Source organism: Bos indicus x Bos taurus, chromosome 3 (genome assembly GCF_003369695.1).
Source record: "Bos indicus x Bos taurus breed Angus x Brahman F1 hybrid chromosome 3, Bos_hybrid_MaternalHap_v2.0, whole genome shotgun sequence".
Lineage (NCBI taxonomy): Eukaryota > Metazoa > Chordata > Mammalia > Artiodactyla > Bovidae > Bos > Bos indicus x Bos taurus.
The window spans coordinates 14,018,466-14,144,405 of NC_040078.1; the positions used below are offsets into that span (position 1 = coordinate 14,018,466).

The 125,940-nt window shown below is 50.1% G+C and overlaps 7 protein-coding genes across 12 annotated transcripts; 5 read left to right on the forward strand and 2 right to left on the reverse strand.

Annotated features, from left to right (window-relative positions):
• Positions 1 to 8,545: 8,545 nt before the first annotated feature.
• On the forward strand, positions 8,546 to 20,261 carry SH2D2A (SH2 domain containing 2A). The gene is made up of 8 exons (XM_027529834.1): positions 8,546 to 10,475; positions 11,118 to 11,272; positions 12,026 to 12,207; positions 12,944 to 13,033; positions 13,305 to 13,473; positions 16,705 to 16,854; positions 17,194 to 17,502; positions 19,165 to 20,261. The coding sequence occupies exons 1-8, from the start codon at positions 10,442 to 10,444 to the stop codon at positions 19,330 to 19,332; spliced, it is 1,257 nt and encodes a 418-aa protein (XP_027385635.1). The 5' UTR covers positions 8,546 to 10,441; the 3' UTR covers positions 19,333 to 20,261.
• A 4,944-nt stretch (positions 20,262 to 25,205) lies between these two features.
• PRCC (proline rich mitotic checkpoint control factor) lies at positions 25,206 to 52,913 on the reverse strand. The gene is made up of 7 exons (XM_027529844.1): positions 52,157 to 52,913; positions 36,313 to 36,360; positions 33,572 to 34,138; positions 31,251 to 31,346; positions 29,500 to 29,643; positions 27,471 to 27,536; positions 25,206 to 25,799 (listed from the first exon to the last, which is right to left on the reverse strand). The coding sequence occupies exons 1-7, from the start codon at positions 52,625 to 52,627 to the stop codon at positions 25,713 to 25,715; spliced, it is 1,479 nt and encodes a 492-aa protein (XP_027385645.1). The 5' UTR covers positions 52,628 to 52,913; the 3' UTR covers positions 25,206 to 25,712.
• A 12,333-nt stretch (positions 52,914 to 65,246) lies between these two features.
• HDGF (heparin binding growth factor) lies at positions 65,247 to 81,301 on the forward strand. 2 transcript variants are annotated; one of them, XR_003509034.1, is made up of 10 exons: positions 65,247 to 65,644; positions 71,763 to 71,839; positions 71,975 to 72,113; positions 72,807 to 72,992; positions 73,264 to 73,487; positions 79,847 to 80,090; positions 80,171 to 80,266; positions 80,493 to 80,596; positions 80,838 to 80,968; positions 81,063 to 81,301. XR_003509034.1 is itself a non-coding variant. In XM_027529926.1 (6 exons), the coding sequence occupies exons 1-6, from the start codon at positions 65,558 to 65,560 to the stop codon at positions 73,683 to 73,685; spliced, it is 720 nt and encodes a 239-aa protein (XP_027385727.1). In that variant the 5' UTR covers positions 65,249 to 65,557; the 3' UTR covers positions 73,686 to 75,047. The 2 variants fall into 2 exon arrangements, 1 of the variants encoding a protein (XP_027385727.1); XM_027529926.1 differs by lacking the exons at positions 79,847 to 80,090; positions 80,171 to 80,266; positions 80,493 to 80,596; positions 80,838 to 80,968; positions 81,063 to 81,301 and adding an exon at positions 73,679 to 75,047 and having other exon boundaries at positions 65,249 to 65,644.
• Positions 76,212 to 81,301, forward strand: MRPL24 (mitochondrial ribosomal protein L24). The gene is made up of 6 exons (XM_027529938.1): positions 76,212 to 76,316; positions 79,847 to 80,090; positions 80,171 to 80,266; positions 80,493 to 80,596; positions 80,838 to 80,968; positions 81,063 to 81,301. Exons 2-6 carry the CDS (start codon positions 79,908 to 79,910, stop codon positions 81,197 to 81,199), a joined length of 651 nt encoding a protein of 216 aa, XP_027385739.1. The 5' UTR covers positions 76,212 to 76,316; positions 79,847 to 79,907; the 3' UTR covers positions 81,200 to 81,301.
• A 301-nt stretch (positions 81,302 to 81,602) lies between these two features.
• Positions 81,603 to 89,917, reverse strand: RRNAD1 (ribosomal RNA adenine dimethylase domain containing 1). Of its 4 annotated transcripts, none has more exons than XM_027529858.1 (8): positions 89,475 to 89,917; positions 86,812 to 86,936; positions 86,468 to 86,660; positions 85,933 to 85,995; positions 85,546 to 85,689; positions 83,344 to 83,828; positions 82,377 to 82,561; positions 81,603 to 81,943 (listed from the first exon to the last, which is right to left on the reverse strand). In XM_027529858.1, exons 1-8 carry the CDS (start codon positions 89,583 to 89,585, stop codon positions 81,822 to 81,824), a joined length of 1,428 nt encoding a protein of 475 aa, XP_027385659.1. In that variant the 5' UTR covers positions 89,586 to 89,917; the 3' UTR covers positions 81,603 to 81,821. The 4 variants fall into 4 exon arrangements, with proteins under 4 accessions (XP_027385659.1, XP_027385689.1, XP_027385668.1 ...); XM_027529888.1 differs by having other exon boundaries at positions 86,468 to 86,575; positions 89,475 to 89,614; XM_027529867.1 differs by having other exon boundaries at positions 86,468 to 86,620; positions 89,475 to 89,614.
• Positions 89,918 to 89,961: 44 nt separating this feature from the next.
• On the forward strand, positions 89,962 to 95,356 carry ISG20L2 (interferon stimulated exonuclease gene 20 like 2). 2 transcript variants are annotated; one of them, XM_027529905.1, is made up of 4 exons: positions 89,962 to 90,289; positions 90,886 to 91,734; positions 93,554 to 93,754; positions 94,455 to 95,356. In XM_027529905.1, exons 2-4 carry the CDS (start codon positions 91,000 to 91,002, stop codon positions 94,566 to 94,568), a joined length of 1,050 nt encoding a protein of 349 aa, XP_027385706.1. In that variant the 5' UTR covers positions 89,962 to 90,289; positions 90,886 to 90,999; the 3' UTR covers positions 94,569 to 95,356. The 2 variants fall into 2 exon arrangements, with proteins under 2 accessions (XP_027385706.1, XP_027385714.1); XM_027529913.1 differs by having other exon boundaries at positions 90,206 to 90,289; positions 90,993 to 91,734.
• Positions 95,357 to 108,235: 12,879 nt separating this feature from the next.
• On the forward strand, positions 108,236 to 114,778 carry CRABP2 (cellular retinoic acid binding protein 2). The gene is made up of 4 exons (XM_027529949.1): positions 108,236 to 109,473; positions 113,358 to 113,536; positions 113,747 to 113,863; positions 114,327 to 114,778. The coding sequence occupies exons 1-4, from the start codon at positions 109,404 to 109,406 to the stop codon at positions 114,375 to 114,377; spliced, it is 417 nt and encodes a 138-aa protein (XP_027385750.1). The 5' UTR covers positions 108,236 to 109,403; the 3' UTR covers positions 114,378 to 114,778.
• Positions 114,779 to 125,940: the final 11,162 nt, after the last annotated feature.

The following is a 125,940-nucleotide window of genomic DNA, read 5'->3' on the forward strand; positions in this document are numbered from 1 at the left end:
CTCGACTCCCCAGGTCCCTCCTCTCCGATCCTCTCCATCTCCGCCAAGCTCTAACCCTGCACCATCTGGCCGCGCGGCCAGCTGGCTGGCACAGGGGCTCAAGCTGCTGCAGGATTCCTTCCGCTGCAGTGCCATCACCACTGCCCAGCCAGCTCCTTCCTTTGCCGGGTTGAAATTCGCTTTAACAGCACATTCAGCCTGAGCAGACTTCTGGCAAGTCTGACGTTCCCCAAGTACCCACAGCAGGGGAGAGAAGCGGAAGAGAATTGGGGAGGGCAAACTGATCTGACCTGGTGTGCTCCTCACAGGGCCCCAGGTCTTTGCCCAGACTTCCCCGGGACCTGGCAGCCCTCCCCACCCAAGACTTCTTATCAAGGTCCAGCCCAGATGCCCCACATTGCTATTTCCCCTGGGACTCCCTCTGTCACTCCAGCCAGAAGAGAGCTCTCTCCTCTGAGGTCTTGGAGGATGCACATGGCTCTGGGCTTGACTGCTTCTCCTCTGTGGTCCTAGCCACCTTAGAACCCTTATCTCCTTGAGGGGAGATATTTGGTGTATGGTTTGATATTTGGTGTATGGACTGAACTGTGCCCCCTCAAAATTCATATGCTGTAGTCCTACCCACAATGTGACTATATTTGCAGATAGAGTCTTGAAAGAAGTCATTAAGGTCAAAGGAGGTCATAAGGTGACGCCCTAATCCAACAGGACTAGTGTCCTCGGAAGAAGACACACCAGAGACACCTCCCGCCCCCGCTTCCCCATGTGAGCCCAGAGGAAAGGCTGTGTGAAGGCATGGCGAAAAGACAGTCACCTGCAAGCTAGGAAGAGGAGCCTCACCAGAAACCGACGCTGCTGGCACCCTGATCTTGGACTTTCAGCCTCCAGAACTGTGAGAAAATAAATTTGCATTGTTTATGCTGCCCAGTCTATGGTTTTTGTTATGGCAGCTCAAGCAGACTAATACCTCCAGGAACTCAGGGAAAGGGTTCTAGGAAGGGAACATCAACAGGCAAGCCATCCCACACATGCCCATGAGCCCTTCCTGTCATCAGTTCAGCTGCTCACAGGACTGAGCAGAGGGACCAGACCCAGTTGCTAGGAGCCCAGCCAGAGGGACGACCTGAGGCTGCCCCTACACCCTAGCCTTAAGGAGGCTGTGGTTAAATGTCCCCATCACGGGGCTAAGAATTTATAGGCAAGAAGGGAACAAAAGACCTGAGCTCCTCCTACAAACCAGCAGACCCTTTGCTGGGCTCAGCACCCTTCTGCAGATGGAATCCCCAAACCACCTTTCCAGAGAAGTGTGCTTCCCCCAAGTTTCGGACCAGGCAACCAAGGCTTGGAGAGATCAGGCAACTCACCCAGGTTGATCTTGGCACAAACATGGAGGGGGATGAAAAGTCACAGCTTCAGAGAGGCTAAGGCTCTTCCAAGCACATCCACCTGATGACAGGGTGAGGAACTCGTGGGATTTCGACGGCAGACCTGGAACACGGTCTGTGTTTTTGGGAGGAGTCCACTGTTCCTGAGTTTAAGAGAATTCTTCCCCTGCCAGAGCTGCTGGCCTGGACCCAGGCCTCCAGACAAAGAGAGTGAGTAATTCCATTTTAAAGGTGAAAAATGCTTCCGTTGCAATTATCACACAGTGTATCAAAGCAGTGGGCATGGTTTCCAGAAACAGGGGGAGGGGGTGGCTAGTGTGCCCGCAGAGCGATCAGAGCAGAGCCCTGGCATAGGTGGGGCTGTGCCAAACCTGCCCTTCTCCCAGCCTGGTGACCAATTAAACAGCAGGTTTGGAGAAGATGGCGATCGGGTGTTTGACTATTGAAAATCAGACTTGAGGGTCTTCTGTTTGATTCTTCTCAGATACAAAAGGAGACGACCGATGTGAGGGGAGGGTAAGGGGTAGATACTTAATGCCAAGCAGTGCGCATTCTCACAGTGCTCCCCTATGCGGGGGGGAAGGGGGGCATGTGGTGTGTGAGAGACAGAGGCCCTCCCTAGGGTCCTCCTTGTCCAAAAGGCAGAATACCAGCATTGTGGAATTTTCTGCTGAATCTCTGCAGCAACTGGGCCAGGTTAGACTGACTTATGGGCTGGAGAGACCATGGCAGAGCCCCCGTCACTCCTTTCTGCCTTTTGACTTTGTTTCCATCTCCCCCAACACCTTTCAGGCCTGCTCTGCCCCGCTCCAGGCCTGGGCCAGCCCTCCCTGCTTCCCAAGGAAAGAATATTACGGGAGAGGCACTTCCCTGGTGCTCCAGTGGTTAAGAGCCCACGGCCAATGCAGGGGACATGGATTTGATCCCTAGTCTGGGAAGATCCCACACCCTCCAGAGCAGCTAAGCCCGTGAACCACAACTACTGAGCCCACACTCTAGAGCCCGGGAGCCGCAACTACTGAGCCCCATGGAGCCCATGCCCTGCAGCAAGAGAAGCTACAGTAACCAGAAGCTAGCGCGCAGCAACCGGGGAGCAGCTCTGCTCGCCACGACTAGAGAAAGCCGGCACAGCAACAAAGACCCAGCGCAGCCAAAAATAAATAAGTCAACGAAATTACCAAAAAATGCTTACGACAAAAAAATAAATAAAAAGAATATTATGGGAGGTTGTAACTGAGCCAGTGATTATGTGGCTGGTGTGGGAAAGGGCTGCCAGGGAGCTGTGCCGGCCCCACCTGCAGAGGCCTCTCAGGAGAGGTCAGCAGCCCATAGACAGGCAGCTGCCTCGGGGGCCCGGCCCTGTGACGGTCTCAAGGTCCCAGGTCTTTGCACTCTTGTTCATCCTGTTTGGGACACTTTCTCTAGACCTTGAAGGGCTATTCCTTCCCACCTGGTCAGTGGGTTACCGCGTCTGTCACCTCCTGGGAAGCAGCCTTCCACAGCAACTTCTGCATGTGTTAGCCACTCAGTCGTGTCTGACTTTCTGTGATCTCATGGACTGTAGCCCGCCAGGCTCCTTTGTGTAGGAGAATTATCCCAGCAAGAATCCTGGAGTGGGTTGCCACTCCCTTCTCCAGGGGATCTTCCTGACCCAAGGATCGAACCCAGGTCTCACACACTGCATGCAGCTTCTTTACCATTTGAGCCACCAGGGAAGCCACCTCTACTGTATGTCTAAAACCCTGCACTACCATCTTATTATTGTCTCGTGATCTGAAATTATCTTCCTGGTTTGCTACAGACTTCTTCTCCTCTCCCCTCAGGAGAATGCAGGCTCCCGGAGGGCAAGGGCTGTGCACTTCTTGCTGCTGCATTTCTATTACCTAGGCTCCCTAACACATCCTGGGAGAGTTCAGCTCTGTTAAACTGGCCAACTGGATGAATCTCCACTTCTTATTATTACCCTATTGATAAAATAAATAAAACAATGGAACCCGAATACAACAGCCTTTTCCAGTCCATGAAGCATTGCATGAGTCACAGCACATTTTCTGCATTCAGTGGCTTAGTCTGGGTTATCCCCGTTTTACATGTGAGGCAACTGAGGCCCAAGGAGCCTGTGGATTTGCCCCAGGTCACAGGGCTGGAAGGTGGTGGAATGGGGGCTCCAACAGACCCAACTTCTATTCTCCTTCCACAGCACCCTAGTCTCGTCTTCCTGTGACACGCTCACACACACAGGCGCAGGTGTCCACGGAGAAGAAAAAGTCTGCACCGTGACAGAGGCAGTCCTGCGATTGTTTGCAAGGAGACACGTGTGGGACTGCAGGAGAGCGGCCTATGAAGGGGACGATTGCACAGTGAGGAGGTGGGGAGGTACCAGTATGAGCCACCTCTGCCCGGAGGGGCTTTTCTTTAAACTGAATTATAGTTGATTTACAATGTTGTGATAGTTGTTAGTTTCTGGTGTGCAGCAAAGTGATTTGGCCCCTCTCCTGCCTCTCTCTGTATATATACAATTTTTTTTAAACAGACTGTCTTTTATTAATTTACCATTAAATAGTTTTCAGTTAACACAAGAACATAGAGGTAACATTACAATTGCATTGTTATAAACTTAAAAGGCTTACGTATTTGTTTCATTACCAGGGACATATACTGGAACTAGGTTCCCCACAGATGATGCTAGACAGCTACTAGTCCTTTTATTTTGGTCTTATTAATAGAAATATAATGAGATTGTAAGTATAGGCCTCTTCATAGTTTCGTAGGAGTCAGAAGTTTTGCTTTCGATACTAAATAATATCTGGAAAACATGCTCACTAAAGTGTTTTTTTGAGAAGTTCTAAGAATTGGCCCAGATTCGTGTGATAGTCATTCTTTAAGCTGTAGTCACTGTGGGCCTCGAGGAATAACTCTTCCAAAGAATGGAAAAGGCACATGTATATTTTCTTTTTATACTTTTCCCATATAGTTTATTACAGGATATTGAGTAGAGTTCCCTGTGCCATACCGTAAGGGCTTGTTGGTAATCTACTTTATATATGCTGCTGCTAAGTCGCTTCAGTCGTGTCCAACTCTGTGCGATCCCATAGACGGCAGCCCACCAGGCTCCCCCTGGGATTCTCCAGGCAAGAACACTGGAGTGGGTTGCCATTTCCTTCTCCAATGCATGAAAGTGAAATCGAAGTTGCTCAGTCGTGTCCAACTCTTAGCGACCCCATGGACTGCAGCCTACCAGGCTCCTCTGTCCATGGGATTTTCCAGGCAAGAGTACTGGAGTGGGGTGCCATTGCCTTCTCCTACTTTATATATAGTTGTGTGTATCTGTTAATCCCAAACTCCAAATTTATCCCCTCACCTCCTTTCCCCTTTGGAAAGCCATAAGCTTGTTTTCTGTCTGTGAGTCTGTTTCTCTTTTCTAAATATGTTTATTGGTATCATATCTTAGATTCTACATATAAGTTCTATCATATAGTATTTGTCTTCCTCTTTCTGACTTACTTTACTTAGTATGATGATCTGTAGGTTCACCCATGTTGCTGTAAATGGCATCGTTTCATTCTTTTCATGGTTGAGTAGTATTCTATTGTGTATATGTGTATATACCACATTTTCTTTATCCATTCACCTGCCGATGGACATTTAGGTCACTTCCATGTCTTGGGTGTTGTAAATAATGCTGCTTTGAACACTGAGGTACATGTATCTCTTTCAGTTAGTTTTCGCTTTCTTCAGGTATATGCCCAGGAGTGGGATTGCTGGATCATACGGTAATTCCATTTGTAGTTTCTTAAGGAATCTCCGCACTGTTTTCCATAGCAGTTGCACCAACTTATTCTCCCACCAACAGTGTGGGAGGTTTCTCTTTTCACCACACCTCTTCCCGCATTTGTTGTTTGTGGCCTTTTTTTGGTAGCTTTTTAATAATGGTCGTTCTGAGCAGCGTGAGGTGGCACCACATTCCGTTTCTTTATGGCTGCACTGGGTTTTCATTGCTGCACACAGGCTTTCTCTCGTTACACGGGGCAGGGCGTTACTCTCCAGTTGCAGTGCCTGAGCTTCTCCTTGCCGTGGCTTATCTTGTTGCAGGGCATGAGCTCTAGGGTGTGCCCGCTTCAGTGGCTGGTGGTGTGCAGGTTCCGTAGCTGTGGCTCTTTGGCTCTAGAGCGCAGGCTCAGTAGCTGCGGTGCACAGGCTTAGTCGCCTCGTGGCACGTGGAATCTTCCTCAAGAAACGATCAAACTAGTGTCCCCTGCATTGGCAGGCAGATTCTTAACCCCTGGGCCACCAGGGAAGTCCTCATTGTAGTTTTGATTTGCCTTTCTCTAATAATTAGAGATATTGAGCATCTTCCCATGTATGGAAGGGCTGTTTTTAATTCTCTAAAAGCTAATTCTCCTTGTAAAAATGTTCTCAGCGTGTTAATATGTGTTATTGACTAGCTCTGACAGAACAGCATTTTTCCAGGCACTGAGAATGCAACATAAATAAGAGAAGATTTCCACCTTAGAGTGGAAAAGAATGAAGAAAAGAAACTTGGAAACCTGTCTCTTCTGCCATTGACTCATTGTTTCTTTTTTTTTTTCTCTCCTACTCTATTGTGGAGGGATCTTTTTCTCATAGCTTTTGTTAGATAAGAGATCTTCTGCCAGCTTTCAACTGGTATTCTGTGAGAATTGTTCCACATGAAGATGTAGTCTCTATGTGTTTTTTTGGGGGAGGTGAACCCCACATCCTTCTACTCGGCCATCTTGATCTCTACCTGATTCATTGTTGACTTGAGGAAGTCAGATGCTCTTTCAGCCCACTATACTATATTAAAAAGTCAGGAATGGATCTAATTTATTAGTGTCAATATGAATATTACATTTGCAAAAGGCCTCATAACTTTCAAAAAATTGTAAATATAATTATTATGTATATTACACTATAGAGGAAGTTTTTTTCACACCTTCATAAGAACGAGAAACAACTTTACTAGGCCTGGTTCATTACAAATTCATGAACTAATTCTGTAGTGAAACTTCGATTTAGAAACCCAGCCAGACACATGCAGACCCGTGGGGAAAAGGGGCTGTTGAGGCAGGGTTCACAGTCTCTCATTCTTAGCATGCTTCTTGGTTACCTGCTGGTTTGCAATAAGCAGTAAGAGGCATTAAAAGGTTAATATGCCATGGGTGCTTCTCTTCACCCAGACGTGAGCTCCAAAAGAATAGGTTGTTGAGTTTTTATTTACTTTTGCATGCCTAGCCCCTAGCATGTTTGGTATACGGTAGGCAAGAGAATATGTGTTGACTAAATAGATACAGCAAGAGTAACTATAAAGTCAAATCTTTGGTCCTGTAGACGCCTAGAATGGTTCAGAGAAAAGGCATCATGTGAAATCTGAAATATCACCGCTCCTTTCCGTAGCATCGTGGGAGCATGTCATGATCACTCGTGATGTCAGCCAAGCACATTCTGCTGGATGAAAAACTGCATTCAAAGATACTGTGGTTCTGCAAATGAGTCCATGTTTTGAGCTGAAATTTCAGCAAAGCATAGGTTACTAAAAGGGTAGAGTTTTTGACTGGTAGTTAGGAAAGTTTCCTGGACTCTGGTTTCTTACAGCTTGAATATTCTGGTCTTCACAGGGAAATTTCATAGTGGGCCCTTTGGTTCTAGTGAGAGTTAAAGGCTTAAAAAGTCAGCTCTTTTTCTGCTCCCCTGGGGTATCTTTAACATGAAATCATTCAATGGGAAAGCAGGGAGGCAGGGCCCACTCATCCATGTGGGGTGATGTCCCTAACTCCCTGGCACCTATACTGGCTAGCAGTTGAAGTCCCAAGCCAGATCACCTGGTTCTAATGCCCACTTCCTGACCGCGTGACCTTGGGCAAGTCACTTAACCTTCCTAAGTCTCAGATTCCCTGTCTGTGAAGGAAGATAATCAGAGCATCTGCTTTGTGGGTCTGTATTAAAGCTATGTATTAAAGCCCGTAAAGCACTTAGCACAGTGCTTGCTCATGGCAAACACTCAAGACGTGGTGACTCTAATACCCCTCCCCACCCATATGCGTAGAGGTCCCAAGTTGGAAGCTCTCATTGTGTGACTGAAGCTAAGTCTCTTGACCTTGATCTCAGTTTTCTCACCTGTAAAATGATGCCAGATAATTCTCAAATAAGACAAATCCTGCCCTTGACAGTTTGTATCAAATAAGTGATTATATAAGGTAATGGTGGATCAATGGTAAGATCTGGACTCAGGGCAGGATGATAAACACACATGCACACACACAACAGCTTTGTTCCCTGAATGCAGATGGTAGGAAAGAAAGATGTGTGTATAATCCAGTTTGTATTATCCTTGCTTTATTGGACACAGATCTCTTCAGAGTCCCTCCATTACTACCTTCTTCCCAAAAACCCTGGTCTGGAACTTGCTATAAAGGACAAGATGTTGTTCCTTATACTTTCTAGCACCAAGATAGAGACACAGCAACTTCCCTGGTGATCCAGTGGCTAAGACTCTGTGCTTCCTATGCCAGGGACCCAGGTTTGATCCCTGGTCAGGGAACTAGATCCCACATGCCGCAACTAAGAGTTTACATGCTATAACTAAAAAAAGATCCCCAAAAACTCCTGCATGCTGCAACTAAGAGCTGGCACAGCTCTTTTCATTGACTCCTTGGCTGCCTGCCTCCCAAACCCCTTCCACTTTTATCTGAGCCCTTTTTTGTGACCTGAGCTGACAGGAGTCCAAGCTGAAGTCCTAGGATTGCATGGTCTTTACACCTCACTTGTTGAACCTATCTCCTGAGTCACCCCTCCATTTCTGGTTAATATGCAACACCACACCATGGACCATGGATCTGGCTTCCAGAGTGGATACCAAGGGACAGGGCATGAGGTCTCTAAGTTCCTGTGAGATCATCTTGACCAACAGGAAGTGGGAAGCATGAGCAAAAATAAGTTCCTCCTCCTTTCTCCCCTCTGTGGGTTACTCTGTGTGTGTGTGTGTGTGTTAGTTGATCAGAAGTGTCTAACTCTCTGAGACCCCCATGGACTGCAGCCCACCAGGCTCCTCTGTCCATGGAATTCTGCAGGCAAGAATACCGGAGTGGGTTCCCATTCCTTTCTCCAGAGGATCTTCCTCACCCGGGGTTACTCTAAGGGGGGGGGGGGGAGTTCATCTTGTGCCCTGTCTGGAGAAAGTCCTCAAGTGAAAATGCTTGTCAAGCAGGCGGATGTTTCTCTTTTCAGCTCATTTTGAGGATCTTACCTCAAGACGTCAAGAGGACGGAAATGGTTTGCCAACAGGTTCCTAAGGGAGATCAGGATGGCTGGCACTACGAGAGCCCACCTCAGAGGCTCCTAATCTAGCCATGTGTGTGCATGTGTGTGTGTGTGTGTGTATACAGGGTTGGGACATCAGAAAAGGGGACTGAGCTGAGCTGTGGAGGATGAGCAGGGTTGAAGAAGTTGGGGAAAGGTATTTGTAGAAGAAGGACGAGCATGTTCAACTTCATGGAAGAAGGAAATGCGGTGGAGCAGTGGCTGTGTGGTTGGAGCAGAAGCTGGCTCAGGGGCTGCCAGCTAGGGTTTACCTAGCTGGAGGGTGCCAGACCCAGAGTACATGCTGCCTTGCACCCAAGAAGGACTCTGGAGTCCTGATTTAGCCTGCAGAGCTACTTCCCTAGCACCTCTGAGAAGTAAAGATGACCCCCAGCATCACTGCTGGCCCAGTCACACCCACACTCCAAGGCCTTGCCTCCTCCTGAGCTGCCTGATCCCTCTTCCCTTCCTTTAAAACCATTGCCTTCAGGAATTTCCTGGCGTCCCAGTGGCTGAGACTCTAAGCTCCCAATGCAAGAGGCCCCGGTTCCATCCTGGTCAGTGACCTAGATCCCACATGCCGCTCCAAAGAGTTTGCATGCCCCAACTCAAGATCCCATGTGCCGCAACAAAGACAATCCCGCATGCTATAGCTGAGACCTGGTGCAGCCAAATGAATAAATATTAAAACAGAACAAAACAAAAAAACCTGTTGCCTTAGCCTTGATCCCATCCTTTTTATGGGACTCTCAGCACCAAGAACAGTGCCTGGCACATACTCACGGACTGTTGGCCTAAATCACGGTGAAGTTAGTCAAAGATCTAGTTTTTAGTCTCAGTTCTGCCACGAACACCTGAGACACTGAAAGACCCAAGCCAAGGCACGTAACTTCTCTGAGCTTCAGTTTACCCATCTGGAAAATGGGGATAATGTTCCCCCATCTCCCCTTCATTAGTGAGGATCATAAGACAGAAACGGGACTGGTCCTCTAGGGTGGTAGGAGATGCAAGCCCACTGCAGATCAAGACATCAGCCTGGGAGTCATCAATAACAATTGCTGATAGTTTTGCTGTTAATAATGACCTACTTACTTGAAGGAAATCCCCTCTCCCTTTCTCCAGGATGGTTGCTCTTGTCCTAACCCAGTTCCATGACCTGCCTGAAGATAAAGCCAGGCTTCCTCCTCCATACCCCCTTGTCTCAGAGGTTTCCTAAGACCTCAGAAGGTCCTTCAAAAGTCTGACCCACATTCTTCCTGTTGCAGCTCTGCCCCCTCCCCTCCTCATGTAAGAGCAAAGTCCTGCGTATGAATCTTCGACGAGCCTGAGGCCTCATCACATTATAAGGCTTATTCTTCTGAAGTTGATGTTCCCACTGCCGCTGCCAATACAGAGCGAGAGACAAGAGAAAGGGTGAGGAAGGGAAGCCCCAGTCTGGAGTGAGGGCGTGGAGAAAGAATCAGGAGGGATGGAGATAAGACAGCAGCATACCCAGACACACAACGACACAAACACCACACCACCACCACCTCCAGCGCCTGGCTTCCGGGGGAGGGACAACTGTCTTACGGCTTTCCATGACGCGAGTCCTCCGCGAGGGCTAGGGCTGTGGGTGAGGCGACATTTCCTGCCCCAGGGGGCTGGGGTGAGAGGAGAGATGAGTTGCTGAGTATGCACACCTTTTGAGAGCCCATACACACACACACTGCTCCAGGGGCTCCTTTCTCAGGCTGCCCCCCATGGAGTTTCCCCTGGCCCAGATATGCCCCCAAGGTAAGTGTGAAGTTGGAGAACGTGGTGGGAGGGAACCTCAAGACCCCCACGACCCCTGCTCTACTCCCCTCTGGGCCTAAGCTCCCACCTCGGAGGTGAGGGGCCACAGCCTGGCCACACGCCTTGCCACACTCTGGCAAGGCTGACTGGCAGGAGGCCCACAGCCCCTGCTCCTCCACCTCGGGTGCCACTTCCACGCAGCCCTGAGGATAAAGGGGACAGGGTCAGCTTCTTCGACAGGAGAGAGGAGGAAGCAGGAGAATGAAGTGGGGTGGGAGGCAGAGGACCCTGCTCCAGAAGAGGGGCCTTCACTGAAGCAATCTGCCTCCATTCCCGGATTCCGGAACTGCTGGGCCAGCTGGCTTCCCTGCGCTCCTCCCTGGGCCCAATTTCCCAGACAAGCGCCTCTGTCACCTCAGCCCTCTAGGCCTCCTGGGCTCCTTACTCCTCCTCCCTGAGAAACAATCTCCGCATCCCTCCTGCATTTCTCCTGCTGTCATGACTGTACCTATCCTTCAGGTTCCCCATGACTGGACTGCCGGGGCCGCAGGGGAAGTGGAGGGCCTGAGCCTGAGCCTGGGAGAGTGGTGGGAGGCAGAGAGAGACGCAGGCCCTGACCGAGAAACCTCTCTGTGCTAACAGGGAGCCGAGAAGCCCCGGCCATAACCTTCAGCACCTTCCAGCCCCTGGGCTTGAACCGCAGGAGCTGCCAGGGCCCGGGCTTGCTTCTGGGACCACGACTCCAGGCCCCTGAGGAAGCCTGGCCCAGCCCCAGGGGCCCAGCTGGCCAGGCTGTGGTGAGTGGAAATCTGCGGGGTGCAGCTCCCTCCTCTACTCCTGCCCTCCCCCGGGGGTGGGCTTGCAGGTGGACAGAGGCCAAAGCAGGAATGAGCAGGGGCTGCCGCCATGGCCGGGGGCCCAGAGGAAGGGCAAGGAGATGAGGAGCACCTCCTCCAGTTGCTGAATGGCCCACTCGCTTCTCCTCTGTCCCTGGGAAGCTCAGGGTGAGTCCACAAGTGATGGGTACAGTGGACTCCAGAAGTAGGCGTCCACAGCTCGGTCTGCGGCCTGCATTTGCCCATCCTCATCTCAGTCCTCCTCACCCATCCGTCAGTAGGAAACCCTTCCTGTGAACTAGCTCGGTCCCTCCTACTGTATGTAGGGCGAGCCCTTCCTCATTCTGGCCTCTGGTGCTCCCTTCACCCCTCAGGCCAGGGAATGCTTTCTGTCCATCTGGAAGGCCCCACTCCCATTTAAGCACAGTTTAACAGCTCACTGCTACTGGAATAAAGACCCACAGGACCCAGAGGGAAGTGGAAGGCAATTCCCTGGAAACAAAAACAGCTTGAGCTAAACAAGTCAGGCGTTGGGAAGGACTTTCTGGGAAACGATACCCTAAAAGAGGCAACTGGAACGGGGACAGGGAGCTTTCTCCACAAGTCGAAGAGCGAGGAGGTGTAAGGATAAGGAGGCAGCAGCTGCCTTAGAGTCAGAGGAAGGGCTACTGATCACGGCCGCCTCTCCACTCCTTGAATTCTTCTCTCATGCAGGCACCTCTCCAGGCCCCAGCAGCTGCCTGCAATCCAAAGGATGTTGGGAAGGAGGAGGTGCCAAGGGAAGAAGCTCTGTTCCTACAGGCCGAGACTCGGGCTTGGTTCCAGAAGACCCAGGCCCATGAGCTCCTACAGCACGGGGCGGCCCCCATCTGGTTCCACGGTTTCATCACCCGGAGGTGAGTCACAGAGGAAGAAACAGGCTCAAAGCAGGGCAGGGGCCAGTCCTGGGTCCTGCCGTCAATCAGGAGTAGATTGAGGCTACAAGCCAGGTTATGACTCCTGGAGGTTCTGAGGCTACTTGCTAAGGCAGCTCTCCTGGGGAAGACCACCGAAGAGGCACAAGCCCAAAGCCCCTACCCCTCGCCTCCACTTCCCTCCTGTCTCTAAGGCTTCTAGTGCTCATTCTCCTCCTCGGCCTCCGTCTCTCTCCCTCCATGTCTCCCTCCATCTTTACCTCGGGCTTTCTCCAGCCCTCTTCTCTGTCTTCCCTCCCTTGCAGTTCCTCCCTTCTCCTCCACTTCTCAGCTTCACTTCTATATCTATCTTTATGCTTACCTCCTCCATGCAACTTGTGACTTCTGAAGTCTAGAAATCTAATACCATCCCGGTTGCTGCTGCCACAGCGCTGACCCCCTGAACTCCCCACTCCAGGCTGCCCTTCCAGGATGGGGCCAGGAGGAGGATGCAGGGCTGGGAGGTCTCTTGAGTGGAACCCCTGGTCCGTGTCCACGCCCAGTCCCTGCAGCGCGAGTACTGGAGTACGGTGACCACATCCTCTCTCTCCCGCCTCCACCCTTCTCTGTCCACTTAAGCAGGCTTGGTTGGGCAGGGGTCCCCTATGAGAGCCGGGGAGACAGGAGGTGAGGCTGGAAAAGTCTGAGCAGCCCTCCGTGTCTTCTCCATCATCCTCAGAGAGGCCGAGAGGCTGCTGGAGACTAAGCCTCAGGGATGCTACTTGGTGCGTTTCAGTGAGAGCGCCGTGACCTTTGTGCTGACTTACAGGTGAGGGGCCGGCACTGCGCGGGGGGTGTGGGGGTGGGAGGCAACAAGGAGGCGGGACTTTGGGCTAATCAGGGGGCGGGACTTGGTGCTGAAGAACGTGTGAGGGGCAGAACTTCATGATGACCCCCAGCAGGGGCGGAGGGGTCTAAGCCCAGCCCCCAGGCTACTAAGGATGGGAGACCCCGCGCATTCGGGAGGATAGAGATCACGCCTCGTGCTGGTGTCCTGGCCAGAAAAAGGGAGCAGATCTGATCCTGCCTGGTGTCTCCAGGAGCCGGACTTGCTGCCGCCACTTCCTGCTGGCCCAGCTAGGGGACGGGCGCCACGTGGTGTTGGGCGAGGACAGCGCCCACGCGCGGCTGCAGGATCTACTGCTGCACTACACTGCGTGCCCGCTCAGCCCGTATGGGGAGACGCTTACCGAACCCCTCGCCCGCCAGGTACGCCATCCCCACCCTGGCCCCGATACTGACACTGACCCTGACCCCGGGGACCCAGGCCAGGGCCCCCACCCCCACCCCACACAGCACTCAGGCCGCAGGACCTCGCCAGGCACTTTCCTATTCCCACGGAGGACGCAGACATCCCTTTTCCACACATCTCCGCTGGTTGCCCTTCCAGAAATATGCGTGCTGGTGGAGGGGTCCTTGAGAAACCAGCTCAGTCACACAAAGGCTGGAGGGACTGGGAGTGGTCAGCTAGGCCCAGAAGTCATTTGTTTTTGTGGTTTTATTTTGGCCTTGCTGCCCGGTTTGTGAGATCTTGGTTTCCCAGACCAGGGATTGAAGTCTGCAGTGAAAGCGCCAAGTCCTAACCATTGGACCAGCAGGGAATTCCCGGGGCCATTTGTTTTTTAAATTAAGAGATATTTACCGAGACAAGACAGATGGGTGTCAAACCCACAAAACTTACTTACCAGCGGCAAAGACAAATAATAGGAATCAAGTGTGAGAGTGTGATGAGAGAGGAAATGCAGAGTGGTGTGCCATTGGGCTCGCATGGTGGGGAGCCATGTCAGACAGTGCCTCCCCCAGGACGTTCAGGCAGTTCTGAGGGCCCACTCTGTGCCAGTCATTGGTCTGGACACTGGGAAATAGCGCCAAACAAAATTGGCCCAAATGTCCCTACCTTCATGGAGCTTTCAGTCTAGTGACAGGAGACAGACAATGAATGCGTAATAGATGACAAGCAGAGAATACAGAAACAAGGAGTGACGGAGTTGGGGTTATTTTACACAGGGACTTTAGGGAAGGCTACTCTGGTAAGAGGACATTTGAACAGAGGTCTGAATAAAGTGAGGGGGAAAGGCATGCAGATAACTAGAGAAAAAATTCTCGGTAGATGGCACAGCAGGTGCAAAGGCCCTAAGGTAGAAGGATCCTTGATGTGTGTGAATAAGAATAACAGCACTGAGGAAGCTAACATGAGCAGAGAGGTAGAAAATGAAATCACACGGGTGAAGGGCTGCCCGGTGGACTCTTGTAGGATTTGGGATTGTATTCTACATGAGATGCACTAGGCACTTACAAGCTAAAGAGTGACATGATCTGGAAGTTTGGAAGGGGCATAGATAATCAGATGGAGGCCACTACAATACTCCAGGAGAGAAGACAGCAGCCTGGACCATGTTGGTAGAGGTGAAGGGGTGGGGAGGTAGAACACTGGGTCTGTTTGAAAGGTGGACCTAAGAGGGTTTTTGCAGGATTGAGTGAGGGATGTTAAAAGATGGGGTTGTATTGACTGAGATGAGGAAGGCTACAAGAAGACTAAGTCTGGGAGAGATGGGAGATCATGAGTTAGTTCAGTTTTGACATTCATGGTTTGAGACATTCATTCAGTATCCAAATGGAGATGTCAGTTAGGCAGTTGCAATAGATGGACTGGGATTTGAGGACAGAAGTCTAGTTTGGAAATCAACATTTGGGAGCCATCAGTATGTAGATGGATTGATTCTAAAGCCTTCAGGAGGAAAGAAATCTCAGGAATGAGCATAGATGGAAAAGAAAAGATACCAAGTCTCCAGCATTGAGAGTTTGCAGAAACGAGGGAGAACCTACAAAGAAAAACCACAAAGAAAATTGAGAAGGAGCAGCCAGAGAGAAAGGGGAAGAACCAGGAGTGTGATGCTCTAGACACCAAGCAAAAAAAAATCCATCAGGGAAGAGCAGATGCCAGAGGGTCTAGAATTAACCATTGGATTTGGCCAACAGAAGGTCATTGTTGACCTGGGCAAGAATAGTCTCCTGAAGCTTGGTTGGAATCCGTTCAAAGAAGTTGTTAAGGGACTGTGCCTAGCAATAACTACTGTATGGAATTTTGTGAGGAATAAGCAGAGACCTGAAGATTCCTAAGCAGTGGGAACAGGATGTAGGAAAGACTGGTGGACAGGGGAGCCAGCTGGAGTTGTGAGAACCAAGGGCACAGCTGTCAGAGACCAAGCTCTATGACCAGCCCTCAGAGGGTCTTGTCACTCACATTCTCTGGAGTTTGGGCTTTATCCTGGAGCAACGGGCAGCCATGGAAGGATTGCTAGAGGAACTTCTGCAGGTTCATTCTGCTCACGGAGTGGAGAATGGGTTGGCAGGGCAAGATAATGCAGGAGGAGGTGATGGACTTAGGAGGCCTGAACGGGATCAGCAGCTGTGGGCAGGGAGAACGTGGGCAGATGTGAAGATATTTAGGCAGTAGAAGGAGCAGGGCTTGTGCTCCATAAGATGTGGGGAGGAAGGGAGGGAGGTGTCCGGGTTGACTCCTAAGGTGCTGCTGTTTCAGCAGCAGGGTAGAGCTGCTTTTTTTTGGCTGTGCCAGGTCTTAGTTGCAACATGTTAGATCTAGTTCCCCGAATTAAACCCAGGTCTCCTGCATTAGGAGCGCAGAGTCTTAGCCACTGGACCACCAGGGAAGTCCCAGAGGTGCTACATTCATAAAGGGAATGCTAAGACCTCTTAGGGGGTTAGGGCAGGGAAAAAGAATTCTGATTTGAATCCATGCAGTAAGCGCCTGAACACCGTCAGATGGAGACACGCACTTGGCAGATTGCAGAAAAATTAGAAAAGCCCTATGGGCTGAGCCTCCCAAAACTATCACACATGTGGAGAACATTCGTGAACCCAGTGATAAATGCTGAGCTAAAAGCACACCTAACATGGGAAGGAACCCTATAAGGCTCATCTCCCCTGAGGCAGTGTCTCTGTCCCTAAAATATCTAGCTGTTAGCTGTATAATGTACTCCTCTTGCAGCTGCAGTAGTAAACATGGGCACGGAAGTCTTGGAGATCTATCCCCAAGCTGAAAAATTTTAGGCTAAAGACTTGTAAAGTCTGGTTGCAGTTTTACAACCAAATGGTGACTGGTCTGGGCCTGTGTTCCAGATGAAGTTAACTTAAATGCTAAATATAGCCTGTGATCAGAGCAACTGTCCCACCTCCCAGTCTCCTTGCCATCTCCATGCCCTCTGCCTCACTTAGAAACCCAGCGCCACCCAAATTTCCCTGCTGCACCCCCACCCCGACATTCCCCACATGGACCAGATTATTTTGCCCTCCTTGGATCACCTGTCCACTCCCACCAGCCATCCCTCCGGCACCACATCCCCAAGGCCTCTTTCTTCTCTCCACCCGTCCCCACCCCGTTCTCCCCCTCTTCCCTTCCCCCCCCCCCCACCCCCGCAGACTCCTGAGCCCGCAGGACTGTCCCTAAGGACCGAAGAATCAGACTTTGGAAGCAAAAGCCAGGACTCACCGTTTCAGTATAGCCCGATTCTCAAAAAGGAGCGAAGTATAGCCCGCACGCAGAGAGATGGATCTGGGGAGCCAAAGCAGGTATGTGACCCAAAGCGCTGGGAGAGAAGGCGGGGTCTGAGGGAGGGGCGGAGCCGGGAGACGAAAAGGAGGGCGCGGCCTGTGTGAGGGGGCGGGGCCAGTGGGGTAGGAAGGCGGCCTGCAGGGGGCGGAGGCTCAGCCTGGGTTCCAGCTCTGGCACTGCCTGGGTTAGGGTGACCCACTCTCTGCCTTGGCATCACTAACTCAGTGGACATGAGTTTCACCAAACTCTGGGAGATAGTGAAGGACAGGGAAGCCTGGCGTGCTGCAGTCCACGGGGTCGCAAAGAGTCGCGACTGAACAACAACAATTCTCCTCCCTTCTCGCCTTCTCTCCTAGCCCTCCCAGTCGCCCAGGCCCAAGCCGCCCATCCCCGCCAAACCTCAGCTGCAGCCCGAAGTCTACACAAGCCCTGCTCCGAGACCTCGCCCAGCCCTGCCGCCCAAGCCCTCCAACCCCATCTACAACGAACCTGATGAACCCATCGACTTCTACGCCATGGGCCGTGGCAGCCCTGGTGAAGCCCCCAGCAACATTTATGCCGAGGTGGAGGTGAGGGAGCCTGATTCAAGGAGTGAGGACCCGCAGTGCATCCTCAGGCATGAAGTCCTACGGAAATGCCAGTCCAGGCCTGTCCTAGGCAGCCAGGTAAATGGGGGTGCAGGGAAAAGTGAGACCCCTAAGAAAGACTTCCTGAAAGCTAGATTGAGAGGGTGGAGAACGTGTTCAGACTGGATGTCTAGGTCAGGGTGAATGAAGGTCAGAGATGGGAAGAACAGAGCATTGATACTGCCAACATCCCTCTTCCAGGCCCCTCTGTATTTGGAGTTACTGAGACCTGCCTCCCCTGTGTCAAGTCCCCACCCTCTCCACTTCTCAGAGAAAGCAGAGGGCCCTGCAGGTCCCCTCGGGCTTCGCCCACCTGCGCCTGTGTCCCTCTCACCAGGCTGGCCCTCTTCAGAACCCCCTGAGATTGACCCCACCCTATGGCGGGAATTTTGGCCTCCACCTTGCCTCTCCTCCCCAGTCTGAACTTGGGCCTCTCTCATTCTGGCCCCCTCCCCTCAGCCTTGAGGGCCCTGCCTTCCTGAAGAAGAGCACCTGAAGATAAGCTCAGGGGAACGGGTGCCTGCATGTCCCCTCCTGCACATGCCCCCTCTCCTGCAATCCTCACACCTGCCTGGTCTTCTCACTGATCAAGTGAGATCTTGTTTCTTTAGACTGTAGCTCCCACCCAGTCCCTCTGCCTCTGCCCCCTTCTTCCATTCCCCGTCCCAATGCTGGCACCTCAGGCTCCCCCTCAGCCCTTGTGCCTGCTCACACTTATCCACACCCCTGACTGCCATCCTAGAGCTGATGTCAGCAATCTACGTCTCTATGTGAATTTCTCTCCAGGCTTCTGCTTAGCTCCCCAACATCTCACAGCCTTCTGGACTCAGCACAGCCAAGTATCCTCACCTGCCTCCCCTGATTGTTCCCTCCTGTGTTCCCTCTCCCAGTTGGTATCTCATCCAACTATTCAAGCCGGGTTCACAGGGCTGCCTTGACATCTCTCCACTCTTCACCCTCACTCCCCTATAAGTACTGATTCCTGCTGGGTCTTTTCCTAAATATATTTTTCCTTTCCTCAGTTTTAGCTCCCATCATCTCTCATCAGGACTTTCCAAGAGCTTCTTATGTGATCTCCTGGCCAACAATCTTGCCACTTCTGATCCACTGCTCCAAGAGTCAGAATGGTCTTTCTAAAACAGCTACCAGGCCCACAAAGCTCTCCATAATCAGGTGGGGTGGGGAGCCACCCCCTTGGTCTTACTACCAGCTACACCATCCACCCTGAACTGGTCACATTTCTCCAAACTCATCAAGTGATTTCAAACCTTCCAAGGTTTTACACACGCCATTCCCTCTGCCTATAGCTACTTCCTACAAACGTACCTTCCTACTGCCCAGCAACCTTCTAATCCTCCTCCAGCTTGCCCACCCTTCCCAGCTTCTGCAAAGACTTCCCTGACCTCACCACAGAAGCTTTCTACATACCTGTCACGTCACTGATTGTTGATACCCATACCCCCCTCCCCCAGCAGAGTATTAGCTCCCTGAGGGCAGGGATGGGACTTGTTCATCCCGTTTCCAGAGCACCAGGCACAGTGCCTGGCAAACAGCAGGTGTTCAGGAAATGTTTGTTGAATGGATGAGAGAGGTTTAGACTTCCTCTTTGCAGGCCAATTTCTGTTAAGATCAGAGGCTGCAGGTTAAGTCTAGGAGGCAGAAGGTAGAGGGTATGACCTGGGACCATCCTTCTTTCCACAGAATCCAGGTGGCCAACAACTGCATTCTGAGAACTCCGTGGCTGAACAAGGCCCTACTGTGCCCCACCAGCCCCTACCCCGCTGGGGGCACACTCTCCCCCACAACCTTTCTAGACAAGTGCTTCAGGACAGAGGACAGGCATGGCTCCCCCTGGGGCCTCCTCAGTAGCTGGTCTGAGCTGGGGAAGGATAACTTGGAACAGCGGGTCCAGAGACCTTCACACATACCCAGCCATCCTTCTCAGGAAATGTGAATGAAACAAACTGTAAGTGATCAAAGCTGGAAAGGACCTCAGCCATCATCTATTGCAAAGACGGCGAAAAAGTGTCACCTTGGATGCCAACTCCAATCCATTGATTGTGGCTGCCTAGAGCACTGCTTTGGAAAGGATGCTAAGGTCATATCTGAACTCAGCAGAAAAGAACGCCGTGATTGATTAGTGATGTCTGCCATGGGTGAGAGAAGAGGTGCAGCACCTCCTTTGCCCTTACTGATCAAGTCCAACTCCAGCTTTGTTTTTAGAAACAAACCCAGAGAGGGATGGTGGCTTAGTCAAGGTCAAGGACTAGAACCCAGGCTTCCTGATTCTTCTGTTTAGTGCTCTGTTCTGTACCCCACTCTACTAACTCTTCTCCATGGGAAATGTCTGAGATTTCCTCAGATAAGAAATCTGGCTGCTTTCCAGAGTTCTGTTGCATGGGGGCCTGGGTGCTGGTTCCCTTCCTCCAGATCCCAGCTTAGCCCTGTTCCCCTAACTGGTCTGGGCCCACACAAAGAAACCTGGAGGCAGGAGGAGCAAATGTGGGGTCTGCTTCCTTTCAGGGACATACCCTCTGGTTCCCTCCCAAGAATCTCCAAGAATCCAGTGGCCCAGTGCTTGCCTCTAAGGAAGAGGGCTAGGAGGGCCCTGCTGCATCCCACTGCCCTGGTTTCCCCTCCTGGAGTCTGATTTCCTTGGCCCTCAAGCCTTTGAGTCTGGGCCCTGGTCCAATGCTGCTGCTGTCTGAGGGATGGTTTGGCGAGAACAGATGTTAGAACTTGTTTGTTGATTCTTGTCTGGCTAATAAATCATCACCAACCACCTCCCCCAACAGGGATTCAAGTACTCCAGGCTCCTTCTGTTCTGACACTCTTATATTGTGGAAGGCAAGTTGTCAAACGGCCATCGCAATCGGGGGGCGAACGTCCGGTGGTTGAAAGATACCTGGGCAAGGGTCACAGATCTATGGGCTGGGGGTGGGAAGACACCAAGCAAGGGACACAGACTGCTCTCTGAAAAGTATTCCTTCCCTAACGGGTGGGCTAGGCAGCTAGCCAGGGGCAGAGGGGTGACTACATCGCCTGGGGGCTGCCAGGCAAGAAAGAGGGGCAGGGAGGGGAGTGGTTGAAAGGTAGCCCCCACACCTCCTTCCTCAACCCCCCTGCCAAGCACAGGACTGGAAGGGGGAGGGGCATTCTTAACCTTTGTGTGTGAGCCCCTTAGAAGGATAGGGGGCCCCTTTGCAGCGGCTACCCCCTCTTGGGCTTAGGCCTCCCCTGTTCCTCTTATGAGGCTTCCTCTTCTCTCCCAGACCCACTTCAGGGCCTCTCGCCCCTGTGGCCAAGCTCCATACTCTAAGCTTCAACCACCTAGAAGAATCTGTCTTGGGTTGTCTTTTTGTCTCAGATGGGGGACTCTCTGAGGCAGGGCTGCGTCTGCCCCTGGATCGCCCTGAGGACTCAGAGCAGAGACTGCCCCCCACCCCCACCCCGGGAACCACTCACAAGGCTTCTGGTACTCCTGTGATCCCACCCTGTTCTTACCCTCATTTCTAGGACAGTTCAGTCAAGACTCTCAGTGTCCATCAGGGTCTCTCTCCCTCCCAAGGGCCGCTGTGAACTTGCCAGAATCACAGAAGTCCCCCAGACCCCTCCCTGAAGACACATTCCCTAGGTCTAGGTGCTGCCACCACCATGCCACCCCCAGCCTGGGGCAGGGCCAGCCCCAGTGACTAGTGAATTCCCCTCCTTTCCACTCAGTGCTAATCAGCTCAAGGAGAAATACAGTTGCTGAGTCAACAGAGTGGGGTTCCACTTCCTTCTGTCTATAGGTCTAAACTCCCTCCTGAGCAAGAGAAGAGGTGGGAGGGAAAACGGGGTGGGCGGGGGTGGGGGGAAGATGGGGGGTGTGGAGGGGAGGGGAGGGGAGCAGATGGCTTTGGGGAGAGGCTCAAAGTGCAAGAAAGGTCTTAGATTAGACTCAGGGAGTCACCTGGTGGCTGATTGCTTGTGGCAGCAGAGGAGGTAGAAAAAGGAGAGGCTTGCTGTATAGCAAGAGCCGGGAATCAAAGTCAGCAGATGAGATTTCCTTAGACTTCATGACAGAACAGGATGGGCAGGCTTGGGGAGGGGACAGGAATGCCTAGTGACCCACTCAGTGTCTCTGAAGGAGCAGAGCCTGCTTTAGGAAGGGGTGAGTGCTCCTCTCCGCTAGGGGCAGCTCAGCAGCGCGGGTGGGGAGACCCTGACCACCAGCATTGCCAGGTTTCTGCCCTGCTTCTTTGCTAACACACTGCCCAACCTTTAACAGGGAAGATTTTTTCTGCGCCACTGTTCCCTACATTCCTTTGAAATGGAAAGAATGTCATATTTGCCTATGGGGCTGCTGTACTGATCAGATGAGACCAGGCAAGCAAGGGGCTTGGCAGAGCAGGACTGTGGGGCTAGAAGGGACTTCGAATCCTTTGTGACTGACTTTTTGGTTCAACCAAATGAGAAAATGAGTTCTAGAGAGGGGAAATGACAGGGAACTGGAGGTAGTCAGGGCGGATCTTGTCATCCCAAGCACTTGCTTCCCCTTACACCGTAGGGCCCCTCCCAGGCCCTAGGATAAGGCCCGGGTCCTCTCCAGGGCTCCAGCTGCAGGCCCAGCCTTGATGACGCAGGCAGTGCAGCCTCCCTTCTCCCCGCTCCCCACAGCCATGGGCACCTCCACACCATCCTGCTGATTTCACTCCCTCGGAAGCCCAGGGCTACAGTGAGACCTCAGATGGAGAAGCTGAGTAACATACAGGAAAGGGAGCCTCGCAATTGTGCTGGGCAGGTTACTCTGCCCCAGTAGGGACCACTCGGGCCAGGAGGGGAAGGGCATTTCCCAGCTGACTCAATCTCCCCATGGTTATTCCCTCCTGCCAGCCTCCTCTAGACAGGGCTCCCTCGGGCTCAAAACCCTCTTATATCAGAGAGGAGTCTCCTCCCCTGAGCCCCACATCCCCTTCAGAGCCCGCAGAAGGCCCTGTGGCAAGTGAAGTTTCCAGCTTTGTCCTCTGGTTCCAGTCCCTTGAGCACCATCGCCTCCGCTGATGCCTTTTTTTTTTTTTCCAGCCCTTGTCTCCCTTAAGCTGTCCCCTTTATCAGGTCAGCTCCCTCAGCTAATGTAGTAGACAGTCTCAGTAAGGTGCCCTGTAACTCTGGCTCAGGGGACCAAGGGCAGGGGCAGGGGGCTGAACGATGTTAACCCCCCAACCCTAGCTATCCTAATTCTACAGCATGAACCCACTTAAGGAGGGCTAGGGGCAGTTACCACTTAGGCTCTACCCCTCAGCTACCCCTACTGGACTTAGAACATCTGCCCCACCTGAAATGAAGCTGAGCAGAGGAAGAGGGGGTAGAAAAAAGGTTGGGAGCAGGCAGCAGAGCATTCTACCACCCTGCTGCTGCTGCTGCTAAGTTGCTTCAGTCGTGTCTGACTCCGTGCGACCCCATAGACGGCAGCCCACCAGGCTCCCCCGTCCCTGGGATTCTCCAGGCAAGAACACTGGAGTGGGTTGCCATTGCCTTCTCCAATGCATGAAAGGGAAAAGTGAAAGTGAAGTCGCTCAGTCATGTCCGACTCTTCGTGAACCCATGGACTGCAGCCTACCGGGCTCCTCCATCCATGGCATTTTCCAGGCAAGAGTACTGGAGTGGGGTGCCATTGCCTTCTCCATCTACCACCCTGCCACCCCTCAAAACTTCAGCCATCCCTTCAAAAGACTTCGGCTTCCTGGTCAGTAAGTTCAGCACCCAGCTGGAACAAAGATGTGGCAGGGTTCCTGCCCAGGGGTCAGAGCATTGTGGTAGGAGCTGAAATGCCCTCTTCTGTGACAGCTGAGCCATCTCTGTGTAGTTCCTAAGTCTGCTCCTGTGGATCCCAGCTTCCTCAGCTCCGTTGTCCTGGTCAACTTGGGCTTTGCCCCAGGCCCATCCAACACCTTGCTGGGCCATTTGAATCCATTTCTGACCAGCAGCTCCACCACCCTTCCCCCCACCCGCAGTCCCTCGGCTGTTGCTGCCATGCCAATTTTAGCCAAGTTATCCCTCTTGCCTCCTTTGGTCTCCCTCATCCCTGTCTTCTCTTTCCTATTTATGACGACTTGAGGTTATTACCTCAGGAAGCCCTCCCAAATAGAGTCTGTCCATTTTCTAACTTTTATTTCTCTCGGTGACCAGGAAATTCCAACCATCAAGTAAAATGTCATCTTATAGTAGGAATAAAAAGTCACTTGGAACTTCCCTGGTGGTAGGTATTCTGTGCTTCTACTGCAGGGGGCATGGGTTCAATCCCTGGTCGGGGAACTAGGATCCCCCATGCTGCTCTGCAGTTTAAAAAATAAAAAGGTTTACTACTTGTGGAGAACCAAAGGAGATGGGACACAGGAGGATGCTGAAAGACGTCTAGCTTAAATCTGTCCATTTGCAGAAGACACCAGGACTCTCCCTACCCACATGCCTCACCTCCCAACCCAGAGCACTGCCAGGTCCGTCATGACACAGCCCCTAAAGTGACAAAGTTGAACCACTGAATCCCAGGAGTATGGCAACTCGGGAAGGAGTGTGGCAACCCCATCTACAGAGCCCTGGATACAGGAAGAGCAGCTGACTCCTTGGGACCTCAGCCTTTGGGGCCCTGCTGAGCCTACCTCACCACCTCACTTCACTGTGACACCCCAGGGGTGACCTTAGTCCTCAGTGCCTCTGTGGATGGTGGGAGTGGTGGTACCGGCTGAAGGTTCCTTGCTGAAGGCTGGCTGGATGCAGTGACTTGGACAACTCCTGCCTGCGTGTCCCTGTGGGATGCAGGAGCCCTGTCTGGCTCCAACCCGAAGTAGGTCAGATTTCAGATAAGCGGGTGGTTTTCCTGTAAGTGATGAAACCCTCCTCTGTACTTAATGAGAAACAGACTCCTCAACTTACCCCAGCTCACAAGACCTGGTGAGATTCCTCACTTCCTTCTCATCCCCAAGTCCCTACCACACACTTCAAAACTGCCCCTCAGGTCTCAGCCTTCCTCTCTGTCACCAGGACTGTCAAACACCAATTTCTCCCAGTGTTTTTCCTGTCCAGAACCTGCATCTTCATTCAGTCAGCGTTCCTTGCCTGGCATCCAAGGCCTTTCTTTCCACAGGAGTTTAACACTCCGTTCCTGCGTGAAGTCACTGCAATTAAGTCCTACTGAAGTTCCAAGTCCCCTCAGTGTCTACAGTAGGATGTGCTTGCTGCTTTGTGACCAATATTCAGTATCTTCCATCTCTATCTGAACCGTGCTCTGAGGAGGAGGAATCATGACACTATCTTGAGGCTTGCGGGCACCTTGGTGCCCTACAGCCAACTCAAGTCCACAGACCCTGCCACCTCCCTCCCTCATCCACCACCTTCCCCCAACCTACCCCATCCGCTCAAGCAAAAAGCTCAGAGTCCCAAGGGAGGCTTCAAGGATATCCGTCTAGCCCCCAATCTCCATGCAAAGCTTCCAAACCAGTCCAGGCCAATAACAACCAGTAAAAATTTGAGTCATCTTTAGGGACAGGCATTTCACTACTTTTTCATGTCCAACAACTCTTTCACATCCCAGAAACAATCTCCTTGACTTCAAGATACCTGAGATCAGCAATACTTTCCATATTTGGGGTCACAGGCCCCGGTCCCAAACAAAACTGTACATACACTTCCTAGAGTCTTCAGTGGTCAGGACCCCAGTTAAGATGGTCAGAACTCAGAAAAAATACAAAGTAATCACAAGATAGCTCACAACAGTTTGGAGGCTGCTTTACCCAAGGTAAAAACTAAGATATAAGGACAGGACAACAAAAAAGAAGCGTCCAAACAAAAAAAAAAAAAGAGAGAGAGAGAGAGAGACCTCACTTAAAAGTAGGAAAAGGTTCAGGGCACACAGTGTCTGTTGGACTGAATATTTTATTTCAACAGACATCCCTGGTTTTAAAAAAAAAAAAAAGATGGAGGGAGGGGGGGATATCATCACACCCAACAGGGAGCAAAACTCCCATCCAAGAACTCAGAGCCTCTTCTGAGGCATCACTTGAGTCTTTGCTAGCTCCAAGACAGAAAGGAGCTGAATTTTCTAACTTTTGTTAAGAAAAATCTATCAAATATGTTCATTCTCGCAGAGGCGAGGGCTGGGTCCTCAGGGAAAGAGATCCTGGGCTCGGATCAGCTGGGGTCCCAGAGATGAAGCTGGGGGCCGAGCCAGCTGGGCTGCAGGAGATCCAGAGGCAGTCAGGTCCAGAGCCCTAGAATCCGTATTTGGCTTGGGTCTGCCGGCGGCTGAGCTTGTTCTCCGACCAGGTGTTCTTCAGCTCCAGCTCCCGCTCCTTAGCCTGTGCAAGGGAGAGGGGGAAGGGGAGAGTCACACCAAGGCTCTAAGAAACGAGCTTCTCTTGCCTCTGTGTGCTTCCCAGTTTAAAGTCTTTCTGCCATCAAAACAATTATGAGGAAAAAGTAAATCCCTTGAAGGATTTAATTTTCTTATTCAAGCAGAAGGGGAGGACCCTCAGAAAGCAAAGGAATAGGGTTCAAGCAGAATTTCAAGAATGCTGGTCCTGGGACTTCCCTGGTGGTCCAGTGGCTAAGACTCCATGCTCTCAATGCAGGAGGCCAGAGTTCAATCCCTGGTCAAGGAACTAGACGCCACATGCTGCAACCAAGAAGCTGCATGCCACAACTAAACCCTGCATGCGCAACGAAGGCCTGTTGTAGTCAAATACATAAATAAATATTAAAAAAAGAATGCTGGTCCTTCCTCAGCTAGATTTAAAACGGAAATGCTCAAATGGGAAACGAACAAATGAGAACTTGAATTTGGCGTCTGAAAGGAACACAATCCGCTGCCTTGGATACCTAACAAGCCACGTGGGGGAAGACAGCGTTGAAGACCTGGACAGGTCCAAATAGGACACCTACCAACAGTAACTTAGTCTGGAGCCGCTGTGTCGCTGTTGTGTTGAATACAGTATATATGGCACCCGAGAAATTCACACCACTTTAGAGCACAAATTGAAGCTGAAAAACTGACTGGAAGGTACAAGAATTGATGCTTTCCCCTCCTGACTGTGGCAGCTCCTAGCTCTAGACTGCATTCTGGGAATGTACAAACGCCACCCTAGAAGAGGGGCTCCTCAACCCCACCCCCACCTACTCCCCTGGGTGGAGTAGGGTGCTGAGAGTTCAGATTTAAAAAAAGACGCTACAGGGGAACAGCAAGCAAAAAATAATTTAAAAATAAAAACAAAAAATTTAAAGACACTACCCTTAAATTCTTTCCCTACAAATAACAAGATAGGGTAAGGGTACAAAGGAGTCAATGAAAAAGAAGGTGAAAATATGGTAAGAACAATGAATGCAAGTTCTGGCACTGAAATCGCCAACCAGCATATACACTATCTGAAAATGACCAGGAAAGAGTCTCACTCCTTCTGTACTTTTGACAGCATTTAGTACACTAGATCTCAAAAAAATATTTAATGACACAATAAATATTTGAAAGCTGCCAGGTCCTATCAAATAAATACCAAGAAATATTCCAATTCCAAAAGATATTTTTAGATTATCTGTAAATCTGAATTACTTGCACTGATGTTTCCTGCCACAGAAATGAAGAACACAAAACCAACCTTACCTCCTCATGAGGTGTATGTTCTGCTAAAAGTCTCTGAACCAATTTTTCTTTCGTTTTTTAAATTATCAGATGAACTTGTATTTAAAAGAACCTTATAAGAAACCATTTCACCCCCTCTCTTATGTTTTAAATACCTGAATGTTCATTTACAGTTTATTCCAAGCACCTGTACTTGAGTCTTACATGAAGTGAGCCTGAGGCAGAGTAGGATAATTCTGAAGGACACATCCCCACCTAGTGGCCATGTGGAGAACTGCGGAGGGTGCCCGCTGGAAGCAGGTTGTCTGACAGGCTTCCAGCCAAGATCTCAGCCTTCAAATCCCCAGGTTTACAGGGATCCTGCCTAGCAGGCCAGGGCCCTCAGGCCTCTCACCTGATGAATCAGGTACGTAATCTGGTGTTTCCGCCGCTGCTGGCCTGTTGGCTGCTCACCTTTCTTCTGTAAGGGAAGAGAATAATCATTAACACATTGAAAGAAAAGTGGAAGTTTCTCACTTGCCCCAATGCAACAAGGATGGGTATTAAGAAAAAAACTACACAGCCCAAATCCTAGGGGGAAGAAGTCATCTTGGAGCAGTTTTTAAGTCTGTATACTTACAAGATAGTTATTTTTACTAAAGTTATTATGCAAAAATCTCAAGCTCAGAATACTTGCCTACAAGAGTCTGCCAATATCCTCATTAGACTGGAAATACTTTGCGGTCAGGGCTGTCTTCTGTATCTTTGGTAACCCACCACCCTCAGCACCAAGAATGGGGCTCTGCCCACAGTGGACAGCTGACACCAGCTTTACCGCCTGCAGTCCATCTAAAGCAGTTTAAAGGTCCAGGAGACCTCCCTCCCTTCTTACTTCCCGCCACCTCCTCTGCCCTTAAGGGCCCCTTCATCTCTGTCCACTTCTCCCCAGTCAGGCCAGATGTCTAGCCTATCTCCTGCCTGCTGCTTACTAAGCTCTCTCCCATCCATCACCTTGGGCTGAAACCCTACTCCCTCATTCTAGTAAGTACCAACAAGCAGCTTCCCTGGAATTAGGTTTTCACAATCACCACGCCTCTCCAATTCTCAGCCTTCACCCATAACTGCGCTGAACCCCTACCCCAACTGTGATGCAAATGATTTACTGTCAGAGTCTGTATTGGTCTGGGCTTTCACTCTGCGGTTTTCCTGTCCTCTGCCAGTGCTAGTCTCAGACTAGAAGCTTCCCAATCAGCCCCACCCAACTCCCAAAACTCCTCTCTGGAGCCTCCTCGGCACTTACGTAATCAATTTGCACCATAATCATTTATACTCAAGTGTCCTTAAAACTCTTTTTCTCAACTACACTCTAAACCTGTCAAGGACAGGAACTGCATCCTTCTCTTCTTTTTTTAAAATATAACTCAACACAATGAGATAGTGGGGAAAATAATAAAAGACTTAAACCTGGGAAAACAGCAGACTCCAATTCCCTGATGCTGTTTAATGTCATTTAATATGACGGTTAAAGATGACAAACATAAATCGTCCAGCTCCATTCCTGGTTCACAGTGAGCACCAACAGCAGCTGTTACTATGTGAGGATGCCTCTCCACCCAGTTAGTGGAGCATGCTCTCCTAAGTGGCTTTTCCGGTAAACAGTGATGGATCTATGCTGATCTAACCACAATCCTTTGCTCTGTCCTGTATGACCGCCAGCACTCAGTTAAAACAAATGGCTGGGGCTCAGATGGCCATCTGTGGCCAAAAAACAAAGCAAAGAAAATGGGGGGAGAAGGGCATAAAATGCCCGACCTTGGCCTTGCTGGTGCTGGGCTAGAATCCAGGCTCCCCCACATCTTCCCCGCTGTGGCAGGCTCATCAATGTCCACATTTGCTGTACTCAGCTAGTAGGTGAAGAGATGTTCATCATACTGACTGAAGAAAACTAGCACTGAGAAGGTAGGAGAGTGGTGTGGGAACTGTGAGAAATAAAGCATCTGCAAAGACCACAGCTGGGTTCAATAAATAAGAGAAAGAAAGGGGAGAGAAGGGGATGCACACTCAGAACCCAGGACCCCAGGACTTCGGAGGCTCTGTTGTGCCCACACCTCAATGACGTGCTGCACCAGATCCCAACTTAACAGGCTGGAAGGGGGTAGGACAGCAGGAAGGAGCCACACATACTGAGACCTTCGCAACTGCAGGACAGGAAATGGCTCCAGCCGTCCAGTCTCAGCAACCAGACTACCATATAGATAGAGAGCGAAGTGCTGCAAAATTCTGCAAAGTAGAAGCTGTGTCTGGGAGGCTTGGTGTACACTCCAGTACCAAGGGGAACACGTGTTTGCTAAAGATGTAGGGACAGTAACAATGAGGTGAGGGGTCAGATTCTGCTTTGGGGACTCCCAAGGGGGCCACCCAGTAGACCTTTCTTTCCCACTTACTTTGCTGAATGATTTCATGGTTTTCTCTTCTGTCAATGACTTGGTCATCCACTGCTGGGCCCCACTGAGCTGGTCGTCACCTTTGATCTCCACAAAGTTGATCTCCTCCCTCCCTCGGTTCCTTTTGCCCTGCAGCCGCTTAAACTGGAAAAGGGGGGAGAAATTCAGGAGTCGAGGGTCTGGGTAGGGGATCAGGAGATGTCACCAAGGACCCAGAGTTCATGGAATGATTTTGGGGCTCCCCAATTCCACTGCACCCTTAATTCTCTCTGTGCAGTATGTCCTTTCACCATGCCACCTACCAAGCTGACAGGTGAAAGGCTACTTCTCACAAGCTCTCCTGGCCTCAGGAAAAAGAAGGCCAAAATGTATTCCCAAACGTGAGTGCAGAGATTCACTGGTATGAATTTTACTCAAATTGTGTATAAATTGTATATGCCTAAAAGAACTGCACACTATTTTCAAATTAAGAATTAAAGGTACAAAAACAATCCTAGGATTTCTCTTCTAAAAATCAGTTCTTTTAACATGTCTGTTCTTTCTCATTGGTTCAGTATCACCAAATCAGCAGACCACACACCAGATTAGACATTAGAGGAGAAGGCAATTCGAGGTGGAGAGAGAGGAAGCCTCAAAAAAGAGCCTGGCAAAATTTCCAGGAGACTGCTACTCTTTCCCCTTCCTCCGAAAGAAAGAAAAAGTATCACACTGTTAAGTCACCAGAAGATGTGCTGAGGAGTGTAGGTGAAGAGGAATTAAATTCAAGAACACTTGGAAATCTGCAGTGAAGCCTAGGTTGTGGTCTGAGCATCAGCAAGGCCTCTCTCTACCCATAAGGAGCTGACTTTTGCCACTGGATAAGTTCCCTGCTGCCTCCTAGGCTTAGAACAAAAAGGGCCTAACTACTGAACTTGTCAAGGAGGACATACACAGGAAAGTGGACGAACACAGGACGAACCACAGGCAGAAGTTTACAAAGTTTCTGTGAAAAGGTGAGGAGAATGTTATTTTTATAAGACCTTGCATCCCCTATTTCTCCAACCCACTCCTGGTAGGCTGCGGCCTCCCTACAGATGGAATACTTTATCTCCTGAACATGCCTGGACGGTCGCAGAACACGAGGTTTTTATCTTCCCTTGTGCCGAGTTGGGGAGAGGCTCAGCAATAGGGAATAATACAGTGATGTGAAACACAAGGTTATTTACTGTGGCTGCTGTTCCCTCCCCAAAATTCACTCTCCCCGTCTCTGTCAGTATGATTGAACCCAACATTTTGGCTGGGCATAGTACCACCCAATGAAAAGACTACTGCGTTCTCTTGCAACTAAATACGGCCATATGACAGGTTCTAGTCAGTAAGATAGAAGGAAAAGTATTCTCAGGAACTTTCAGGAAGTCTCCTAAAGGGGGAGGTGACTTTCTGTTTCCACTCTGCTGCCTGGTGTGCAATAATGATGGGAGTGGCCTTAGCTACATTCTTATTTTATCGAAGGGGGCTGGATCTTGACAACTTTTTGAAGCTGCCATACCAGCCTTGGCCTGCCTACCTCTAGCCTTCTTTTATAAAGGAAAAAGTTAACCTCCCTTACATATGCCATTATTACCTGAAGTTTCTCAGTTATATGTTCAAACCAAATCCCAAATGAATACAGCTTTTTTGCTTTTTTTTAAAAAAAAGAATTTCCTTTAGCTTCAGACTTGAAACCTGGTGTCTAGGGGTCAAAGATGGTCACTTTGGCTTTATTAACTTACTGCTTCGTCATCAATGAAGGACGCATCTGGGGCAATTTCCTGGGGGGGGACCAGAGCCGGGTCCTGTGCGGGATAGTAGCCACCACTGTAATAATCCTGTAGTCAAGGAGGAGAGAAAACACACCAGCTGAGGGCACAGTGCAGAGAACGGAGAAAACCTCACCCAAGAGGCAGTGGTGATACCCACACCACAGACCCCTCAAGCGGACCAGCCAAAGCACAGATCCTAAGGACCTATCCTACAACTCAAGAACCAGAGTTTTTTCTGATCTACACCATCCAGACAGATGGATTTTTTTTCTAGGGTAGAGATACAAGAAATAAAGACATTCTCTCCTGCTTCAATTCACAGCCTGCTCCCTTAGCTGCTTCCCCAGCATGACTCCTACTGCTGACCTCTACCGTGCCTCAGCCGGGCTCCTCCTGCTCAGAAGACCCCAGGACGCTCCAGTGTGAGCAGAGAGGAGAAGGCATGAGGCATGCTTCCTGCTCCTCGTTGGATCTAGCAGCCCTGGGCACGGGGGACTCCCTCCCCTAGCAGGCAGGGAGGTTGCAGATCTCTGATAAAAATAAACCACCATAAGGGTGGTATGGAATTGACAAAACTGGGAACAAACCAGGTTTGCATTACCAGATTTTCAGTTCAGGAATTGATGACGCCCCTTTAGAGGTGAGCTGGCCAGATGTTGCTGTGGACCGTGGAGGAACAGGGGTGAAGGCAAGGGCAAGGCCCCTACTGTGGCCAACTCAGGCAACTGCAGGGCTGAGAAACTATTTCCTCCCTGCCTGCACTTTTCCCTAATTCTTCCACTTTTGCCCAAAACTCCAAGAAATGCTCCTCTAAGAACATTCATTTTATACATGAAAAATAAGGTTTAATATTAAATCAAAATAATACATTAAAAAACAGAATAATTAAAGCATTAATTTTCATTTAAAGTATTGACAAAAAACATACATTTAAATTGAAGGGCCCCCTAGAGTAATTAGAGTGCTTTAATTTGCACTGACTGCCTTCATGGTATCTGTAACTGCATACAAAATCCCAACTGTTATTCATTGGCTGGATATAAACTAGTGGTTTCTTACATTTTTCTCTTTCTTTGCTAATGAGGTCAAAACATTCATCTTCCTCCTTCCAACAACACTGAGGGGAGACACACTGTCCCTGGTCAGTCTACAGGACACAGCAAGGCTTAATGGCAAATAGTTTTCAAAGTCTTTGATCAGAACAGAGAGCCCTCAAAGTCCACCTACCATGGGTCCTTACGTAGGCCTAGATTGTAGATAAGAGTAACAATGACCACTCAGAGAATCACTGAAGTCTTGAAACCATCACACACTAGCAGGAAAACTTCCTAAGGCTGCCCAGCCACAGCTGCCTCTGATCAACAACCACCATGGCTGTGAGTCCCCGGACTCCTGCGAGCCCTCTCCATCTAAGCAAGCTCTGACCACTGGAAGTCTGTCTTAAACTACTCACAACCTGGCCTCATTATATTCTCACCCTCTGAAGCCCTGGAGAACAATTTAAACAGCTCTTCCACATAACATTTGAATAAAATTTCTCATAACCATTTACTGAGCATTTGCTATGTTACCAGTATAACCCTTGTAGCAACCCTGAAGTTCTATCATTCTCCCCATCTTAGAGCTGAGAAATCTGAGATTCAGAGGGGCAGATAAGTAATTTGCCCCAACTCACACAGCTTGAGATTCAAAATCTAAACCCCACTTCCTGTCTCTGCCTAAACTATGGTCCCCCAGTGTCTTCTCTCCAGAGACTGATGTTAGTCCTTTGACTTCTCATGTCTCAGTCAAGGCCTCTCACCATTCTCCTATTCCCTTTGCATTCAACTCTCCAGACTTCCTCCTCTCCCTCCCCACTTGCTATGTTCTCAGCACTCCCCACCTCCAGAACTCTCCTTGGACTCACTGCTATCTAGTCGTCTATGCCAAAGCTCTCACATCCTCCTCACCCACGTGTGCAGAAGTTACCCGGGATCTCTAGGATTAGAGACTGCTCTTCTTCCACTTTCTCCCTATACCTCTCATCAGCTCCTACAATGACATTTTGTGTTCAGAATAAAGGGATTAATTGTGTGGTTCAACCTGTCAGGCTTCGAGACTTCGGCAATTTTAGATCAGTATGGTTCAGCATAAAGGCATAATGTTTTGAGACCCGATAAGGAAAACCAAGACACCAGAAGACTCATTAATTCAGCCAAAGTGATGCCAGAGAGGCCGATCACAGGCTCAAAACTCTCCCGGACTGCCAAACTCCAACATTCCCTGGCCTGCCCTCCCTGCCGCTTACCCACCTGATAGTAAGCACCAGCGGCATTGGCATCGCCATATGTGGAAAACTGATTGTAGCTGTAGTCATCCCCAGGCTTAGGCATCCAAGGGGCCCCACTTGAGCCTGCTGCCATCTTGAATTCCAAGGGGGCATTGGCTGCATCGTCCTGGAAGGCCGGCTCTGGTTCTGTGCCTGGAGGCAGCTCTTCGGGGACAGTGGGAACGGGGTAAGGGTATGGCTCAACTCCAGGCGGCTCGGCCTTCTCAGGGAGGGAGAAAAAGTTCTCAGGGGCTACTTCCTCATCACTGTCGTCCTCCTCCTGCGTGATCTGCTTTGTCACCTGCAGGGCAGCACTCTTGGCGGCAGCCTTGATAGCTGAGGGCGACGGAGTGGTGGTTGTGGTGCCCACAACGGGGGCAAGAGAAGAGGACTTGGTCTTAGAAGCTTGCCTGGAGGGCTTAGTGTCAGAGGAGCCATCCGAGGGTTTCCGGGAGAAGGCATGGGGCAGGAGCAACCTGTTAGTCTCTTTCACAGTCAGGTTTTTAGGCTGGGGAAGCAAGGCGGACAAGCCAGCCCCCTCACTGGATCCCTGGTGACCCAAGTTTGGGTAAGGAGGGAAGAAAGGTGGCAAGTGAGGTGTTATGATACATGCTACTGACATTAAGAACAAGCATTACTGTTACATGCTCCAGCCTAAAATCTTACCAGCCCTGTTCTGTCTGACCTTTGCCCACTAAGGTCATCCAAAGTGACTGGACTCCTCCTACCTCAGGCCCTTCTACTGTCCACTTCTCCCAGCTCCTCTATCACAAAACCTTTCCCGATTTTTTTTTTTTTTTTTGCTAATATGATACATTTAGTAAATACATTGTCTTTCTTCTCCAAAAGCCCAGGGCTCTCTCCAGCTTATCAATGAACATCTCTCAGTATCTTGAAGGTTCCTCTTAAGCATGGCAACTCCCTGCTTCCTTTGGATTGCCACTCAAAGTCAATAGCAAGGCTCTGTCCTAAAAAGACATTCATACATCCCGCCCAAAGTTCCCTCCCTGCCCAAGGAAAGCCCTAGAGATGTGGTATATCCAGCTTGTTTATGCCAGAGTCAAGCATTTAACTTATCAATTTGTAAGCTAACTGGCTCAGTCCATCCAGAGTTGCTGTTACTCCTAAGAATCTTTCGGATTCTGCTTTATGTAAAACAAGGCCAGCTGGCCTACCTGTAGGGCTGAGGGAGGCACTGGTTTGAAAAAGGAGATGGAGTTGGTGTCACTTATGGACACTGTGTCACTGTCCTGGAGTAACCATGTACTTCAGCACTCTCGGCCAAGAAATGCCCAGAGTGAGTAAACTAGGGCTTCTGAATCAAGCAGTCCAGGCAGAACTGTTCACCCCGAAAATGGGCTCTTCTCCCTGCTGTCTGTGTTCACAGACTTAGGTCATTCTATCCTGGCAGACGCCAAAGGCTCAGGCTCATAAAAACCAGACTGAGATGGAAGATGGAGCACATACATCCTTCAGGCTCCCTTCGAAGCGTGTGACTTCTCAGCCACATCTGGGATCATGGCTACATCCCTCTGCAGTGCTTGGTCCACACTCTGCCTCATCAGCTCAGAGGTTCTCTATGCATGCATCTCTTCCTACCGTCTGGAAGGCTGCTCTTTACTCCTAGAGTGCGTTCTGAGCCAGAGTCCTCCACCTCTTTAGTTGCCAGTTCACTTCCTCCAGGAAGCCATTCTGACAACAGGCGACAACTGGCTTCATTCAGTCTCAGCAAGTGAGTGTCTTTCATGATTCTTCCTCCGTATCCCACTACAGACATGGACACGGCATCACTCTCATCAGTTATCTAACTTCCATGTGAATTTGTCCTTCCAGGACCTCCCAACATGGGATATGACGCCTTAACAGACTCAGGGAAGGGGCAACCTCAGGATCATGTACTGAATTAGGAGACAACGACCTTACAAAGCAAGAGCCGCTTTTGCTCTTCCTGAGACATACAATTGACATGAGGTCAGAGGGCGTGTAAATCACTGAGTGTGGAGCTGAATAGGAAGAAATTCCTGGGAGGCAGAATAGAGGCCCTGGGACAGGGGAAACAGGAAATGGCAGTGTGAGCATCTCCCAGCACTGTCTGGTTAAGGACTTCTGGTCTTTATGACAAAGCAGCGGCTGAAGGCTGCAGGCAAGAGCATGGACTCAACAGTCAGACCGCCTCAGCCTGACCTCAGCTCTGTCCCCATGAGTTGTCTGACCCTGGGCAAGTTCCTCAAGGTTTCATTCTCCTCATATACAATACAGGAATGACAGTAACACTCTGATTTAGGTACTATTAAGAGGATAAAATCAGTTAAACACTGGTATAGCACTTGGTACTATTTAAGTTTCTTTTCCAGGTTAAAAATAAGACTGGGAGAAGATGGATAATTTTAAAGTTCAGATGTCCCATAACACTATTTTGACCAATCCATTTATTCTACTGTTCCTAAATAATCCTTTTACCTGAAATGTAATAAATCAAACTGAGTTCCAATTCATCTCCCTACCACGCCTGTCCTCTAGGAGAGGCGACGCCAGCACACTAAAGTCAGTGAACAGTGAGGGGAGGGGAGAAAAGCACAAGGTCTGATGTTACCTGGAAAACAAAACTACACTCAAACAGGCAGTCCTCGGTATCAATATCTGCATTTGCTCAAGCTTGATTTGGAAACTTCCCATCTTCCAGGAAGCAATATGGGAAGAAATGGCTTCTGTCACAAAGCTTACCTGAAGGACAGTTTTCTTCTTTGTGGGTTCATCTTCCTCAGAATCTGACTAAGAGAAAAAGAAACAAAGTAAGGCCTCGCTGTTTAAGGACAATAGGGAAAGCACTCACCTTAAATGAAGCAGAAATAAAGGCCTGGACAACAGTGGCTATCATCTTGTCTGGGCCCTTCCTCTGTGTGAGGGATGTATCTCCCAGGACCAGCCAAACAGCTTCAGAGAATGAGGCAGGCATTGACCTCCCCTGGTCACTCATTCTCAAACCCCCAGACCTGTTCCAGAGCCTTTTGCATCAATTTTGTCCTTTAAATTAAGACTACTTCCTCTCATTCAGTCTTTGGTGGAAAGAAAAAGCTATACCCATTCTTCTTCCTATAAATCTGTCCACTAGAAGATAAATGGCATTTGGCCCACAATCTCACCCAATCTCAGCTTCACTTCTAAAACCACTTATATAGACTACATAACCACAGGGCCGGGGCACTCCTATGGGATTAAGTGGTGTGTTAACTACTCTTCTATGAGACATTAAAGGTCAAAGCCATTGGAGAAATCCATTCCTCTCCAAGTATGATCTATTGTTTAAGTATGCCAGACAGAGTCGTTCACGTCCAGGAAGAAGGCAAATAAATGATGACTGTGAGAATTTGGGGCAAGAAGGGAGGTCCCTCTGTGTTATCCCTCTGATTCATCAGGATTGTTTCTAAAACAAGCTCTCACACTGAAAAATGGCCAAACTTTTAGTTCAACATCAGCTCCTCAGCCATCTTCAACTATCAGAAAGATGCAAGGCATATGAAAAACGAGCTGTAACATTTTATTTTAAAAAATTAATATCCAAACTGAGAACTTTAAAAGTTTTGCATTTGTTGTTAAGACCCTGGTTTGGGGCACCTGTAAATAAAGGTGATTAGGCAGAAATCTAAGATCCTTTCCATCCCCAAGATTTTAAACAAGTAAAATTCTCTGCCTATTTTTTTCAACTGAACCTCATATGTCACAAGTTCCCCACAGGATTCATCTGCTACAAGGACCTTTTGGTCATCATTACTCAGAACCTACTGTATGCAAGACACTGTGCCAGGCACTATAGACACGGCTCCAACTGGTGTCCTGTGGCTGGGCTACACATATACTACGATGCTATTCATCCACTCAGGCAGCAGGACAGGACTTGCAGCAGGCGGAGTCCTGGCCCACTGATTTCCAGAGGCACAGCCTGGACTACTTTCTCCACTGTGCTTCAAAGAGTTTCTTATATACCAAGACATGGAAAAAGTACCAGCCCTCAAGAAACTTGAGTCCAGTAAGAAGAAAGACAAGTACCCAAATAATTGTAATAAAAGCAGTTAAGGATAAGGGCATCAACTGTGACTCCAAAATCTCCTCAAAGAACCGGCCAAGCCTCCACGTGTACTTCTTCCACGGAAGTCCCCCACCTTGTCACTCCTCCTGCAGGGTCCTGGATGACTGCCACCTCTCACTCTCCTGTCAGTGTGCACTCTGCTCCTCCTGACCTGAAACTCTGAAGTCTTCCTAAAGCAGCTCACCTTGCTCTCCTCACTGTGTCCCTGTGTTATTTATTGTCTGGGGTGGCATCAGGCTAACAATGATTCATCTGTGCTTGCTCTGTAAATCCTGCATTTTTCATGTGCATATATGCTTGCCTTACTAGAACTAACACCCAAAAAAGAAGTCCTTTTCATTATGGGGCACTGGAATGCAAAAGTAGGAAGTCAAGAGACAGCTGGAGTAACAGGCAAATTTGGCCTTGGAGTACAAAATGAAGCAGGCCAAAGGCTAACAAAGTTTTGCCAAGAGAACATTCTGGTCATAGCAAACACCCTCTTCCAACAACACAAGAGAAGACTCTACACATGGACGTCACCAGATGGTCAACACCGAAATCAGATTGATTATATTCTTTGCAGCCAAAGATGGAGAAGCTCTATACAGACAGCAAAAACAAGACGGGGAGCTGACTGTGGCTCAGATCATGAACTCCTTATTGCCAAATTCAGACTTAAATTGAAAAAAGTAAGGAAAACCACTGGACCATTCAGGTATGACCTAAATCAAATCCCTTATGATTATACAGAGGAAGTGACAAATAGACTCAAGGGATTAGATCTGATAGACAGAGTGCCAGAAGAACTATGGATGGAGGTTCATGACATTGTATAGGAGGCAGTGATCAAGACCATTCCCAAGAAAAAGAAATACAAAAAGGCAAAATGGTTGTCTGAGGAGGCCTTACAAATAGCTGAGAAAAGGAAAGAAGCAAAAGACAAAAGAGAAAAGCAAAGATATACCCATTTGAATGCAGAGTTCCAAAGAATAGCAAGGAGAGAGATAAAGCTTTCTTGGTGATCAATGCAAAGAAATAGAGGAAAGCAATAGAACGGGAATGACTAGAGATCTCTTCAAGAAAATTACAGATACCAAGGGAACATTTCATGCAAAAATGGGCACAATAAAGGACAGAAATGGTATGGACCTAACGGAAACAGAAGATATTAAGAAGAGGTGGCAAGAATACACAGAAGAACTATATAAAAAAGATCTTCATGACTCAGATAACTATCATGGTGTGATCACTCACCTAGAACCAGACATCCTGGAATGCGCAGTCAAGTGGGCCTTAGGAAGGATCACTAGGAACAAAGCTAGTGGAGGTGATGGAATTCCAGTTGAGCTATTTCAAATCCTAAAAGATGATGCTGTTAAAGTGTACTCAATATGCCAGCAAATTTGGAAAACTCAGCAGTGGCCACAGGACTGGAAAAGGTCAGTTTTCATTCCAATCTCAAAGAAAGGCAATGCCAAAGAATGTTCAAACTACTGCACAACTGCACTCATCTCACACGCTAGCAAAGTAATACTCAAACCAAGTGAGGCTTCAACAGTACGTGAATCGAGAACTTCCAGATGTTCAAGCTGGATTTAGAAAAGGTAGAGGAACCAGAGATCAAACTGCCAACATCCACTGGATCATCAAAAAAGCAAGAGAGTTCCAGAAAAACATCTACTTCTGCTTTACTGACTACACCAAAGCCTTTGACTGTGTGGGTCACAACAAACTGTGGAAACTTCTTAAAGAGATGGGAATACCAGACCACCTGACCTGCGTCTTGAGAAATCTGTATGTAGGTCAAGAAGCAAATTAGAACTGGACATGGAACAACGGAAAATGAGGTTGGAAAATGAGTACGACAAGATTGTATATTGTCACCCTGCTTGTTTAACTTATACGCAGAGTACATCATGCAAAATCCTGGGCTGGGTGAAGCACAAGCTAGAATCAAGACTGCAGGAAGAAATATCAATAACCTCAGATATGCACATGACACCACCCTTATGGCAGAAAGCGAAGCGGAACTAAAGTGGAGACTGAAAAAGTTGGCTTAAAACTCAATTCAAAAACCTAAGATCGTGGCATCCAGTCCCATCACTTCAAGGCAAACAGATGGGGAAACAATGGAAACAGTGAGAGACTTTATTTTCTTGGGCTCCAAAATTCCTGCAGATGGTGACTGCAGCCATGAAATTGAAAGACGCTTGCTCCTTGGAAGAAAAGCTATGACCAACCTAGACAGCATTTTAGAAAGCAGAGACATTACTTTGCTGATAAAGGTCTGCCTAGTCAAAGCTATGGTTTTTCTAGTAGTCATGTATGGATGTGAGAGCTGGACCATAAAGAAAGCTGAGTGCCAAAGAATTGATGCTTTTGAACTGTGGTGTTGGAAAAGACTCTTGAAAGAGTTCCTTTGACTGCAAGGAGATCCGACCAGTTCATCCTAAAGGAAATCAGTCCAGAATATCCATTGGAAGAACTGATGCTGAAGCTAAAGCTCCAATACTTTGGCCACCTGATGCAAAGAAATGACTCCTTAGAAAAGACCCTGATGCTGGGAAAGATTGAAGGCAGGAGAAGGGGATGACAGAGGATGAGATGGTTGGATGGCATCACTGACTTGATGGACATGAGTTTGAGCAAGCTCCAGGAGTTGGTGATAGATAGGGAAACCTGGCGTGCTGCAGTCCATGGAGTTGCAGAGTCAGACACGACTAAGCGACTGAACTGAACTGATCCGTGAAAATGCAAAAAATGTATACTAACTAAAATTTTTTAACAGAATTCAAGAATTATTATTCTCTCTGGTCTGCCAAGAGGTCAAACACAATCCAAGAAAAGCCTTAAGCCCCAAACACCCAAGCATTTTTGACCTTTTCTCTCTGTTCCAAACTCCACTGCCTCAGGGTTTACTGACCATTTCCCTTTTCTTTTTTTTCCCCTCACTCCTCCTTCCCTTGTTTTTTGACTATGAAGACTTTCTCCTTTTCAGCAGACCACACAGAACCACCTTACTGTGGGGTACACAAGGCTGTCATGAAGTCCCCCAGGCATGTTTAAACTTTAACATCTTAGGCAATATGTCCAATGGAAACAATCTGAAAAGAAAATGTTATCAAGTTTAAGACGATTACATTCATAAAACCATACAAGCATATTTTTATTTTTCAGATCTGTGACAAACAAAAAGTGGCTACTCTGAAATTGTAGGCAAACTGTCCTATGGCTAATAGAATTGAAGGCCAGATCAGCTGGGGGAAGAAAATTCAATTTTTCCTTAAATGTCACAGACTGTTTCCATTATACTGTCAACCTAAGTTTAAAGCTTAAAAGCACACACACGAAAAACTGTACAAAGATTTTAAGAACACCTTATTAATTCCGGATTTAGAGGACTGCTACGGTTACTCACAATCATCCTTCTCTCTTTGAACATCTTGTACTAATCTACTGAGCCCCATTATAAATCATCTCATGATGGGCACAAATAGGACTCCCTAAAACAGAACACTAAGACCCTCAAAAAATGTGCTGAACCCCTAAGCCCTTCTTAAGACTATTCATCTTTGAGAGAGGGGCAGAAATAAATCTTTACCTCTTAAAGCTGACTAACAGGGCTCTGAGACATTCAGTACCACACCTGGGCCACAGAGGAAGTCCAGGGCCCTTGGGAGAGCAGGGAAGCAGAATGAGAACCACTCGCCCTCTGAGTTAACTTTAGCCAACCAAAGAGGCTGGAAACATGGAACTCACTGGTTCATTATGGGAAAGAGGCTGAGAGGCCACTCAAAGGACTTACGGGCATGTGTGGGCTTGGATGAAAACAGGAAACCAAAGAAAGCTCAGCAAGGAATTATCCAAATACCTCACACACAAAAATAAATTTCAGTTCAGAGTACTATAAAGGAGGAGATGAGTAATCCAAGATGTGCCATATATCTACCAGTCATGGGGTCAGGGGCTCTCTTAGAGAATTCAAAAGGAAAATTAATTCAGCTTCTATCAGGAACCAACTGGAGGCAACAGGATCAGCCTAAGCACAGTATTTAATTTAGACACAACGAGAACTTCCTTGATGGTGAAAGGTACATGACCACACTGGGGTTTTTTTCCCCTTTATCATGGTAAAGCATATATAACATAAAATGTATCATTTTAACCATTTATAAACATACAATTCAGTAGCATTAAGCACATTCATAATATTGTATAACCATCACCACTATCTGTCTCCAGAACTTCTCCTCATCCCAAACAGTAACTCTGTACCTACTAACAATAATTCCCCATTCCCCAGTAACCTCTATACTACTTTCAATCTCTTCATTTGCCTACTCTAGGTACCTCATACAAATGGAATCATATAATGTGTCCTTTTGTGTCGAGCTTATCTTACTGAGCATGTCTGCAAAGTCCATCCATATTGTAACATGTATCAGAACTGCAGTCCTTTTTAAGGTTGAGTAATATTCCACTGTATGTACATACCACTCTTTGTGTATCCACTCATCTGTTGCTGAAAATGTGGGTTATTGCCACCTTTTGGCTACTGTGAACAGTGCTGCTATGAACACTGCTGCTGCTGCTAAGTCGCTTTAGTCGTATCCGACTCTGTGCGACCCCATAGCCGGCAGCCCACCAGGCTCCGCCGTCCCCGGGCTTTTCCAGGCAAGAACACTGGAGTGGGTTGCCATTTCCTTCTCCAATGCATGAAAATGAAAAGTGAAAGTAGCATACAAGTATTTGTTTGAGTCCTGTTTTCAATTATTTTCACCTAGGAGTGAAACTGCTGGATCATTCTAATTAACTTTTTGAGAACCCACCAAACTGTCCTCCACAGGACTATATTAAAAGGTCAACTCCTAGAGTGCTGAAGACCAGCGAAAGGCGATCTAAGTGGGTCTGTGTCATCTGACCCAGAGAGGATGATGATGCTAGAGATACAGGAGCACCCAGGGCTGGAAGAAGTAGGCTGGGCCAGAAAAGGCATTCCCAGGTTTTCGAGACACAAACTGGCCGTGTCTCTTAAGAAGGAAGTGCTGCATTTCTTTTTGGCCTCCTAAGAGCCTGCGCCTCAGTGGCCACCACTGTCCTCTCTGTTCCAGCTGCCAAGAGTGACAAGACACACACCGCCCGAGACTGCTGAGCAAGAACGGAAACAGACATTTCCCATTAGGCCAGGCCCAGCGGGATCTGCTCACTCCCCATGGCAGCTCCCTCTTATCTCCCAGGCTCTGGTTCTGACAGACTCCCTTTCCAAAAAGCAATCACTAGTTGCCAGGGCCAGAGGCCAAGAAGGAAATCTGAGCCCAAGCACAGACCACCGCCCCACCACCAACCCCCCAGGCTCCAAACTCTAATCACTTACACACTCCTCTCTGCTATTATCCCAATTAGCTACATTCATCAACGGTTTTCCCCTTTGGTCTCAAATATGTTCTTACATCTGCCTGTTCAGTTAGGGCATCATTTTCGCTTCCACTTTTGCACTCCTCATAGTACCATTTTCCTAGTTCTGGTTGCTCAAGACTCTTCTATCTTTTGATAGGAACTATGATAGAAAATGTGGAAAACTCAGCAGTGGCCACAGGACTGGAAAAGGTCAGTTTTCATCCCAATCCCAAAGAAAGGCAATGCCAAAGAATGCTCAAACTACCACACAATTGCACTCATCTCACACGCTAGTAAAGTAATGCTCAAAATTCTCCAAGCCAGGCTTCAGCAGTACGTGAACCATAAACTTCCAGATGTTCAAGCTGGTTTTAGAAGAGGCAGAGAAACCAGAGACCAAATTGTCAACATCCGCTGGATCATGGAAAAAGCAAGAGAGTTCCAGAAAAACATCTATTTCTGTTTTACTGACTATGCCAAAGCCTTTGACCGTGTAGATCACAAATGAACTGTGGAAAATTCCGAAAGAGATGGGAATACCAGACCACCTGATTTGCCTCTTGAGAAACCTATATGCAGGTCAGGAAGCAACAGTTAGCACGGGACATGGAACAACAGACTGGTTCCAAATAGGAAAAGGAGTACATCAAGGCTGTATATTGTCACCCTGCTTATTTAACTTCTATGCAGAGTACATCATGAGAAACGCTGGGCTGGAAGAAGCACAAGCTGGAATCAAGATTGCCGGGAGAAATATCAATAACCTCAGATATGCAGATGATACCACCCTTATGGCAGAAAGTGAAGAGGAACTAAAAAACCTCTTGTTGAAAGTGAAAGAGGAGAGTGAAAAAGTTGGCTTAAAGCTCAACATTCAGAAAACTAAGATCATGGCATCTGGTCCCATCCCTTCATGGGAAATAGATGGGGAAACAGTGGAAACAGTGGCTGATTTTATTTTTGGGGGCTCCAAAATCACTGCAGATGGTGATTGCAGCCATGAAATTAAAAGATGTTTACTCCTTGGAAGGAAAGTTGTGACCAACCTAGACAGCACATTAAAAAGCAAAGACATTACTTTGCCAACAAAGGTCCATCTAGTCAAGGCTAGGGTTTTTCCAGTGGTCACGTATGGATGTGAGAGTTGGGACTGTGAAGAAGGCTGAGTGCCGAAGAATTAATGCTTTTGAACTGTGGTGTTGGAGAAGACTCTTGAGAGTCCCTTGGACTGCAAGGAGATCCAACCAGTCCATCCTAAAGGAGATCAGTCCTGGGTGTTCATTGGAAGGACTGATGCTGAGGTTGAAACTCCAATACTTTGGCCACCTCATGCAAAGAGTTGACCCATTGGAAAAGACCCTGATGCTGGGAGGGATTGGGGGCAGGAGAAGAGGACGACAGAGGATGAGATGGCTGGATGGCATCACCGACTCGATGGACATGAGTCTGAGTGAACTCCGGGAGTTGGTGATGGACAGGGAGGCCTGGCGTGCTGCAATTCATGGGGTCGCAAAGAGTCGGACACGACTGAGTGACTGAACTGAACTGATGATAGAAAGGAACACAACATACCTGGGAGCAAATACGACTTCTGCTCCTCTCAAACTATGTGATTTTAGCTTTGTTCTCTAAATTCCTATATCCTCACCTGTAAACCAGGGGTAAGGCTTAACTTAGAGAGTCACTGATGTGCCCAGCACAGTGTCAGACACTGCACAGGTGACCCACAGATGTTGGTGCATTCGTCTTTCCCTTTCTATCTAGGGCTAAATCCTAGTTAAATTCACCGCAGTCAACTCTTAACAGAAGTGACCAAAATCAGTGAAATTTCAATTTCATAGCTTCAAATCCTTCACTACCTGGGTAAGCAATTTGAAAGGACGCCTAACACTAATCCAAGTAACTCGGAAATTTCTATTTGCGTTGGAAGGCACATTACATGACAGAAAACCCTTAGAGCAAACGTATTCCTCTAATTTTGCTTTTTTGGTATCCTAATTTTAGAAGTCTGCATCTCCTAAGCCCACAAAATCAGCGGGCTGATTTTCTTAACAACTGTTCAGAAAAAGAACAGTAAGAAGGGAAAAGGAATGATGATTTCCCATTTTATGGATCATTCCTAATTTTTGACTCACATTAAGTCAAAAGCTGACTGAATTTGATATTGAAACGTACATGGAGAGAGAATTTCCCGTGTTCCCTGACTGTGGCTGATCGATGAGCTGACTCAAATCAAACCAATCATAATCTCTCTCCCAGAAAACCAGACCAGAACTAAAACTATAGTTCAGTCTGGGCCAGTCACTAAAAGGAAGGAATGAAAAACCAAGGAGGTATAGGTGGCCCTCTTTCGTCCGCAACAAAAGTTAAGAAGTGGAGGAAACTGGTCTGCAGACAAAGAAGAATGAATTAAAGGTGCAAACAGAAGCTGTGTGGGTCCCTGACAGATCTCCAACTCCTGATTCCAGGCCCTTTCCAGGGTACCTCAGTATATTTATGATGTATTTCTACTTATGCTAGCTTGGAGCAGTTTCTGATACTTGTAACCAATTAAATCTAACTAATCCCCAACCTGCTCTACCTTTGTATTCCCCAAATAAATAGCACCACTACCCTCCCAGCTGCCTGAGCCAAAAGGTCAGCCTTGACCCCTCTCCTTCACCCACGCTGCTACTGCTAAGTCGCGTCAGTTGTGTCCGACTCTGTGCGACCCCATAGACGGCAGCCCACCAGGCTCCCCCGTCCCTGGGATTCTCCAGGCAAGAACACTGGAGTGGGTTGTCATTTCCTATTCCAATGCATGAAAGTGAAAAGTGAAAGTGAAGTCACTCAGTCGTGTCTGACTCTTAGCGACCCCATGGACCACAGCCTACCAGGCTCCTCCATCCATGGGATTTTCCAGGCAAGAGTACCGGAGTGGGGTGCCATTGCCTTCTCTGCCTTCACCCACGACATCCAATCAATTCCCTGGTCTTACCACTTCTCCCTCCAAAAAAGACCTGGAACCTCCAATCCTCTCCATCCCCACCACTCCCTTGTCTTACACTGTCTCTACCAGTCTTGCTCCCTCCAGATCTTTTGGCACCCTGTGATCAGAGGGTTCTTGCTCAGACTTAAGGGCTTTTCACTACCCTAGAATTATGCACAAGGGCCTTGGCATCGTATCCAAGGCCCATTATCATCTGGCCTCAATCTCTTTCTCTCTAGCCTCTGCTCTCATCACTACCCCTGCCCACCACGCACTGCAGCCATGGTGCGTTACTAAAGCTCCCCGCAAAGTGTTTGCATTCTCTCATCTCTGGGCTTTTGTACATTCTGTTCCCTCTGCCTGATGTCCTCCTCTTCATCACCTCTTTCTCTGGCTACCTTCTGCTCACTTGTCATATCTCTAAAGTGTAGACATCATCTCCTGAAAGCCTCCCCAACCTCTAAAGGTGATTAGTGCCCCAAAGGAGAGGTCCCGTGGCACCAGCTCTATCGTGGTCCTCCTGATCTGACCTTGCCTGTCTCCCCCCACACAGACCATCAGCTCCTTTTACAATAGGGTCTATCATGCTCACTACTGTACTCAGCTCCTGGCACAGAGAATCAGCTCAACAGTGAATGAAGGAATGAACGAGAGTTCAGAGTTAATTGATCCTACTTCAGCACCAAATTCTAAAGGAAAATTATTTAAGGAAACCTAATTCATTCACTTGAAAAGCAGAGACATTACTTTGCCAACAAAGGTCCGTCTAGTCAAGGCTATGGTTTTTCCAGTGGTCATGTATGGATGTGAGCGTTGGACTGTGAAGAAAGCTGAGCGCCGAAGAATTGATGCTTTTGAACTGTGGTGTTGGAGAAGACTCTTGAGAGTCCCTTGGACTGTGAGGAGATCCAACCAGTCCATTCTGAAGGAGATCAGCCCTGGGATTTCTTTGGAAGGAATGATGCTCAAGCTGAAACTCCAGTACTTTGGCCACCTCATTTGAAGAGCTGACTCATGAAAAGACTCTGATGCTGGGAGGGATTGGGGGCAGGAGGAGAAGGGGAAGGCAGAGGATGAGATGGCTGGATGGCATCACTGACTCAATGGACGTGAGTCTGAGTGAACTCCGGGAGTTGGTGATGGGCAGGGAGGCCTGGCATGCTGCGATTCATGGGGTCGCAAAGAGTCAGACATGACTGAGCGACTGAACTGAACTGAACTGAACTGAATTCATTCACTCAGATGTTTACTGAAAGCCCAATAAGCACAGGACACAGAGCTTAGAGCCACAGGACCTTAGACCCACAGATATTTCAAAGGCTAAGGTCGCCCTTACCTATTCACCTTAGAACTTTCTTAGGCTACCTTTCCCAGGAATTACATGTTCAGAAAACAAAACACTAACTTGTACAGAACAAAAATGGGAAACTGAACCAGTTTATTATTAATTATCCATCTCACAATTTATCTCAGGAATTTAGCAAATTATACTTACAAAGGAGGGATAGTTAAAAGTCCTCAGAATTTTCCACCACTTCAGCCAGCCTAAATGGAAGATTCTACAGTCTCTACCAGCAACTTTTCCTGATGCTACCTCTGAGGACCTAAAAATGAGTCTTTCAACTGTCACTGTGGAGGGAAGCAAGCTGGCTCAAAGTGCCATCTTCCCCCATATATAGCAATTAGGCTGAAAGGAAATTTGGGAAGAAAACTGTGAAAACAGAATGCCCCCCAAAATGAACCTATTTTCCTCTGTCTTAGGAACTTTCCTTTGTTCCAGGTTAAATCAAGAGCAAACTTAAGTTCCAATGGAGCAAAAGAAGGCTTTTTGGAACCCTAGACTTAGAAATAACAGACTTGGGTAAAAAAGAAGGGGAAAATAATTTGGAAAAAGTTTGGAACAAGGTAGTAAGAGAGATTCTGGAAATACCTTCCATAAAGAATCCATATTCATTTGAATTCATTCACCCAAAATATTTAGATAGTACTCAGTATGTGCCAGGCATTGCTTTAACCACTAGGAATTCAGCAGTGAAAAAAATAAACAATAAGCCCTGTCTTCATGGAGCTTGTATACTAGCAAAAGAGAGAGGCTAATAAAATAAACAGCATGTGAGACGGTCAGTATGTCATCTCATACACAGCAAGGTAATGCTCAAAATCCTCCAAGCCAGGCTTCAATAGTATGTGAACGGTGAATTCCAGACATGCAAGCTGGATTTAGAAAAGGCAGAGGAACCACAGATCAAATTGCCAACATCCCCTGGATCATCGAAAAAGCAAGAGAGTTCCAAAAAAACATCTACTTCTGCTTTATTGACTATGCCAAAGCCTTCGACTTTGTGGATCACAATAAACTGTGGAAAATTCTGAAAGAGATGGAAATACCAGACCACCTGACCTGCCTCTTGAGAAACCTGTATGCAGGTCAGGAAGCAACAGTTAGAACTGGACATGGAACAACAGACTGGTTCCAAATAGGAAAAGGAGTACATCAAGGCTGTATATTGTCATCCTGCTTATTTAACTTCTATGCAGAGTACATCATGAGAAACGCTGGGCTGGAGGAAGCACAAGCTGGAATCAAGATTGCCGGGAGAATCCATTCGCCCTTTCTTGGTCCTACTTGAGCTTAGTCTCCGGTACCACTGTGCAGACTGGGTCAAGTAGAACCAAGAAAGAAAGAAAAAAAAAAAAGATTGCCAGGAGAAATATCAATAACCTCAAATATGCAGATGACACCACCATTATGGCAGAAAGTGAAGAGGAACTAAAAAGCCTCTTGATGAAAGTGAGAGCAGAGTGAGAAAGTTGACTTAAAGCTCAACAGTGAGAAAACTAAGATCATGGCGTCTGGTCCCATCACTTCATGGGAAATAGATGGGCAAACAGTGGAAACAGTGAGAGACTTTATTTTCTTGGGCTCCAAAATCCCTGCAGATGGTAACTGCAGCCATGAAATTAAAAGACACTTGCTCCTTGGAAGAAAAGTTATGACCAATCTGCTGCTGCTGCTGCTAAGTTGCTTCAGTCGGGTCCGACTCTGTGTGACCCCATAGACGGTAGCCCACCAGCCTCCCCCGTCCCTGGGATTCTCCAGGCAAGAACACTGGAGTGGGTTGCCATTTCCTTCTCCAATGCATGAAAGTGAAAAGTGAAAGTGAAGTCACTCAGTCGTGTCGGACTCTTATCAACCCCATGGACCGCAGCCTACCAGGCTTCTCCGTCCATGGGATTTTCCAGGCAAGAGTAATGGAGTGGGGTGCCATGGCCTTCTCCATATGACCAACCTAGACAGCATATTAAAAAGCAGAGACATTACTTTGGCAACAGAAGTTTGTCTAGTCAAAGCTATGGTTTTCCCAGTACTCATGTATGGATGTGAGAGTTGGACTATAAAGAAAGCTGAGCGCCGAACAATTGATGCTTTTGAACTGTGGCGTTGAAGAAGACTCTTGACAATCCTGTGGACTGCAAGGAGATCCAACCAGTCAATCCTAAATGAGATCAGTCCTGAATATGCATTGGAAGGACTGATGATGAAGTGGAAGCTCCAATACTTTGGCCACCTGATGCAAAGAACTGACTCATCTGAAAAAACTCTGATGCTGGGAAAGATTGAAGGTGGGAGAAGGCGATGACAGACAATGAGATGATTGGATGGCATCACCAACTCTATGGACATGAGTTTGAGTAAGCTCTGGGAGTTGGTGATGGACAGGGAAGCCTGGCATGCTGCAGACCATGGGGTTGCAAAGAGTCGGACACGACTGAGCAACTGAACTGAACTAGATGGTGATAAAGTATCTTAGATGGTGGTGCTATGGAGAAAAATAAAAAAGTGGGGTGGGGCGGAGTGGGTGACAAGTTACAACTGAAATAGGTCAGCTAGCAAGTCCTCACTGGGAACCTGTCTTTTAAACCCAGATTTGAAAGAGGTGAGGGAGAGAACATTCAGACATCTGTGGGGAAGAGAACAGAAATAGCCTCCGGGCCGATTTGGAAGTCTGAAAAAAAGCAAGGGCGAAAATAAGCTTCCCTCTGAGGGTTACCAGAGGTGAGCAAGGCATGGACCAACTGACCTTTTAGAAGTGAAAGAATGGGAAGAACGCCAGATAACTCTAAAGTATTACCTGCCCCTAGGATGTTCAAGCTGGTTTTAGAAAAGGCAGAGGAACCACAGATCAAATTGCCAACATCCGCTGGATCATAGAAAAAGCAAGAGAGTTCCAAAAAAACATCTATTTCTGCTTTATTGACTATGCCAAAGCCTTTGACTGTGTGGATCACAATAAACTGTGGAAAATTCTGAAAGAGATGGGAATACCAGACCACCTGACCTGCCTCTTGAGAAATTTGTATGCAGGTCAGGAAGCAACAGTTAGAACTGGACATGGAACAACAGACTGGTTCCAAATAGGAAAAGGAGTACATCAAGGCTGTATATTGTCATCCTGCTTATTTAACTTATATGCAGAGTACATCATGAGAAACGCTGGGCTGGAAGAAACACAAACTGGAATCAAGATTGCTGGGAGAAATATCAATAACCTCAGATACGCAGATGACACCACCCTTATGGCAGAAATTGAAGAGGAACTCAAAAGCCTCTTGATGAAAGTGAAAGTGGAGAGTGAAGAAGTTGGCTTAAAGCTCAACATTCAGAAAATGAAGATCATGGCATCCAGTCCCACCACTTCATGGGAAATAGATGGGGAAACAGGGGAAACAGTGTCAGACTTTATTTTTCTGGGCTCCGAAATCACTACAGATGGTGACTGCAGCCATGAAATTAAAAGACGCTTACTCCTTGGAAGGAAAGTTATGACCAACCTAGATAGCATATTCAAAAGCAGAGACATTACTTTGCCAACAAAGGTCCATCTAATCAAGGCTATGGTTTTTCCAGTGGTCATGTATGGATGTGAGAGTTGGACTGTGAAGAAAGCTGAGCGCCGAAGAATTGATGCTTTTGAACTGTGGTGTTGGAGAAGACTCTTGAGAGTCCCTTGGACTGCAAGGAGATCAGCCCTAGGATTTCTTTGGAAGGAATGATGCTCAAGCTGAAACTCCAGTACTTTGGCCACCTCATGCGAAGAGTTGACTCATTGGAAAAGACTCTGATGCTGGGAGGGATTGGGGGCAGGAGGAGAAGGGGAAGGCAGAGGATGAGATGGCTGGATGGCATCACTGACTCGATGGACGTGAGTCTGAGTGAACTCCGGGAGTTGGTAATGGACAGGGAGGCCTGGCGGGCTGTGATTCATGAGGTCGCAAAGAGTCGGACACGACTGAGTGACTGATCTGATCTGAGGATGTCTCTTCTATCTCCCAAGTTCTCACTTCAAAAAAGGTCTTCAATTTTTCTGATCCAACATTCAGAAAACAACACAAGCTTGGTTGCCTCTTCTATATGTAAATGGTGAAACTGAAGCATAGGCCTGCAGTTCAGCTAAACTCTGCATCTTCACTCTGTCCTTCACCAGGTAAGATCTTACACATTGGACACCTGTTTCTCATCTGTAAAAATTAGAATGTTATCTCTCACAGTTCTGTGGCAATTCAAGGAAAGGGTCAATGCCTGGCAAATAATCTGTACTCAATAAATACTGAATTTCTTCCCTAACTTCGCTCAAAAATAGAATCCAGGATTCCTATCCTTTCTGCTCAGACCCTGATGCTTTTAAGTTCAGAGGCAAAGCAAAAGATTAGTTCTGAATGTTGGCCAAGGGCTCAGGAATTGTCTCCTGTTACCTCTTCTAATGCCATATTTTATGCTGTTGTGAGTACATCGGGGGTTTGGGGGGGGGGGGGGGCGGGGGGAAACTTCGATGAAGATGCAACAGAGGGAATGCAATCAAGGATCCCTGGGCCTGGCCCTGTCAGTGTCAGGGGATGGTATAAGGCCTTTCCGCGGGCGGGTCCAGTTTGGAGAAACACGCAAGGACAAGTACCCTAACTCCCCAAGCCGACAAACTTCAGCTGGACTAATCGCACAGTACCAGGGATCCAGTGGTCTGGAATCAACGGATGCATTTACAGGAGAGAGTCTCCGAGCCTCCACAAGTCCCTCCCACAGCTGAGCCCATGCCCAAACCCAATGGACAGTGGGGGTGCCCTCTCCGGATACTCACATCCCCTTTATGCAACTCTGGCGCCGCAATCTTCACCGGCTCTGTCCTCTTCTTTGGCTTCGGAAGCCCCAGGGGGGGCCCGGCACCGCCGATAGGGGGGGGCAGACTGAGGCCAGGGCCTCGGGGCGAGGGCAGCCCCAATCCGAGCCCCTCCCCAACTCCCGCCGCTTCAGCCGGGCTCACGCCTGGAGGTGGGGGGAAACCTCCCAGGCCGAAGGGCAAGGGGGGAGGAGGCTGGAGCCGGGGGTCGCCGGTGGGTGGGGGCAGCAACAGCGGCGGGGGAAAGGCTGGGGCCAGCATCTGGGGGGGCGGAGGCAGCAAGGCCGGACCCTTGGGTGCGGGAAGAGAAGCGAACAAGCCCCCTAAAGTGGGCCCAGGTGTAGGGGCCGCCGCCTCCTCCTCCTCCTCCGGCTCCGGCTCAGCCTCATCCGGCTCACTTTCATCGCTGCTGGCGTAAGCAACCAGCGACATGGCGCCGCCCGCCTTTGGGGCGCCCTTGCCGGCAGACGAGGCCTACTTGAGACCGGGGATGTCCGGAGGCCTAGTGTGCCCCCCCAACTCGGCGGGGAGGGGAACCAAAAAGCCCGCCTTCTCCGTACTCTAGGGCTAGCCCCGGCAGAAGCCCATGCCCATAGTTGATTTCTACCGAATAAGGCTTCCCTCTTCACTTAAGCTCCTAGTCCCGGGCAACTACACACAGCTAATGGCCGCCGAGTCACTCCGCCTCCTCCTCGCCTCACTAACATAAGAACTACAACTCCCAGAGAACACTTTGGCCACGGCACCATTCTCCGCCGCAGGGAGCGCGGCGCAAGGCACGGCGGGAGTTGGAGTCAGAGGAAGGATTGACGGGTCCGCAGAAAGACGGGCGCTAAATCCGCCTCTGATACTAGGACTCCTGGGATGAGTAGTTTTGGGTTTGTTGGTTGGTTTTTTTTTTTTTTTTTTTTTTGGTCCCCTGACAATTCCTAGATAACTACAAGCCCCATCGGTCACCGCGGTGGTTACGGAGACAGATAGGAAAGCATTTCGGTACTTGAAGTTCTCTAGGGCAGCTGCTTGGGCGCTAAGATTTATGGGAAACGTAGTGCTCTTAAAAACTGCAAGTAATGTCGGGAAGGAAAGGGCGTCTGGGAAGGTGGCGGGGGTGGGGGGAGGGTAGCTTAAAGAGAAAGTAATCTGTAAATGAGGCTGATGAAGTCTCCGAGTCCACTGAAACTCCAAGTTAGAATAAAACACCCCAAGAACAAACAGGGCTCGAGAAACCTGTACGAAATTGGGCTGCGAGCCAGAAAGATTCAAGACTTCAAGCCTAATTAAAAACATCTGAGAGCTGAAATAAATGTAACATAAGAAGGTGTAAGTGATCTCGCCTTTACCAAGGTGCACATCCAGGAGCACACCTCGCCCTTCCAGCCAGGGTCCTGACCTCACTCGTCAGTGAGACATAACGATGGGCAAGGGCCCTGGAAGGCAGAGCTTGGTCAGACCAGATCAGATGAGATCAGTCGCTCAGTCGTGTCCGACTCTTTTCGACCCCATGAATCGCAGCAGGCCAGGCCTCCCTGTCCATCACCAACTCCCGGAGTTCACCCAGACTCACATCCATTGAGTCAGTGATGCCATCCAGCCATCTCATCCTCTGTCGTCCCCTTCTCCTCTTGCTCCCAATCTCTCCCAGCATCAGAGTCTTTTCCAATGAGTCAACTCTTCGCATGAGGTGGCCAAAGTACTGGAGTTTCAGCTTGAGCATCATTCCTTCCAAAGAAATCCCAGGGCTGATCTCCTTTAGAATGGACTGGTTGGATCTCCTTGCAGTCCAAGGGACTCTCAAGAGTCTTCTCCAACACCACAGTTCAAAAGGATCAGGTCTTCGGCGCTCAGTCTTCTTCACAGTCCAACTCTCACATCCATACATGACCACAGGGAAAAACCATAGCCTTGACTAGACGAACCTTTGTTGGCAAAGCAATGTCTCTGCTTTTGAATATGCTATCTAGGTTGGTCATAACTTTCCTTCTAAGGAGTAAGCGTCTTTTAATTTCATGGCTGCAGTCACCATCAAGTCTGACACTGTTTCCACTGTTTCCCCATCTATTTCCCATGAAGTGATGGGACCAGATGCCATGATCTTCATTTTCTGAATGTTGAGCTGTAAGCCAACTTTTTCACTCTCCACTTTCACCTTCATCAAGAGGCTCTTTAGTTCCTCTTCACTTTCTGCCATAAGGGTGGTGTCATCTGCGTATCTGAGGTTATTGATATTTCTCCCAGCAATCTTGATTCCAGCTTGTGTTTCTTCCAGCCCAGCATTTCTCATGATGTACTCTGTATATAAGTTAAATAAGCAGGATGACAATATACAGCCTTGATGTACTCCTTTCCCTATTTGGAACCAGTCTGTTGTTCCATGTCGAGTTCTAACTGTTGCTTCCTGACCTGCATACAGATTTCTCAAGAGGCAGATCAGGTGGTCTGGTATTCCCATCTCTTTCAGAATTTTCCACAGTTTATTGTGATCCACACAATCAAAGGCTTTGGCATAGTCAATAAAGCAGAAGTGGATGTTTTTCTGGAACTCTCTTGTTTTTTTCCATGATCCAGCGGATGTTGGCAATTTGATCTGTGGTTCCTCTGCCTTTTCTAAAACCAGCTTGAACATCAGGAAGTTCACGGTTCATATATTGCTGAAGCCTGGCTTGGAGAATTTTGAGCATTACTTTACTAGCGTGTGAGATGAATGCAATTGTGCAGTAGTTTGAGCATTCTTTGGCATTGCCTTTCTTTGGGATTGGAATGAAAACTGACCTTTTCCAGTCCTGTGGCCACTGCTGAGTTTTCCAAATTTGCTGGCATATGAGTGCAGCACTTTCACAACATCATCTTTCAGGATTTGGAATAGCTCAACTGGAATTCTATCACCTCCACTAGCTTTGTTCGTAGTGATGCTTTCTAAGGCCCACTTGACTTCACATTCCAGGATGTCTGGCTCTAGGTCAGTGATCACACCATCGTAATTATCTGGGTCATGAAGATCTTTTTTGTACAGTTCTTCTGTGTATTCTTGCCATCTCTTCTTAATATCCTCTGCTTCTGTTAGGTCCATACCATTTAAAAGGCAGAGCTAGGTACTTCAGGTTAATCCCTTCAACTCAGCCTAGTGGGGATGGGGGGCCAGCTACATCTCAGTCCCCTTCACAGATTTGAGGCCTCCCTTAGGTTCATCCTTATCTGCCTGTCCCCCAGCTATCTGCATATGTCCTCTGTATCTATCTCTGTGTTTGGTGTTCCTTGTGCCTTTTGGTATGACTTGTTCATTGGTCTCTATGAGTTCCTTTTATATCCACCCATGTTTACATGTATCCTTTCCCACCTTTCATGTGTCTGCTCGTGATTCTGCAGCTGTCCTCTGTCCACCGTAATTTCGTGTCCTTTTCTTATATATTCATCTTTGCCCGTTTCTGCTGACTGTGACTGGGTGCCCTCTGTTTGTCAACTATGTGTGTGTCCTTTATATTCTAAACCACCTCTGTGTGGGCTCCATCTCCCTATTCCCAGAGCAGAAGGCTCTGCTAAGCTCAGCCCAGAGAGACTGTTAAGATTTAGGGAGGAGGCTAAAGAGGAAGATGGAAAGGATGACCAAGGTGGGTGATGATGATGGCAACAACAAAGCGGGCCAGTGACAGCCTAAGCATGACTTCTGCATTAGACAAGGCTGCTATGGTCCCCTCCTCCCCACCTTCTCCATGTGTCTAAATCTCACCCTGCCTTCACCAACAAACTCATATGCTGCTTTCTCCATCTGTTTGCTTAAATCTGTCTGCTCCCTGCTCTGGATCCCCAGAGCATTTTTCTGCCCACCAATTCTTAAACTTTAATGTGCCTGAGATCACTGAGAAACTTTTAAAAATGCAAATTTCTGAATTCCAGCCTAAGAGATTCCTCTTCAGTGGGTGGGGCCCGGAAGTGGAACCCAGAAGTCTGGATTTTTAAGCAACTCCTCTGTTGATTGCAAAGCAGGTGTAGTAAGGACCACACTGAGAAACTCACCTCTCCAGTGTTACCTTGCACCTGGAATGCTTTGGACACTGCTGCCTTATAATACCAGCTTTTCCAATCTAGGCTCCCCAACCTACTTTCTGGTGAATTTGGACAGTCACTTCTCTGAGTTTCATTTTCCTCCTCTGAAAAATGGATAGAGTATGACAGGAAAGAAAATGGGAAACTTTCAAAGGGAAATGATTATCCTTATTCCTGGTCAACACATCTTGCTGCCCTGCAGTAAAGAGACACCCCAAAAGGGCAGAGATCTTTTTTTTAAACAAATATTTTCTAAGCAGGGTCCTCTTACTGTAAACATTGATTTCCCTTAATAGGTAGATACCCTGCCCTCAAAAGGTTGTTTTCATGCAAGAAATTGATTAAAGAAATTTGAGGACGAGGATGGGAAGGAGATTTATTTCTCACTGCTTACTCCTTTATACCTTTCTAAATTTGTAACTTGTGCATGTATTACCTATTCAAAAGTAGTAATAACATTAATAAAGTCTTCCATATGATGCCTTAGAAAAATTCCTTTAATTGAAGTTTTAGTAGAATTTCAGGAGGGAACCAGATTAGGTATGTCTATTCAAATTACCCTCCTGAAATTCTACTGAAACTTCAATTAAAGAAATTTTTCTAAGGCATCCTTGACTCAATGGGCATGAGTTTGAGCAAGCTCTGGGAGTTGGTGATGGACAGGGAAGCCTGGCATGCTGCAGTCCATGGGGTCGCAAAGGGTGGGACATGACTGAGCAACTAAACTGAACTGAACTGAAAGATCATTTTGAAAAGATTTGAACCCACAAAGATGGGGACATGAGAAGAGGAGAGCACAGTGACATTTTGGAAGGTAGAAAGCATCAGTGGTACTGATTTGACACATTCAAGAGAGCTGAGAAGAAAGCTGGCCTTGGAGGATGGTGAGACTCAGTCTCACCTGCAGAAACCTCAAAAGGCCCGGGAGTAGGGCATCAAGTACCTCCAGAAGGGAAGGGAACAAAAGTGAGAGCTGGTTAAAAGCTGGTTAGCAAATATTAGATCCCTGAATCCCCTCCCCCACTTCATACTAAGGGAAGACTGCCTCTCGCCAAACCCAGGCAAAATAAAGGAAGGTTTGGGGGGTTTTGTTTTGTTTGTTTCCCAGAGGAATAAAACAGAGAGGGCTTCTGCTATGAAGAAAACTAGGCACAGTCAAAGGCATGGGTATTTTATAGACATCAAAGAAATTAAAGCAATATGCATATAGAATACTGAGACCCCAGATCTGTTTTTCCTAGAAGGTTGACCAGCAGCCTTTACCCTAAAGGCTAGATACTGAGGGAAATCTCCACAGGAAATGTGTTCAGCCCAAGAGGAAAGATCTATGGAATCCCATATCAGAGATTCACCCTACAAATTTCCCATCCAGAAAACCCCCACACCAAGTTCTCAAATGAGAAGCTCCAACCACATGCCTATAGGTCCAAGATGCCTTTTTAGTCTCTCACTATTTTTTAAGTCCCTCACTCTTAAACATGAGTAGGCACTCTAACATGAATGATAGAGACAAGACAAACAAGTGAAAATAGAGAAACTGCAGGGAGAAGAAAACTTCCAAAATCTATCTTTTCTCAGATGAGAGAAAATATTGTATACATGAAACAAGAACAGGATGCCATAAAAAAAAAGTAACAAGCAGAAAATACAATAGAATTCTTAAGAAATAAAAATATAAGAGCACAGATTAAATTCTCACTAGAAGAGTTGGAAAAGAAAAGTTCAGAAAATCAGAGAACCACCCAGAAGGTGTAGTATCTGAACAATAAGAGTTCCCCTACCTCAAAAATAAGGAAGGAAATATCAAAGGAATAATTACAAAAAACCTCCCAGAACTGAGGGACAAGCATTTTTTTTTTTTCTGATTGGAGGGGGCCACCCACTGCTCAACATAGTGGTTAGAAATGGGTCCCCACCGGTATGAAATTTCAGAACACTGAAAGAGAAGATCTTGAAAGTTCCCAAAGGAAAGAAACAGATTTCTTAAAATGGATCAGGACAGAATGTAACATACAAAATGGAACAAGAGCTTCAGAAATCCAAAAGAGGAACCTCTTTGGTGGTCCAGTGGGTAAGAATCCATCTTCCAATTCAGGCGATGAGGGTTTGAGCCCTGGTTGGGGAACTAAGATCCCACATGCTGCTCGATTGCAACTAGAGAAAGCCCACACTTTGCACCAAAGATCCAGCACAGCCAAAAAAATTTTTTTAAGAAAAAAAAGTAAAAAAAATAATCTGAAGGAAAGATTCCAATCTAGAATTCAACACCAAGCCAAACTATCAATCAAGTGGGAGGGTAGAATAAAGACATATTCAGACATGTAAGTTCTCCAAATTTTCCATTCTAAGTATTTCTATTCAGGAAGCCACCAGAGGATTTGCTCCATCAAAAAAAAAAAGGAGGGGCGGTGGTGATGTTTAACCATGAAAGGGTTTTCTAAACCTAGAGCTTAGAAAATACAGGAGAGGGGTGAAGGAAATCCCCAGGATGCTCAGAAAGGGAGATTCCAGGAGGAAAGTTAGAGACCAGACTACTCAATCCCAGCCACCTGTTCATCTTCAGACCTACCCCTTCCCCTCAACACTCCCCCAGGGCCTGGCACGGCACCTGCAAATGCCCTAGGGGTATATGTGGGAATGAATGAAAGAGGCTTCAGGCCCATGGCAATGTGGTGGCAGAAAAGGCCTTTCACTGCCTCCTCTGCCATCTATGCCCACAGAAGCCTTAATCAGCCTCCTCCAGCAGGGCCACAACTGTTACTCTCTCTCCCCCAAGGGGGAGGGTCAGAGAACCCACTGGGGCTCAATCTTATCGTTCCAGAAAAGGGTACTTGGCCCTTCCTCACCCATGCACTCCCCAGGTCTCCCCACTGTCTCAGCGCAATGCCCTTGATGGGAAGGGGCTGAAGAGAGCAGTCAGATGTGATCAGAGCCAGTTAATGTCAGCCTGACTCTGGTCCCCTTTAAGTCTCAGGGACCAAGGGAAAAGCAGACAGACCCGGGGGTTGTGGCCGTACACGGTGGGGGCTCCTCATTCAACCTTAGATGCCTCTGTCTATAAGTAGCAAGGTTACTTCCAGCACTATTTGTCACCAAACTCCTGCAAATAATGTCACCGAATGACCTTTGTGTGTGTGCGCTAAGTCGCTTCAGTCGTGTCTGACTCCACGCGACCCCACGGACCATAGCCCACCAGGCTCCTTTGTCCATGGGATTCTCCAGGCAAGAATACTGGAGTGGGTTGCCATGCTCTCTTCAGGGGATCTTCCCGACCCAGGGATCGAACTGGTTTCTCTTAGATCTTCTGCATTGGCAGGTGGGTTCGTTACCACTAGCGCCGCCACCAAACAACCTTTTTCATCTTGCAAATTGGAAATTGTGAGGATCCTCACTGCTGAAAGAGATGAAATGGTACAGTATTATTCACTACAGTACTGTTGGTATTATCAAAAGAAAGGAAAAAACCTAAAAGCCCATCAACAGGGACTACATACATCATTCTGACACAGAAATGTCACGAACTATTATGCAGTCATAAAAATGAAGGTGGACTGGCAAGTCTTTGTGGACTGAAATGGAAGGAGTTAAGATATATGTTAAGTAAAAGGTAGTAAAGTGTGGAACAGTATATATGGGATTCTACAATTTGCTTAAAGGAAACAGCTCTATACTTGCTTGAAAATTATATACAGAGAATATTACTAGAAGACGTATAAAGTTGGTAATTTTTTGATTCTAAGAAGAAAATTGGGGTGGCAGGGGATGGGGAGGGTAACATGAGATGACTTGTCACTAAATTATCTTCTTGACTTTCTAAATTTCGTATCATATGCACATATTAATTCCATATACAAAAATAAGCTGAATTTTAATTTTTTATCTTATTTTTTGGCTTCACTTTTTTTTTTTAAATTAAGCTGAATTTTTTAAATGGCATCTACAACTCATGGGGATCTTGAGGTGTTTTGTTTGACCCATGCCTCTTGGAATGCAGAATCTTAGTTCCCCAACCAGGGATTGCTTCCCTGCAGTGGAATCGTAGAGTTTTAACAAGTGGATCGCCAGAAAATCCCTCCTTCCTGTTCTATGAAGGCTGAAGTTCTCTCCCCTGAGGGCTAAGGAGCTACTGCCACCATAATTCTTGGAAGAGTGGAGAAGAGAATCCAGGAATGCAGCTGCCAAGCCCCTTCCACATGTGGGGTCATACGTCCCTCAGCAGGGACCACTGCAGAGCCTTTCTGTGACCTGGCAAGTCTAAGCCCCTCCACATCCATGCTGCCTTCAGATGAAGCTTCTGGAAGTTCACCTCTGCTCATGCGTCTCTCCTACCTAAACCCTTTAGTAGCTTCCACTGTCAACCAATTAAACTCTGAGGAGTTGGGCCCAGGGATTAGTACTTTTTAATTCTTCAAGTGACGCTAATGTACAGCTCAAGTGGGAAGCCATGGCCTTGGAACAGTGCTGTTCTTGGACTGCTGTGATAATGAAAATGTTCTATATTTGTGTTGTCCGGTACAGCCAGCAATAGCCATATGAGGCCACTGAACACTTAAAGAGTGCCTCATATGACTGAGGAAGGGAACATTTAATTTTAATCAAAGTTTAAATAGATATGTTAGAAGAATAGAGAATGAATAGAGAATAGAGAATGAATCCGATGATTTTCACTTTTGAAAAATAGAATCTAAGAGTTCCCCGGTGGTCTAGTGGTTAGGATCTGGGCTTTCACTGCCACGGCCAATTCAATCCCTGGTTGCGACACTGAGATCCTGCAAACTGCATGATGGCCAAAAAAATAAAAATAAACAACAACAAAAAACAGAATTTTTTTTAAAAATATTTTTATTATTCAAGATATTATAAGTACAGAAGAGTTATACAACATAAGCATTTTTAAGAAAATAGCTAATATAATTTAATATAAATATATTAACAGCTAATATCTGAGATACCTGAATATTCATTGGAAGGACTGATGCTGAAGCTGAAACTCCAATACTTTGGCCACCTGATGGGAAGAACTGACTCATTGGCAAAGACCTTGACCCTGGGAAAAATTAAAGGTGGGAGGAGAAGGGGATGACAGAGGATGAGATGGTTGGATGGCATCACTGACTCAATCGACATGAGTTTAAGTAAACTCCGGGATTTGGTGATGGACAGGGAGGCCTGGCGTGCTGCAGTCCATGGGGTTCCAAAGAGTTGGACACAACTGAGCGACTGAACTGACTGAACTGAATACCTGCGAATTCCCTGGTGGTTCAGCAGTTAGGACTCTGCACTGTCCCTGTTGAGGGCAAGGCTTCAATCCCTGGTCGGGGAACTAAGATCCCCGACTTAAGCACTTATGAATATCAACATATTAATTGATTTACCAACATCCCCCTTTACAGATGTGAAAACTGAGACACAGAAGGGTTGAGTAACTTGTGGCAGGTCACGCAGTGAGTGAATGATGGAGTGGGACTCAAATCCAGGTAAACGGGTTTCCAAGCCCACGTGAACACCCACACCCAGGTAGAAGTGCCAGTTTTACCAGCCCATAAGGCTGGTACCTAGGAGCTCACTGCAAAGGAACCCATTTTCTTGAACTAAATATTATTCAAAATCTAAATACAGTGATAAGTGATTTTATCAAGCACTTACCGTGTTCCTGGGCTCGATTCAAAGCACTTTAAAATACATTAAATTCATTCACTCTTCACCACAACTCCTTTTTACAGACCATTTTACAGAGATGCAAACTGAGACTGGGGAGAGTTAAGCAGTTTTCCTAAAGAGACACAGTGTGTCACAGTGGTGAAGCAGGTACTTAGACTTTGTTATCTCAGACTCTTTTTTTTTTTAAATCTCAGACTCTTAACCACTCTGACTCATTGTAAAATGCATAAAAGCATGGATTCTTTTTTTTTTTTTACTTTGGGTGGCACCAGTGAGAAGGGGCAACGGAGGCAGTTTTGAAAACTATTGGTCTAAACTATTCATCCTCCTCTCCTCCATTTTCCAGAAGAGGGTAACCAGGGCCAAGAAGAGGTAATGGGAGCAGGTCACACGGTGTTGAGGACTGGGACAGAAGCCAAACCCCTCGACTCTCTTTTAGGAGTTAAAGGGAAGGAAACTGACATTTCCTTTGAACCTAATGAGCATGTAAGGTTTTCACTCAGATGATCTCCGTTTCTTTTGACAACCACCCCATAAGGGTAGCTATTTGTACTAGTATTTTTGCAGTAGAAGAACATTTTGTTTAGAAATTCTAGTTAAGTCATTTGTTAAAAGCCAATCTCAAACCCAGGTCCCTTGACATGCAAACACAGTTTCCCCTAGACCACATTACCTTCCTCTAGTATTCTAAGCTTCACAACCCCACTGCTGTGCCAGTTCCTCCTTCTGACATGGTCAGAAATAAGTCCCCCACCATCTCCCTGACCTTGCCCCTCCAGACTCACTTCAGAACTCTAGAGCCAGATCAGCACCCACAAGTCTTCTCTGCCCTAGGGCCCCAAGTCCACTGACTTCTTTCTTGACCTTCCTCCCACAAAAATGTAGAACCAACACCAGCGTCAAAGGAACCATTTCACGGAGACATCTGTGAACTAGCTCCAAGCTGAGCTAGCCACCTGGGGGCCGTGACCCTGTGTTTCGGACCTTACTAATCAAACGGAGGTTTAAACCAGCAGCAGCACCTGGGGTGATGAAACAGAAATGCAGGTGACACCAAACCTGAGCTAGAATCTGCTTTTTAAGAGGCTCCCCAGGTGATTCATTTGCACACTGAATTCTGCAAAGCACTAAGTTAGACCTGAGTCCCAGGGGATGCAGGCTTACACCCGCCCCTGTAACTGACCCTCTTCAGCTCTTGGCTTGGTTGTTAGAGGCAGCTGTGAATTGGTTGATGATGTTATTGTAAGGAGAACTTGGATATTAAATTGCAACCAAGGCCTGGGAGATTACTGCAACAAAGGGAACTCTGGTTGTTTTATTTCAACCAGCATCTGCATGGTGGGCTGAATAACAGGCCCAAGAGATTTGCTGCAAAATAAGAATTTAAGAAGCCTTATTGCTATCTCCACGCAATAAAGTGGAGAAATGGATAGGAGTCTGGCTTGAACTAAATTGGGGTGTGCCAAATTGGAAAATAGTTTAAAAATGCATTGGTTGCACTGAAACAGCATATTTATAATACTGGCTTGGACACTAAAAGGAAACCAACTGTGACACTGGATTTACTGAAATATCTCTAAGAACTTGTGACAAGATTCTCTCCTAATAACAATAAGAACAACAAAGAAAGGTATTAGACTGACAGAATCTGGACTATCACACTGACTGCATTTCAAACTGGAATGCACGGTAGAGTAAACACTACTGGGACCTAGCAGCTCTGTTGCAACAAGTTTGGATTTGCTATTGAAACAAATCGACAAGTCTGTGGCTGAGTGCATGCATGAGGACCTTACAGAGTGTCCTGCTGTGCCAGCAGCCTGAGCCCTGGAATGCCTGTGGACAGGGCCAGAGGGACTCCTATCACAAGGTTGGATTATGCTGAGAGGCCATACTGTATAAAGGCAAAACTTGTGAAATGCACTGCCATGGACATAAGGACAACCAACTGATATGAAGGACCATAGGAAACAAGCTCAGGCCTTGGCTAGATAAGCAGCCATTCCATGTCTGTGATGTTGGCAGGAAAGTAATGTGATCCCATCTCAGGTTGAGGAAACTGAGGCTCAGGGAGATGTTCAGAGGGTAGCACAATTCTCACTGCTAGTGAACAGCATGATAGGATGTGGCCCTGGACCTGGGCCTTTTGGCTTCATCTTGCAGTTCTTTGTCAGGGAGACTCTGCATATGCTTTGAAGTAGGATCAGGAAATTGTGGGAAGAAAAACACATATTTTCTCTCTTCAAACCTAGAATATTTTGTTGCAAAATTTTAAGAATCTAGACAATACTATAACATAAAATCCAAATATCTTATTTCTAAGTTACCACAGGTGTCTGGAATTTCGGCAAATCCAAGACCAATACAGTGACAGCAAATTGTAATTATGGCAAAGTTTTGTTTGGTTTAATGGTAAAACCCGAATTCAAGTTTTGGCTCTATCATTTCTTAATATATAACTTAAGCTGAAATGTAGTCTCTGGAATCCAGCAAAATCACACTCTTGTCCTTTAAGACCCAACTCAAAGTCAACACCTTTGTAAAACCTTCGCAGATTCTCCCAGACTCTCACCTCCACCTGTGCCTCCCCAAGACAGGTAGTGACTTCATGCTACATCGAAGTGGGATTGGGATTTATTGGCATTCTACTGTCTATTCTCACTAGAACGGAGCTCATCTTTGCAGGTTTAGCTGGTGGTGAAGCCCAGATCTCTTTTGCCGGAAAGTACATAAAGAACAGTTCTATCTAATGCACACAGAACGTGGCCACTTTGTGCCACAAGCACTCCGAAATCTCCTTGCTAACAAATTCCACAAAGGCCGTCGTAGGGCGCAATGCCCGGCATTTTAGGGAACACCCCGCTGACTGTAAGCACGTCGAGGCCCAGGCCGAACCTCTGTGTGCTCAGTGGCGCCGTACCTAGCCCTCGCCCCAGCGCCCAGCACGCAGCCACGCACCGGGAACGGAGCTAACATTCACCGATAGGGATGGAGCCGAGGGCAGAGGCACGACGCCTAAACTTCGACACTTGGCTGCGCTGAAGCCGCGGTTGGGAGCGCCCCGTGGGTCCGGGGGAGGGGCGCCAGGCCGCTCCGTCCAGCCGGGCGCCAGCTCCTCCCGGGCGCGCGGGCGGGCCGGCACCCACCGACAGCGGGCACACAAAGCCTACTCGGCTTGCTCGGCGATCGGCTCCTCACGCCTGTGTCGCCGCGCGCCGCCAGGCGGCTCCAGGTTGGGCGACGGGCAGTGGCAGGCACAGGGCGTCAAGAAGCTGCACGCATCAAACCGCCGCGGGAGGGAGCGCGGAGGGGGGAGGAGGAGGAGGAGGAGTGGGAAAAGGAGGAGGGAGGAGTGGGGACCGGGCGGGGGGTGGAGGAAGAGGCCTCGCGCAGCGGAGGGAGCAATTGAATTTCAAACACAAACAACTGCACAAGCGCGCACCCATCGTACCGGAGCGTTGCCCCAGATCCGCGCCCGCCCCGTCCGTGCGGCGCGCGGGCGGAGTCGCCGTGGCAGCGCCGGAGCCCGGGCCGGGGGCCACCATCGAGGCGGGGGCCGCGCGAGGGCCGGAGCGGAGCGGCGCCGCTACCGCCGCACGCGCAAACTTGGGCTCGCGCTTTCCGGCCCGGCGCGGAGCCCGGGGCGCCCGGAGCCCCGCCATGTCGCGATCCAACCGGCAGAAGGAGTACAAATGCGGGGACCTGGTGTTCGCCAAGATGAAGGGCTACCCACACTGGCCGGCCCGGGTGAGCAGCGCGGCCCGCCGCCTCCTATCCACCTCCAGGCTTGGGTTGCATAACACCCGGGAGGGCACGAGCGCTCCGCGCGGAGGGGTTGGGAGTGGGGGCGGGGGGCGTCTGAGTCCCCGAGTCTTAGCCAAGCGACTCCAAACCCACCCGCCGGTTATATAATGGTGGAGGCGGGGTGGTGGGGCGGCGGCGGCGGCGGCGGCGGCGAACACCTGGCCACACGGCGTCCGCGCGTAGTGGCGTGTGCGCGGCGTGGGGAACCGAGAGCGCCGGTCACTTTCCGGCCCCCGGCTCCGCGTGCTCAGTTCCGCCCCCAGCCCCCATACTCCCAGCGGTTTCGGGCGCGCTACACGGGCACGGGCCAGTCGTGTAACTCCTCCCACCCCCCAAGCGCCACTGCTACCCCCCTCAGGGACCCCCTTAGAGACCCCCAGTTTCTTCACTGATTGTTACCCCTGGTTCAAACTCTCCTCTTCTAGATGAGATGGTTAAGCAGGATCTCAGCCCAGAAAGGGATAAACGGAGGCGGAGTTCGCTTCTACAAAACTTTGGTTTGGGGCATCCGTAAGAGATCTGAAGCTGGGAGGGTCGAGGAATCGTTGTTGGGAGGTGGGGGGCGGAAGAAGAGGGAATCTGCCTGGTTTGGAAATCACCCGCTAGTACCCTTCACTCCTCAACCCCACAAAAATACTGCTTCGTGTGCTGCCAACTCAGACTTGGGGCTGAGGGTGGCAGGGCCCTTGTTGGATTGAGAAGTCCAGTCCAGGCTGCCCTCCCTGTAAGTGGAGGTGGAGGGAACCCGAGTTGCTTCTCCTCCCCATTTCTTAAGCCTCTCCCGCCAGAACGGTCCAGTCTGCCATGTGGTTGATTCAGCCCGCCAATATGAGGCGCCCCACCACCACCTCCGCCCAGCACCTGGCCAGGTGGGAGGGTGGGGCCCAAAAGCCCAGCCTGGAGCATTCATCGTGTTTCCCCTAGAACTGAGACAGGTGAAGTAACTGTATGGGAGGTTGCCAGAGGTTGTTGGAGGAGGTTGGGGTGTCACAAGGGACAGTGCCTCCGGCAACTTATTTCAAAGATGGTGTAGGGCCTTTGGGTTTGGCCCTCGAGTATAGAGTGAAATCCAAGGGCAGAGAGAAGTAGAGGGAAGGAGTCTTCTGGACGAGGGGGCCAAGTGTAGAACTGCGTTATTGGCTGTGGGTTGCTCTTTTCCACGTGAGTCTGTGTCTTCATCTGGGCCAGACCCTGCCCTGAGGAAAGTTGGTCCAGGCCCCCCTGGGTCCTGCTCAGAGTGTGCAGACCAACTTTGGGGCCAGCCTGAGAAAATCCAGGAGATCCTCACTCTGTACCCTCTCCTCAGGAATGTGCCTAATCCCATATGCCTTGAGCTCCTTGTTCCTGGAAACTTCTAGATGTCTGGCCTCTGGAGTGGGAGTGAAGTCTAGAGTGAAGCAGGGCTCTCCCAACTTCCAAGGCCTCCTAGGGGACTTGGGTGGTGGTGGCGGCTGGGGGCAGTGTGAGCAAGCAGCCACGGTCAGCTGTGTGTGTGTATGTCTGTGTGTGGTGTGTGGACACTCGTGTACTTTACCCTGCACCTTTGATCCATCTGGCTTCTTGGTTCAGATGCCAAGGTCCTGGTGGGCAGGGCAAGAACTGAACCGAGGTCTCTACTGCTCCTACCTCCTGGGGGTGGGAGAAAGCCCAGAGACTGGGGAAGGGGCTCAGCTGGAATGTGGGTTGCAGAGGACCCCTTAGGGCTGCAGAGAAGGGAGGGCCCCATATGGATGCATACTGGCCCATATGAAGAAGACCTTCGGCTTTCTGGTGGCCTTGGAGTAAGGGCAGCACTGGGGCTGGGAATAATGTCTATTTCTTCTTCATCCCGGGCCTCTAGGACAGGGGGCAGTCTGTTGCTCGGTTGAGGGCTGGACCCTTTAGATAAAGTTAGAGTTGGGGGAGGGGGACCAGACTGGATCCCAAAGAGATAGGACCCCACCCTTTGCCTGCGCTCTGGGTCTTGATTATGAAAATTAGAGGGAGTGGTACACCCAAGGTAGTTATGTTCCGAATACATTCTGCTTGAATGCCAAAAGAGCAGACAAATTGGGGTCTCCTTACCACCCTTGGATGCTGTCTTAGTCTATAGAGTGGCAGAGTCTGAAGAGACTCTGGCTCTTCCTGAGATGGAGGAGGAATGGAGGAGCCTTGCTAACTGTTCCATATAATAGGCAACCAGAGCCCTCAGCCATGGTGAAGGCAAATGTGTGGACTTTTCTTCCTTAGGCCCTACTTCTGGGGGGGGTGACTGACTCTGGGTGAGACTGGAACAGCCCAGTGTTTGCAGAGTCCAGCCAGAGGGACCACGTGGTAGGCAAGACCTGCCTGGAAGGACGGTGTGACTCCATCTTAATCTTTTCCTTTCCTCTTCCTTCTGCCTAACTTCCCCGGGGGATCTCCAAGCACTTAACAATTAACCTGCAAGACTCAGGGATTTTTCCCCTTCTGTTCCTTCCTCCTTTCTTCACTTCCTGTTTCACAGTCCCAGAAAACCTGCACAGCCCGAGGGCCTCACCCATCTTTTCTCTCTCTGCCCCTCCCCCACACCCAGGCACCACCTTTTCTGCCTCTCCAGCTTGCCACACTTTCCTGGCCCCAACTGTCTCCTGCCCCAGATTTTCCGGTTCCTGGGTCAGGTCAGGCCTGGGCCCTGGGTGTGGTGGTCAGAACCCTGGCTGGCAGTCAGTGTGGGCTTAGCCTTCTGGGCTGCCTTCCGGTGTGCTGAGCCAGGCGCCCCTGGGCCTGGATTGGGTATGAGGCTGGGGGAGAGGTGTTTAATTTTCTCTCACCACTCCTCACCTGGGGAACTTCAGACCTTAGAAGGTGTCCATGGGCTCTGGCAGGATGGGATTTCCTATGCTCCGGCCTGTCTGAAGGAGCCAGGCAAAGGCAGTAGGCAGGTGTGGGAGTGGAAGAGCCCCAGCCAGGGGGAAGTAACTTGCCAGGATTCCTAAAATGGCTGGGAAGGAGCAGAGCCCCCTCCCCTGTTGGCCAGTGGAGGACGTGCAGTGGGGGGTCTCCAGCACTTCTCTGGCCCCACCCTGACTCACTAAGCCTTGACTCACTTGTTCTGAGTCACAGTCTGGATATAAAGGCACCGCCTGGGAGACACATGTCTGTACTGGGGACACAGGCCTCCCCTGAGACCTCATATCCTCTATGTTGTCGATGAAGAACCGCCTTTCACTTCCAAATGCAAGATAAGACATTTCCTTTGTGGCTTGAAGGATGAAGGATCCACTGAAGAAGGAATGTCTCCCCTTTTTGGAGTGAGGGGTTGGGAATTCCATTAAGTGAAAAGCACTTGCTCTCCTGGCCCTTCCCCCACAGGTGCCTACTCTCAAGGTCAGATGGGGTGGGGGTGGCATTACCCTTTTGGGGGTAGATGCCCATCTGCCCAGGTCCTTGGCCTCCCTCTTTCCTCTCGACCCACCCTTTATTTTGCTAGAAGTCAGCAGGGTGGGTATATCTGGTGTGTCTCGTTCTATTTTTAATTCCCATCCATTCTTTTGTTTCTTCCCCGCCCCTGAGGCTGGGCAGCTGGTGGCCTCCTGGATCCCATCACAGTGTTGAGCCACCTCTCTCTTTGAGTTTGTTTCCCACGGGAAGGAGACTAAAGGTCGGAGCGCCGCTTGCCTGGTCTCAGCTCCTTGAGAGCACCTCGAGCGTGTTTCCTGTTTCTGACTCCTTTGCTCACCCTAGCCCCTTTCCTGGGCCTCAGTTTCTCCCCTTGCATCACATTTCCTACAAGCCTGTTACTGCCTGGCTCAAGTGTGGCACTGAAAACATGGAGCCCAGATGAGTTCCTAACTGGGACCCTTAGATACTCCCCCACCCCCCACCCCCAGTTCTCTTTCCTGATGCACAAAGATCCACCGAAAGAGGCCTAGGAAAGGGCTTCTGCTATTATTGTCTTATGCCTGCCTGTCTCCTGGGATTTCTGAGCCCTGGAGCCTCTCATTTTATTTTTTGTTACCCCCTCTGAGAGGAGGGTGGGGAACTAGCTGGCAACAGTACCCAGGTGTCCTGGTGGAGGCGGCTCCTCCTCCGCCCACACCCCAGCTCTGGCTTCCTGAGCAGGGCCTGGCCCTCAGCCCTGGCTGGGGTTTCAGGCACAGCCAGGGACCCAGGTGCCAGACTCCAGGCTTGGGGGTGGGGTGTGAGTTAGTGTCCCCTCCTCCCTAATCTGGAGAGAGGGCCTGGGGAGGGGGGGGAGAGGAGCAGTCACATTCCTGGTTGCTGAGTGGCCCTGGGGGCGGGGTTGGGTTGTCATGGCGATGGGGATTGAGCTGGGGTGGGGGGACAGCATGCCTTTCCACCCCCTGCTCTCACACCCGTGTCTCTGGGTGGTGGGGAGGGCATAGTTTGTGCTGGGCCTTCCTGGGGAGGAGGGGCTGGACCTCTGTCCCCAGAGGCCACAGGGCAAGGGGGGAGGTGCTCAGGAGCCTGAAGACTCCATGTCTGGAGCAAGATGCCCCTCAGATTCTTGCCCAGGTTCCACCCCCTCTCCTGGGTGTGTGTCAGTTTATTTCCAGCCTCCCTGTCTCCCAGGTCCCTAGTCAGACACACTGTTCTACTCTCTGTGTGTGTTTAATCACTGCTTTGGCCTGTCTCTCTTTCCTATCTGCGCCTGGGGCCCCAGTCAACATGGCCACCTGGCCTCTGTCCGGCGGGAAGCCAGGCCGCTGGGGCTGCTGCAAGTGTTGCTGGGAGTTGTAGTTCTCCTCCCCTAACTCAGCTTGGCCTGGGCTTCTAGGGCCTGATCCGGGAGAAGCTGTGTAGGCCACTGCATCTCACTATTTCCCTGGCCTCAGACCTCTGCGCCTTCTCCATCACAGCATCCCTCACCCGCTAGGGACATTTGAGGCAGAGAATCAAGTCAGGAGCTGTTTCTGACATCTGGCCCTCTCTAACTTGTCCTGTCATTTTGGGAAAATCACTTTTCTGAGCTTCAGTTTCCTTGTCTGTAAAATGAGAGTGTATGTCACGTGACTTTCAAAAAGAGTTCCCCAAAATTCTTTGGGGGAGCTGCTACTGCTGGGTAATACTAAATAGGCAGCCCCTTGGCCTCACCTCTTCACTTTCAGTCAGAGCAGTCTGTTTCATAGTCATCCAGTGACTATTGTGTACCCACTGTGTGCTAGGCAGTGTGCTGGACGTATAAACAGACTTCTTTGATCTTGGGGAAGGTATAGTCAACATAGACATTAATATTGGAATTGTAAAAAGCACTGTGAAGGAGACGTGCTGAGAGTTTTATCTGGGAAGCCGATCAGATTGGGAGAGGTGGGGAAGCTTTCTGGAGGAAGTGATGATGGGCCTGAGGTCGGAAGGCTGATCAGGAGTTAGTGAGTATAGAAGACTGAGATCAGTGTGGCTGGAGCAGAGCGCAGAAGGACAGTGTACTGGGAGAAGACGACAATAGCGAACATATATGTGGGACGGACCACATTATGGTCATTTAAGCCTTACAACCCTTGGACTGTGACACTCTCCATTTTACAGATGAGGAAACTGAGGTTCTGTAAGTTGCCCAAGGTCATACAAATATTAGTGGCAGCACTGGAATTCAGACCTTGATTTTATGGATAATGGTGAATAGGTGGTCCCTAGAATCCTGAAAAGCCACTAGCAGGGAGGAAGAATGCTCAGACCCGCACTTGGAAAGGCTCCCCCTGGTGGCAGCTTGGAGAATGGGTTGTAGTGAGGCAAGAACGGAGGCTGTGGTTTCAGTCCACGCAAGAGGCGTGGCAGTGGGTGGACCCGCCAGGGTGATGGCGGAGACATGGAGCCTTGTGGACGGGATCTGTTTAGGGATGCTGTTTGGTTTGTGAAGGAGAGGGAGGATTTCTGCTGGGCTTTTGTGTCTGACTTCCTTTGAACAAAGTCCTACTGCTAAAAATGGTTTAGAAACCCCCTTGGTGAACTGCTGGGTCCCTCTCAGTCTGATTTTCCACGTGTGTGCCTTAGAGGTCAGCCCCACAGCACCTGTCCTCTGGCCTCCAGTTCATGACCTTAGGGCTCCAGCTCATGCTCCCTTTCCTCATTTTGCTCTCAGATTGACGAGATGCCGGAGGCTGCCGTGAAATCAACAGCCAACAAATACCAAGTCTTTTTTTTTGGGACCCACGAGACGTGAGTGAGGGAGCAGAAGTGGGAGGGAGGGCCGGCTGGGGGGAAGAGCGGTGGTGCCAGCACCCCTCGCCTGTGGGGCTGCGCAGCTCAGATGCAGTGAGGGGCTCGAGAGCACAGTCTCCCATCTCTCACCAGGGCATTCCTGGGCCCCAAAGACCTCTTCCCTTACGAAGAGTCCAAGGAGAAGTTTGGCAAGCCCAACAAGAGGAAAGGGTTCAGCGAGGGGCTGTGGGAGATCGAGAACAACCCCACCGTCAAGGCTTCTGGCTACCAGGTGAGCTGCCGGCCGCCCCCAGAGACCACCCCCCCCCTTTGGAAAGCAGGTGTGGCCATAGGTGTGATCACACAGGGCCCACCTGTGGCGCTTAGTCTTCATGAACAGGGTGGGGCTCAGAAACCAACACCAGGGCTTTCAGAGTAGGAGCTCATGGGGTGAGGGGTGGGGGGCTTCCTGCAAGAGGGCATGGGGCTCTGGGTGTGCGATGTAGCTGTGGTGAGGGGCCACTTGTTAGACAGCGCCTGGGAGGGGCAAGAACAGGACTGAGGCGGTAAGTGGGGGCAGGCCTTTGGCGGGCCCAGAGTGAATAGAAGATGTGGCCTCAACTCTTTCCACAAAGGCTTCCAGGAGGAGGTGCTCGTGAGCCGGGCAGGATGAGGCGGGAGGGTGGGGGGCGGGGGTTGGCGGGGAAAGGGTCCCAGCTCCCTTTGGGAGAAGTTGACCCGAGGTTTTGCCTCCTGCTCCAGCCCTCCCCCCTCCTGCACAGAGCCCTGCCTGCCCGGCCAGTGGGTTTACCCCGGGGCTAATCCGACAGAGGTGGGTCTCAAATCACTTGTGAGACTGGGCACCTGGGTGGGGGCGGGGGAGAGGCGGGCAAAGGAAGGAGTGAGTGGCCGAGGGAGGGATCTGGGGAGGGGGCCCTGCGTGGCAGCTGCTGGTGCCACTCAGCCTCCACTGTCTCCACCACAGTCCTCCCAGAAAAAGAGCTGTGTGGAAGAGCCCGAACCGGAGCCCGAAGCCACTGAGGGTGATGGCGACAAGAAGGGGAATGCCGAGGGAAGCAGTGATGAGGAAGGGAAGCTAGTCATTGACGAGCCAACCAAGGAGAAGAATGAGAAGGGAGCGCTGAAGAGGAGAGCGGGAGACCTACTGGAGGTAACTGCCCCCTGCCTGGGCTCCCAGAAGCAGGGCTCCTAGTCTTGAGGAGAGAAGTTATTACTTTTTTAGGGAGTGTCCAGTCTGAGAGGCTCAACCCCTAGTCTTGGCAGGGGGGTCCCTCCTTAGAAGATGGGCCGCAGGAGACAGCTGGCAGAGGGCTGGAAGAGCGCTGGTCTGCCCAGGAAGGAGCCTCTGGGGAAAGCAGGGGGAGGCGGGCGTTCTCCCCGTCCCGCCTCAGCCGTGCCTTATCTCTGCCCAACCGCCGCAGGACTCCCCCAAACGCCCCAAGGAAGCAGAAGACCTTGAAGGGGAGGAGAAAGAGGGGGCCACCTTGGAGGGTGAGAGGCCCCTTCCAGTGGAGGCGGAGAAGAACAGTACCCCGTCTGAGCCCGGCTCTGGCCGGGGGCCTCCTCAGGAGGAAGAAGAGGAGGAAGAAGAGGAAGAGGCTGCCAAGGAAGACGCCGAGGCCCCGGGCCTGAGAGATCACGAGAGGTGAGTGAGCCCCCTGCCCCTTGGCAGTTGGGCTGGGAGGGCTGGGCCCTCTGCTGAGAGGAGGAGGAGGGCCTGCAGCAGTCAGCCTCTTGGGAGGCAGGGGGGCTTTCCCAGGAGAACGGCGCTGGCTGGGGCCTGGCCAGGCCAAGGCCACACCATTAACCCTTCTCCCCTCCAACCCTCCCCCGCAGCCTGTAGCCACCAATGTTTCAAGAGGAGCCCCTGCCCCGTTCCTGCTGCTGTCTGGGTGCTACTGGGGAAACTGGCCATGGCCTCCAAACTGGGAACCCCTTCCCCACCCCAACCCACTCTCCTTTTCCCACTCTCCCCCCTTCTGAGCTCAGACCCTGGAGATTGACCCCGATGGGGCAGGCCACGTGGCCCTCACCTCCGTGTCCCCACACACCTGTGACCTGAGTCAGGTCCGTGTCTTCTGCTCTGTGGGATGAGATGACGCCATTGTGTCCCTCCCTGCCTGGAGTTGTTTCCCAGTGTACTTGTTAGGGCCTGGACTGGCTATTTCCATCTCCTGACACCCCTCGCCCCCTTCCCCGGGCATTCTAGACGTCTAGGTTGGCTGGGATCAGGGCTATGAATGGAGGGGATGGAGAATGAATAGCAGGGTGGGCTTCTGGGGTCTGGGAGGGGCAAACTTCAAATGGGGGGATGGGTAAGAGAATGACATCTCCCTGAGCTCCTGTCCCTTCCTCCCACACCTATTATCCCAGCTGCCTGGATTCAGGGAAAGTGGGACAGCTCGGGTAGGGGGTGGGGGGGCGGGAGGAGGGGGCGAGGCGCTCCCTTCCATAAATCCTTGATGATTGACAATGCGCAATTGTCTCACTTAATGCAGACCCCAGGTGTTATGGGAGTTACAGTTTATTATCAAAAGATTTGGGTTCTTCCAAGTTCTTTGGGTCAAGGACCTGAGATCTGAAGGGCTGACTTCACCCAGCTTGGGTGGGAGTGTTGAGGAGTATCCATCCCCCTTTAGATCTCAGGCCAGAGATGGGATGCCCTGGGGAGACCCTTAGCTACCCTTTTCCCTCTTCTCCCAGTGCTCAAGGCCAGCCTACAGTCACACACGTCACCCAGACATAAAGGAAAAGACACATTTTTTAGGAAATGTTTTTAATAAAAGAAAATTACAAAAAAAAATTTTAAAGAACCCCCCCATCCCTTTGTGTGCCCCCCACTCTTGCCCCCATTTCTGAGGTGCACTGGGAGGCTCCCCTTCTGTTTGGGGCTTGATGACTTTTGTTGTAGTTGGAGCTTTGGTGTTCCTGCTGATGTCATTTCCATCCACATACCCCCGACCTGATCCACTCAGTGTTGTCACCAGATCCGATTTGTAACCCACTGAGAGGCCAGAGGGAAATAATCGCCCTCTCCCAACCTCTTTCTAGTGGTCTATTTGCCTCTTCGGTTTCTTGTCTCTTTCACCCTTGCCCCTCTCCCTTGGGCTCTGATGAAAAATTGCTGACTGTAGCTTTGGAAGTTTAGCTCTGAAAACCGTAGATGATTTCAGTTCTAGGAAAATAAAACCCATTGATTACTACATTGGATTTTGACTGATTCTTTGGAGGTGTGTTGGTTAACTGATGGTGCAGGGGAGTGGGGAAAGAGACTACAAATGATTTCCAAATTCACTTCTCAGATTCAGGTAAGGTGTGCCAGCTTCCTCCATTCTCAGTCTGTTGAAATACCTACAATTCCACATAGAATTTCACTCTTAAGAGTCTGGAGATCAAACCAGTCAATCATCAACCCTGAATATTCATTGGAAAAGACCCTGATGCTGGGAAAGATTGAAGGCAAAAGGAGAAGGGCACTGCAGAGTATGAGATGGTCAGGTAGCATCACTGACTCAATGAACGTGTGTTTGAGCAAACTCCGGGAGAAAGTGGAGGATAGAGGATCCTGGCGTGCTACAGTCCATGGGGGTCGCAGAGTCATACATGACAGACACTGAACAACAACGAAATTTCCACATGAGGGCGAAGTCACAGAATACTGCACCTAGTACTCTGGTTCTGCCCAGCCAGTTTAACATAGCTTCCCCCTAAGCACCTGGGAAAGTTTTTTAAGTTTGCACAAGAAGTAGGTTCACAATGGCCAAGAAAGAGAGGGTTGAGTCTGTTGTAGAAACAACTTGGAGGCTCAAGGGCAAAGCTAGGGATGCCTGCTACCGATAACTGTTGAAGGGTGAGGCGGTCCATAGCATGGAATCCTCTCAATACTCCCGAATTAAGTGGAATTGTTGGATTTCATCCTCTCTGAGGTTTCTTCCAGTCTGACATTTTGTGACTAGTTCATCCACTGGTACCGAAAGGCCAGGTTTCATCCTTTTAGAAAGCTGTGACACTTTGGTCATCTGCCTTGGCCCCCTCCAGCAGAGAAGGGCGGGCGGGGAGAGTACTGACTGTGGTCTCACTAAAAGGGAAGGCCCTCTGCTTTGAAGAAGCCGCAATCACGTAGAAAATGGAGCCATGGTCCCTGGTAACTACAATTCCCAGCGGCCTTCACGTAGAGCACGTGCAAGAATGTCCCTGGCACCGCAGCCTATCCGACTTTGCCTTCAACTCCCGACGTGCTTCACGGTGCTCTTACGCTTCCTCGATTTCCTACCCGGTCAGATTTCCTGCTTCCCTCTTGCTTCGTAGCGGCGGACTACAACTCCCAGCATGCAGAGAGGCTAGATTCGTTGTTGAGCGTCCCTTGTACAATTAGACTACATTTCCCAGAAATCTGAGTGATGGGATTGGGCGGGGCGTGGGTCCCACGTGCCTATGGGACCCGCGGAGGCCAGCGGATCAGCGGGAAGCTGAGGTGAGGATATCGTGAACCAGAGATTTCGGGATCTCTGGGTTGGTCGGGGAGGTGGGAACGGTAAGGTCCTTTGCCCCGGCATGGCTCAATTGCTTCGTCTGGGGTCTCCAAGCATCGGAAGCTCGGAGCGGCTGGGTACTGAAGACCGCTGGGGGCTGATCATTACCCGCACCTAGGATGGGACTGGAGGTGGAAGCAGCCTTTGGAGCCGGGGCCTGAGGGATCACTACCTACACAACAGTTCCCCTAGAGCGTGCAATGGAAGCCCCACTGCGGAAGGTCACCAGCCTCTCCAGGGCTGGTAGAGAAAGAAGAGAAAGATCTAAGGCGGGAGAGCTTCTGGGATCGCCTGTCTGAGCTTCAGATCTAGAATGGCTGAGGTTAAGGGACGTCTTATGGCAATCAACGCAGGAGACTCGGGTCTTGAGATTCGTGCTGCTACTATCAAGCTGTATGAACTAGGGCAAGTCACCAGCTCTCCGGGCCTTGGTTTCCTCGTCTCTTGTCAACCTCCCCCCAAACAGCAGTGTGATGATCAAATGCCGGGAATAGTAAGGTTCCTAACCGTAGATCTGTCACATAATAGTGCTCCCTAAGCATTTTTAAATTCTGAATGAAGGAACACTGAGGCCCTAAACTTCAGTTCAGTCGCTCAGTCGTGTCCAACTCTTTGCGATGCCATGAACACCAGGCACACCAGGCCTCCCTGTCCATCACCAACTCTTGGAGTTTACTCAAACTCATGTCCATCAAGTCGGTTATGCCATCTAACCATCTTATCCTCTGTCGTCCCCTTCTCCTCCTGCCTTCAATCTTTCCCAACACCAGGGTCTTTTCAAATGAGTCAGCTCTTCGCATCAGTTGGCCAAAATATTGGAGTTTCAGCTTCAACATCAGTCCTTCCAATGAACACCCAGGACTGATTTCCTTTAGGATGTACTGGTTGGATCTCCTTGCAGTCCAAGGGACTCACTCTCAAGAGTCTTCTCCAACACCACAGTTCAAAAGCATCAATTCTTCTGCACTCAGCTTACTTTATAGTGCAACTCTCACATCCATGAGAGTTTTTCCATGACCACTGGAAAAACCATAGCCTTGATTAGACAGACTTTTGTTGACAAAGTAATGTCTCTGCTTTTTAATATGCTGTCTAGGTTGGTCATAACTTGCCTTCCAAGGAGTAAGTGTCTTTTCATTTCATGGCTACAATCACCATCTGCAGTGATTTTGGAGCCCCCCAAAATAAAGTCAGCCACTGTTTCCCCATCTAATTGCCATGAAGTGATGGGACCGGATACCATGATCTTCGTTTTCTGAATGTTGAGCTTTAAGCCAACTTTTTCACTCTCCTCTTTTCACTTTCATCAAGAGGCTCTTTAGTTCTTCACTTTCTGCAATAAGGGTGGTGTCATCTGCATACCGAGGTTATTGATATTTCTCCCAGCAAGCTTGATTCCAGCTTGTGCTTCATCCAGCCCAGTGTTTCTCATGATGTACTCTGCATAGAAGTTAAATAAGCAGGGTGACAATATACAGCCTTGACGTACTCCTTTCCCTATTTGGAACCAGTCTGTTGTTCCATGTCCAGTTCTAACTGTTGCTTCCTGACCTGCATACAAGTTTCTCAAGAGGCAGGTCAGGTGGTCTGGTATTCCCATCTCTTTCAGAATTTTCCACAGTTTCTTGTGATCCACACAGTCAAAGGCTTTGGCATAGTCAATAAAGCAGAAATAGATGTTTTTCTGGAACTCTCTTGCTTTTTCAGTGATCCAACGAATGTTGGCAATTTGGTCTCTGGTTCCTTTGCCTCTTCTAAAACCAGCCTGAACATCTGGAAGTTCACGGTTCACGTACTGCTGAAGCCTGGCTTGGAGAATTTTGAGCATTACTTTACTAGCGTGTGAGATGAGTGCAGTTGTGCGGTAGTTTGAGCATTCTTTGGCATTGCCTTTCTTTGGGACTGGAATGAAAACTGACCTTTTCCAGTCCTGTGGCCACATCTTCATCCAGCATTAATTAAAAATAGTACTAGATCTTTTGTTTACCATATTGAGAAGTATAGAGAAGAAAAATGACCCAATATCTCAGTATTCAGATAAACCAGTTGATATATATTTTAAAATGTATGTAGTTAGAAAATGCAAAAGTTATGGCAAGGAACAGCCCTCCCAAACTTCGTCTTCCCCAAAACAAGTACTTTAGTTGGTCCCTGTTTCCTTCTGGTAGATATTTATGCCTATGACAGAATATGTATTTTTAAATTTACCCCGAAAGGATAGTACTATCCACATGATTCTGTCTTGCTTTGTTAAAATCTTAGAAATAACTTGAATGACAGAAACAGCTCTGTAAAATTTTATGGATAATGGAACTGAGCTCAGAAGACAAGGGTCACAGAATGAGTTGATGGTGGAGCAGAGACTAGATCTCAGGTCCTCTGACTACCCAGTCCAGAGCTTTTAATGTCATCATAGTGAACTTTAATTGTTCTTTGAATTAGGCTTCATTTTTACTATGGAGCAAGGTTAATGGTACCTCCTTCGTCAGTTGTCCTTGGGGTTAAATGAGATGACACAGGAACGCACTTAGCATGGCCACTGGAAGGTAGCACGTGCCCGTTGGGTTAGTCCATTTTCCTTCAAGAACTGGGAAGCTTAGAGTACATACTTAGTTTGGAATTGTAGGTCTCTGTAATCCGACAGTCTTGCTCTGGATCTTTTTCCTTTAGAAAAGAAACTATCTCAGGGGGAAGTGATTGTTTCCTGATTGAGATTAGGAAGTGGAAGTCTTATAGGCCCAGGGGAGTCCAGCAGGCTATGGGGTTGCAAAGAGTTTGGACATGACTGAGCAACTGTGCATGCACATGGGGACATCTTAATCCCAGTTTTTATCTCTGCTGCCTGTTTGTCTTAACCTATAATTGCCTGGTTTTCGGACTTATGCCAGTGTTTTCTTTACATCTTGCTGTTGGTGTATTTATTGAAAGATTTTTTATTGAGTACCTAATACTTGCCAAGGGTTTCCCAGGTGGTTCAGGGGTAAAGAATCCACTTGCCAATGCAGGAGACTTGGGTTCAATCCCTGGGTCAGGAAGATCCCCTGGAAAAGGAAATGGCAACCCACTCCAGTATTCTTACCTGGGAAATCCCATGGACAGAAGATCTTGGCCGGCTACAATCCATGGGGTCACAAAAAACCCAGACACAACTGAGCAACTAAACACTATGTGCCAGACCCTACTAGGATCTTCTAGATTCAGGATGGATCTAGATAACATGGTCCTGGCCTCAATGAACTTTTTTGGACTTTGAAGTCAGGTATCTGTGGGTTTGAATGCTGATTCTCCCACATAGTAACATTATGACCGTTGACAAGTCACTTAAATTATCTGAGTCTATATCATCATCTGTAATAGTGAAGATAGATCTTATGAGGATTCAGTAGGATGGAGTCCATTGAGCCATGGAGTAGGTGCTTAAAAAGATGTTTCTTCTCTTGTTTCTTTGCCCTCTTGTTTCTGTCTACCTCAGAGCTGACTAGGAAGATTTCTGGGTCTTTCGCTGGCCAGGGGACTTCTCACAGCCTCCAGCCATGCGGCTCTCTGCTCTGCTGGCCTTGGCATCTAAGGTCACCCTGCCTCCCAACTACCGCTATGGGATGAGCCGCCCAGGCTCCTTGGCAGATAAGAAGAAGAACCCTCCAGGGACCAGGCGGCGCCGGGTGGCTGTGGAACCCATCCCTGAGGAAGACTGGCATCTGTTCTGTGGGGACAGGGTGAGAGTTTCAGACAGGTTGGGTGGTGGAGTGCTCCCGGGCGAGGATCGCCCTCCCTGACCCTTGCTATCTGCCCACAGGTAGAGATCCTAGAAGGCAAGGATGCCGGGAAGCAAGGCAAAGTGGTTCAAGTTATCCGGCAGCGAAACTGGGTGGTTGTCGAGGGACTGAATACAGTAAGTAAAGAGTGAGGGTGGTGATGCTCAGGAAGCCTGTGCCATCCGTCCCTGTCTATGAAGAGCGGCACAGGGAGGAAGGAGGCTGGCTGAGGGGTTGGTGCGACAGCTGAACCTCCGAACCTTTCACTGTTCAGCATGGACTGAATGCTCTGAGTTTCGGTAGACAAGCCACCTTCACACCCCTTGGTTTCTGATAGCCACCCTCCCCCCTTCTTTTGGACAGCATTACCGCTATGTTGGCAAGACTGTGGATTTCCGGGGAACCATGGTCCCCAGCGAAGCACCCTTGCTCCACAACCAAGTCAAACTTGTGGATCCTATGGACAGGCAAGCCTAAAGGGCTCTGGTCAGAGGGTTTCCTGCCTTCTGTTGGAAGGTTGTTGACCATATTTATCCAAAGGGAATGGTGGGTTGGATGTGCTGGATATTGAGAGGGGCCATCTCATGGACATGTCCTCCTGTAGGAAGCCCCAATCCAGGGGTAGCAGAGAAATAAGATGGTGACTTTGGGGCTGGAAGATAGCAGGGAGACCTGCTCCCTGGAGGTCTCACTTCTTCTTTCTACTAGGAAACCCACTGAAGTGGAGTGGAGATTCACCGAGGCAGGAGAGCGAGTACGAGTGTCCACAAGATCAGGAAGGATCATCCCAAAACCTGATGTTCCCAGAGCTGATGGCATCGTCCCTGAAACATGGATTGGTGAGACTGGGTGAGGGGCAGGAACAAAAGTGGGAGTGGGAGTAAGAGATGTTAAGAAGCCCTCCCACCCGTCTTCCTTCCTCTGGTTCAATAGATGGCCCCAAAGACACATCAGTGGAAGATGCTCTAGAAAAAACCTATGTGCCTCGTCTAAAGACATTGGAGGAGGAAGTGATGGAGGCGATGGGGATCCAGGAGACTCGGAGACACAAGAAAGTCTATTGGTATTGAGTCTGGGGGAGCCACTTCTCTCCTCGTCTTAAGCCTTGAAGGTTGCGGCCACCTCTTCTTCAGACACTAATAAAGAGCCTTGGGTCCTCTGTCTTCTGGTAAGACTTACACCCTGACCCGTTTCAGGGGCTGAGGGAGGGAGCATCTGTCCTGATGTTATGACAAAACCTGGATGGAAGTTAACAATCTTAAGGGGGTCCTCCCACAGGGCAGGGCCTGCAGATTTCTCAGATGGAGGTCGAAGGGAGAGAGCTTCCCCTCACAGAGACCTCTGAATAACAGGGCGCTGCCTGTTAGGAAGACTGCAGGGACTGGGAGTATGAGACCTAAATTAGAACCTCAGCAGGATTCAGTAGGGAGGATGCTGGTCTGTCCTTTATACCTAATAGAAATGGTAGACGAGTAAAGATTTCAATTTTTTAATAAATTGAAAATAAACTTCTGCATAATATTATATAACATATACAGGGAGAGAAAGAGTATGACGCTGGTCTGTAGGGAACCCAGATGCCAGGGAGGATGCAGGATGCTGGTTCTCTGGCTGAGGAGGCAAAGACTGCCTCCCAGCATGGTGCCTGGCAGTTTCAGATAGGGTCTGAGATGCGCCCTTCCTCTGGCTGCGTCAGTTGTCTTCAGTCTCCAGAAGAGAGAAGGCCTCACCCAGAGGCCCTTTGGTGGCCACCAGAACCAGGTTTCTTGGAGAGAGTTCGGGACTGAAGATGGGTAGGAGCTCAGCGTGGAAGCCTGTGAGAAAGGCAAGGCTACTCAGGAGAGAATTGAAACAAACTTGTACCCACTTCCTGCCTGACCTGTAGGCATAGCTCCTCTCCGCATAGGAGAGGCCCAAGGGTATCTAAGGAAACCCCACTTTTACCAGGAACATGAGTGCCCGAGATGCTGACTTGGGAGGAGGCAAGCCTCAACACACTGTAGGGATGCTGGCTTAAGATGCGCCTCAGGGATGTTTCACCTATCCTATGGTGACAGGCATCCAGATTCAGCAGGAATTTGCATTAACAGCACCCCCCCAACCCCTGTCTGATGCTGAAACAGCTACTGGTCCTAGAATCACCACGGTGATGGGCCAAGTCCCAGCAGGTGTAGGGGCGGGGACCTGAAGGAGACCCCTAGAGCTCTAGCCCCTCTAGCCCTGGGTCCCTGGTGTGGCCCCCCTCACCCTGCTCCTGAAGGTAGAGCAGCCGGTCCAGTAGAATCAGCGTCTCCACCAGTGGGGCCAGCAGCAGGGCCAGGCTGAAGAAGGCCACCACACGGTTCTCCTGGGCCTGGTGAGCTCGAAGGGCAGCCACATTCAGTGGCAGGTGGGGGTCCAGCCCCACCCGCTGTAGCCCCCGCTGCACATATCTGTTGGGTCAGTCATAGACAGTACTCAGCTTAGAAAGTCACTCCTCCATTCAAACTGTCTGTTTCTAATTCAATTCCAGCTCTGCTTTTCTAGCTTAAGATGCATTTAAAATATATATATATTTATTTGGCTGTGCTGGGTCTTGGTTGTGCCATGTGGGATCTAGTTTCCTGACCAGGGATCGAACCTGGGGCCCGTGCATTGGGAGTGCCACTGGAACACCAAAGAAGTCCTTTAAGATGCATTTTTATTTAAAGAGTTTTCTGGCCGTGAACTGTCCATTCAATAGCAAATCAATCCAAAAATTTATTTTTAGACAAACCAATTATTTGGGCTTCCCAGGTGGCGCTAATGGTAAAGAACCGCCTGCCAATGCAGGAGACTAAGAGATGTGGGGTTCGATCCCTGAGTCAGGAAGATCCCCTGGAGGATGGCATGGCAACCCACTCCAGTATTCTTGCCTGGAGAATCCCATGGACAAAGGAGCCTGGGGGCTACAGTCCATAGCGTTGCAAAAAGTCAGACACGAGGTGACTTAGCACGCACACATGTCCAATTATTTAGCCATATTTTTATCATTTCAAAAATTTGATAAAAGAGTGACAACTGCCTTTTAAAGAACATTTGAAGCTGTCTCAGAACTCAGTCACTACCCCCTCCCCCAACCCAGCACATCTAGATTTTCTTTAGGACACGCTGACAAGTCGGGGTGGGAGGGGAATCATACCCCAAGTAGGTGATGCCCCCCATCTTACCCCCCCGCCCCGTCCCCCAGCCTCACTCTTCGATCTTGAGCTCGTGGACCCTGGGAATCCCCTGCACGCCTGGCCGCCGGAGCTCAGGCTGGGCACACCGGATGACGGTCTCCAGTGCCGCGCGGTAGCAGTGGGTTCGGAGGCTGGGGCCTGCTTTCTGTAGCCGCTCAGCATACTCCTCCAGGGCATGGCAGGCCCCCTCCCGAAGCCTGTAGGGCAGTTCATAGCCGGGCAGCCCAGCCACCCACTGACTCAGTGGGTAACCACCAGGGTCACTCAGCTTCATGTAGCAGCAGCCCACTGAAGCCAGGGCCACCACCTCAGGGCAGCAGCAGAAGTGCCTCAGCAAGGCAACACTCAGATCCCCACAGGCGTGGAGGCCCGTCAGCAGCAGGCGGGCCCTGCTCTGAGGTGAGGTCTCCAGCGGAAGCAGGAGCTCCTCACACAGGGTCATGGGGTCCACCCACCTAACCACGTGGTGTGGGGGGTGACGAGGGCCAGTTTGGACCACCTGTGGAGGTAGGACAGAACAAAGGCAGATATGAGGCCTGTTTCCTGTCCATACACCACCTCGGGCCACAGGAAGGGATCTGTCCTGAGTTCCTTCCCAAGGAGGAAGGTGGGAGAGCAACTGGGGCAGAGGAAATGGGATAGATACTGCGTCTGTCATTACTAACTGCAAATCTTTTCATCTCTGAGTACCAGCTTCCTCATTTGTAATGAGGCTGATACCTGATTGGCCACTTTGTACAGCTGGCTGTGAGGAGGATGTATCGGTGTAGAAAGCACTTTTTAACTAGAAAGTGCCTTTAAGATGAGGCTTTGGTGAAGGAGGTAGCAGAAACAGGGACACACCGTCTCGAGCTGAGACATTTAAAAGAGAGAATTCAGAGTATCTATAGCACAAACAAAACCCAAAAGCAAGTCAGCTCTTGAGTACACTGACTCAATCTCTTACACTAAAGTCCTAGTAGAAGGAAAGGTGTGTCCATTTCCAGGAATAAAAACTATTTACCTCAGTCTTTATTGCCTTGCAATAGATGTCCAGCTTTCAACAAAAATTATTACAAGGCATACAAAGAAGGAAGAAAAAAAATCACACACTATTAAGAGACAAAGCAATTAATAGAACCAGACTAGATATGATACGGAGAAGGCAATGGCACCCCACTCCAGTACTCTTGCCTGGAAAATCCCATGGATGGAGGAGCCTGGTGGGCTACAGTCCATGGGGTCGCTAAGAGTCGGACACGACTGAGAGACTTCACTTTCACTTTTCACTTTCATGCATTGGAGAAGGAAATGGCGACCCACTCCAGTGTTCTTGCCTGGAGAATCCCAGGGACGGGGGAGCCTGGTGGGCTTCCGTCTATGGGTTCGCACAGAGTCGGATACGACTGAAGCGACTTAGCAGCAGCAGCAGCAGATATGATACAGATACTGGATTTATCAGACAAGGAAATTAAAGGAACTATGATTAATAAAGTTAAAGGACCTAGTAGAAAAAGTGGAAAGCCTTTAAAATTAGGTGGGTCAATTTCAGCAGAGAGATGAGAACTCTAGGACTAAAGAATCAACTGGAAATACTAGAAACAGAAAACATGGTAACACAAAGATTTCTTTTGTCTGGCTTCAGTAGTTTTGACACAGAGAAGGAAAGGATCGGTGAACCTGAAGATAATTCAGTAGAACTATCCAAATTAAAATGCAAAGAAAAAAGTGGAAAAAGAAACCCCCAACAGAACAGAGCATCCTAGAGCTGTGGGACAATATCAAAGAGTCTGATATATGTGCAACTGGCATCACAGGAGAGAGAGGAAGGGAGGGAGGAGAAGAGAGAGAGAAAAAGTGAGAGAAAGAGAAAGCAAAAGAGACAAAGTGAGGAGGGGAGAAGGGGAGAAGGAGACAGAAGAAATGGGACAGAAGAAATATTTGAAGAAATAATGGCCAAGAAATGATTTTCAAATTAATGACAGATATAAAACCATAAATACAAAAAGATTAGAGAATATCAAACAGGATAAACAACTAAAATACAGCTAGACATATCATACTTGAACTGCTGAAAACTAAAGAAAAAGGGAAGATCTTGAAGGCAGCTTGAGAAAAAAAGAAACATAAAAAAAAAAAAAAATAAAAAAATAAAAGAGAGAATTCAGCGTTGGTGCCTAGTTTCAGCCAAGTCAGTCCTGGTCTCATGGTCCTGGCTGCAGGAAGAGCTGGTCTACCTTTGGGTTCCTCTTCTCCTCTTTCTCCAGAGTCTGTAGGAGCTCCTGGTCTAGGCGCTGGGCTCTCTCCACCAGTCTCTGATCCCCTTCAATGCTCTTTACCATCAGCCCCAGCCCCAGCGACATGAAGCGGGAGAGATGGCCCTGGAGTCAAAAGAAGAGGGGTAAAGACAGCCCTGTTCAGGGTCCCCTACATAGTCCCCATCCCTATCTATGGTTTGGACATCTGAGTACCAGGCCCCCAGAGACTTAAATTCTGCCCAGCTTACTTCCTGCATTCCTTATTACTTGCCCTTCTGGGCCTGACAACCCGCCTTCTAGTTGTTCTATCCCCATGACAAAAAAAAACACAAAAAACAAAAGCAGACTATTATGGGTCTGGCTCACCTGGCCTGAGCCTACATCCACAACCTGGGTGCAGCCTGTGAGGTCACTCAGCTTCTTCACCAGCTGAAAGAAGAGGGAACAAAGGCCCCCTGGCCATTGGTTGTTGGCTCCCAGGGCAAACACTCATAAGGAGAGCAGAGAGGAGCTGAGGATGGCAGAGGAAGACGGGTAGGGGGTGCCATGGAAGAGACAAGAGACATGGAAACCAAAATAGGGTGTGCTGACCCCGGCTCAGGCTACTATCTTTGCTCCTCTCAGGACAGTGATTCAGTCCCCATAGAACAAGAGTCCTGCTGTGATGCCATCAGCAGACTGTGAAGATTATCAGAACAAGAATAAGACAGTGATTCAACTATAGCCACCAATCAACCCAGCAAAAGGATGAAGATAGGCTTACAGTATACCTGCCAAGGAAGGGACCTTCTAGGGCCTCTGGTCCTATAGGTGATAAAAGGTGCCCAAACCTTTGTAATCCATAGGCTTAAGGAGTCCCCAAGGCCCCCAGATACTACCTGTACCCCAGCCATCTCCTCACCTCTCCCAGCCTCCGAATCTCATGCTGCTTCTTGGGCCTGACATGTTTCCGGAATGGAGCTGTCAGTCGGGAACTCTGGCTGGGATTCTCCAGGAACTCTGAGGGGGTCTGAAACCCAGGCGTCCGGGTAAAGGCCAGGGCATAGGCTGTGGACTTCAGGGCCAGCAGGGTGAGTGGCCACACCGACCTGTACCTGAGATAGCCCGCCCAGGCCCCCAGTGAATAGTCCCATTGCATCCTGAGTGTGCCAGCTTACAACCCAGGAAGCCCCTGTGAGACTGAGCAATGGCTCCCTGCAGGGCTCAGCTCCGAGTCCCCCAGCACAGGGTCCCTCTTGCCCATACCTGGCCACTTCCCCTTCTCTGGGCATCCCCAGCAGCAGCGTGGCCAGCTGTGGCGGGTTCAGTCCATCCAGTGCTTCCTGCCATGAGCAAGGGAGTGTGCCCCACAGGTTGTCTGTGAAAAATTCCTGCAGGGGAAAGGGAGAAGCAATCAACAGGCTACTTCCCCTCCCATTCTTCCCTACCCACACAACACATGGCCACCAGCTGCAACTAGCAGGAACCTCTCCTCATCGGAGTCACTTCTCTGAAGTCTGCTCTAGCCTTCCCCTCCTTCCTGAGCCCAAATTGCATTCTGGACACACTTCTCCTTTTAGCAAAGTCCCCCTTATTTATATGTGTGTCCGCCACTCAGCTGAACTTAAGGGCATGTGTGGTGGCTTTGCACCTGCCTCCTTAACACAGCAGTGACTAACACACACTATCAGTATGTTACCATCTAGTAACCTACTGTTACATGTGCCAGACACCACAGACGCCAGACATTATATATGCCAAAATGTTTGTTTTTATTTTTGGTCATCACATGTGACATGTGGGATCCTAGTTCCCTGACCAGGGGCTGAACCTGGGCTCTCTGCAGTGAAACCGCCAAGTCCTAACCACTGGACCACCAGGGATTCCCTGCCAGAATGTATTTTTATTCATTTATTTGTTCAACACAAATTCTGGAGCTTTGCTTAGGCATCAAGTTCTATCCTAAGCTCAGGGGATACAAACAACAAAACAAACAGACAAGATCGCTGCTCTTGCAGAGTTAACATTTAAAGAAATTATTTCAAGTAACATCAAGAGCCACATAGACAATAAAACACTAATGAGACAGTAACATAATGGAGAGTTTGAGAGTGTACTCTTAGAGTAATACAGCACATGTGAAACACTGCATGCCTTGGTTGCCCAGAGGCAGGGGCGGAGGTAAGTAAAATAGGTGAGGAGGGTCAAAAAGTACAAACCTCCAGTTACAATGTAAATGTCATGGAGATGTATAATATGGTGACTGTTGTAAATACTACTATATTCTATGTCTGAAAGTTGCTGACAGTAGATCTTAAAAGTTCTCATCGTAAGAAAAAAATTAACTATGTACAGCGATGGATATTAACTGATGCAAGAGATGGTTAGATAGCATCACTGATGCAGTGGACATGAATTCATTTAATGGACATGAATTTGAACAAACTCTGGGAGACAGTGGTGGACAGGGAAGCCTGGTGTGTTGCAGTCCATGGGGTCACATAGAGTCAGACACAACTTAGCTACTGAACAATTATTTCATAATATATACAAATAGGAATCATTACATTACACTCCTGAAACTAAAATGTTACATGTCAATTCTATCTCAACTTTTAAAAATTCAGGTAGTAGCAAATACAGAATACTTTAATATGCCAGATACTGTAACATTTTATATATGTTAATGCATTTCATTAATCTGTCCAAGTCAAGAAGCTAGTAAGTAGTACAGCTAGAATATGAAACCAATTCAACCCTAGAGTTTTGCCCTTAACCACCCTACTCAATTGCCTTTCTGTTGAGGAAAAACATTCCAGGAAGATCAGTAAGTGCAAAGGCCCTGATCAAGCCAGTGTATATGTAGTATAGTGAATGTGGGAGAGAATGAAATGTGATCAGGTTTAAAAGGGAGCTTGTAGGGTTTTATAGGTAATGGTAACTATAATTAGGATCCAGGCAAGAATACTGCAGTGGGTTGCCATTTCCTACTCCAGGGGATCTTGTCAACCCAGGAATTGAACCCACATCTCTTGGGTCTCCTGCATTGGCAGACGAATTCTTTACCCCTAGCGCCACCTGTGAAATCCCAGAGTACCTAGGAAGCAAGAAATGTCACGATCAGATTTACATTTTTAGAACAGTCTGTTTTGTGAAGAAATGGGTATGGAAGGGAGGAAGCAAATACAGAAATCAGTTAGGAAGTAGTCCAGAAGAGAGATGATGTTGGCTTGACCTAGGGTGGTAGCAGTGTCAATGGAGGCATATGGGTGAATTTGGTGAATTCTGTTGAATCAACAGACTTGTTGAAAGAGCTGAATCAGAAAAGAGCTGAATCAAGGATGGCTTCTGGGTTTGGGAAATGAATAATTCCGTGGATGCTGGTGGCATTTATACATCATCTCATTTATTCTTCACAATGATCCTTCAAAATGGGATCCATTTTACAGCTGAGGATCTGGGGCTAGGAGGAATTTTTATGCCTAATGTTAACAGGATAGGGAAGGCTGGATTCTAGTCCGACTCTGTTAACTTCAAAGTTAGAATTGTCCGTTACATGGCAAAACAGGAATTTATTCAAAACCTGAATGAACGAACATGTGTGTTCTTGAAAACACCTCACATGTTGCTGGGATAGTTCAACATTGCCGCAGCAGCATGGCTCAAATGCCCATGCGCTTTATTACTCTGGACACGAGGAGATTAGAAAAACAACCTACATGCTAGAAATATTAATATTTAGGTCATCAGGGAAAAAAAAGAATCGGGGGTTTTGCCCCAGCTTTAACCCTTTCTTGTACAGACAAAAGACTGAAAAAAAACTATTAGAAAAAAAGATCAGACGCTAACTCTCCAGATTCTCCCCTAGTCGTGGCTAGGTAGCCAATCACACAAGCAGGAGCACCCCACCCACATCCCTGTGGCCTCACGATGATGTAGGCGTCCAGGATGGAACGGTAGAGCGTCACGACCCGGGTGAGGTTCACCGCTAGCTGTCTCCTCTCTTCATGAGAGAGGCGCCGGGCGGAGACCCCGGGCATTCCGGGGCCCAGACGGTGGCGCGGGGAGCGAGAAAGCAATGAGGAGAGAACCAGGGTCAGGACCACGCGGGTCCGGGACCCGGGCTGGGCTCAGCACTTCAGGTGGTCTCAGAAGAAAAAGTGTCCGGTCCCCGATGTTGCCTTTCCGGGATTCCAGGCTGGGGGTGAAGACTTCAGGCGCACTCCTGACGTCACAGGTCGCGACGTCCCACAGCACCAAGGTTTCTACGTCTGAGACTAGCGGGGCGGGGGTGCCAGCGCAGTGACGTCACAGTGGTGTCGCGCAGTGCCCAGCTCACGAATAGGGGCGGGCCAAGAACCAGGTCTCGCCTCCAGATCCCGCCCCTTCCCGTACACTTCTCTCCTCTCCGGAAGTGAGGCCGGGGGGTGTCCCGCGCATTTCAGTTCCCGTTTGTCGAGGCTTCCCCACACCTTCGAGTTGTACCTCCACGGGGCTAGAGGGGCCGGGGAGCGCATCCCGCCCCCGCCCCCACCCACACCGCCCCCGCCGCCGCCGCCGCTGCCGCTGCCCACACACTCGGAATCCCTGGCCTCGCTCCCGGAGACAGGGGCCGTGCGGGTACGCGGGCGCCGGCCTCCGGCGCGTTCCAACCCGCGGGCCTGCCGGCCTGGGCACCGCCGACGCGCGCCAATTTCCGCATCCGGCTCCTGGCGCTTCCGGTCTTAGCGGGTCCATCTAGGAGGTAAGTGAGTGAGCGTGCGAGGCAGGCTCCGCGGCGTGGATGGCAGCTGATCCTTAGACTCGGTTCCTTCCCCCACCAGTGTGTGTTGTCAAAGGTCCTTTCGTGGGACAGAGACTTGAGTGAGATGCATGTGGAGATTTCCCCCACCTGGAAACGAGGGAGATGAGTGCCTGAATTTGTATCTCTACTCGTGGGACCCGCGTGGGGATGCTAGGGTAATCCAGAGGTCAACTTTGCCAAACCTGTCACTGCCTTTGAGCATACTTAGACGTTCCCTCCATGGGCAGATGATAGAGTTCACCTATTCTGGCGTTGTAGATCGCAGTTTCAGCTAGTTGGTTTTGCGACCCCCTAAGTTTACAAATGAGACTGAGATCTAGAGAGGGGACATGGCCTTCCTAATACCATACAGCTGGTGAATTGTGGAGCTTTCTAGAATCCAGGCTTCCTGGTTCAGAATGAAGTTCTCCTTCTGTCATTTCACATTATTTGAGACGTTATTCTGATGTCTTTCCTCTCTCTTAAGTCCTGCAAAGATGGGTCTTATTGATTCCCAAGCCTATGGGCTCTGTTATCAGGATCGCTTTCTTCCCTAGGGTATGCTGCAAACCTCCAAATGCTGGTCTGTGGGATTCAGCAGATGAGTCTTCTATCTTCCTCTCATCTGTAAGCTGTTCTTCCCAACTATTCTCTCACCATCCAGTGTCATCATGTCTACCTTACTCCTCAATCTGGATTTTGGCGAGCCTCCCCCCAAAAAGGCATTAGAGGGAAATGCCAAGCACCGAAAATTTGTCAAGAAGAGGCGACTGTTGGAACGGAAAGGCTTCCTCAATAAGAAGAAGCAGCCCCCTAGCAAGGTGCCTAAGTTGCACTCAGAACCTTCACAGAAAGGGGAAACTCCCAGGGTAGATGGCACTTGGAAGGCCACTCCCCTTCCAAAGAAGAAGACAACAGCTGCCTCCAGCAGTGGGTCAGAGCAGTCCCTGGACAAGAAAGCTGCAGTGCCTTGGCTGACTCCTGCCCCTTCACAGAAGGCTGGTTCTGTTGTGGCTAAAGTAGATTTGCTGGGGGAGTTCCAGAGCGCCCTACCAAAGATTAAGAGCCACCCAACTCGCCCCCAGAAGAAGGGATCCCAGAAGAATCCTCCACCCAAGAATGGCCCACAGAACTCCACCCATACACATTCAGAGAATAAATACTCTGGGGTATCCCAGAAGATACCGGGGAAGATGGTGGCAATTGACTGTGAGATGGTGGGTACTGGACCCAAGGGGCATGTCAGTTCCTTGGCTCGATGTAGCATTGTCAACTACGACGGAGATGTGCTCTATGATGAGTACATCCTCCCCCCCTGCCACATTGTGGACTACCGGACCAGATGGAGTGGTATCCGGAAGCAGCACATGGTGAATGCTACACCCTTCAAGATTGCTCGGAACCAGGTAGGAGGCATGAGGGATGGTGGTAGCAGCGAAGCAGATAGGGCAAGGTCCAAATCATTTTTCAGCAAAGGATATCACTCTGGGAAGGCACCAAAGGATTGTGGAGGGATGGTTGGAGTGGATGGGAGTAGCAGATAAAGAAGGCTTTTCTTTTGGGATGAAGAATGGTAAGAACCTGGAAACTTACAAATAGCTGGTGTAATAAACTGTATTAGATCTGTTTTAGATCCCAAGTGGAATCCTCATCTGGCTAATTGGGACTCTGCTAGAAAAACAGCAACCTGTGATGGACAGAGTAGCAGGCATGAGTGCCAGGGGGAAAGGGCTCAATTTGAGAATACCTTGTAGAGGTGGGGCTGGGGTTGAGAACAGAGAGGTGGAGGGCGCTTCCCAAGCAAGAAGTGGCCTGTGGCAGTGTGGAAAGTTGGTGGATAACTGGAACAGGCAGCCTGCAGTGAAGGGGGTAAAAGACACAGGCCTGATATGCTGGGGTTCTCATCTCATTCACTGAACAATCCTAGCCACTGTAAGCTCTATGCTGAAAACTGGAGGCACGCTGAATGAACAGGAAAGGAGGATGAACTGGTAGAGGGGAAGCGGAAAGGAGCTGCTGGTCTTGGAAGGCCTCCAGAGGGCACCCTTGATCCACTGTGTAATTTCAGCTCCACATTCTTTGTCTTGTCTAGACACACTGTTCCAGTAATTTCTCATATGCCAGAGCAGTAAGTTGGAGGAATTTCATCAGCTAGGTTTTAGAAAGAACATGAAGAGTTAAAGAACATCCTGTGCACCCTCAAGTGTGAGCAAAGGCTCGGGAGAGTCAGAAGATCGGGTGGGTCTGAAACAGCACATCCACTTAGCTTTAATGAAGGCTGTGTGTTAAAATTAATGCAAAGTAAAGGTGTTAGTGGTCAGTAAACTGTAGGGGCGACTAAATACCAAGTTGATTAGACTATATCTGGTTTTCATCATAAAAATCAGTGCCCAAGCTGGGGTATGAGACCAAGGTACATTCAAATGAGTCTGTACCCTTCCAAGGGGGTCCCATTGAGAGGCCAGGCATTGATTCCAGGCCTGTTAACTCTTTCGCGGTCTGTTTGGAACCCCATTTTGGTAACAGCCCTCAGAGTTCATGGCATATTCTTTCGACATCCTCATTGGAAATGAATCTTTTTTTTTAGGGGGTGGGGCATACCTTGAGGCTTGTGAGATCTTTGTTCTGTAACTGGGGATCAAACCTGGTCCCCCTGGCAGTGAGAGTGCTGAGTCCTAACCACTGGACTGCCAATTCTTAATTCCCAATTTTTAATTTTTTATAGCTTGTAGGCCCTTTGAGAGTCTGATGAAAGCCATAGATTCCCTCCCAAAACAAACACAGAAACATACGCATATCAATTTGCATATAGTTGGGGGCTTCCATTACCTCCCTGGAGCCCATCTTTACAGTAATTGTCCCAGCCTGTATCTAAGGCCAACGTAACAATTATCATGGTTAAAGAACTTCAAGTATCAAGCCAGGACTGAACTAGGTAATTACATGAACATCACATTGAGGTAGAAATTAATGCGACAATAAGGAACCACTGGCTAGGCGTCCAAACAGGGTTACACCATGAAAGATGCCTACTTTTACCTCGGGGAGAGGAGATGGATTTCAGGTAAAAGAAAACTTGTGGGAGAAGGCATTTCAGGGATGAGACAGGTGAGCAAGTGGTGAAAAGAGCCTAGGAGGACTTAGAGCTGTGTTGGACTTTTAGAATGCAGAGGCTGCATCTGTGAGTCGTGCTTCTTACCACCTCCTCTTCCATGTCTGTTTCAGATCTTGAAGATTCTGGCAGGGAAGATAGTGGTGGGGCATGCCATCCACAACGACTTCAAAGCCCTTCAGTACATTCATCCCAAGTCCCTCACACGAGACACCTCTCATATCCCCCTCCTCAACCGTAAGGCTGACTGCCCAGAGAATGCCACCATGTCTCTGAAGAGTCTCACCAAGAAGCTGTTGAACCGGGACATCCAGGTAGCGTCTCCCCAAAGGCTGCCAGACCCCTGGCTTGGACGGGAAAGGCTCACCTGGTGCCGCTCTCCAGGCTCTGACACTCAGATTCCTCTGACTGTAGAAAGATCCAGGGGGAGATGCTCTGATGGGAAGAACTTTGGGCAGAGAGGTCCATCTCTACTTAGGCATAACAGTTCTTGTTTCCTGCTTCCCAGAGTGTTCCCCAGGGTACTTGGAAAAGGAAAAAAGCCTAAAAGTGGGACTAAAACCCTAAGTAAGAAAAATGGGAAGCAGGTAGATGTGGTGGCCTAACTGACCATAAAGTGGCTTCAGGGGCCTCTTAGTATTTCATATGTTTGGCAGTCAAAGAGGGGGTGGTCTGCCTGGCATGAGAGTATAGACATGTCATACATAGATTAGTTAAGGAACTAGGGAAGATGGAAGACTCAGAAGGTCTGTCTATGATCAGGTCTGTTCTGCTTCTACAGAAGAATGTAGAACAATATGGTGTGTACTTGTTGCCACAGAAAGGACTGAGGCACACCATAGTATAGGAGTTGAACCCCTGAAATCAGGTGATGAGTGGGGCCCCACCAGAGGTCTGCCTTTGCAGCCCGCTAACTGCACAAGCAGCAGCATCACTGAGGTTGGAGAGAACCAGTTGGGAAGGGAGGAAACGGCCTCTTGTAGCCTCATGCTCTTTTCTTCCTCCCCTGTTCAGGCTGGGAAAAGTGGACATTCCTCAGTGGAAGATGCTCAGGCCACCATGGAGCTGTACAAGTTGGTTGAAGTTGAATGGGAACAGCACCTGGCCCAGAATCCCCCTAAAGACTAGGGGTCACTGGCGATGCGGCAGGCGGAAGCAGCAACACAGCCAGGGCGGGGCAGTGGGCCATGGACAGCCCCACCAGCGCCGCACCTTGGAAGCCAGGGGTTCTGGGAGAGGGAGGCTGCACCCCAGGCTTAGCATCCATTGAAATTCACTTCAGGTGTTGTGTGTCTGGTTAACGTTACTTGGAAGGAGGACGCCTCCATGTCAGAACCCACCCCCGGGCCGTTTACCTCTTAAATGGTGCTAACCATGTGTCCCAAGGTGCTTTGCTTCTGGGAAAGTCTTTTGACTTTCAAAGGGCACGGCAAACTGGGAAATGTCTTTTCCCAAACTGCCTTATCGCTAGGGTGGCCATGTGTCTCATTATGCCTTTCCTCTCAAGCAATTAACAGCACTCTCTTTCACTCTCAGAAGTATCCTGTTGGATGATAACTTGTATGATCACAATGCATCTCTCAGACTCTGCTTTCTGCTCAGAGTCTACATCTGGTTTGTGTTGGGATATCACCTATTCTTTCCACCTTGAATTCCGGAGGAGCCATTCCTGGTGAGGTTTACTTCTCCTTAGGGTTATGGGCAGCAGAGGTAAGAGAGTGACTTGGAAATCAATTTTTCTGATTTAGGAAAGCAGTCTCCTAAAGTGATAGAGAATTTATTTAATTTAAATCCCACTTGCTAGGTTAAAGAAGAATTTTAAAGTGTTTCAATGAGTTTTAGTCTTTTACTTTGCTAAACCAAGCCTCTGAAAATGCAAATTATTCCCTTGATAAATTTTTTATAAAGGAAAAACAGTTGTGTGGTGTTTTCTTTATAACTTCACATTAAATAGCTTTGCCACAGACTCCTTAGCACTGTAGCTCTGCCAGGGGGGCTGGGTCTTTGGATGACACTGATGGACCCTGGTTTGCTGGGAGTCATCGGGAAGCGCTGACCAAGCCTTTGTCTGTCGCCCGTGTGCTCTGCTGCCTTCTCGGCCCTACCACAGATCAACAAGCACACCTGAAACGACGCTTCAAGCCGCACGAACACCCTCACACAGGGTATGTGACCAGGAGAGTGACTCAGAGAGTGGGCATGTGGGAGGGATGGAGCGGGGGAGAAAGGTGCTCGGTGACGCCAGCCTGGTTACTCCTGCCAGCTCTTCCTTGGTGGTACACACCCTGATGTTGGGAAAGTGAGTCACAGGTCTGACCTTGTGGCTGGGATCACTGTCTGCGCTCTGTCTTGAGAGAATGCAGACTCCGTGTATACACCGAGACTCTTGCCCTCTTGAGTGGCTATTTTGGCTCCAGAGGCCAGAGTCACAGTTGCGGCTGCCTATAGAAGGGAATTTGCTGCAGCCAAATGAGACCTTGGACGTGGTCTTGCTGCTGTGTCCCGCACTACAGCATCTGCTTGAACAGGCAGCTGTTGAGCTCTGAGCAAGTTGGTTCCTGTTGAACCCAACATAAGCAATGTCCATGACACTTCACAAAGAAGCGCTAGGCGCTCTTACACATCTCTTAAGTGGGAATAATGTAGGAAGGTCACACCAAAAACGGGTTACAAGTCTTAAATGAATGTGAGTCTTAATTACATTGCAATCAGGAAACTAGAAGCTAAGTGGAAAATTCTCCTTTGAGTTCAGGTTTTAGGGTACCTGGCTGGGTAATTTATTTTATGAAGTATACTGTTGATTTACAATATTGTTTCTGATGTACAACAAAGTGACTCAGTTATATATAACAATCATATAGTCTTTTTCATGTTATTTTCCACTGTGTTACCATACGATGTTGAATATAGTTCCCTGTGCTCTGCAGTAGGACCTTGTTCATTCTGTATCTAACAGTTTACAGCTGCTAACCCCACACTCCTGATCCATCCCCTCCACCTCCCTCCTTGGCAACCACGTGTCTGTTCTCTGTGCGTCTGTTTCTGTTTCACAGACAAGTTCGTTTGTGTCATGTTTTAGATTCCACATATAAGTGATATCATATGGTATTCGTCTTTCTCTTATTCACTTACTTCACTTAGTATGGTAATCTCTAGTTGCACTTGGCTTTTATGCTCTACTTCACCCTCCGACTCAGGCGCCCTCCGTCCAGCATTGGGAAGGGCTAAGTCTCACTTTTGCTCACCAAAAAGAACCTGGAGACCAGAGGACCTTGCAACCATTTTCCCGCTCTTTTCTCATATACTTCCTGGTCAGAGCCCAGCTCACCCTGCAGGGTGCCTGGGGATCCCTGTACTTTAATCCCCTTCTTTCTCTGCCCCTTTGTTCTCAGGCTTCATCCAGTTGATGACAGATAAGCCCCATTGCAGATTTCTACCTAAATACCAATCAGCAAGTCCTGGTTTGCCTTAAGTTTGAGGCCCTTTGGAGCATATGCACAAGAAAACAAATGTTCTTCCGACAAATACTCTTTCCATGTCTTGATACTTCCTAATGCTGAGCCCCCTTCTGCAGGTGAGAACGATAAAGGGCAAAAGAGTGGGAGAAGTATATGCTGCCAAACACACTGATCTTTTGAAATGTCATATAGTAAAGTGATTCTTGGGAGGGGAAGTGTACTTTGAAATTTCAGGTCATAGTGCTGCCATTCTCTCTACCCTTAAAAGCCACTGGTTGAGGGAATTCCTTGGGAATCCAGTGGTTAGGACTCCACAGCCTCACTGTAGAGGGCCCAGGTTCAATCCCGGGTCAGGGAACTAAGATCCCACAAACCACGTGGTACAGCCAAAAAAAAAAACCACTGATTGAATCAAGACTCTAACAAGGAATCACTTGATTCCTAGTTTAACAGATGATTACAGCTGACAGAAGGAAAGATGAACAGTACTGTAATTATGAACTTGCCCCAAGGCACATTAGCCTAAGTCCAAGTTTAGAGACACAGATTCCCATGTGTGCAGCTGTACCTTGCCAAGGGCACTTATGAATATCCTGCATTACAGGCTGTGTATTGTTCACAATGCACTTTTCATTTACCCTGTAACTTAGGGCAAGTCCACCAAACAGTTGATAGCAGAACAGCATTTTATTGCTATGTAGACACTAGACATCAATTTTGATTTTGCTACTTACTCAGTTTGTGCTGGTAAATCAGTTTGCTTCCTAGGAGCCTCAGTGGTTCTGGTGTTAAAATCCTGGGGTTCTCTTCTAACTTTGAAGTCTAGCTAATGGTTGCTATCATTAATAATAATAATGGCAGCCATTTGTTGAGTGCTTCTCTGAGTCAGGTACTGTGCTGAGTCTTTAGGAGCGTGGTCCTACTCTCCGTAAGGGAGATGGTAGTATTCCAATTGAACAGTTGAGGAAACTGAGGCTGACGAAAAGTAAGACATCTTCCCTAGGCTAAACAGCTGGAAGTTGGCAGTGCTGGCATGCAGACCTGCCAGGTCTGTCTGTCTGGAGCCTCAGCTCTTAACCACTCTCCGACTGGGTTGGTAACACAGCCAGGCAGCATCTGATGAGGTTGGCATCCTGCCACGCAAATGTTTATTATTAAACACTTGCTATGTGCCAGGCATTGTGCTAGGCACACAGAAATGGCATGTGCCCCCAGTTGCTTATAGTAACCTGAAGCAGAGAAACCAGTAAATTGATATCAATGCCCTGTGGCAAGCACTGTCTAGAGTCGCCGAAGAATTTAAAATAGGGGAGTGATGTGATCAGATTTCGGTTTTAGGAAGACAATGCTGGCAGCCAAATGGAAGCAAGATTGAGTAGGGCCAGAACATGAGTTCTTCTGTTTGAGTAATCTGATGAGCAGTGATGTAGTCCTGAATTAATGAATTGGGAAGGTGCATATGAGCATCACTGAGAAGGTAGAATCAAGAAGATTTAGAGATCAGAGCAAGGGGATTAAAGGTTGCCTTGATATTTCTGAACTACAGTGGATAGACAGCAGTGGTGCCATTAACCAAGACAGAGTGTATGGTGGGCAGGAGAGCAGGTTTTTGAGGAAGATGACTTGGGTATTGATTGGGTTGACTTTGAGCTTCTTGAAGATACCCAAGTGTAGATATCCAGCCAGCAGCTGGATGTACCAGACTGGAGTTTAGCAGAGTAAATGAGATCTGGGGCTGGAAACTAGGAGACAAGAGCACAATAGTAAGATAAAAGCCTTGGCTTGGAATGAAGCCTTTATATAAAGGCATATAAAGAGCAGGTCAAAATCAGAGTCTCAGGAAGTACCCGTCCTTAGAAGCTGCTGGAGGAAGAGAGGTCTGAGAGAGGACCATCAGGTAAGAGGACAGCTAAGGAGACTCCTCCCAGGACGGGGGAGGTAGCATTAACAGCATGGACAGCCAGTCCGATGAGAGCCAACAAAAGGGTCTGTTTTGTAGCAATTCAGTGCCCTTTATCTGAGCAGCGTCTGAGAGGGGCGGCAGCAGCTCAGCCGAGACGGGCTGGAGAATAAACGAGGCGAGGAAGGAGTGGCTGTGGGCTGTTCTTTGTTGGCTCTGAAGGGAAGCAGATGAGGGTTGCTGTGGGAGTGTGAGGGCTGAAGGCGCCAATAGACAAAGCCAGCAGAGCATAACTTGGCTCGTGAGAGGGCAGGTGAATTAAGCTACAGTGGATCCTGAAAGAGTAGAGGGGAGGGATGCCAAGCTTAGCCTTGGCCAGCAATCAGGATCCCTTGTCTGCTGGGTCAGAAAGAAAAGAGGAAACGGTAAGGCAGATGGCAGGTGGAGATGGTTGGGTTTTGTTTTGTTTTGGGGTGCTTTTTGGCCACGTGGCAGCTTGTGTAGTCCTAGTTCCCTGAGCAGGGATTGAACCCAGGCTCTTGGTGTTAAGAGCGCAGAGTCCTAACCACTTTACTGCAAGGTAATTCTTGGAGCTGGCTTGGGATGATGGTGGAATAAAGTGATTAGGGTCTGGTGACCTTGCTTGCTCATTAAATTGGAGGCAGAATGGTCAGCTGAGTATGAGGGGGAAGCCAAGGGACAGAAACTTGGAAAGAATAAAGACAGTGTGGAGCAGCCACCAAGAAGACAGGAGAGTGAGCTGACTGAGAACACAAGGAAGGGCCTCTGAGCAACGGCAGAGCTCCTGATTGAGGTCAGAAAGTGAATTTGCAGGACCCCTGCAAACTGCTTGTCACATTTTTTTTCTAGCATCATTCAGCAACCCAAACAGAAAAGTGAAGAGTTTAAATGCTCACAGCTGACAGTGTGTGGTCCCCGAGGCAAGTGCCTAAACCTAGATGGAGACGAGGTTGATGAAGTCTGTGGAATCAAGGACCTGAGAGGCTGACCTGTTGAGTAAGTGCTGGAAGCCCCCAGGGGGCCACAGGATTTCATATATATATATATATGAATATATGAATATATATATATTGTGGGGGGCAAAGTTGGGGGGTTGTGCCACGCAGTGTGTGGGGATCTTAGTTCCCTGATTAGGGATGGAACCCATGTGCCCTGCAGTGGAAGCCCAGAGTCTTAACCACTGGACCACCAGGGAATTCCCCAGGACTAGAAACAGGAGGATGGGGAGCTTGAGCTAGATCCTCAGGGACCTGAGGTGGACAGATGCTGCAAACAAGGAGTTGAAGATGCATAAACACATTCTCTGAGCCTTAATGAGCTGGGTTGGGATTTCTAAGAGGGCAGCTGGGGCATCATGGAGAGTTCTGAACTCTCCCAGCCAGTGGGCATGGCCTCCACCACGGCTGTATGGCTGTATCCCTCTCATTTTCAGACCTGATTTTTATCAGAGTACCTCTTTTATGCACCTATCAGTTCAGTTCAGTCTCTCAGTCTTGTCCGACTCTTTCGATCCCATGAACCACAGCACGCCAGGCCTCCCTGTCCATCACCAACTCCTGGAGTTTACCCAAACTCATGTCCATTGAGTCGGTGATGCCATCCAACCATCTCATCCTCTGTCGTCCCCTTCTCCTCCTGCCTTCAATCTTCAAGGACAGTTAAATAAATGATTAAATCAAGAACAAGTGTACTAATGAAAGATATTTTTTTCAGCCTTAGTGGTCATTGATTTTGGCTGAAGTCATTCACTTTTCATCCATTTGTTCAAGAAATATTTACTGAGCACAAACCAGGTGCTATCGTAGGCCAGTGGAGTCTGCACAGACCTCCCTTGTAGTGGGGATGATGAGTGATATGAAGAAAAGTAAGGGGATAAGGCAGATATGTGTACATAAGATTCTAGATGGTTTGTTTAGAGAAGGCATTTTTGAGGAAGTGACATTTGAGCAGAACTGAAAGACGTGAAGGAGCAAGTCAAGTAAATATCTGGGGGAAGAATATTCCAGAGAAAGAGGTCAGTGCAAAGGCAGGAGTAATGCTTGATATATTTAGGGAGCAGCATGGCTGGAACAGGGGAAGCCAAGGGGAGGGGGTAGGGGCTGGGGGGTCAGTGAGCAGGGGGAGACGTAGGCCCATGACATAGACCCTTGTAGGCCATTGTAAGCCCTGGGACTTACTATCTGCGTGAAACGGGCACCAGTGCAGGGTTTTGAACAATGGTGTGAACTGACTCAGGATTTAAAGGACTCCCCGTGGGTGCTGTGACTGGAAGAGAGTGGGAACAGAAAACCAAAGCGGAGGTTCTTGCTGTAATCTAGGCCAGAGATGACAGGAGTTGAGGCGGAGGAGCTGGTAAGTAGCCTTATCTGAAACTGATTAACTTTGCACACATAGATGATCTCTTGTGCGGTTGATGCTGAACAGATGTGTAAGCCAAGACTGGCATCTTTGGTCTTTCAACTCTCACCCAAGTTCCTGTACATACTAGCCCACCAGATAGCTCAGGAAGTACACGCACCCTCACCAGTAGGGGACCCAGTGTGTGGTCAGGGGTGGAGGTTTGCCACCGTTTCTGGGTGGACAGTCAGGGTTGCACCATTTCCTCCAGGCAGTGACTAAATGGGTAAGTGACATCTAGTGGCACTGCTGAGCTCGGGGAGGGGTCCTGGTGAGCCCTTGCCACCCCAGCCCCTGGTCTTTTAGAATTGCTGCACAGGTTTTTTTCCTGCTCTGCTCTCTGCCCTCCTACCGCTTCACTGTGCTGACTTTGCTGGTTTTGTTTTTTTCTTTAATATGTGAGCTCCTAGCCTTATTTAGGGATACCATCAACTCCGTGCTTTCTTTGAAAGAGTGTATATAATGCATAGGATTTTGAGAGATGTAGGGGTGGAGGGAGAGGCAGAGAAAGAAGATATTTTTAAGAATTTGGCATGGAAAGACAAGCACATCTTAATCCTCTCCCAGGCTTAACCAGATTCCATTCTGAAGTGTTTAAGAGTGAGCTTTGGGATCAGACCCCAGGCAGCATAGGAAGTTCTCGCACAGTGGCGGGCTCAGAGCCACTCTTCTCCCAGACCTGGGCACTGAGGGTTGGGCCCTCGCCCGGGACCCTGACCCTCCTGTCCGTTGCAGCACCAGGAACCCAAACTGTCTGGCATCCCCAGACCAGAGGCAGCTTCACCGAAAGGCCAGGTCCTTCACTCCCTTCTATCTTGTGGAATCCTACTCAGTCCCTTCTTTGGAAAGACTCCATGAGATGGATCCAAACCATAACCAAAGGAGGAAGAAGGCAGACTGCCCCTGCTCTCAGAGCTGAGGAGGGCGATGGAGCCTACACCCATGACCAACGGGAAGTCAGAGGCAGATAATCCAACCTTGGCAGCTTGAGACCTCAGGCTGGGGCAGGGATGCTGGGCTGGGCTGGCAGAGTGGGTGGGTCTGGGAAGCTTTCCTGAAGGGTGGGAGGGTGGATCTGGGGTCGGATCAAAGAAGCCTGGGCTAGAGCAAGGGAAGAGTGTTCTGTTGCTTTCCTGCGAGGTTAGCCACCCCCATGCCCACTCTCCACTCCAAGGCAGGAACTGCCTCCTCCCAGCTTTGGAATCAATTCCCTGGGACTCCTAGGAACCTAGAACCAGGGGGTCTGGGAGCTCATCAGAGGAGAGACTTGGCCCATGGAGACCACACTGCCCCCAGGCAGGGAGAAAGGCACACCCTGTGTGTCCTTGACTCAGGATGGCACCCTCTCTGTGCTAGCTGCTGCAAGCTCAGCTGGAAGGCTAACAAGAAATCCGGATCATCTGGAAACCTGGAAATGTGTAGCCGACAGTCCCAGAGCACTGGGATTCAAGAGGTGTGAGACCGTGGCGAGGAGGTTGGCAATTGTGAAATCCAGGATCTGCTGGCTCTTTTGACCCCCCAGGGACATGTTCCTGAGGATCCCCAAGTGCCAAAGCTCCCGTCTGAATGTCTTTCCCAGGTTGGTGGAGAAGACGCAGGCAGGGAGAGATGGGGGCTTCGTCCAGACAGTGTGCGTCCTCAGCCTAGTGAACTGAAATTCACAGGCACTAGCCAGCCCGGTGCCCCCTGGGAATCTGGGCAGGCAGTGGGAGGCGGGTGCTGGTGGATGGGGAGGGGTGAAGGGGTACTGGGTTGAGGGAGGCAGGGGGACTATACAGTCTGTCTTTGACAGCTAACATTTTCCAGAGCTGGCGCCTGCAGGGGAAAGGAAATCAGAGCTTCCCACCTCACACATCTTTTTCCCATTTTGTTCATGCTGCCCAGGGAAAGCCATTAGGGCTAGGTCAGTCTGGGGCCTCCCCTACCCGCACATGTCTCCAGCCCTACTATAAGGAGGGGTAGGTTGGTGGGGTCACTGGAAGGACAAGGCCCTAGCCTGGTGAAGGGGCCAGACTCTGAACTCTTGCATCCCTTCTTAATTCCCTCCCTGCTCAAGATGGGAGGATGGGGGCAGGGACCAGGAATCTGGGCTCCTGGAGCCCATCCTTACTCTGCTCAAATCCCCCTGTAGCTCTGATTCTGTCTCTGGGGAGTCTGGCCCACTGTTCTGGGCCTGGTCTGCAGCAAGAAGGGCCCTGGGGTTGGGGAAGCTGGTCCTTATTACCCAGCTCCTGGGGTTCCAGCCTCCTCCCTGGAGCCATTAGCACAGCCAGCTTCCTTAGGAGCCCGGCTGGGGGCCAAACTACCAGGTCTTATCTGGAGACAGTAGCTGCATTTTGGGGGTTAGAGAAGGAGGGAAATGGGAGTGCTAAGGAGCTTTGAAGAGGTGTCCCTCCGCCCCCGAGCTGGCCAATGTTCCTGAATCTGATCTGTCAGTCCCACTTACCCTGCGCCCCAGGGACAGTGGGTCCAATACTCTCTTTCTATCTCCATACAGAACCTCAAAGCCTAGGCCTAGGGCCCCCTCAGTCTCTTCTCTGGGATCTCACCCTTTTCTCCCACCACCCCCTACTTCTTTCCTCTTCAGTCTCAGAGCCTGATTATCTGGCCCAGTGCCCACCTTCTGCACTTCAGGCCAGAGGAGGAATGTAGCCCCGAATCAGCCTGCAGCCCTGTCGACTTCTTTCTTCCTCCAAAAACTCCAGATTGTCTCAATGGACAGAGGGGTTCTGTGGAGCCCTGGCTCTTCTTCCATTTCTCATCCCCAGAAAGTGGGAGAAGAGATATCTGGGAGGGGGCTTGAGCTCCCCAGAAAATGTCTTGGGCTGGACCGCAGGCTGTTCATCTTTTCCCGGGTCTGTTCATCTTTTCACTGTCCCCAGGTACCATGCAAACCCAAGGTCCACTCTGCCAAGCTTTTCATAGCTACAGCCTTGGGCTGCCAGGGGTTAAGGGGCCAGTACCAAGAGTGGAAATGGCACAGGGATCTGGCCCTAGTCACTGCATCATAAAAGCCAGGAGTTTTACAGCAGGTCACAGGGCTGACTGGCTTCTTCATCCAGCAGTGTTGCCCTGGGGGGATTCCTTCCGAGTGGGGAAGGGGCCACGGCTGGCCAGAGTCAGGCCCAGGGCCATGTGGCTTCAGATGTTGGCAGCTGCCACCAACAATCCGTGCCACACTGAATCCCCACCTCAGCCTGGAGGTTCTCTTGAGAAGCGAGGAGGCTCTAGAGGAAGGGGGGTCAAATTTGGTGTTTTTCACTGCAGTAGGAGAGAAAGTGAAAGAAAATGGCAACCCACTCCAGTATTCTTGCCTGGAGAATCCCAGGGATGGGGGAGCCTGGTGGGCTTCCGTCTACAGGGTCACACAGAGTCGGACACGACTGGAGTGACGTAGCAGCAGGAGAGAAAACGGAGCAGGGCCTACGTGGGGGAAGGGATTGAGCTACCACGGCAGACTGGCAAGAAGCAGTCTGGGTGGTGGAGGCAGGGTAGCGGAGCAGAAGAACAAAGAGCCCAGGCCTTGTGCAGGGGTTCTCCAGGCTCTTCGATGACTGCCCACACCTCTGCGCCTGCCCCTGAAGAGGCGAACAGAGCCAGGGGCCTCTCTCAGGGAACAGAGATTTGATCTCCGGACATGTCTTCTGCCAGTGCACCCCCAGCTCCTCCTTCCCCCCTCCACTGCTCAGCCTGCCCAGCTCAGTGCACCCAGCCCAGCCCTGAGGAGAGCGTTGGCAGATGGAGCTGAAACCAGGTAGCAGAGCCAAAAACAACAGAGGAGCCGCCTGGCTGCCCGGGTGCCTGCAGATTCCCCTGGTCTAACTGTGATCCCTCCTGTCACAGGCAGCTCCCTCCTCGCATTCTGCGCTTCTGACCCCACCTGCCTCCCCCTTTGCCAGGGCCCCAGGGCTGGCTCCGGAGGCCGTTGTCATACCTTCCTTTGAGTCTGGCTGCCCCTTCCCCCATCACTCAGATTCTCTGACCATACCTTCCCTAGTTCCCAGGATCTCTCTCCTGTGCCCAGATGTTCCTGGGAATGAGTTGCCTCCTTTCTACTCTCTGACTCCCAGCTTGCACTTTAGCTTGCTGGAAGCTCTTTTTTTGGTCTTGCATCTATCCTGTTGCAATGGCAATTTCATTTGGGGAGGATCAGAGCCGGGCCTTAACAGATTTGAAAAATGCTGGGTCCTTAAGCCCAGGGAGACACAAGAACAGCACATTTCCTTCAATGTTGAGGATTAGAGCAGACCTGGAGGCAGGATGCTTAAGTCTATGCTCCGTGCTGCACGGAATCCTGAGGGCTCAGGGAGGCCAGGATATACAGCTGTCCTGCCCAGGGGAAGGCCCAGCTCCTCTCTTCTACTCTCCCACTTCCCACCCTCTATAGAATTCCTGCTTCCTTCGTGGCCCCTACCCTGTATGGCAGAGACCCAGGTGTCCAGCCCCACCTGGGTTTAATTTCTACATGACTCTCCGCCAACAAACTCTCTGATCCAGCAGATGCAATAACACTGCGCAGGGTGAGGCCCTTCTACAAGTGCTGCATTTGGCTGGGAATCTCCCGGTCCCCGTTGGGGGTGAGGGTGAGGGGTTCACAACACTCCCGCTCTTGCCATCACTCCTCCCCGACTCAGCCTCAAGGGAATGGTGGAGAGAGGTGGGGCAGCCTCCTCTTCCCAAGCCCCCAGACCCCTTAATTGTGCATACATCTACATCCACTCACACCCTACTCTTGCAACCATTCAGGAGCCTGCCCATCTGCATTCCTTCTGCAAAACCAGCCACTTTCCACATAGCCACACTGCAATGGGAACAAAGCTCCAGAATGTTTCTTTCCTAACTCTAGCTTGTCTGTTTCTTCCTCACCCCTATCCTGCCTCTGCTCCCCCACCTTTTCTCACCAATCTGGCACCCCCCCCACCCGACTTGAGTCTCCAAATTCCTGGGGGAGCCCCAAGAGAGGTATGACCCAGGCTCCTAGAAAGGGGAACGCATTGCCCCAGGCAGATCTGCAGCAGATTTGGTAATAATTAAAAGGCCAGCGACACTAGGAAATTCCTTCTCCTTATGGATCCCGGCGGGAAATTAAAGCCAGTTGTTTGTGACTGAGTGACTGATGCTGGCTAAGCTCCTCCCCATCACCTGGTTCCAGGGCTCTAGCCACTGCCCCTTGCCCCTGGGTTCCCCCAGCCTCCTCTGTTAGCCCCCTTTCCCTGTCCCCCAGCCCTCTCATCCACTACTCCCCAGCCTCATGCCCCCCAACCCCCTTCCCCTGCATTTTTTCCTAAGTACCCCTTACACACGTGCCTCCATGCTCCTATGGTAACAGGGCTGCTGGAGGCTGAAACCTCCAGCCTGGCTGTTCAGCACCATGCTCTGGACCCTCTGCCCAAACTCTCTCAGCCAGGGTTGGGGTGCAGGGGCTGGAGCTCAGGCCCAGAGCTGCCAAACCACAAACACTCACATCTGGAAAAAATTCTCCTCCCAGCCCAACTTCCCTTTGTCTTACTTCTGTCTCTTTGGTAATTCTGGCTGCCTGGCCAGTGGGGGGTGGGGGTGGAGTGGGGGGAGTGAGGAAGTGGAGGGAGGGGAGTGGGCCCAGGCTGGCCTGCCTCCACCCCAGGGAGACCCCACCTCCAGCCCCTCTAGTTCCCTCAGCCAGACCACATCCCTCCTCTGTGCTCCTGTAGGTCCAGGCCCCCCTCATCCTGGTGACCATCTTTTGGGTGAGGTTTCTACATCCTTAGTCACAAGCTTGTGGAGGAGAGGGTCAGCCCTGGCCCTTCTTTTTTGCAGTAGGAGAGATGCCTACTGAGGAGGAGACTGGACTCTTCTGCCTGGGGGCTCAAGAAGGCTGGAGCGGAGAGGGACAGGAGACCTGGATGTAAGAGGCAGGGGGCAGCGAGGGGGCAGGAGAGGCAGCCGGAGTCTGGTTTCTGCCCCGTTCCCTCCCCCAGCGTCTCCTCATCCCCTTGGCTGGGAGCCTGATTTCACTGTCAAAACCTAATCCCCCTCCCTTTACCTACAGCGAAGCTGCAGCCGAATGATGGGGGAGGAGCAGTGCCTCAACCCCAAGCCCTAAGCACCCCCCAGGGACCACCCCTTCCCTCCACCGTCTCTGCTTTTGTCTATCCATCTTCCCAGAGCCCTTCGACCCGCTGCCCCCTCACTTGCAGAAGACCAGGCCAACCCCTACCCTGCTCCCCGCAATTAAAGTCCCCTACACAAAACCTGGAACCCTAAAACCAGGCTGAAGCCTCCAGCTCCTTTTTCAGAATTGACATTTTATTGGTTTTTGAGGGGGGTGGGGGGCGTCAAAAGCCCTTTCTACAGTCTAATCTCCATCCTTCCTGTGCCAGAGTCACCCTAGTTGCATTATCTTCCCTACACACCCATTATTCAGAGGTTTTCCTCTTTACAGCACAGAGGCTGGACCTCCAGCGTGTTCTCCAGTCTTTGGTAAATCCTCCAGCCCCTTTCCGTTGGCTCTCCTCCACGGGGGTCCTCCCCAACTAAGGCCCCTAACCTCCTAGACTGTTCCAGGCTCTAAAGGCCCAGAATCTCGCAGAGCTGGTCCTCTGCTCCACCCTTGGCCACGCTGGCAGGGTGGGGCCAGGGCTGCGACCAGATGTGGGGATTTTTCTCCCCGCCTCGGAAGAAGCTGGAAGGACAGCTCCGGGAGGGTGGCGGGGCTGGGGGTGCGTTAAGGGCATCCGGACCACGTGCACCGATCGGCCGAGGGCAGCGGGGCCGCAGCGTCCCTCAACGCGGAACGGGCCCCCGGGTTCCGCTCTCTCAGGAGTACCTTATTCCCCGTGCCCGACCCTGCTCCTCTGCGGTCGGCGGTCTACGGCCTCCTGGCCTGTCTCCGAAGCTCCCTGCCTGACTTCCATTTCTGTTTGTCTCCCGGCCCTCTCCCTCAGAGTCTCGCCCACTCCCACTTGGGTCTCCGCGTGGAGCCGTGCCCTACCCCCGTCCTTTGATCTCCCACTTCAAAGACGCTTGCCGAGGGGCGGCCGCTCCTTCCGCCGTTTTACGGCTCAGAATGGTGACACCTGAGACCCTGCTCCTCCCCTTCCCCGGGCACCCAGCCCGCGCTCCCCCGCCCCCACCCCCACCCGGAGGTGGCAGCTCTGCGCGCCGGGGGCTCAGCGCCTCTGTCCCCGCCTCCCCTCCCTGCCACGTACTGCGATCCCCTCGGGGGTCTGGGGAGCAGAGTGACAGAGAAAGCGCCTAAATAAAGAGCTCGTGTCAAGTGATTGGCTGTGACCTCTGCCCTCCGTAGGCTCGGGCTCAAGGCTCCTGTTTAACCCTTCGACGCCCGCCCAATTCTTAAAGAGGAATGAGTCTCCCTACTCCAACTTTCAGCCCATCAGGCACTACTGGAGCCCGAAACCTGGGTGGGGAGTCTCGGGCGGGGGGCGAGGGTGAACCCCCTCCCAGCGTCTTCGAGTTGTTCCAGCAGGGGGTGCCGTTGCCTCACTTAGGTGCCTGGTCCCTGAACCCCAGGACCCCCCAGCCTCTCTCGAGTTCGGAGCGGTCACCCTGGATCCAGCTCCAGCTTCAGCGGAGCGGACCTCGGCCGCCCCAGCTCCGACTCGCAAGGAGTGGTTCACCAGCTGGTGGTGTCGCCGGGTCCGGCGCCGAGGAGCAGAGTGCACAGTGTCAGGTTGGGGAGGGATGGGGAACAGGCGAGATGCGACCCTGTGCCTCGGACTGCAGATGTGAGACCCCAGCCTCTGTGCCCCGGACCCGGCGCCCTCCCTTCCCGGTTGAGAGCCCAATCCTAGGGCTCGCCCCCCATCCGCCTCCTCATCCACCCACTGGCGCGGGAGCCAGCAATCTCCGGCCCCCTCGGTGAATTTTGGACCCGCCCATGGGTCTAGATCCAGAGGCCGTAGTGGGGGTGGGGGTGGGACGGTAATGAAGGGACCGGGCTCAAGGCCCCCACAGGTGGGGAGGGGGGCGGGACGGAAGGCGGGGCCACCTCGTTCTTGGGCAAGGGCGGGTCCGCGAAGGGTATAAAAGCTGTCCGCGCAGGAGCCCAGGCCGGCTTTTGGGTTGTCCTCGGACCTTCCCGGTTTCCTGAGTCCCGCAAGGCGGCGGAGACATCTCTTTTGAGTAAACGACTCAGCGTCCAGTGCTCCAGTGGAAAGATCTAAGGGGCCCGCCACTAGCGCCGCCACCATGCCCAACTTCTCTGGTAACTGGAAAATCATCCGATCGGAGAACTTCGAGGATTTGCTCAAAGTGCTGGGTAAGGAGATTTTTGATCGCTGGGGAGAGAAGAGGGGGTGCCGAGGCATCGGAGGTGGGTATGAGAAAGAAAGGGAAGCTGGAACCAAGGCGTGGGAAGCTGGGCGCCTACATCCCCAAGAATAGGGGCCAGACGCCTGGGTCCTGGGACGCTGGGCCGGAATACCTAAATCCTTCTTTCTCCGGCGGGGCGCCCACCGGTGCCAGCTGCTGCGGTGACTCAGCCTCTGAATCAAGTAGAAACCAGAAGCACGAGGTCGGTATCTCTTGGGGTGAGGCAAGGGGGTTCTCCGCTGTTCAGAAGCTGCACACACTGCGTCCAGGCTGAGTGCCTGGGTCTCTACCCAGCCGAACCCCCCCGGAGGCATTCCTGCCTCCTTCCCCTTTGCCCCCTGCAGGTAACCCAATCTCCGGGGGCAGATTCCTTACCTCTTTGCCTCGGGTTCCGCCCACTAGGTGATCCGTCACAGCAGGGCCCCCAGATTCCCTTTTCTTCCCCTTTCAGAACTTTTCCACTGTGCTCCCCCCACCCTCCATCTGTGAGACAAATATTTTCCTACAGCGAGCAACTAGAGTCCTAAAATCGCTCTGGATAATTATCACTTTCTTAGATTTCAACAAATGGCTTCGTGTGAAACCCCAGCCACCCCCTCCTTTTCGGAAAATCCAAGTTCTCCTCTCCCTCCCTCCCTCCCTGGAGAGCCCGGCTGCAGCCCAGCTGGTTAAAGGTGGAAGAAGTTGAACCTACCTAGACTGCCTGTCCCAACTCCTGTGTGCCCTCAGGTGTCTGAGGGGCCGGGGTGGGGGTGAGGGGGTTGGGGGGGTGGGTAGAGAAAGCCTGGACTGGCTGGGGAGAGGGTTTTGAAGAGAGATGGAGATTAGTCAAGAATTCAGCGACTCGGAAGCCACCTGGAAACCCTGGAGCCCTCCATTTCTGGCCTGAACAGACTCTGGCTGGACTGGGCAGAGGGCACCCTGTGTGGGGCAGGGAGCTGTAGAAATGAGTTAGGAATGAGGAAAGGTCTGGAATGCTGCGAGGAAAGCGAGGATTTCCACACCCTTCCTCACTGTTAGTTCTTCTTGCAATCTGACTGCAGTATTTCTCGGAGTCCTGTCAGCCTTTCTTGCTCTACCCTTGTTGAAATGAAAGGAGAAAAGTTTTCCCTTCGGAAAGCCTGGATGCCGTTCCTCCCCCATCATCTCTGGATGCTGGCCCCTCTCCCTAGTGAACGAAGCAGTGGCCTGGAGCACCCGCAGGCCCCGGCTGGAGGATTAGATCCCAAGCCCAACCCTGTTGTCTGTCTGTCTTCAGTCTGTTTGTCCTTCCTGTGGGGTCTCTCAGAGCCACGTGCCCTCCTCGGGGCTTGCTGAGGGGACAGATTGAAAACAGACCCGTTAGACAAACACAGTCCTGAATCAGCCAAGGTCAGCTGAGCCTGGCCCAGCACCACAGTCACCAGAGGCCACGGGAGGGGTGTCCTCTCTGAACCTAGCCTTGCTTCCGCAGGAACCTCAGTCCCTTCTCACTCCTCTTTGTCCTATTCAAGGGTCTCTCTCCTGGGGAGGGATGCTCAGGTATTTGGAGGATACCCACACCTTCCCTTGTGGCTCAGCTGGTAAAGAATCTGCCTGCAATGCAGGAGACCCCGGTTCAATTCCTGGATCAAGAAGATCCTCTGCAGAAGGGATAGGCTACCCACTCCAGTATTCTTGGGCTTCCCTTGTGGCTCAGCTGGTAAAGAATCCTCCTGCAATTCAGGAGACCTGGGTTCAATCCCTGGGTTGGGAAGATTCCCCTGGAGAAGGGAAAGGCTACCCACTCCAGTATTCTGGCCTGGAGAATTCCATGGACTGTATAGTCCATGGGGTCACAAAGAGTCTGACACAACTGAGCGACTTTCACTTCTAACTCACTTCACTTCTTCGTCCCATCCAATATGATGGTCATGGCACATAGCTTCCCAGGTGGCGCTAGTGGTAAAGAACCTGACTGCCAATGCAAGAGGTGTAAGAGACGCAGGTTCAATCCCTGGGTTGGGAGGATCCCTGGAGGAGGGCATGGCAACCCACTCCAGTGTTCTTGCCTAGAGAATCTTGTGGCCAGAGGAGCCTGTGGGTTATGATCCATAGTGTCACAAAGAGTTGGACACGACTGAAGGGACTTAGCACACATGCACAGCACATAGCTAGCCGCTCCTGTTTCTGTAACGGGAAAGCTAATTGTTAGATAGCAGGATGAATTTCCCAGGTAGCACCAGAGAGTGAAGCAGTCTGTTTGTTCAAGGAGTTGGAGCAGGATGTGTTTCTTTTACCAGGTCAATTTGTCTTAGGAACCTCAGTCATTGCTCCCTGGTCCCAAGAGATCAGCAACCAAGAAATGGGCCCCTGGGCTCCTGAGGGACAGGCCTTCCTCCTACTCCCTTCTGCCTGCAGGAGAGTGGGTCTGTGCTGGTGCCAAGGGGAAAGGGGATTTGTTTCTCTAGGGATCCAAGTCTGGAGGAGAGCCGGGGGTCTGGCCCACATCAGGGGAATCCCAGGCCACTCACCTGGCCCAGCCCAGTTTGGCCCCTCATCCTCATCCATTGTTACCCGGAATGGTTCTGCTCCAGTTCAGGGCCGGAGGCTAGGCCAGGTGAAGCGGTGCAGGGCTTGGACCTGGGCCCCAACTAGAGATGCCTCCCGGCCTGCTTGACTTCCTGGCAGAGGGCTGCTCTCTCCGGCTACCCCATTCCTTTTAAATAACTAGGGAGAGGAGAGAAGGGGTCCAGTCTGGGAAAGGACAGGGGGACAGTCACAGGGACTCTGAACCCACAGAACCTGAATGAGAAGACCTGGGCCCTGAAGTAGGGTGGGTGATCCTGGAGTCGGGGTACATCACAGGAGGGGAGGGGAGTGTCCCTTGAGGGGAGAGGGATGTAGATGTCTTCCAGGAGGGCAGGTGAACAGGAGTCTGATGCATGGAACTTTGAGCCCCAATTCTGGCTTTTTCTTTGCCTTCCTTTAATCAGTAAAAACAACAACAATAAGAGTAGCTACTGTTTGAAAACTTACAGATGTGCCCGGCACTGTGTGTGCTCCAGCCTAAACACACATTGTCCCATTTGATAGGCTCTTGAAGAAGCTATTGTTTCCATTTTACAATTGAGAAATCTAAGGTTCAGAGAGGTTAAGCCATTAGCCCAGGCTCACCCAGCCTGAAAGGGAGGGTGAGCCAGATGGAAATCATGGCCTAATGGATCTTATTTCACAGCCTGTGGCTTCCCCAGGCTACAGACCATTCTATAGGGGGACACAGCTGTCACACCCCCTCCCCTGTTGAGAATCCCTGTTCCTTCTCATTCTGGGAGGGACAGAGACTCAGCAAATCAAGGCCACCAGACAGGGGAGGTGAGTAGGCAAAGAGGGAAGTGGCCGCTACTTCAGGACATGAGTAGTGAGCGCTGGCTCAGGAGAGTCTGCCCTGCACATGAGTGGGGGTGTGGACACAGTGACTCTGATGAGCCCATCCCAGCAGATGGTCTCAAGGAAGGTGGACAAAGGACCAAAAGTGAGGTGAATGGAGCCTAGGGGAGTTGTAGCAGGATGAAGGGACCGGGGAGAACTGACTGCAAAGCTGAGACGTGGGATCCCAGTGCAGGGCTGCTGACGCATCCAGGTGGAAGCTAGAAACAGAAATCCCAAGGGAGGCGCTGCCTCTCTGCCCCTCCTCCCTGAACCCACCAGCCATCAGGGCTGCACCACCTGCCCTCCCTTCAAGGCGCTTTTTGGACATGCAGGAAGCCTCCCTCTCTTCCCAGTCGACTCACAGTTCAGCTTGCTCCTGCTTTCTCCTGGGGAGGGTGTGAGGCAGGTGCCCGGAGCGTCCATCCTCTACCCTCCCTACAGGGGTGAATGTGATGCTGAGGAAGATCGCAGTGGCTGCAGCATCCAAGCCAGCAGTGGAGATCAAACAGGAGGGGGACACTTTCTACATCAAAACCTCCACCACCGTGCGTACCACAGAGATCAACTTCAAGATCGGAGAGGAGTTTGAAGAGCAGACTGTGGATGGGAGACCCTGTAAGGTGCGTGCAGGGATGGGGTCCCTCGGGGTCATGGGATCCATTGCCTGGTGTCTCACCATGACATTTTCCAATCTTTCCCTTGACTCTTTCCTCCAGTTCCAGCGGGGAGAGTAGTGTTGGTGGATAGAAAGGTGGCACTTCCTCTGTCCCTCTGTTGGCCCCCCTTGTCCTGGCTGTGGGCCCAACTCACCTGGCCACCCTCTCATACAGAGCCTGGTGAAATGGGAGAGCGAGAACAAAATGGTCTGTGAGCAGAGGCTGTTGAAGGGAGAGGGTCCCAAGACCTCCTGGACCAGAGAACTGACCAACGATGGAGAGCTGATCCTGGTAAGGCTTCTTCCTGCTTTTCTCCTAGCTCAGACAGGGCAAGCCCAGTGCTACCTTCAGAGATTTTCCAGGACATTCCACAGTACAGGAAATTTAAGAACAACGGTGGCTGGTCTCTGCCTCCTGATGGAGCTGCTGGGGCAGAACTAGGCTGTCTGTGTCCCAGGCAGTACCCTTGTGCAAATGCAAAAGGGTGTCCCTTCCACGTGGAGCAAAGGACTTGCTCTGAAAGGCCCCAGCAGTTCTCTGGGGGGATCTTCCTGGCTTGGGGAGGGAGGCGTAGAATGGACCCTGGGCCTCTATTGTCCTCCATCACATGATGCCCAGGCATTTTGTGAACCGTCCTGAGCCAAGAAGTAGGTTTGGACCTGGAGGCCAAGCAGAGTACTTCCAAGCAACCCTCCTGCTCCCAAGCACAGGAACCAGGGGCCTCCCAGGCTAACAATGACTTCTCTCCCTTCAGACCATGACGGCGGATGACATCGTGTGCACCAGGGTCTACATCCGGGAGTAAGCGGCTGCGGCCCCAGAGCCACCAGAGCTGCCCCCCGCCCATGCTCCCTGCCTCCTGCCCCACCCCTTCCTCTAGGCTAGCTCTCCCCTCATCCCAGTCACTTCTGGGGGTTCTGGGTTGCCTTCTGCAGGGGCTCTCCTTTTATTGACCCCTCCTCTCCTCCCCATATATCAACACGATGGATGGAGCCCAGATCACCGATTCCAGGATCACTCCCCCGACCCCCACCCTGGTCCTAGCCCCAAACCAGCCCGTAGCACCATCTCTCTCCTTTTCTGCAAGGGGACCCGAGGGCCTAAGTAGGAAAGACGGGCCCTCTGTCTTCCATTCTTTGTCCCTGTAGCCCATACGGTGTAGAATATTTATTGGTTAATTTTATTAAAATGTTTTAGGAAATAAAACCTGTCTCTGGCTCGTTGGGAAGGGGCTGGGTAAGTCACCTGGGTCCAGCTTTGCCTTTGAAAGGCAGTGTGAGAGAGTCTGATGTTTCAGCAGCACTGGTACAAGGTTCACAAGGCGGAGGGAACCACCTGGCCTTCACCCTCCTCATCACCGGCCCTTCCTTTGCTGTGGAATCCATGACCATCACCTTCACTCCCCCTCCTCCAGCCTCCTTTGTCCCCAGCTCTGGCTTCCAAAGTTACTAAGGCCTCATCCTCTGACTCTCAGCAGGTGCTGAGCAACTGACTCCCACCTTCTCCTGTGATGGCGACAGAGCTCCCTCCTCCTCCTCCGATTGTTCCTTCTCTCTCCTCCAACCGCAACGTGTGGGCGACCGCAGGCCTGGCCTTGGCCTCCCACGTGGCTCCAGATGACTCATCACCACCCACAGGATGGCCTTGCTCTTCCCATGTCACTCTGTGTCTGAGACAAGCCTGTCTCTGCCTTGAAATCTCTCACTCTGCCCCGTCTGCCACGTCTGCCCCGTCTCTTGGATCTTCCAAGCCCCTTAGGTCCTCCTCCCACGCACCTCCCTGAGCCTCCACACTCAGTTCCGAGTCTTCCCAAATTCCATCACGATCTCTTTCACACGCCACTGCACTAGACCCAGCTTTCTCATTGCTCACCTGGTTTATCCAGCAGCAGCTCCTAACTGGTTTGCCTGTTTGCAATTCACGTTATCACGATGTGATTGGGGCCAAGTGAGCACAAGTGATAAGCGAGGTTCAAATCCTAGTTCTTCCACTTGCTAGTTGTGACTTCAGAAAAGTTACCTGGTTTCCCTGGGCCTCAGTTATCTGGGTCGTATTTTTTAATTGAAGTATAGTTGATTTTGGCACTGGCAGGCAGATTCTTTACCACTGCGCTAGGGAAGATCCCCTGAAGTAGGAAGTGACAACCCACTCCAGTATTTCTTGCCTGGAAAAATCTGTGGACAGAGGAGCCTGGTGGGCGACAGTTCATGGAGTCACAAAGAGTTGGACGCAACTTTGCACACACACGTAGTTGATTTACAATATTGTGTTAGTTTCAGGTATATAGCAAAGTGATTTTTTTCAATTCTTTTCCATTACATGCTATTACAAGATAGTGAATATACAGTAAATCCTTATTTTATATATATTAGTGTGTATCTATTAACATCATTGGAGAAGGAAATGGCAACCCACTCCAGTATTCTTGCCTGGAGAATCCCATGCACAGAAGAGCCTGGTGGACTACAATCCGTGGGGTCACAAAGAGTCGGACACGACTGAGTGACTAACACACATTAATATCGTACTCGTAATTTATCCCTCCCCCACCCCTTTCCCCTTTGGTGACCATAAATTTGTTTTCCATATCTGTGAGTCTATTTCTGTTTTGTAAACAAGTTCGCTTGCTTTTGTCTGTTTGTTGCCACACTTTGTGGCTTACGGATCTTAGTTCCCGAACCAACCAGGGATCTAACTCTGGCGCCCTGCAGTAGAAGTGCCGAGTCCTAACCACTGGACCGCCAGGAAATTTCCTATATTACTGTTTAAATTCCACATATAAGTGATATATAATATTTGTCTTTGTCTGGCTTACTTCACTTAGAATGATAATCTCCATCCATGTTGCTGCAAATAATCATACTTCATTTTTTTTGTGTGGCTGAGTAATATCCCATGGATGGAGGAGCCTGGTGGGCTGCAGTCCATGGGGTCACTAAGAGTCGGACATGACTGAGCGACTTCACTTTCACTTTTCTGCATTGGAGAAGGAAATGGCAACCCACTCTAGTGTTCTTGCCTGGAGAATCCCAGGGACCGGGGAGCCTGGTGGGCTGCCGTCTATGGGGTCGCACAGAGTCGGACACGACTGAAGCGACTTAGCAGCAACAGCAGTATTCCACATCTTCTTAGGCCAGTTGTCTGTTAATGGGTACTTGGCTTTTTTCCATGTCTTGGCTATTGTAAATAGTGCTGCTCTGAACACAGGGGCAGAGTACATGTATATTTTTGAAATGTGTGTATTTTCAAACTAGAGTTTTCATCTTTTCTGGATATATGGGATTGTGGAATCAGTTATTTGGCTTTTTTAAAACACAAAACAATGTAATTGAAAGGCTTATGTACTGGGACTGGGAAGTTTCAGTCGGGTCTAACTTCAGGTGTGGCTAAATCCAGCGACTCAAACGCATACGTCAACCTCTCCCTTTGCATCCACATCCTGCTCATCTGTTCCTTTGTGCATTGTTCACCTTCAATCCTGTCACAGAGAAATGATCTCTACGTCATAGGAAATGGGTTTCATATGCCTCCGGCTAACACGGTAACAGCTTGAGATCCACAAAGAAGCGGGACTCTCTCCCAGAGTCTTTATCTTGAACATCCCGGGATTCAGTTTGCTTCTGCTCATACCACATGACCATCCCTTGGCCCCTGGGACTAGTCGCTGTCGTCAGGGCAAGGGGCCCACTGATTGGCCGGGCCTGGACCTCACACCACACCCATGGCCAAGGAACAGGTCTGGCAAGGTGATTAACAATCCCATCAGGATCCCATGGGATGGGAAGGAGCACTTATCCAGGGAAGAGCGCTGCTATGAGTCTTAGGCTTCTAATCTAGAAAACAGCAATTATATATAACATCTACCTCACAAGGATGTTGTAATAGTTAAATAAAATAAATCTCATTAAGTATATAGCACTTAGCAATAGTAAACTCTTGGCGTCTCTGATCTATCCTTCACAATGCTGCCAGGGGATGCTTCAAAACATATTGGGGCACTTCCCTGGGGGTCTAGTGGTTAAGAATCCACCTGCCAGTGCAGGGGACATGGCTTCAGTCCCTGGCCTAGGAAGATAGAACCCGCAGTGGGGCAACAAAGCTTGTGCATTGTTGTAGCCACGCGTTTTGGGAAACAAACTCACTCAAAGGACAATGCAAATAGTGGAGTGCAGTTTATTACACCGGCGGGCCCAAGGCAGAGTCTCCTCTTAGCCAAGGACCCCAACCAGTTTTTGTGAAAACCTTATATACCCTAAGTGTACTTGCTCAAACCCACCTCCCCAAATTCCTTGAAACTAGTCTGGACAAGGTAAAAGAGAGATACGATCAAAGTTAACCCATGATTCATGTATCACAAGACTAGATAAACAGTGGACATTTATGAATAGGCCTGTGGTCATATCCCGATAAACATAATGGAATTTACCACTTTGTTCCGTTACAGAGATAATTAGCATATTCTTTTAGGCAACGGAGGAGAGTCCAAGTACAAGTCCTGAGGCTCTTTTATCCGGGGGTCTGGTTTTCCATTGTTATGCCATTTCTATAGACACCGGGCACCAAGTTCAGAGTCCACTGGGAGGGTGACCATGCGTGTAGCCTAATGTTCGCAGCCTGGCCTAAGATGGAGTCCAGCTCCGTCTGTTTCCTCCTTCAGCGCTACTGCACCTGCACTCTAGAGCCTGCGCTCTGCAACAAGGGGAGCTACAGAAAAAAGAGAAGCCAGCACATTGCACCTAGAGAGTAGCTCCTGCTCTCCACAACCAGAGAAAGCTTGTGCACAGCAACGAAGACGCAACACACCATAAATAAATAAACTTTAAAAACCCCACTAAAAATAAAATAAAATAAAATAAAAACCCCACTGACCCCCCAACCAAAAAAACATTGAGATGGCCAAAAAGTTCATTTGCGTTTCCTCCAACATTGAACGAACTCTTTGGTCAACCCAATATGTTTTCTGTCAGTCTCCTGTTAAAAGGGCTTCCCAGGTGGCGCCTGTGGTAAAGAACCCGCCTTCCAATGCAGGAGACGTAAGAGACACAGGTTTGGTTCCTGGATGGGAAAGATCCCCTGGAGGAGGGCATGGTAGCCCCCTCCAGTATTCTTGCCTGCGGAATCCCATAGACAGAGAAGCCTGGTGGACTACAGTCCATAGAGTCACAAAGATCGGACACGACTGAAGTGACTCAGCACACACGACCTGTTTAAAAAACAATAAAACAAGGTACAAAATCCCCTTAGCTGCCACCCCTCACTTTGTCCAAAATAAAGTCCAAACAGGTATTAGAAGCCTTTCAAGATGTGGCCTCTGCTTTTCCTGCGCTGCTCTTCGGGGCAGGCGTCTGCTTCCACCTCCCCTGCACGGCATGCTGCCCTCTCTGTTGACACCCAGATGCTTCTTCAAAGCCTAGCACCTCACATAGCCTGAAGGAGCCTCTCGCATCAGTGCTGACACTCAGTGGCCACGCTTCAGAGACTCTGTGTTGGGTGGGGAGCCTCCTCTGTCTACAAGACCAGGGTGCCCCGGGGCCAGGGCCTCCCGCTGCAGCCCTGTGAGAGGCCACAGGCTGTGGCTGAGGGCAGAGGGTCAGAACCAGGGGGCAGGGAAACAGAGTCCCCGGGCAAGTGAGGCCCCTCTCTGAGTGTGGGGTGGGGCAGGGGAGGGGCCCTTTCATTTATTCATCCAACTATTGTTTCCTGAGAGTCTCCTGGGTGCTGGGCACTCCACTAGATGATGAGAACACCGAAATGAATAAAATGGGCAAGATTTCTGCCTTTATGGGGCATGTGGGGGGGGTAGGGGGAATAGATCTCAAGTAGGAAAAGATGATTCAAAATAAATGCACCAATAAATATATACAAATGCACCAATAAATATATATAAATGCACCAGTAAATATGCAATCACCTGTTGTGGTAAGTGCTATGAAGGAGAAGGGGAGAGGAGGGAGTGCCATAAAGACCCACTCCAAATGGGAGTGGGTGGAGTGTCAGAAGAGCAGGTGTTTTGGAGGACAAAGCGCTTAGGGATTCCCTGGAGGCCTCAGTCAGGTAGAGCAGAGGAGAAGGTGCTCTAGGCAGAGAGAATTACAGGGTAAAGGCCCTACGGACAGTTCGAGCAGTTCAAGGTCCTATAATTGGAGTGCAGAGCAGCTGGGGGTCATCAGTGACTGGATTATGAAGAGTCTGAAGGACATGAGGGCCACAGTATGTTTTTCTTTTTCTTTTTTTTGGCCTGAGACTTGCGGCTTGTGGGATCTTAGTTCCTGACCAGGGATTGAACTCCGGCCCTCAGCAGTGAGAACTTGGAGTCCTAACCACTGGATGGCCAGGGAATTCCCAGCATTTCTTATTTTAAGAGCCATGAGAAGTCACTGAAGGATTTTTTTTAAAGGGAGTGGCATTCCATTTCTGTTTTAAGGAGCTTCTTCTAGCAGCCAGGTAGATAGATCAGAGAAACAGGGGAGCGAAGGAAAGCCATCAGGAAACTGATGAGATGCTCAGGCAGAAGGTGGAGAGAAATTCGGTGGAGGGTGCAGACTGTGATGCATTAGAAAGGGGGAAGAAAAAAGAAGGTGTCAACAATGGCTGTCTGGGGACTTCCCTAGTGATCCAGTGGCTAAGACTCTGCACTCCCAAGGCAAGGGTTCAATCCCCAGTCAAGGAACTAGACCCCACTTGCTGCAACCAAGAGTTCCCATGCTGAAACTAAAACCCAGTACACAGCCAAATAAATAACTTCTTTTTTTAAGATACTGCTAAGAAAACAACAAGAATGGCTGTCTGGCTTTGGTTGCTGCTTGTGCTGGTTTCGGAAATGGAAAAACGAGGGACTTCTCTGGTAGTACACTGGATAAGAATCCACCTGCCAATGCAGGGGTCATAGGTTCGATCCCTGGTATGGGAAGATGCCACATGCCCCAGAGCAACTAAGCCTGTGCACCACAAATACTGAAGCCAGTGTGCGCTAGGGCCTGAGAGCTGCAGCTGCTGCGCCTGCGTGCCACAGGGGAAGCCACTGCGATGAAAACCCCGCATACCAAAACGAAGAGCAGCCCCCACTCACCACAACTAGAGAAAGCCCACACAAAGCAACAAAGCCCCCGAGCCGCCAAAAATTAAAAGAAGAAGAAATAGAAATTGAATCAGGCTGGGCCTTCTGGATACTAGTTTTGTGTTTGGTTTAATCCAGAAGAGCCCTAACTCATCAGCCTGAGCTCTTCCTTTATCTTCTTTCTGCATCACCTCCTCCCCTCCCACCCCATCCTTGACTCTGGCTCTGTCTGACCTGCATCCAGTTGCTGGCTCCCCAGCCTACCCATCCCCCTCAACCTGACTGCTCATTCCCACCCTGGAGAGACCTTTCTTCAAGCCTTTCCTGCACCTTCCCAGGCCCTTGTGGCTGGAGCTCTGTCTGTCTGTTTGGGGCATCTGCTCTTGTTTCTCTGCCTCGTGTGTCTCTGAATACAGCTGTTGAACATGGCAGGGAGAAGACACACTTCTTTTTCCCAGATCTCAGACGGCAGGGACTGGGTCTCCCCCCTCAGAATGGGGGTTCTCTGAAAACAGTAGCTATTTGTCTACCCTGAGACGGGGGCCCCACTTTGGGCGGGCCCTTCCTCCTGGCTCTGCTTCTCCAGCACTTCCCTGCCTGCCAGCCTGAGATGACAAGGAAGTTACAGCCCTGGACACAGGAGATTGGATCAGGGAGTGGCCACCTCACCCATCTGGCCCAGCCCAACCTGTGAGAAAATCCCTCTAGCTTCCCCTCCCACCCCAAGGCCTCTTGGGCTCCTCTTCCGTTACCTGCCCGTATTACTCAGTGGTGCATTTGAGGGAAAAGGCATAGGAGCCCCCACCTCCTGCCTGTATCCTGAAAATTCTGTGAAATCTCTGTGGGCAGAGTCTTCTTGAGAGTCCAAGCTTCTCAGAGGGGAAGGAGAGGGTGAAACCTCTGAGGCAGGAACAGAGGGGCCTGCCAGGGTCACCGAGCCCCCGCAAAGGTCAGGGCAAGCAGAGCCCAAGCGGAGAGGAAGGCTAAGACAAGGGAGGGTGTGTGTGTGATTCTCTCCTGGAGTTGGGGCTGCGCCCAACCCACAGGGGCACTGATGGGCACTGAGACAGTTTACACCAACATCTCAGGGAAACTGAGGTACACGCACACACAGACACACATGCACACACCAAGAAACAGGAGCATGGAGCTGAGAGAAAGGCCTAGAAAGGCCTCAAAACCAAGAGCGGCAGGGCACAGCTGAGACCAGAGAGGAGAAAGCTCTGGGGAAGCCAGGGCCCGGGGTGCCACTGAGGCCCCCAGAACCTAAGGGCAGCTCTGTGCCCATGTGTGGCAGGAGGAGCCAAGTTACTCCATATGGGAGGGACTGGCAGAAGTGGGGCCAGAGACAGGAAGCCCTGAGAGAGGAGCAGGGAGGAGGGGAGAGAGAGAGAAAGAGAGGGAGAGAGAGGGAGGGAAGGGAGGAGACCAAGGGAGGGGAAGACGGAAGAAGGCAGGGGGCAGGGATAGGAGGAGATCTAGGCTGGAGAGGGCTGAGATACTCAGGAGGAGGGGGAGAGGCTGGGAAGAAAGGGCCCCAGGGCTGGGGGTCAGAGGAGAGGAGGCACGCTGGTCAGGGCCTCTGACCCCAGGTCCCAACAAAGGTCTGCATTAGGACCACCACAGGCACCAGATGGATGGGACTGGGGCCTCCAGGCCCTTTGTGGCAGAGGATTAAAGGGAGCAGGCTCTGAGGAGGGTCCTCCAGAGTCCCCCACCTCTTGTGGGCTCCCCTACCCCTCTCCACAGTGACCTCAGGACCCTTCAAGTGTCAGCGGAAAGGGAGAGACTACTGGGGTGGCAAGGTGGGTTGGGGGGGGCGGGGAGAGGAGTCCAACCAGGTGTTTCTCTTGGCTGGGCCAGTCATACCTGAAAAAAATGAGGGACAGGGTAGCCGGACAGCCAGGGGACCTGGGAAAGTCCTTCGGCCCATCTAGAATCTCCCTGGGCCAGGTAACGAACCTGGGTCTGCCGCATTGCAGGCAGATTCTTTACCGTCTGAGCCACCAAGGAAGCCCAGAAAGTGATTCCATTGTGTGCAAATAAGATGCAAAAGCGATGCCTACGGAGGCTCCAGGAGGCGTCTGGAGGTTAAGGCTGCTGCTGTAGTGAAGGTCAAGGGTCCCCGGGTCAGGTCTTCCCACCTCTCCTTCAGACCTGCCGCTGCCCTCCTGACCTCTTGGCTTCTTCCTGTCCTTGTACCCCTTGGCGCTGTCAGTCGAGAAACCAGTTCTGTTCCTGCCCTGGATAAAGATCTCTGGGCTGGGCTCTTCCCAGGCAGAGGTAGAAACCTGCCCAGCTGACAGCACCCCTACTCCTAGCCCGGGCTGTTAAGAGCTCCCCACCCCAGGCCCACCTGAGGTCGGCCTGACCCTTTCCTCACCATCCTTCCCACAGGCCCATACCCACTCAAAGAAAAATTCTGAGTGGGAGCTTGTAGGGAGCAGGGTCCCTCCTTTGCCTTCTTCCTTGGGTCTCCCAGGAGCCCTCGGGTTCCTCTCCTCCCATCCACACTCCCCATTCCGTTTGGGCTGGTGGGGTTTGTCTCTACCCACCGCCCCCGCCCCCGGCCCCCGTCTTCCTCCACGACCCACCCGCTCCCCACTGGACTGACAATAGTTCCCAGACCGCAGGGTTAGCCCCTTGCCCGGTCACCGGCACCAAAGGAGGTAGGGTGAGATAGGGTTGACCCCACTTAACCGCAGCCCCTGGTCTCCTCTTGAGCCATCATTCATGTCCCATGACATTCTCGTCCTTTTCTCATCCCCTGGAGCGGCATGTCCCCACTCCTCCAACTGGAAGGGACTTAAAAAGGTCATCTCCTCCACTCTTACGCCTCCTCATCAAACGTCTGCCTGACCTCTGCCCCTACCCAGCGCTCTAGAAACCCTATTCCTCTTGTCCCAGCCCTCCACAGTTGGCCAGACTCTCTCAGCTTCCCCCAGGGCACTTGTAGGGGAGGGGAAGATCAAAAAGTAGAGAAGGCAGTATTGGCAGCCATTGGGGGGATCTGGGGACGTCTGGAAGAGCCTGGACTCAGGTCTCAGCTCCCACCCCCACTCCTCGAGGTGAGCAGGTTGCCAGGCCAGGCTGGGATTCAAGCTGGTGACTCAAGCTGGAGCGGCCCGACAGCTGCACGGTCCTCGGTTTGAGCCCTCCCTTCCGGCCGCCCTGAGGTGGAATCTTAGAAGCTGGGAATTCAAGAACCAGAGAACAGAGTCCCGGAAGGAAGGGCCTTCGGGGATCATGCCTCTCCTTTGTTCAGAAAGAAACTGAGGACCAGAAAGTGGTGTGGCCCGCTTGGAGGGTCACTCAGGCAGCAGGGGAATTGTTGGTCCCAGTAAGAGGGGGATGCCTGATCCCCACAGATGTCAGCTCGACCCCTCCACACCTTCTTTCTCCACAGCTGGGAAGGTGGGTGCTCCAGGGTGGAGAGGTGTTAGGCTTCCCCTATGGCTCTCCTCCATCTCTCACCCAGGAGGGGGACAAGCCTCTGCTCCTTGCTGGGCCTCTCCTCTCCTTCCGGACTGAAGATTACGAGGCCAGGACAGGTGTGGCAGGCCATGAGCCTCAGGTGGGGGATTACAGGCTAAAGTTGCAGCAGGAGCCTAAGGGGAGGGGATCCTTCCTGGGCTCAGCTTAGAGCTGCCCGGGGAGAGACAGTCTCCTTCCCTTGGCGGGGCTCTGGCGTGGGACACTGGAGTTTCCTCAGAGGTCTGATCATCCAGCTCCAATACATCTCATGCCACCCACGGGGCTGCACCAAAGTGTAAGGAGACCCAAGGGCCAGACGGTCGTCCTGTTGGGTCAACTATGGCACGGGTGTCATCACTGTTTCCACAGATGCTGACAAAGGCAGGGCCCCGGCCCGGCCTTGGGAAGATGGGCGGCATTTATTTCCTTGATAAACATGTATGGAGCATTAGCTATGTGCCGGAGAAGGCAATGGCACCCCACTCCGGTACTCTTGCCTGGAAAATCCCATGGATGGAGGAGCCTGGTAGGCTGCAGTCCTTGGGGTCGCTAAGAGTCAAGACAAGACTGAGCGACTTCACTTTCACTTTTCACTTCCATGCATTGGAGAAGGCAATGGCACCCACTCCAGTGTTCTTGCCTGGAGAGTCCCAGGGACGGGGGAGCCTGGTGGGCTGCCGTCTATGGGGTCGCACAGAGTCGGACACGACTGAAGCGACTTGGCAGCAGCAGCAGCAACTATGTACCAGACCCTGTGCTGAGCAGGGTCAGTGCAGTCCTGGATTTTCAACCATCCTCTCATCAACTGAGGAAATATTCTCTGACCTTCCCGTAGGTTCCAAGCACATCATTCTGGCTGCTTGTCCTCAGTTCCCCAGCCAGGATGGAACCCCCACAGCAAACTCTGCGGGACAAGGTGTCACAAGGGAGGGCCCTCTCTTCCCATAGCCAGCCTCTGCCATCCTCAGGCTGCCTGGGCCTCAGCACCAGCCCCTTTCCTCGAAGCTGTGTCTAGAAGCTAAATCATGCAGTAAAACTTTCCTGCAATTGTCCTTCTGTCGTCACAGCCCCGACTCAGGAATCAGACGAGGAAACAGAGACAGAAAGGTGAGGTCATCCTTCCAGTAACCTGTTAAGTCAAGAACATGGATCACAACCCAGCTGAGTCCCAGGACTTAACAGAACAGGAGGGAGTCCCCCCCTCCCACAATCCTCTTTGGCTCACTCTTTCTCTTGCCCCATTCCTCCAGGGAAGTCCTTCCTGGAGGCTAACTGGAGTGCCTCCTGCTGTAGCTCCGACTCCTCACTGGGAGTTGGAACCCAGAGGACAGGCTCCTTCCCTCAAGTGGGCTCAGGAACTGGCAAGAGGAGCAGTGTGGGCACTCCCCCGTGGGCACACTTTCTCCACCTCTCACTTTCTCTCTCTTCTCCACCCTGATCCTCTCCCCTTCCCTCCTCTCTCCTCAGTTCCCGACTCCAGCTCCTGGCTGCGCGCCAGCATTGTTCCTGCCTGGCTCCCCGCTCCCCTCCTCCATCCCTCCCTGCCCCCTCCAGCCAGCCCAAGGGGCACCAGCCTGCCCATTCCCTGCCCCCCGCCCCCCCACCCCCGTAGTCCCAGGCTAGAGGGTGGGGGTGAGATGACACCTTTCTGGTTCCATCCTCTGCTTCCTCGTTGCTCTGTCCTTCTAGTCCCCACTGATGGCTTCTACTCTGCCATAGAAGCCTGGAGAGCTTGGATTACTCAGGGGCCCTGGTTATTTTTAATGCCCTGGGCTCGGAAGATAAATATACCTCCCCTCCCCCCAGCTGCCCGAGACAGACCGACACCTCCTCCAGA

Coding starts and splice junctions, on each gene's coding strand:
- SH2D2A (XM_027529834.1), top strand. CDS start 10,442: ATGGAGTTTCCCCTGGCCCAGATATGCCCCCAAG. Junction 10,476..11,117: donor GGCCCAGATATGCCCCCAAG/GTAAGTGTGAAG, acceptor CTGTGCTAACAG/GGAGCCGAGAAGCCCCGGCC. Junction 11,273..12,025: donor GCCCAGCTGGCCAGGCTGTG/GTGAGTGGAAAT, acceptor TCTCTCATGCAG/GCACCTCTCCAGGCCCCAGC.
- PRCC (XM_027529844.1), bottom strand. CDS start 52,627: ATGTCGCTGGTTGCTTACGCCAGCAGCGATGAAAGTGAGCCGGATGAG. Junction 31,347..33,571: donor CCGCTGGTGCTTACTATCAG/GTGGGTAAGCGG, acceptor CCTTGACTACAG/GATTATTACAGTGGTGGCTA. Junction 27,537..29,499: donor CCATGAAATCATTCAGCAAA/GTAAGTGGGAAA, acceptor CTTCCCTTACAG/AAGAAAGGTGAGCAGCCAAC.
- HDGF (XM_027529926.1), top strand. CDS start 65,558: ATGTCGCGATCCAACCGGCAGAAGGAGTACAAATGCGGGGACCTGGTG. Junction 65,645..71,762: donor ACCCACACTGGCCGGCCCGG/GTGAGCAGCGCG, acceptor TTTTGCTCTCAG/ATTGACGAGATGCCGGAGGC. Junction 71,840..71,974: donor TTTTTTGGGACCCACGAGAC/GTGAGTGAGGGA, acceptor ATCTCTCACCAG/GGCATTCCTGGGCCCCAAAG.
- MRPL24 (XM_027529938.1), top strand. CDS start 79,908: ATGCGGCTCTCTGCTCTGCTGGCCTTGGCATCTAAGGTCACCCTGCCT. Junction 80,091..80,170: donor ATCTGTTCTGTGGGGACAGG/GTGAGAGTTTCA, acceptor ATCTGCCCACAG/GTAGAGATCCTAGAAGGCAA. Junction 80,267..80,492: donor TTGTCGAGGGACTGAATACA/GTAAGTAAAGAG, acceptor TCTTTTGGACAG/CATTACCGCTATGTTGGCAA.
- RRNAD1 (XM_027529858.1), bottom strand. CDS start 89,585: ATGCCCGGGGTCTCCGCCCGGCGCCTCTCTCATGAAGAGAGGAGACAG. Junction 85,996..86,467: donor AGATTCGGAGGCTGGGAGAG/GTGAGGAGATGG, acceptor CTCTTCTTTCAG/CTGGTGAAGAAGCTGAGTGA. Junction 83,829..85,545: donor AGGAGAAGAGGAACCCAAAG/GTAGACCAGCTC, acceptor CTACCTCCACAG/GTGGTCCAAACTGGCCCTCG.
- ISG20L2 (XM_027529905.1), top strand. CDS start 91,000: ATGTCTACCTTACTCCTCAATCTGGATTTTGGCGAGCCTCCCCCCAAA. Junction 91,735..93,553: donor TCAAGATTGCTCGGAACCAG/GTAGGAGGCATG, acceptor TGTCTGTTTCAG/ATCTTGAAGATTCTGGCAGG. Junction 93,755..94,454: donor TGTTGAACCGGGACATCCAG/GTAGCGTCTCCC, acceptor TCCCCTGTTCAG/GCTGGGAAAAGTGGACATTC.
- CRABP2 (XM_027529949.1), top strand. CDS start 109,404: ATGCCCAACTTCTCTGGTAACTGGAAAATCATCCGATCGGAGAACTTC. Junction 109,474..113,357: donor GGATTTGCTCAAAGTGCTGG/GTAAGGAGATTT, acceptor CCCTCCCTACAG/GGGTGAATGTGATGCTGAGG. Junction 113,864..114,326: donor ACGATGGAGAGCTGATCCTG/GTAAGGCTTCTT, acceptor CTCTCCCTTCAG/ACCATGACGGCGGATGACAT.